General features: G+C 47.8%; 1 protein-coding gene across 1 annotated transcript; it reads right to left on the bottom strand.

The window, feature by feature from the left end:
- Window positions 1-1,997: 1,997 nt before the first annotated feature.
- TMEFF2 (transmembrane protein with EGF like and two follistatin like domains 2) lies at window positions 1,998-68,725 on the bottom strand. The gene is made up of 10 exons (XM_038749243.1): window positions 68,522-68,725; window positions 60,636-60,745; window positions 45,636-45,765; window positions 42,191-42,217; window positions 25,588-25,684; window positions 19,679-19,827; window positions 17,107-17,166; window positions 15,350-15,473; window positions 11,840-11,998; window positions 1,998-2,311 (listed from the first exon to the last, which is right to left on the bottom strand). The coding sequence occupies exons 1-10, from the start codon at window positions 68,703-68,705 to the stop codon at window positions 2,215-2,217; spliced, it is 1,137 nt and encodes a 378-aa protein (XP_038605171.1). The 5' UTR covers window positions 68,706-68,725; the 3' UTR covers window positions 1,998-2,214.
- Between the last annotated feature and the right edge of the window lie 75,454 nt (window positions 68,726-144,179).

A 144,179-nucleotide genomic window follows, 5' to 3' on the forward strand; every position in this document is an offset into this window, starting at 1 on the left:
CAACCTCTGACTCCGAAGCCCGGGCTCTTGCCACCAAGCCACGCTGCTTCTCTAATGATGAGAGAGAGGAGTCAAGGATGACACCAAGGTTAGGGGCTTGTGAGATGGGAAAGATGACGGTGCCGTCTATCATCATTATCATCATCAATCGTATTTATTGAGCGCTTACTATGTGCAGAGCACTGTACTAAGCGCTTGGGAAGTACAAATTGGCAACATATAGAGACAGTCCCTACCCAACGGTGGGCTCACAGTCTAAAAGTCTGTAGTGATGGGAAAGTCGGGGGGAGGACGGGGTTTGGGGGGGAAGAAAAGGAGTTCCGTTTGGGACATTTTCCCTTTGTGGTGACAGGAGGGCCTCCAAGTAGAGATGTCGGAAAGGCAGGAGGAGATGCGAGATGACTGCAGAGAGGGAGAGAGATCAGGGCTGGAGGTGGAGATTTGGGTGTCATCCTCATCGCTTAGTACAGTGCTCTGCACATAGTAAGCGCTCAACAAATACGATTGATGATGATGACGATCCTCATAGAGCTGGGAGTTGAAGCTATGGGAGTGAATGAGTTCTCCAAGGGAGTGAGCGGAGATGGAGGATAGAAGGGGACCCAGAAATGAAACCCTGAGGGACCCCCACAGTCAGGGGATGGGAGGGAGAGGAGGACCCCGCGAAGGAGACCGAGAAGGAGCGGCCAGAGGGATAAGAGGAGAACCAGAAGAGGACAGTGTCAGTGAAGCCAAGGCGGAGGAGGATTAGGATGGAGTACAGGCCGCCGGATTTGGCAAGAAGGACGTCGCTAGACTGTGAGCCCGCTGTTGGGTAAGGACCGTCTCTATATGTTGCCAACTTGTACTTCCCAAGCGCTTAGTGCAGCGCTCTTCCCAGACTGAGCCCCTTCCTTCCTCTCCCCCTCTCCATCCCCCCCATCTTACCTCATCATCATCATCATCATCAATCGTATTTATTGAGTGCTTACTGTGTGCAGAGCACGGTACTAAGTGCTTGGGAAGTGCAAGTTGGCAACATATAGAGACGGTCCCTACCCAATAGTGGGCTCACAGTCTAAAAGGGGGAGACGGAGAACAAAACCAAACGTACTAACAAAATGAAATAAATAGAATAGATATGTACAAGTAAAATAAGTAAATAAATAAATAGAGTAATAAATACGTACAAACATGTATGCATATATACAGGTGCTGTGGGGAAGGGAAGGAGGTAAGATGGGGGGGATTGAGAGGGGGACGAGGGGGAGAGGAAAAAGGGGGTGCAGTCTGGGAAGGCCTCCTGGAGAAGGTGGGCTCTCAGTAGGGCCTTGAAGGGAGGAAGAGAGTGAGCTTGGCGGATGCCCACAGCACCTGTATATATGTATATATGTCTGTACATATTACTCTATTTATTTATTTAGTTTACTTGTACATATCTATTCTATTTATTTTATTTTGTTAGTATGTTTGGTTTTGTTCTCTGTCTCCCCCTTTTAGACTGTGAGCCCACTGTTGGGTAGGGACTGTCTCTAGATGTTGCCAACTTGTACTTCCCAAGCACTTAGTTCAGTGCTCTGCACACATTAAGCGCTCAACAAATACGATTGATTGATTGCTTTGCACACCGTAAGTGCTCAATAAATACGATTGAATGAATGAATGAATGGTGACTTTTAGACTGTGAGCCCACTGTTGGGTAGGGACTGTCTCTATGTGTTGCCAATTTGTACTTCCCAAGCGCTTAGTACAGTGCTCTGCACATAGTAAGCGCTTAATAAATACGATTGATGATGATGATGATGGTGACCTCTGAGAGGGCGGTTTCTGTGGAGCGAAGGGGACGGAAGCCAGATCGGAGGCCGGGTCGGCTCAGCCCCACGACGCGGCCGTCCGATCCCGAGAACACAGCCGGCTAGGAGGTACGGCAGAGTTAAGAAGGCCGATGCTTTTTCTTTTTCGTCTCATCACTGAGTATTTATTATATATAACAAATACATGAAAAAGAAAAAACTATATTGTGTGATATAAATAGTTTATTTACATTACAGAAAAACATCAAGACAATGTATACTATCTCAAATATATCGATACATAATCCAATAGAGCTGTAGTACGGGTTTTCATTGGTGTCGATTACCACAAAAGCAAGGCAACATGTGTTGTTCACGTCTAAGTTCCGGCCCCGGTCCAGGACGGGGCAGCTTGGCCGAGGGAGAGAGAACCATGCACTTTTCAAATCAGTCTGGTCGACGCTCTGGTCGTGTTGTCTGACCCGTAGTGGCCCGTAGTCTGCTTCTGCCTGTGCATTCTGTTGCTCCGCGGACATTTCCTGAAATGGGGAGGGTCCGCAGGGTTCAGGGGGGACCGGGTTGAGGGGAGACACGCTGTACCGAACGCTTGAGGAAGGACGAAACTCCCGGCTTACTCCCTTTCTTCATCCCCTCTCCCAGCCCGCGGCACTCATGTCCATTATCCGTCATTTCTGTATTTCTACAAATGTCCGTCTAGACGGTCAGCTCGCTGTGGGCAGGGAATGCGTCTGTAAATTATTGTATCATCTGCCCCTCTAGACAGGCAGCTCGCTGTGGGCAGGGAATGCGTCTTTAAATTATTGTATCGTCTGCCCCTCTAGACAGCTCATTGTGGGCAGGGAATGTGTTTGTAAATTATTGTATCATCTGCCCCTCTAGACGGTCAGCTCGCTGTGGGCAGGGAATGTGTCTGTATATTATTGTATCGTCTGCCCCTCTAGACAGCTCACTGTGGGCAGGGAATGTGTTTGTAAATTATTGTATCGTCTGCCCCTCTAGATGGTCAGCTCGCTGTGGGCAGGGAATGTGTCTGTAAATTATTGTATCCTCTGTCCCTCTAGACAGCTCGTTATGGGCAGGGAATGTGTCTGTAAATTGTTGTATCATCTGCCCTTCTAGATGGTCAGCTCGCTGTGGGCAGGGAATGTGTCTGTAAATTATTGTATCGTCTGCCCCTCTAGACAGTCAGCTCATTGTGGGCAGGGAATGTGTCTGTATATTATTGTATTGTCTGCCTCTCTAGATGGTCAGCTCACTGTGGGCAGAGAATGTGTCTGTATATTATTGTATCATCTGCCCCTCTAGACCATCAGCTCGCTGTGGGCAGAGAATGTGTCTGTATATTACTGTATTGTCTGCCCCTCTAGACGGTCAGCTTGCTGTGGGCAGGGAATGTGTCTGTAAATTATTGTATCGTCTGCCCCTCTAGACAGTCAGCTCATTGTGGGCAGGGAATGTGTCTGTAAATTATTGTATCTTCTGCCCCTCTAGACAGCTCATTGTGGGCAGGGAATGTGTTTGTAAATTATTGTATCATCTGCCCCTCTAGACGGTCAGCTCGCTGTGGGCAGGGAATGTGTCTGTAAATTATTGTATCCTCTGTCCCTCTAGACAGCTCGTTATGGGCAGGGAATGTGTCTGTAAATTGTTGTATCATCTGCCCCTCTAGATGGTCAGCTCGCTGTGGGCAGGGAATGTGTCTGTAAATTATAGTATCGTCTGCCCCTCTAGACAGTCAGCTCACTGTGGGCAGGGAATGTGTCTGTATATTATTCTATTGTCTGCCCCTCTAGACGGTCAGCTCACTGTGGGCAGGGAATGTGTCTGTAAATTATTGTATCGTCTGCCCCTCTAGACGGTCAGCTCACTGTGGGCAGGGAATGTGTTTGTAAATTATTGTATCGTCTGCCTCTCTAGACGTTCAGCTCATTGTGGTCAGGGAATGTGTCTGTAAATTATTGTACCGTCTGCCCCTCTAGACGGTCAGCTTGCTGTGGGCAGGGAATGTGTCTGTATATTATTGTATCATCTGCCTCTCTAGATGGTCAGCTCGCTGTGGGCAGGGAATGTGTCTGTAAATTATTGTATCATCTGCCCCTCTAGACAGTCAGCTCGTTGTCGGCAGAGAATGTGTCTGTATATTACTGTATTGTCTGCCCCTCTAGACAGTCAGCTCGCTGTGGGCGGGGAATGTTTCTGTAAATTATTGTATCATCTGCCCCTCTAGACCATCAGCTCATTGTGGGCAGGGAATGTGTCTGTATATTATTGTATCGTCTGCCTCTCTAGACGTTCAGCTCATTGTGGTCAGGGAATGTGTCTGTAAATTATTGTATCGTCTGCCCCTCTAGACGGTCAGCTCGCTGTGGGCAGGGAATGTGTCTGTATATTATTGTATCATCTGCCTCTCTAGATGGTCAGCTCGCTGTGGGCAGGGAATGTGTCCTTAAATTATTGTATCGTCTGCCCCTCTAGACAGTCAGCTCGTTGTGGGCAGAGAATGTGTCTGTATATTACTGTATTGTCGGCCCCTCTAGACGGTCAGCTCTCTGTGGGCAGGGAATGTGTCTGTAAATTATTGTATCGTCTGCCCCTCTAGACCATCAGCTCATTGTGGGCAGGGAATGTGTCTGTATATTATTGTATCGTCTGCTCCTCTAGATGGTCAGCTCGCTGTGGGCAGGGAATGTGTCTGTAAATTATTGTATCGTCTGCCCCTCTAGACAGTCAGCTCGTTGGCGGAGAATGTGTCTGTATATTACTGTATAGTCTGCCCCTCTAGATGGTCAGCTCGCTGTGGGCAGGGAATGTGTCTGTAAATTATTGTATCATCTGCCCCTCTAGACCATCAGCTCATTGTGGGCAGGGAATGTGTCTGTATATTATTGTATTGTCTGCCTCTCTAGACATTCAGCTCATTGTGGTCAGGGAATGTGTCTGTAAATTATTGTATCGTCTGCCCCTCTAGACGGTCAGCTCGCTGTGGGCAGGGAATGTGTCTGTATATTATTGTATCATCTGCCTCTCTAGATGGTCAGCTCGCTGTGGGCAGGGAATGTGTCCTTAAATTATTGTATCGTCTGCCCCTCTAGACAGTCAGCTCGTTGTGGGCAGAGAATGTGTCTGTATATTACTGTACTGTCGGCCCCTCTAGACGGTCAGCTCTCTGTGGGCAGGGAATGTGTCTGTAAATTATTGTATCGTCTGCCCCTCTAGACCATCAGCTCATTGTGGGCAGGGAATGTGTCTGTATATTATTGTATTGTCTGCCTCTCTAGACGGTCAGCTTGCTGTGGGCAGGGAATGTGTCTGTATATTATTGTATCATCTACCTCTCTAGACGGTCAGCTCGCTGTGGGCAGGGAATGTGTCTGTAAATTATTGTATCTTCTGCCCCTCTAGACAGTCAGCTCGTTGTGGGCAGGGAATGTGTTTGTAAATTATTGTATCATCTGCCCCAGTAGATGGTCAGCTCGCTGTGGGCAGGGAATGTGTCTGTAAATTATTCTATCCTCTGACCCTATAGACGGTCAGCTCGCCGTGGGCAGAGAATGTGTCTGTAAATTATTGTATCTTCTGCCCCTCTAGACAGTCAGCTCGTTGTGGGCAGGGAATGTGTTTGTAAATTATTGTATCATCTGCCCCTCTAGATGGTCAGCTCGCTGTGGGCAGGGAATGTGTCTGTGAATTATTGTGCCCTCTGTCCCTATAGACGGTCAGCTCGCTGTGGGCAGGGAATGTGTCTGTAAATTATTGTATCGTCTGCCCCTCTAGACGGTCAGCTCGCTGTAGGCAGGGAATGTGTCTGTATATTATTGTATCGTCTGCCCCTCTAGACGGTCAGCTCGCTGTGGGCAGGGAATGTTTCTGTAAATTATTGTATCATCTGCCCCTCTAGACCATCAGCTCATTGTGGGCAGGGAATGTGTCTGTATATTATTGTATCATCTGCCCCTCTAGACCATCAGCTCATTGTGGGCAGGGAATGTGTCTGTATATTATTGTATCATCTGCCCCTCTAGACAGTCAGCTCGTTGTGGGCAGGGAATGTGTTTGTAAATTATTGTATCATCTGCCCCAGTAGATGGTCAGCTCGCTGTGGGCAGGGAATGTGTCTGTAAATTATTGTATCCTCTGCCCCTCTAGATGGTCAGCTCGCTGTGGGCAGGGAATGTGTCTGTAAATTATTGTATCTTCTGCCCCTCTAGACAGTCAGCTCGTTGTGGGCAGGGAATGTGTTTGTAAATTATTGTATCATCTGCCCCTCTAGATGGTCAGCTCGCTGTGGGCAGGGAATGTGTCTGTGAATTATTGTGCCCTCTGTCCCTATAGACGGTCAGCTCGCTGTGGGCAGGGAATGTGTCTGTAAATTATTGTATCGTCTGCCCCTCTAGACGGTCAGCTCGCTGTAGGCAGGGAATGTGTCTGTATATTATTGTATCGTCTGCCCCTCTAGGCCATCAGCTGTACACCGTGCTGCCTCCCTAGACTACAAACTCATCGTGGGCAGGGAGTGTGTCTATTCTAGTGTACTCTCCCAAGTGCTTAGAACAGTGATCTAATGATGATGATGATTGATTGATTAATCCCCATTTTACAGGAGGGAACTGAGGCACAGAGAAGTGAAGTGACTTGCCCGAAGTCACACAGCTGACAATTGGCAGAGCCGGGATTCGAACCCATGACCCCTGACTCCAAAGCCCGGGCTCTTTCCACGGAGCCATGCTGCCTCCTTGCTGACCTCCGGCCTCCTGTCTCTTCCCACTCTTCACTCTGCTGCCTGGATAATTTTTCCACAGAAACATTCAGGACACGTCATCCCGCTCCTCAGAAAACTCCAGTGGTGGCCCATCCGCCTTCGCGTCAAACAACAATTCCTCTATCAATCAATCAATCAATCAATCAATCGTATTTATTGAGCGCTTACTGTGTGCAGAGCACTGTACTAAGCGCCATTGTCTTTAAAACCGTCCATCCCCTGGCCCCCTCCGTCCTCACCTCACTGCTCTCTGATTACAACCCAGCCCGCACGCTTTAGTCATCAATCGTATTTATTGAGCGCTTACTGTGTGCACAGCACTGTACTAAGCGCTTGGGAAGTACAAATTGGCAACATATAGAGACAGTCCCTACCCAACAGCGGGCTCACAGTCTAAAATGTCAGCGTGGCTCGTTGGAAAGAGCCCGGGCTTTGGAGTCAGAGGTCATGGGTTCAAATCCTGGCTCCGCCAACTGTCAGCTGGGTGACTTTGGGCGAGTCACTTCACTTCTCTGGGCCTCAGTGACCTCATCTGTAAAATGGGGATTAAGACTGTGAGCCCCCAGTGGGACAACCTGATCACCTTGTCACCTCCCCAGCGCTTAGAACAGTGTTTGCACATCGTAAGCGCTTAATAAATACCATTATTATTATTATTATTATTAATGTCCTGCCTTTCATCCACCTCCTCCAACCTGCTCCCTGCCAGGCCCAAGAAAGGGCTTAGTACAGTGCTCTGCACACAGTAAGCGCTCAATAAATACGATTGAATGAATTAATGAAAGGGCGAGAAGAGACTGACAGCCCCCCCTCTCCCTGCCTCTGGCAGCCCATTCATTCATTTGTATTTATTGAGCAATTACTGTGGGCAGAGCATTAATAATAATAATAATAATAATAATGATGGCATTTATTAAGTGCTTACTATGTGCAAAGCACTGTTCTAAGTGCTGGGGAGGTTACAAGGAGATCAGGTTGTCCCATGGTGGGCTCAGAGTCTTAATCTTTTAGACTGTGAGCCCGCTGTTGGGTAGGGACTGTCTCTATATGTTGCCAACTTGTACTTCCCAAGCGCTTAGTCCAGTGCTCTGCACACAGTAAGCGCTCAATAAATACGATTGATTGATTAATCCCCATTTTACAGATGAGGGAACTGAGGCCCAGAGAAGTGAAGTGACTTCCCCAAGGTCACACAGCTGACAATTGGCGGAGCCGGGGTTTGAACCCATGACCTCTGACTCCAAAGCCTGGGCTCTTCTCCACTGAGCCACGCTGCTTCTCTGATAATTATAATAATAATAACACCATATTAATACATGGTATAATAATATACCATAATAATAATTATGGTATTTGCTAAGCGCTTACTATGTGCGAAGCACTGTTTTAAGCCCTGGGGTAGATACAAGTCAATCAAGTTGGACACAGTCCCTGTCCCACATGAGGCTCACCCTCTTAATGCCCATTTTACAGGTAAGGGAACTGAGGCCCAGAGAATAATAATAATGATAATAACAATAACAATAACAATAACAATAATAATAACAATAATAATAATAATATTTATCGAGCACTTACTATGTGCAAAGCACTGTTCTAAGTGCTGGGGGGATACAAGGTAATCAGGCTGTCCCACAGGGGGCTCACAGTCTTCATCCCCATTTTACAGATGAGGGAACTGAGGCCCAGAGAAGTGAAGTGACTTGCCCAAAGTCACACAGCTGACAACTGTTAGAGCCGGGATTTGAACCCATGACTTCTGACTCCAAAGCCCGGGCTCTTTCCACTGAGCCACGCCGCTTAGTGAAATGACTTGCCCAAGGTCACACAGCAGGCCGGTAGCAGAGCCGGGATTGATAATAATAATAATAATAATAATAATAATAATAATAATAATAATAATAATGATGATATTTGTGGTATTTCATCATCATCATCATCAATCGTATTTATTGAGCACTTACTATGTGCAGAGCACTGTACTAAGCACTTGGGAAGTACAAATTGGCAACATATAGAGACAGTCCCTACCCAACAGTGGGCTCACAGTCTAAAAAGCACTCATTATGTGCCCGGCACTGTACTAAGCTCTGGGGTGGATGATAATAAAAATAATAATAATAACTGTGGTATTTGTTAAGCACTTACTATGTGCCAGGCACTGTATTAAGCTCTGGGGTGGCTGATGATAATAATAATAACAAGTGTGGTATTTGTTAAGCACTTACTGTGTGCCAGGCGCTGTACTAAGCACTGGGGCTGGAAAATGGGAAATTGGGTTGGATACAGTCCCTGTCCCACATGGGGTTCCCAGTTTCAATCCCCATCTTCCAGATGAGGGAACCGAGGCCCAGAAACTGGAAGTGAGAAGCAGCGTGGCTCAGTAGGAAAGAGCCCGGGCTTTGGAGTCAGAGGTCATGGGTTCAAATCCCGGCTCCGCCGATTGTCAGCTGTGTGACTTTGGGCAAGTCACTTCACTTCTCTGGGCCTCAGTGACCTCATCTGGAATATGGGGATTGACTGTGAGCCCCACGGGGGACAACCTGATCACCTTGTAACCTCCCCCTGTGCTTAGAACAGTGCTTTGTACATAGGAAGCGCTTAATAAATGCCATCATTAAGTGATTTGCCCGAGGTCATACAGCAGACAAGCGGCGGAGCCGGGATTAGAACCCAGGTCCTTCCGACTGTCCGTGCGCCATGTGCTAGGCCTCGCCGCTACGGAGTACTGTACTAAGCACCCGGGAGAGCCCGATATAACCCCAGGTCCTTTGTGCATATTTATTACTCTATTTATTGATTTATTTTACTTGTACCTATCTATTCTATTTATTTTATTTTGTTAGTATGTTTGGTTTTGTTCTCTGTCTCCCCCTTCTAGACTGTGAGTCCACTGTTGGGTAGGGACTGTATATGTTGCTAGCTTGTACTTCCCAAGCGCTTAGTACAGTGCTCTGCACACAGTAAGCGCTCAATAAATGCGATTGATTGATTGATTGACTCTCCGTGAGCCACGCGCTAAGCCTCGCCGCTACAGAGCACTGTACTAAGCACCCGGGAGAGCCCGATATAACCCCAGGTCCTTCCGACTCTCCGCGCGCCACGCGCTAGGCCTCGCCGCTACAGAGCACTGTACTAAGCACCCGGGAGAGCCCGATATAACCCCAGGTCCTTTGTACATATTTATTACTCTATTTATTGATTTATTTTACTTGTACCTATCTATTCTATTTATTTTATTTTGTTAGTATGTTTGGTTTTGTTCTCTGTCTCCCCCTTCTAGACTGTGAGCCCACTGTTGGGTAGGGACTGTCTTTGTGTGTTGCCGACTTGGACTTCCCAAGCGCTTAGTACAGTGCTCTGCACACAGTAAGCGCTCAATAAATACGATTGATTGATTGATTGACTCTCCGTGAGCCACGCGCTAGGCCTCGCCGCTACAGAGCACTGTACTAAGCACCCGGGAGAGCCCGATATAACCCCAGGTCCTTCCGACTCTCCGCGCGCCACGCGCTAGGCCTCGCCGCTACAGAGCACTGTACTAAGCACCCGGGAGAGCCCGATATAACCCCAGGTCCTTTGTGCATATTTATTACTCTATTTATTGATTTATTTTACTTGTACCTATCTATTCTATTTATTTTATTTTGTTAGTATGTTTGGTTTTGTTCTCTGTCTCCCCCTTCTAGACTGTGAGTCCACTGTTGGGTAGGGACTGTATATGTTGCTAGCTTGTACTTCCCAAGCGCTTAGTACAGTGCTCTGCACACAGTAAGCGCTCAATAAATGCGATTGATTGATTGATTGACTCTCCGTGAGCCACGCGCTAAGCCTCGCCGCTACAGAGCACTGTACTAAGCACCCGGGAGAGCCCGATATAACCCCAGGTCCTTCCGACTCTCCGCGCGCCACGCGCTAGGCCTCGCCGCTACAGAGCACTGTACTAAGCACCCGGGAGAGCCCGATATAACCCCAGGTCCTTTGTACATATTTATTACTCTATTTATTGATTTATTTTACTTGTACCTATCTATTCTATTTATTTTATTTTGTTAGTATGTTTGGTTTTGTTCTCTGTCTCCCCCTTCTAGACTGTGAGTCCACTGTTGGGTAGGGACTGTCTTTGTGTGTTGCCGACTTGGACTTCCCAAGCGCTTAGTACAGTGCTCTGCACACAGTAAGCGCTCAATAAATGCGATTGATTGATTGATTGACTCTCCGTGAGCCACGCGCTAAGCCTCGCCGCTACAGAGCACTGTACTAAGCACCCGGGAGAGCCCGATATAACCCCAGGTCCTTCCGACTCTCCGTGCGCCACGCGCTAGGCCTCGCCGCTACAGAGCACTGTACTAAGCACCCGGGAGAGCCCGATATAACCCCAGGTCCTTTGTACATATTTATTACTCTATTTATTGATTTATTTTACTTGTACCTATCTATTCTATTTATTTTATTTTGTTAGTATGTTTGGTTTTGTTCTCTGTCTCCCCCTTCTAGACTGTGAGTCCACTGTTGGGTAGGGACTGTCTTTGTGTGTTGCCGACTTGGACTTCCCAAGCGCTTAGTACAGTGCTCTGCACACAGTAAGCGCTCAATAAATGCGATTGATTGATTGATTGACTCTCCATGCGCCATGTACTAGGCCTCGCCGCTACAGAGCACTGTACTAAGCACCCGGGAGAGCCCGATATAACCCCAGGTCCTTCCGACTGTCCGTGCGCCACGCGCTAGGCCTCGCCACTACAGAGCACTGTACTAAGCACCCGGGAGAGCCCAATACAACCCCAGGTCCTTTGTACATATTTATTACTCTATTTATTGATTTATTTTACTTGTACCCATCTATTCTATTTATTTCATTTTGTTAGTCTGTTTGGTTTTGTTGTCTGTCTCCCCCTTCTAGACTGTGAGCCTACTGTTGGGTAGGGACTGTCTCTATATGTTGCCAGCTTGTACTTCCCAAGCGCTTAGTACAGTGCTCTGCACACAGTAAGCGCTCAATAAATACGATTGATGGATTGATTGACTCTCCGTGCGCCACGCGCTAGGCCTCGCCGCTACAGAGCACTGTACTAAGCACCCGGGAGAGCCCGATATAACCCCAGGTCCTTCCGACTCTCCGTGCGCCACGCGCTAGGCCTCGCCGCTACAGAGCACTGTACTAAGCACCCGGGAGAGCCCGATATAGCGTAGTTGGTGGACCCGTTCCCTGCCCGCAGTGAGCTTTCGGGCTAGACGGGGAAGACGGACAATCGGGGGGGTGAATTAAAGGGGAGGACGCCCGGACCTGGTGATGCAGAGGACGACGACGCAGATGACGGCGATCTGGACGGTGCCGATGACGGCGGCGATCAGCACGTACTGGAAGCGGGCCGGGCCGGGCACCACGTAGAGGACGCTGTAATCCTTCTTCTCACAGTGTTGCCCCGTGTAGCCTGCGTTGCACCTGCAAAGGCAGCGGCCCGTCGCGGGATGGGGGGAGCGCCCCGGGGGGGGGCCCCGGGGACTTACCGCCGGGGCCGGGGAATCGAGGCCCGGGCAGTGGGAGTCCCGGACAGCTGTCTGGACGACCCAGGGAATCGCTACCCTGCCGTCGGCGCGAATCCTGGACGGCTATTTGGGTGACCCAGGGAGTCTATAATCATCATCATCATCATCATCAATCGTATTTATTGAGCGCTTACTGTGGGCAGAGCACTGGACTAAGCGCTTGGGAAGTCCAAGTTGGCAACATAGAGAGACAGTCCCTACCCAACAGTGGGCTCACAGTCTAATAATGATAGCATTTATTAAGCGCTCACTACGCTCAAAGCGCCGTTCTAAGCGCTGGGGAGGTTACGAGGTGATCAGGTGGTCCCACGGGGGGCTCCCAGTCTTCATCCCCATTTGACAGGTGAGGTAACTGAGGCACAGAGAAGTGAAGTGCACCCAGTTGGCATCCAGTACAGCACTTTGCTCCTAGGAGATGCTCAAGACATGATGTATTCATTCAATCGTATTTATTTATTTATCGTATTTATTCACAGTCTTTCAGACTGTGAGCCCACTGTTGGGTAGGGACTGTCTCTATATGTTGCCAGTTTGTACTTCCCAAGCGCTTAGTCCAGTGCTCTGCACCTAGTAAGCGCTCAATAAATACCATTGATGATGATGATGATGATTTATTGAGCGCTTACTGTTTGCAGAGCACTGGACTAAGCGCTTGGGAAGTCCAAGTCGGCAACAGATAGAGACAATCCCTACCCAACAATGGGCTCACAGTCTAGAACTGGGGGACGGGCAACAAAACAAAACAAGTAGACAGGCGTCAACTCCATCAAAATAGATTAATAGAATTATAGATGTATGTGTAATAATAATAATGATGATGATGATGGCATTTGTTAAGCACTTACTATGTGCAAAATACTGTTCCAGGTGCTGGAAGGATACAAGGTTGTCCCACTGGGGGCTCACAGCCTTAATCCCCATTTGACAGATGAGGTAATTGAGGCACAGAGAAGCGAAGTGACTTGCCCAAAGTCACACAGCTGACAATTGGCAGAGGTGGGATTTGAACCCACGACCTCTGACTCCAAAGGCCGGGCTATTTCCGCTGAGCCACGCTGCTTCTCTACCCCACTGCTGGATAATATCAGCCCTGCCTTGATGCCTCGGTGACTCAGGGAGTCCACCCTTGCTGGTCATTGTGACTCCTAACCAGGTATTCGGATGACCTAGGGAGTCTTCCCCACTCCCAAGCGCTCAGTCCAGTGCTCTGCACACAGTAAGCGCTCAATAAATACGACCGAATGAATGAATTTATCTATTTTGATGGTATTGACGCCTGTCTACTTGTTTTGTTTTGTCGTCTGCCTCCCCGCTTCTAGACTGTGAGCCCGTTGTTGGGTAGGGACTGTCTCTATCTGTTGCCAATTTGTACTTCCCAAGAGCTTAGTACAGTGCTTTGCACACAGTAAGCGCTCAATAAATACAACAATGAATTTGTGTATTTTGATGGTATTGACGCCTGCCTACTTGTTTTGTTTTGTCGTCTGTCTCCCCGCTTCTAGACTGTGAGCCCGTTGTTGGGTAGGGACTGTCTCTATCTGTTGCCAATTTGTACTTCCCAAGCGCTTAGTACAGTGCTTTGCACACAGTAAGCGCTCAATAAATACAACAATGAATTTGTGTATTTTGATGGTATTGACGCCTGCCTACTTGTTTTGTTTTGTCGTCTGTCTCCCCGCTTCTAGACTGTGAGCCCGCCATTGGGTAGGAACCGTCTCTATCTGTTGCCAATTTGTACTTCCCAAGCGCTTAGTCCAGTGCTTTGCACACAGTAAGCGCTCAATAAATACGACTGAATGAATTTGTGTATTTTGATGGTATTGACGCCTGCCTACTTGTTTTGTTTTGTCGTCTGTCTCCCCGCTTCTAGACTGTGAGCCCGTCGGTTGGTAGGGACCATCTCTATCCGTTGCCAATTTGTACTTCCCAAGCGCTTAGTACAGTGCTTTGCACACAGTAAGCGCTCAATAAATACGACTGAATGAATTTATCTATTTTGATGGTATTGACGCCTGCCTACTTGTTTTGTTTTGTTGTCTGTCTCCCTGCTTCTAGACTGTGAGCCCGTTGTTGGGTAGGGACCGTCTCTATCTGTTGCCAGTTTGTACTTCCCAAGCGCTTAGTCCAGTGCTCTGCACACAGTAAGTGCTCAATAAATACGATTGAATGAATGAATTTATCTATTTTGATGGTATTGACGCCCGTCTACTTGTTTTGTTTTGTCGTCTGCCTCCCCGCTTCTAGACTGTGAGCCCGTCGTTGGGTAGGGACCGTCTCTATCTGTTGCCAATTTGTACTTCCCAAGTGCTTAGTCCAGTGCTTTGTACACAGTAAGTGCTCAATAAACACGATTGAATGAATGAATTTATCTATTTTGATGGCATTGACGCCTGCCTACTTGTTTTGTTTTGTCGTCTGCCTCCCCGCTTCTAGACTGTGAGCCCGTCGTTGGGTAGGGACCGTCTCTGTCTGTTGCCAGTTTGTACTTCCCAAGCGCTTAGTCCAGTGCTCTGCACACAGTAAGTGCTCAATAAATATGATTGAATGAATGAATTTATCTATTTTGATGGCATTGACGCCTGCCTACTTGTTTTGTTTCGTCGTCTGCCTCCCCGCTTCTAGACTGTGAGCCCGTCGGTGGGTAGGGACCATCTCTATCTGTTGCCAATTTGTACTTCCCAAGCGCTTAGTCCAGTGCTCCGCACATAGTAAGCGCTCAATAAATACGATTGAATGACTGAATGACTGACTGAATGAATGAAGGAATCCTCACCTGGGTTTGACAGACCAGCTAGGCCCGGGCACCCCCTTGGGCACGGAGCTGGCGGGGGGTTCACCACTATCACCACCACCTGTCATCATCATCATCATCATCATCAATCGTATTTACTGAGCGCTTACTGTGTGCAGAGCACTGTACTAAGCGCTTGGGAAGTACAAGTTGGCAACAGAGAGAGACAGTCCCTACCCAACAGTGGGCTCACAGTCTAAAAGGGGGAGACAGAGAACAAAACCAAACATACTAACAAAATAAAATAAATAGAATAGATATATGTATTCTGTCGTCCTTCACCACGCAACCCTCCGGCCCCCGCCTCGCCCACGGCCCGGCCCAGTGCCCCCTCCCCCCCGCGCCCCACTGGGGGGTCCCCCCACCCCGGGGTGGAGCGCTTAGTACAGTGCTCTGCACACAGTAAGCGCTCAATAAATGCGATTGATGATTGATTGGAGGGGGAGAAGGGGGTACCTGCAGGAGGGCTCGGGGGTGTTGAGGGAGTGCTCGCAGGCCCCGTGCTTGCAGAAGGAGCTGAGGTGGTCCGGGCAGGGGGTGGCCGGCCCCCCGACGCTCTCTTCCAGCTTGTTGGCGTTCTCTGTGGGGGGACAGGACGGCTTTTAGACTGTAAGCCCACTGTTGGGTAGGTACTGTCTCTATATGTTGCCAATTTGTACTTCCCAAGCGCTTAGTACAGTGCTCTGCACACAGTAAGCGCTCAATAAATGCGATTGATGGATTTATGTTTGGTTTTGTTGTCTGTCTCCCCCTTCTAGACTGTGAGCCCACTGTTGGGTAGGGACCGCCTCTAGATGTTGCCCACTTGGACTTCCCAAGCGCTTAGCACAGTGCTCTGCACACAGTAAGCGCTCAATAAATCCGATTGATGACGGCCCACACTCGGGTGCCCGCTGGACTCTGCCGCCACGTCGCCCGCCGACCGTGAAATGGGATTTTTCTAGGTGCTCGACCCGCTAGGAGAGGCCCGGCCTAGTGGATTGAGCCCAGAGTGGAGTCTAGTGGATTCTGACCTTGAGAGTCAGAAGGTCATGTGCGGAAGGAGGCCGGCGATGCAAGAAATGCTTTAATCGAACAAGTAAAAATGCCCAGCGCTTAAAATGACGCAGAGTAGTCAGATAGATAGAAGTCCCTCCCTCCTCACATCCGCCAAGCTAGCTCTCTTCCTCCCTTCAAAGCCCTACTGAGAGCTCACCTCCTCCAGGAGGCCTTCCCACACTGAGTCCCCTCCTTCCTCTCCCCCTCCACCCCTTCTTCATCCCCCCGCCTTACCTCCTCCCCCCCAGCACCTGTATACTGTGAGCCCACTGTTGGGTAGGGACTGTCTCTATATGTTGCCAATTTGTACTTCCCAAGCACTTAGTACAGTGCTGTGCACATAGTAAGTGCTCAATAAATACGATTGATGATGATGATGATGATATAATAATAATAATGATAGCATTTATTAAGCGCTTCCTACATGCAAAGCACTGTTCTAAGCGCTGGGGGGGATACAAGGTGATCAGGTTGTCCCACTTGGGGCTTACAGTCTTAATCCCCATTTTACAGATGAGGGAACTGAGGCTCAGAGAAGTGAAGTGACTTGCCCAGGGTCACACAGCAGACATGTGGTGGAGGCGGGATACGAACCCATGACCTCTGACTCCAAAGCCCGGGCTCTTTCCACTGAGCCACGCTGCTTCTCTCTATATATGTTTGTATGTATTTATTACTGTATTTATTTTACTTGCACATATTTATTACTCTGTTTATTTATCTTACTTGTACATATCTATTCTATTTATTTTATTTTGTTAGTCTGTTTGGTTCTGTTCTCTGTCTCCCCCTTCTAGACTGTGAGCCCACTGTTGGGTAGGGACCGTCTCTAGATGTTGCCGACTTGGACTTCCCAAGCGCTTAGTCCAGTGCTCTGCACACAGTAAGCGCTCAATAAATACGATTGATGATGATGATGATGAATGAATGAATGAGCCGAGGCTCAGAGAAGCGAAGTGACTTGCCCAAAGTCACACAGCAGGCACGTGGTGGAGCTGGGATTCGAACCCATGACCTCTGACTCCAAAGCGCAGACTCCAAACCCGTGACCCTGGGCTCTAGCCACCAGGCCATGCTGCCCTCCATGCTTGGGCCGGCCGGGCGTCAGGACTCGGGGCCCGGTGTGGGGGCGAACCGGACCCCCGGGCCCCCGGACCCCCGGCCCGGGACGCTACCTGCGGAATCCGTCCTCGCGTAGTGACCGTCTTCAGATTTCGTCGTCGTGGTGGTGTTATCTGCGTCAAAGAGATAATAAAAAAGCCAATCAGGGGAGTCGCGCATGTTCCAACCGTGGAGAACCAACCCTTAGCCTAGAAGCTCCTAGAGGACAGAGATCATCAATCAATCAATCGTATTTATTGAGCGCTTACTGTGTGCAGAGCACTGGACTGAGCGCTTGGGAAGTCCAAGTTGGCAACATATGGAGACGGTCCCTACCCAACAGTGGGCTCACAGTCTAGAAGGGGGAGACAGAGAACAAAACAAAACATATTAACAAAATCAAATAAACAGAACAGATATGTACAAGTAAAATAAATGAAGAGAGTAATAAATCCGTACAAACATATATAGATCAATCAGTCGTATTTATTGAGCGCTTACTGTGTGCAGAGCACTGGACTGAGCGCTTGGGAAGTACAAGCTGGCAACATATAGAGTCGGTCCCTACCCAACAGTGGGCTCACAGTCTAGAAGGGGGAGACGGAGAACAAAACCAAACATATTAACAAAATAAAATAAACAGAACAGATATTTACAAGTAAAATAAATGAATAGAGTAATAAATCCATACAAACATATATAGATCAATCAATCGTATTTATTGAGCGCTTACTGTGTGCAGAGAACTGGACTGAGCGCTTGGGAAGTCCAAGTTGGCAACATATGGAGACGGTCCCTACCCAACAGTGGGCTCACAGTCTAGAAGGGGGAGACGGAGAACAAAACCAAACATATTAACAAAATAAAATAAACAGAACAGATATGTACAAGTAAAATAAATGGAGTAATAAATCCGTACAAACATATATAGATCAATCAATCGTATTTATTGAGCGCTTACTGTGTGCAGAGCACTGTACTGAGCACTTGGGAAGTACAAGCTGGCAACATATAGAGTCGGTCCTTACCCAACAGTGGGCTCACAGTCTAGAAGGGGGAGACGGAAAACAAAACCAAACATATTAACAAAATAAAATAAATAGAATAGGTATGCACAAGTAAAATAAATAAATAGAGTAATAAATCTGTACAAACATATATCCATATATACAGGTGCTGTGGGGAAGGGAAGGAGGTAAGGCGGGGGGGGTGGAGAGGGGAAGGAGGGGGAGAGGAAGGAGGGGGCTCAGCCTGGGAAGGCCTCCTGGAGGAGGTGAGCTCTCAGTAGGGCCTTGTCTAAGGCCCTACTTAGATCGTGTCTAATAAGCTTCTAGAGTCAATACCATACCTATGGTAGAGTCAACAATACCATCATTGTTATTATTAGTGGTTGTAGTCTCTGGGCCTCAGTTACCTCATCTGGAAAATGGGGATGAAGACTGTGAGCCCCACGTGGGACAACCTGATTGCCTTTTATCTTTGTATCCACCCCAGTGCTTAGAACAGTGCTTGGCACAGAGTAAGTGCTTAACAAATGCCATCATTATCATTATTATTATTATTCTCTGGGCCTCAGTGACCTCAGCTGTAAAATGGGGATGAAGACTGTGAGCCCCACGTGGGACAACCTGATGACCTTGTATCTACCCCAGTGCTTAGAACAGTGCTTGGCACATAGTAAGCGCTTAACAAATGTCATCATCATCATTATTATTCTCTGGGCCTCAGTGACCTCAGCTGTAAAATGGGGATGAAGACTGTGAGCCCCACGTGGGACAACCTGATGACCTTGTATCTACCCCAGTGCTTAGAACAGTGCTTGGCACATAGTAAGCGCTTAACAAATGCCATCATCATCATTATTATTCTCTGGGCCTCAGTGACCTCATCTGGAAAATGGGGATGAAGACTGTGAGCCCCACTTGGGACAACCTGATCACCTTGTATCTACCCCAGCGCTTAGAACAGTGCTTGGCACATAGTAAGCGCTTAACAAATGCCATCATTATTATTATCATTCTCTAGGCCTCAGTGACCTCATCTGGAAAATGGGGATGAAGACTGTGTGCCCCACGTGGGACAACCTGATGACCTTGTATCTACCCCAGTGCTTAGAACAGTGCTTGGCACATACTAAGCGCTTAACAAATGCCATCATTATTATTATTATTCTCTGGGCCTCAGTGACCTCATCTGGAAAATGGGAATGAAGACTGTGAGCCCCACTTGGGACAACCTGATCACCTTGTATCTACCCCAGTGCTTAGAACAGTGCTTGGCACATAGTAAGCGCTTAAAAATGCCATCATTATTATTATTACTCTCTGGGCCTCAGTGACCTCATTTGGAAAATGGGGATGAAGTCTGTGAGCCCCACGTGGGACAACCTGATTACCTTGTATCTACCCCAGCGCTTAGGACGTGCTCAGCACATAGTAAGTGCTTAACAAATACCATTATTTGTTATTTTTTGTTTGTTATACCTTTATTTGATATACCATTATACCTTTTAGACTGTGAGCCCACTGTTGGGTAGGGACTGTCTCTATATGTTACCAACTTGTAATTCCAGTGCTGTGCACACAGTAAGCGCTCAATAAATACGATTGATTGATTGATTATTATTATTATCATTATTATTATTACCTTGGCATCGCCCCAGGGACATGACTTCGATTTTTTCCTGCTTCTGACACGAGGCTTCTTTGATCTGACACGCGTTGTCGTACGATTTCCCGTCGGAAGCACAAAGGGGGTTGAAGTTGGTTTGGGAACAGTCGATGTTACACACACACCTACGGGGAGACACAAGAACGACACTTCACCGCGTCCCCTCCGGCCCTCTGGGAGTCCGTCGGTCCGGGGCATGTACTGAACGCCTGCTGGGTGCGGACCACTAGACTGAGCGCTTGGGAGAGGACAGGAGAGGGTAAATAGGCAGGATCCTTGCCTTCAAGGAGCTTCCAGTCTCGCTGGGCTTTGTAGTAAGAACAGTCCCTTAGAACAGTGCTTTGCACACAGTAAGTGCTTAATAAATAATAATAATAATAATGGCATTTATTAAGCGCTTACTATGTGCAGAGCACTGTTCTAAGCGCTGGGGAATTTACAAGGTGATCAGGTTGTCCCCTGCGGGGCTTACAGTGTTAATCCCCATTTTACAGATGAGGGAACTGAGGCCCAGAGAAGTTAAGTTCTCTGCACCCAGTAAGCGCTCAATAAATACGATTGAATGAATGAATGAAAATCAGGTTGTCCCACAGGGGGCTCACAGTTTTAATCCCCATTTTATAGACGAGGTAACTGAGGCCCAGAGAAGTGAAGTGACTGGCCCAAAGTCACACAGCTGACGAGTGGCGGAGCCGGGATTGGAACCCATGACCTCTGACTCCAAAGCCCAGGCTCTTTCCACTGAGCCATGCGAATAAAAGCCATTATTATTATTATTATTATTATATCGATGGGCATAAACTGAGCAGAAGCCCCAGTGGAGCTTTTGGGCACCAGTTCAGTGTGCTGCACTGTACTAAGCGCCTCTATTTGCTAACATGTCTGGGGTCCAGTGTGACCTTGTGGAAGGAGCACGGGAGTCGGAGTATTTTGTTTTGTTGTCGTCTGTCTTCCCCTTCTAGATCGTGAGCCTGTCGTTGGGTAGGGCCCGTCTCTGTTGCCGAATTAAACTTTCCAAGCGCTTAGTACAGTGCCCTGCACATGCTAAGCACTCGATAAAGACGATTGAATGATTGAATCATCATCATCAATCGTATTTATTGAGCGCTTACTGTGTGCAGAGCACTGTACTAAGCGCTTGGGAAGTACAAATTGGCAACATATAGAGACAGTCGCTACCCAACAGTGGGCTCACAGTCTAAAAGGGGGTTTCTTATCCTGCCTCTGCCACTTGTCTGCTGTGTGACCTTGGGCAAGTCACTTCACTTCCCTGGGCCTCAGTTCCCTCCTCCATAAAATGGGGATGAAGACCGTGAGCCCCTCGAGGGACAGGGACTGTGTCAAACCTGATCGTCTTGTATCTATCCCAGCGCTTAGTATTTTTCTTTTGATGGTATTTTGTAAGTGCTTACTCTGTGCTAGACACCGATCCAAGTGCTGGGGAAGTTACAGGCTAAAGTCCTACAGGGGCTCACGGTCTTAATCCCCATTTTACAGCTGAGGAAACTGAGGCCCAGAGAAGTGAAATGACTTGCCCAAGGTCGCATGGTAGACACACGGCAGAGGCGGGATTAGAACTCAGGTCTTTTTGAAAGGCCTGTGCTTTTTCTACGGGGCCGGGCTTCTTCTCCGGTGCCTGGAACGTGTTGGGTAGGGACTGTCTCTATGTGTTGCCAATTTGTACTTCCCAAGCGCTTAGTACAGTGCTCTGCACATAGTAAGCGCTCAATAAATACGATTGATGATGATGATGGAATGTAGTAAGTGCTTAAGAAATACCATTAAAGACGATAACAACAAAACTGTTTAGACCCTGCCGAGCATGCTAATAAGAGCGAAGGATGGGTGGGGGGGCGGTGGGAGAAGTGGGTTCTAGTCCTGGCTTTACCACCAGCCTGCTGTGTGACTGTGGATAAGTCACCTAACCTCTCTGGGCCTCAGTTTCCTCTTCTGTAAAATGGGGGTGAGATCCCTGCCCTCCTCCCTCTTAGACTGTGGTCATGGTTCAGAAGCAGCGTGGCTTAGTGGAAAGAGCCCGGGCTTTGGAGTCAGAGGTCATGGGTTCAAATCCCGGCTCCGCCAACTGTCAGCTGTGTGACTTTGGGCAAGTCACTTAACTTCTCTGGGCCTCAGTTACCTCATCTGTAAAATGGGGATGAAGACTGTGAGCCCCCTGTGGGACAACCTGATCACCTTGTAACTTCCCCAGCGCTTAGAACAGTGCTTTGCACATAGTAAGCGCTTAACAAATACCATCATCATCATCATCATCATCAACTGAGCTGGGAGGGTCCGGGCTGGCCCACCTGTAGCCGTCCTGAGGGTGGTGGAGTCCCCAAATCACCCGGGGGGCTTCCTGGCCTGTGAGCCAGCAGGTGCTTGGCTGGGTTTCGGGGCCAGTGTCAGAGGGGACAATTATCCAGAAGCCCGGGTATCAGGGAGAACAATTAATCAATCAATCAATCAATCTTGAGCGCTTACTGTGTGCAGAGCACTGTACTAGGCGCTTGGGAAGTACAAGTTGGCAACATATAGAGACGGTCCCTACCCAATAGCAGGCTCACAGTCTAGAAGGCGGAGACAGAGAACTAAACCAAACATACTAACAAAATAAAATAAATAGAATAGATAGGTACATGTGAAATAAATAAATAAATAAATAAATAAATAAATAAATAAATAAATAAATAAATAAACAATTAATTTCCCAGAAGCCCTGGGCTCAGGGAGGACAATTACCCAGAAGCCCAGGGCTCAGGGAGAAAAATTAATCAATCAATCAATCGTATTTATTGAGTGCTTACTGTGTGCCGAGCACTGTGCTGAGCGCTTGGGAAGTACAAGTTGGCAACATATAGAGATGGTCCCTACCCAATAGCAGGCTCACAGTCTAGAAGGGGGAGACCAAGAACTAAACCAAACATACTAACAAAATAAAATAAATAGACCAGATAGGTACAAGCAAAATAAATAAATAAATAAATAAATAAACAAATAAATAAATAAACAATTAATTTCCCAGAAGCTCAGGGCTCAGGGAGGACAATTACCTGGAAGCCCAGGGCTCAGGAAGGACAATTACCTGGAAGCCCAGAGCTCAGGGAGGACAATTCCTCGGAAGCCCAGGGCTCAGGGATGACAATTATTTGGATGCCCAGGGCCAGTGTCAGGGAGGACAATTATCCAATGCCCAGAGTCAGGGAGAACAATTATCCGATGCCCAGAATCAGGGAGGACAATTACCCAGAAACCCAGGGATCGGGAATGACAAGTATCCAGATGCCCCACGACAACTTCGGGGAGGACAAATACCCGGAAGCCCAAGGTCTGGGTGGTTAATTACCCAGAAGCTCAAGGTCCAGGCAGTCAATTACCTAGAAGCCCAAAGTCGGGGCGCCCGATAACCCAGAAATCCAGGGTTCGAGATGGTCGATTACCCGGAAATCCAGGGTTCGAGATGGTCAATTACCCAGAAGGCCAGGGGTCAGGGAGGGCAATTATCCAAATGTCGAGGGTTGTTGAGGACGATCATTTGGATGTCCAGGGCTAGCGTCGGGGAGGACCAGATTCTGTTAACTCCGGCTACTTTATCGTTTTCCAATTTTTCCAAAATGAATAGCTATAATGGCTTCGGCCCCTTCGGCTTCTAGCCCGTGCACTTTCCGTGGGAGTGTACCCATCTCTTCCTCCCGACAGACTTTCACCCCGTGCCTCAGGGCCTCAGTTCGCCCTAGTGCCCACCCCAAGGCCCAGGAGCGGATATTTGACCTCTCATTACGAGCGCTCAGCGTGGCAAGTCCTAACAATTTGGGGGAGGGAGGTGCTCATGATGAAATAAGAGACACTGACAAGGCCTCTGGCCGAGGTGAGGTGGAGGAGTTTTTTTCGATTTGGTTTCATTCTGCCCCACCACAATCCGTGCGGTTTCTTCTTGAGGTACCCACCCCTCTACCTTCAGCACGCCACCTTTGGAATTCCACACCTTCTAGCATCCTGACTTCTGGAATTCCACAATCTCCAGCCTCCCAACCTTGGGAGTCCCACTTCCTCCAGCATCCCAACCTCTGGAATTCCACACTCGGCGTCATCCCCATCTCTGGAATCCCACAATCTCCAGATCCCGATCTCTGTAATTCCACCCCTTCCAGCACCCCAAATTCCAGAATCCCACCTCCTCCAGTATCCCAACCTCCAGAACCCCACCTCCTCCAGCATCCCAAGCTTTGGAATTCCACCTCCTCCAGCATCCCAACCTCTGGAATCCCACACTCTCCAGCATCCCAATCTCTGTAATGCCACACCTTCCAGGGACCCAAATTCCAGAACCCCACTTCCTCCAGCATCCCGACCTCTGGAATCCCACAATCTCCAGCATCTCAACCTCCAGAAGCTAGAGGAGTAGAGCATGTATTACAATTCCAGCCCTACTCCCTGTTCATACCACCTGAAGTGGCCACCATCTTCCTTGCTCTCTTCCCTTCTAGTTACTCCCCACCTCTCTGACGCATTTATAATTTTCACTCCCCTTCTCCTCCGAGAAATGGGCTCTAATCACGTCGGCCAGATAACAACTTCGATTTGTCTAGATCCCCAGTCTGGAAGTTGGGGTTCCCCTGCCAGCTTGCTGTGTGACCTTGGACGAGTCACTTAACCTCTCCATACCTCCTTTTCCTTCTCTGCAAAAGGGGGACGATAAGACCTGCCTTTCCACCTTTAAGTCATTCATTCAGTCCGTATTGATTGAGCGCTTACTGTGTGCGAAGCGCTGTACTAAGTGCTTGGGAGAGGATGATAAAAAGATACGATTTATAAAGTACAATATAGCAATAAAGCATCCCGCCTCCCTCCCTGGGAGGGCCAAAATGAGGGAATTAATGGGAAAATGCTTTGGGAATAAAAGTCTACAGAAGAAGATGAACCATGGCACCATTAACTGACGATCAATCAATCAATTGTATTTATTGAGCGCTTACTGTGTGCAGAGCACTGTACTAAGCGCTCGGGAAGTACAAGTTGGCAACATATAGAGACAGTCCCTGCCCAACAGTGGGCTCACAGTCTAGAAGGCAATCATTGTTAGTTGTCAGCCTGTCGTATTTATTGAGCGCTTATGGTGTACAGAACACTGTACATAGCACTTGGGAGGGTATAATACAGCAGAGTTGGTAGACACAATTCCTGCCCACAAGGAGCTTCTTAAGTGTTTCTCATCAGAGATAATAATAATAATAATAATGGTATTTGTTGAGTCCTTACTATGTGCCAGACACTGTATTAAGCGCTGCAGTAGATACAAGCAAATCGGGTTGGACACAGGCCTTGTCCCATATGGGGCTCGCAGTCTCAATCCCCATTTTACAGACGAGGTCACTGAGGCCCAGAGAAATGAAATGACTTGCCTGAGGTCACGCAGCAGAGAAGTGGCGGAGCCGGGATTAGAACTCAGGTCCTTCTCATTCATGGAGAAGCAGCGTGGCTCAGTGGAAAGAGCCCGGGCTTTGGAGTCAGAGGTCATGGGTTCAAATCCCGGCGCCACCAATTGTCAGCTGGGTGACTTTGGGCAAGTCACCTAACTTCTCTGGGCCTCAGTTACCTCATCTGTAAAATGGGGATGAAGACTGTGAGCCCCCCGTGGGGCAACCTGATCTCTTTGTAACCTCCCCAGCGCTTAGAACAGTGCTTTGCACATAGTAAGCGCTTAATAAATGCCATCATTATTATTATTATTATTATTCCCAGGTCCGCGCTCTACCCACTGGGCCGTGCTGCTTCCCGGTGGGGAATGGAGTCGCCCAGCGACCTTACCGAATTGGAGAAGGGAAACTCCCAGCGACCTTTCCAACCGTCTTGGGAAAAGGGGAGCGTAGCCCACCAGGCCACCTTACCAGACGTCTTCCGCGTCCTCGTCACACTCGGCCCCGAACTGGCAAATGTCGCACGTGGACGTCTCCTTCTGACTGCTCTCTCCGGAGCCTTCGTTCACTGCGGGACACAAGCCGGAAAAACGCAGGGGTCAGCACATGGTGGGAACTTGTACTCCCCAAGCGCTTAGTACAGTGCTCTGCACACAGTAAGCGCTCAATAAATATTGAATGAATGAATGAACCGCACAATCCACCCACTGCAGGCACCTGTATATATGTATATATGTTTGTACATATTTTTTTACTCTATTTTATTTGTACATATCTAGTCTATTTTATTTTGTTAGTATGTTTGGTTTTGTTCTCTGTCTCCCCCTTTTAGACTGTGAGCCCACTGTTGGGTAGGGACTGTCTCTATATGTTGCCAATTTGTACTTCCCAAGCGCTTAGTACAGTGCTCTGCACATAGTAAGCGCTCAATAAATACGATTGATGATGATGATGATGCAGGCAGATTCCATGGACTGTGTCCTAGGGGAAGGACGTTAGCAGAATAGACATGGTCCCTGCTCTCACGGAGCGGACAGTCTACCGCGGCGCTTGGGAGAGCACAGTCATAATGATGATGGTGATGATGGTATTTATTAAGCGCTTACTGGGCAGCAAGCATTGTGCTAAATGCTGGGGGTGGGTACAAGCTGATCAGATTGGACACGGTCCCTGTCCCGCGTGGGGCTCACAGTCTTCATCCCCATTTTACAGATGAGGTCACTGAGGCCCACTGAAGAATAATGATGGTATTAAGCATTTACTATGTGCCAAGCACTGTTCTAATATTTATTCTATTTATTTTATTTTAATATGTTTTGTTTTGTTGTCCGTCTCCCCCTTCAAGACTGTGATCCCACTGTTGGGTAGGGACCGTCTCTATATGTTGCCAACTTGTACTTCCCAAGCGCTTAGTACAGTGCTCTGCACACAGTAAGCGCTCAATAAATACAATTGAATGAATGACTGAATGGGGTAGATACAAGGTAAGCAGTTTGTCCCACGTGGGGCTCACAGTCTTCATCCCCATTTTACAGATGAGGGAACTGAAGCCCAGAGAAGTGAAGTGGCTCGCCCAAGGTCACCCAGCACTTGGCTCAGTGGAAAGAGCCTGGGCTTTGGAATCAGAAGTCATGGGTTCAAATCCCAGCTCCGCCAGTTGTCAGCTGTGTGATTTTGGGCAAGTCACTTCGCTTCTCTGGGCCTCAGTTCCCTTATCTGTAAAATGGGGATTAAGACTGGGAGCCCCCTGTGGGACAACCTGATCACCTTGGAACCTCCCCAGTGCTTAGAACAGTGCTTTGCACATAATACACGCTTAATAAAAGCCATTATTATTCAATAAGGCTTTGAAGGTGGAAAGATTGATTGTCTGTCGGATAGGAAGAGGGAGAGCGTTCCAGGCCAGAGGCAGGATGTGGATGGGAGGTCAACAGCGGGAGAAGAAATCGAGGTATTTTTCCAAGCGCTTAGTGCAGTGCTCTGCACGTAGTAAGCTCTTGATAAATGCATTTGATTGATTGACCCAAGGCAACTGTGCAGAGGCCATCTATGGAGGGCGGCGTCTCCAGGGCACCAGTCAATCAATCAATCGTATTTATTGAGCGCTTACTGTGTGCAGAGCACTGTACTAAGCGCTTGGTAAGTACAAGTTGGCAACATATAGAGACGGTCCCTACCCAACAGTGGGCTCACAGTCTAAAAGATCACCCCCTGGCATCTCAGGCCCTTGCCCGGCCGCGACGCTGTCGCATAACCCGGGCGGCCCGAAAACCCGTCTCTCTAAGAGTGCCTTTCCCCCATTCCCCATTTATTTAAATGAAGAAGTCGCTCAATAAACTCGCTATTGCACGACTTATTAATTGAACCGTTATTATAATGCATCTTTAATTGGATTAGGTCTAATTACCCTTAAACGGCTCTTGGCGTCCTTAAAGGTCAACCGTAAGCCGCTTTTCATTTAAAGATTTAAGTGCGAGTTGAAGGCACGGAGGAAAGCGGGCGACGTCTTTGTCAAGTTAATTGCCAACCTTTCCTCTTCTGGGATTATTTCATTTCATCCTTCCTTCCTGTCGATCGGCTCACCGGTGAGGCTAGGCGGAAAACCCCCTGCCACCCGACAAGCGCACGGCAGAATCCGGAATGTCTGGGGCACGATTCACAAAGGGAACCGCCGTTAGTCACACTTAAGGGGAGGAAAGAAATAATAATAGTAATAATAATTGTGGTACTTATTAAGCACTTACTATGTGCCATTCGCATCTACCCCGGTGCTTAGAACAGTGCTTGGCGCCTAGTAAGTGCTTAACAAGTGGGTCTAGTTGATAGAGACCGGCCTGGGAATCAGAAGGACCTGGGTTCTAATCCCGCTCTGCCACTTGTCTGCTGTGTGACCGTCTGTCACTTCTCTGGGCCTCAGTTCCCTCCTCTGGAAAATGGGAATTCGGACTCTGAGCCCTTTGCGGGGCAGGGACCGTGTCCCACCTGATTATTTTGTATCTACCCCAGCACTTCACGCGGAGTAAGCGCTTAATAAATACCGCAATTATTAGTACTTCTATTACTACTGCTACTAATATTAGAAGCAGCCTGGGTCAGTGGAAAGAGCCCGGGCTTTGGAGTCAGAGGTCATGGGTTCAAATCCCAGCTCTGCCACTTAATATTATTATCATCAATTAATAATTAATAATAAATATCAATGGGTAACTAATAATTAATAATAACAAATATATTATTATTATTATTATCAATAATAATAATGATGGCATTTATTAAGCGCTTACTATATGCAAGGCACTGTTCTAAGCGCTGGGGCAGTTACAAGGTGATCAGGTTGTCCCACGTGGGGCTCACAGTCTTAAACCCCATTTCACAGATGAGGTCACCGAGGCCCAGAGAAGTGAAGTGACTTGCCCAAAGTCACACAGCTGACAAGTGGAAGAGCCGGGATTTGAACCGATGACCTCTGACTCCAAAGCCCGGGCTGAGCCACGCTGCTTCCACACACTTGTCAGCTGTGTGACCTTGGTCAAGTCGCTTCACTTCTCTGGGCCTCAGTGACCCCATCTGTAAAATGGGGATGAAGACTGTGAGGCCCCCGTGGGACAACCTGATCCCCTCGTAACCTCCCCAGCGCTTAGAACGGCGCTTTGCACATAGTAAGCGCTTAATAAATGCCACCATTATTACTTCGGGCAGGTCACTTCACTTCTCTGGACCTCAGTGACCTCATCTGTAAAATGGGGATGAAGACTGTGAGCACCCCGTGGGACAACCTGATCCCCTTGTAACCTCCCCAGCGCTTAGAACAGCGCTCTGCACATAGTAAGCGCTTAATAAATGCCACCATTATTATTATTATTATTACTACTACTGCCTCTATTTCTACTACTACTATTATTGTATTTATTTATTTATTTTACTTGTACATATCTATTCTATTTTATTTTGTTAGTATGTTTGGTTTTGTTCTCTGTCTCCCCCTTTTAGACTGTGAGCCCACTGTTGGGTAGGGACTGTCTCTATATGTTGCCAATTTGTACTTCCCAAGCGCTTAGTCCAGTGCTCTGCACATAGTAAGCGCTCAATAAATACGATTGATGATGATGATGATGATGCTGTTCTACTATTACTACTAATAATGATGGTATTTGTTAAACACTTATTATGTGCCAAGCCACCCCGAGGGGTGGCACCTGGAGAGTTTCCAGTCCTCCGCCAGTCTCGACTACGGGAAGGAGAGTGAAGCGGAGGCCTGTCCATTCCGTCCCGAGCTTGGCCGGTGGCCAGCGTGTGGTGGGCAACTGCTACAAGTCAAAACTCCCCTGTGAGCCCACTGTTGGGTAGGGACCGTCTCTAAATGTTGCCAACTTGTACTTCCCAAGCGCTTAGTACAGTGCTCCGCACACAGTAAGCGCTCACTAAATACGATTGAATGAATGAATGAATGTTTCAAGCCCCGGGGTGGATACAAGGTCATCATGTTGGACGCAGTCCCTTTCCCACATGGGGCTCACAGTCTTAATCCCCCTTTTGCAGATGAGGCAATCGAGGCCCAGAGAAGTGAAGTGACTATCAATCAATCAATCAATTGCATTTATTGAGCGCTTACTGTGTGCAGAGCACTGTACTAAGTGCTTGGGAAGTACAAGTTGGCAACATATAGAGACGGTCCCTACCCAACAGTGGGCTCACAGTCTAGAAGTCTAGCCTGAGGTTGCGCAGAAGACAAGAGAAGCAGCGTGGCTCAGTGGAAAGTGCTCGGGCTTTGGAGTCAGAGGTCATGGGTTCAAATCCTGGCTCCACCAATTGTCAGCTGGGTGACTTTGGGGAAGTCACTTCACTTCTCTGGGCCTCAGTGACCTCATCTGGAAAATGGGGATTAAGACTGTGAGCCCTGCCATGGGACAACCTGATCACCTTGTAACCTCCCTAGCGCTTAGTACAGTGCTTTGCACATAGTAAGCGCTTAATAAATGCCATAATAATAATAATAATAATAATAAGAGGCAGAGCCGGATTTAGAACCCACGTCCTCTACTACTACTCCCCTTCATCCTCCTCCTCCCCCTCCTCCCAGGCCTGTACTCTTTCCCACGAGGCCACACTGCTTCTTTAATTCAGTTTTGATCCCGTGAGCTCGTCTTCTCTGAGGCTTTCAGAGCCCAGATTTAACACAGAATGAAGTTTCACTTAAATGACAGCGGTTTAAGAGACAACAGTTCGAAGCCATCTTGATCGCTGAATGAGCGAGGGAATCAGAAGCAGATCTCAAATTCTCATTTAATCATTTGTCAAGTGCACACACCCCATGAAAGAAGAGAAGAGAAGCAGTGTGGCTTAGTGGCAAGAGCCCGGGCCGGAGAGTCAGGGGACGTGGGTTCTAATCCCTGCTCCGCCACTTAATAATAATAATAATAATAATAATAATAATAATGGTATTTGTTAAGCGCTTACTATGTGCCAAGCACTGTTCTAAGCTTAGTACAGTGCTCTGCACACAGTAAGTGCTCAATACATGCGATTGACTGATTGATTCCTGCACACAGTAAGCGCTCAATAAATATGATTGAATGAATGAATGATTTTCGCTTTAATTCTATTTGTTCTAACAACTTGACACCTGTCCACATTTTGTTTTGTTGTCTGTCTCCCCCTTCGAGACTATGAGCCCGTTGTTGGGTAGGGACTATCTCTATATGTTGCCAACTTGTACTTCCCAAGCACTTCGTACAGTGCTCTGCACACAGTAAGTGCTCAATAGATACGATTGATTGATTGATTGATTCCTGCACACAGTAAGCGCTCAATAAATACGATTGAATGAATGAATGAATTTAGCTTTAATTCTATTTGTTCTAACGACTTGACACCTGTCCACGTGTTTTGTTTTGTTGTCCGTCTCCCCCTTCGAGACCGTGAGCCCGCTGTTGGGTAGGGACCGTCTCTATACGTTGCCGACTTGTACTTCCCAAGCGCTTAGTACAGTGCTCTGCACACAGTAAGCGCTCAATAAATACGATTGAATGAATGAATGAAAATCAGGTTGTCCCACAGGGGGCTCACAGTTTTAATCCCCGTTTTATAGATGAGGTAACTGAGGCACAGAGAAGTGAAATGACTTGTCCAGAGTCACACAGCTGACTGATGGTGGAGCCGGGATTTGAACCCATGACCTCTGACTCCAAAGCCCGGGCTCTTTCCACTGAGCCATGCTGCTTCTTATTATTATTAACGGTCAGACTCTCAGCTCCGTGGCTGAGGCTTCTCCTCCGGTTTTTCCCGCCCAGGAAGAGGGGCAGAGAGACAGTCCCAGAGACCGGCTGGACTCTCCCCGGCCGAGGCGGGAGATGAGCCGAAGAGACCCAGCCCCTACATGTCGCTCGGTGACCTCACACTCGTGGCCCGCCCAAGTTGACGGTCAAAAACCGGGCGGCCCAAGCCAGTGAGAGCCCATCCAATGCCGTCCGAATATCCGAGCCGGACCACATGGATGCCGGACTCGACTCTCGGGAAGATGAAGACGGACACGGGACACCCAAGGAGACACCGCTTTTTCGCGTCAAGCCTGGAGGCAGCGGTAGGCCTGTGCTGCACACGGTAAGTGCTCAGGAAATACCATAATCATCATCATCAATCATATTTATTGAGCACTTACTGTGTGCAGAGCACTGGACTAAGCGCTTGGGAAGTCCAAGTTGGCAACATATAGAGACAGTCCCTACCCAACAGTGGGCTCACAGTCTAAAAGGGGATAATGATAGTAATAATGATGCTGGTATTTGTTAAGCGTTTACTATGTGCCAGGCGCTGTACTAAGTGCTGGGGTGGGTACATGTCTACGTGTTTTGCCACCTGTCTACATGTTTTATAATAATAATAATAATCCCAAGCGCTTAGTACACTGCTCTGCACACAGTAAGCGCTCAATAAATACGATTGATTGATTGATTGATGGCATTTATAAATCACTATGTGCAAAGCACTGTTCTAAGCGCCAAGGAGGTTACAAGGTGATCAGGTTGTCTCACCGGGGGCTCACGGTCTTCACCCCCATTTTATTCATTCATTCAATCGTATTTATTGAGCGCTTACTGTGTGCAGAGCACTGGACTAAGTGCTTGGGAAGTACAAGTTGGCAACATATAGAGATGGTACCTACCCAACAGTGTGCTCACAGTCTAGAAGGGGGAGACAGACAACAAAACAAAACGTATTCACAAAATAAAATAAATAGAATAAATATGTACAAATAAAATAAATAGAGTAATAAATCCGTACAAACATATATACATATATACAGGTGCTGTGGGGAGGGGAAGGAGGTAAGGCGGGGGGATGGGGAGGGGGTGGAGGGGGAGAGGAAGGAGGGGGCTGAGTGTGGGAGGGCCTCCTGGAGGAGGTGAGCTCTCAGTAGGGCTTTGAAGGGAGGAAGAGAGCTAGCTTGGCGGTTGTGCGGAGGGAGGGCATTCCAGGACAGGGGGAGGACGTGGGCCGGGGGTCGATGGTGGGACAGGCGAGAACGAGGCCTAACGGTGAGGAGATTAGCAGCAGAGGAGCAGAGGGTGCGGGCTGGGCTAGAGAAGGACAGAAGGGAGGTGACGTAGGAGGGGGTGAGGGGATGGACAGCCTTGAAGCCCAGGGTGAGGAGTTTTACAGATGAGGGAACTGAGGCACAGAGAAGTGAAGTGATTTGCCCAAAGTCACACAGCTGACAGTTGGCGGAGCCGGGATTTGAACCCATGACCTCTGACTCCAAAGCCCGGGCTCTTTCCACTGAGCCACGCTGCTTCTCAGATAATGACTCTGCCACCTGTCTACATGTTTTGTCACCTGTCTACAGGTTTTATTTTGTTGTCTGTCTCCCCCTTCTAGACTGTGAGCCTGTTGTTGGGTAGGGACCGTCTCTAGATGTTGCCGACTTCTACTTCTCAAGCGCTTAGTACAGTGCTCTGCACACAGTAAAGCGCTCAATAAATACGATTGAATGAATGAATACAAGCAAATCGGGTTGGACACAGTCCCTGTCCCACGTGGGGCTCACGGTCTCCAACCCCATTTGACACGTGAGGGAACCGAGGCCCAGAGAAGTCAAGCGACTAGCCCAAGGTCGCTCAGCAGACGTGACAGAGCTAGGATTAGAGCCCATGACCTTGTGACTCCCAAGCAACTTCTCTATCCACTAGGCCACACTGCGTCTCTGAATACTGCGTCGCTAAATACTACCAATCGATCAATCCAACGATTCAGGGCTGGACCACCCTCAAGTGACGGAGCCGGGATTAGAACCCAGGTCCTCTGATTTCCAGCCCCAGCTCCTCCCTCTAAAGGGCCAAGCTGCTTCCCCAGGTCTGAGATGTTGCAGATCTTTGGAAAAGAAGGCCAACGTCTTGAGGAAGGCTTCTTTCATTCATTCAGTTGTATTTATTGAACACAGAGGACTGTACTGAGCACTTGGGAGAGTCCAATATAACAGTAAACAGACACATTCCCTGCCCACAACAAGCTTACCGTCCAGAGCTGGGGAGAACAGACATTAATCAATCAATCAATCAATCAATCAATCGTATTTATTGAGCGCTTACTTTGTGCAGAGCACTGTACTAAGCGCTTGGGAAGTACAAATTGGCAACATATAGAGACAGTCCCTACCCAACAGTGGGCTCACAGTCTAAAAGGGATCTAAAAATTAACATTAAGAAATAAATGAGGGATGTGGACAGAAGCGGTGTGGGGCTCTTGGGGGGATGAAGAAAGGAAGTAAGTCAGGGTGACGCAGAAAGGAGTGGGAGAAGAGGAAAGGAGGGCGCAGTCAGGGAAGGCCTCTGGGAGGAGATGGGTCTTTAGTAAGGTTTTGAAGATAGGGAGAGTAATTATCTGGGGGATTTGAGGAGGGAGGGCATTCCGGGCCTTCCCAGACTGAGCCCCCTCCTTCCTCTCCCCCTCCTCCCCCTCTCCATCCCTCCCGCCTTACCTCCTTTCCTTCCCCACAGCACCTGTATATATGTATATATGTTTGTACGGATTTATTACTCTATTTATTTTACTTGTACATATTTATTCTACTTCTCTTATTTTGTTCTCTGTCTCCCCCTTCTAGACTGTGAGCCCACTGTTGGGTAGGGACCGTCTCTGTATGTTGCCAACTTGTACTTCCCAAGCGCTTAGTCCAGTGCTCTGCACACAGCAAGCGCTCAATAAATACGATTGAATGAATGAATGAATTCCGGGCCAGAGGCAGGTTGTGGGTGAGAGGTCGGTGGTGAGGCAGGAGAGATGGAAGCCCAGGGAGCCAGTTGGAAATTATTCATTCATTCGTATTTATTGAGCGCTTACTGTGTGCAGAGCACTGTACTAAGTGCTTGGGAAGTAATAATAATAATAATAATAATAATAATGGCATTTGTTAAGCGCTTACTATGTGCAAAGTACAAGTTGGTAACATTTAGAGAGGGTCCCTACCCAACAATGGGCTCACAGTCTAGAAGGGGGAGACAGACAACAAAACAAAACATGTGGACAGGTGTCAAGTCATCAGAATAAATAGAAGTAAAGCTAGATGCACATCATTAACAAAATAAATAGAATAGTAAATATGTACAAGTAAAATAAATAGAGTAATAAATCTGCACAAATATATACAAGTGCTGTGGGGAGGGGAAGGAAGTAGGGCAGGGGGGATGGGGAGGAGGAGAGGAAAAAGGGGGCTCAGTCTGGGAAGGCCTCCTGGAAGTAGGGTTTTGAAGGGAGGAAGAGAGTTAGCTTGGCTGATGTGTGGAGGGAGGGCATTCCGGACCAGGGGGAGGACGTGGGCCGGGGGTCGACAGTGGGACAGGCAAGAAAGAGGCACAGTGAGGAGGTTAGCAGCTCCTAATGTGTCTATCAGCTCTGTTTTGGTGTACTTTCCCAAGCAATTAGAGGAGTGGAGTGTTTGGGCTGGGTTGGAGTAGGAGAGCAGCGAGGAGAGGTAGGAGAGAGCGAGGGGATGGAGGCTTTAAAGCCAATGGTGAAGAGTTGCTCTTTGACGCAGAGGTGGACGGGCAACCCCTGGCGTTTCTTGAGGAGCGGGGAAACACGGCCTGAGCTTCTGGTCTTACAGTCCCCCTCGAGTCTGGAAGCTTGGTGTGGGCTGGGAAAGTGTCATTCTGTTTCACTGGAGCCAAATCTCCAGTGGCTACCAATCAACCTGCGCATCAGGCAGAAACTCCTCACCCTGGGCTTAAAGGCCGTCCATCCCCTCGCCCCCTCCTACCTCCCCTCCCTTCTGTCCTTCTCCAGCCCAGCCCGCACCCTCCGCTCCTCGGCCGCTTATCTCCTCACCATACCTCGTTCTCGCCTGTCCCGCCATCGACCCCCGGCCCACGTCATCCTCCGGGCCTGGAATGCCCCCAATCCCTCTGCCCATCCGCCAAGCTAGCTCTCTTCCTCCCTTCAAGGCCCAACTGAGAGCTCACCTCCTCCAGGAGGCCTTCCCAGACTGAGCCCCTTCCTTCCTCTCCCCCTCGTCCCCCTCTCCATCCCCCCCATCTCACCTCCTTCCCTTCCCCACAGCACCTGTATATATGTTTGTACATATTTATTACTCTATTTATTTATTTTATTTGTACATATCTATTCTATTTATTTTATTTTGTTAGTATGTTTGGTTTTGTTCTCTGTCTCCCCCTTTTAGACTGTGAGCCCACTGCTGGGTAGGGACTGTCTCTATATGTTACCAACCTGTACTTCCCAAGCGCTTAGTCCAGTGCTCTGCACACAGTAAGCGCTCAATAAATACGATTGATGATGATGATTCTGTTGTTCTGTTGTCCTTTCCCAGATGCTTAGTATAGTGCTCTGCACCCAGGAAGCGTTCAGTAAATATGATTGACTGACCTGCTGTCCAGGGGAGGTCCTCCGGGCCCGGCCGCCCACGCAGAGACCCCCCTGATGGCCCGGCGCTGGTGGGGGGCTGTGGGGACCCTGAGAAGCAGCGTGGCCTCGTGGAAAGAGCCCGGGACTGGGTGTCGGAGGAACTCAGTTCTCCTCCCGGCTCTGCCACTTCATTCATTCATTCAATCATATTTATTGAGCGCTCACTGTGTGCACAGCACTGTACTAAGCGCTTGGGAATTGCAAGTTGGCAACATATAGAGAGGGTCCCTACCCAACAGTGGGCTCATTGTCTGCTGTGTGACCATGGGCAAGTCACTTCATTTCTCTGGGCCTCAAAGCTTGGCAATCAATCAATCAATCAATCAATCAATCAATCAATCATATTTATTGAGCGCTTACTGTGTGCAGAGCACTGTGCTAAGCGCTTGGGAAGTACAAGTCGGCAACATATAGAGACAGTTCCTACCACATAGTAAGCGCTGAACAGGTACTTTTAACAAGTACTTAGCAAGAAGCTGAGCATGGGCTAGTGCTTAGAGCTCGTTGTGGGTTCTAATCCTGACTCTGTCACTTAATAATAATAATGATGGCATTCGTTAAGCGCTTATTATGTGCCAAGGTGATCAGGTTGTCCCATGTGGGGCTTACCGTCTTAATCCCCATTTTACAGAGGAGGTAACTGCGGCATAGAGAAGCTAAGTGACTTTTTTTTTTTGAAGGCATTTATTAAGCGCTTACTATGTGCAAAGCACTGTTCTAAGCGCTGGGGAGGTTACAAGGTAATCAGGTTGTCCCACGTGGGGCTCACAGTCTCCATCCCCATTTTACAGATGAGGGAACTGAGGCCCAGAGAAGTTAAGCGACTTGCCCAAAGTCACCCAGCTGACTAGTGGCAGAGCCGGGATTTGAACCCATGACCTCTGACCATGACCATGACCTCTGACTCCAAAGCCCGTGCTCTTTTCCATTGAGCCACGCTGCTTCCTTGACTTGCCCAAGGTCACACGTCTGACAATTGGTGGAGCCGGGATTTGAACCCATGGCCTCTGTCTCTCAAGCCCGGGCTCTTTCCACCGAGCCACGCTGCTTCTCCCGTCTGCTGTGTGACCTTGGGCGTGTCACTTGACTTCTCTGGGCCTCAGTTCCCCCATCTGTCCATGTGGAGCAGGGACCGTATCCAACCCGATTTGCTTGTATCCACCCCGGCGCTTAGTACAGCGCCTGGCACTTAGTAAGCGCTTAGCAGATCCCATTAAAAAAAGAAGTGTTATTAGTATGGCATTGCTGCTGTAGCCCTTCACCTTTAGTTTTTCAGAGAGGTCAGGCGGGGAACTTTATCCCAGGAAAGGCAGCCATGGGGATACTAATAATTATAATTGCGGTATTTGTTAAGCGCTTACTATGTGCCAAGCACTGTACTAAGCACTGAGGAGGTCACTGTTTGGGCAGATGCGGCCAAGGGCGTCTGCTGAGCCGCTGGTTGGCAGTTCTTTTATGTCTTTTCATTGGGGAATGATTCGCTGTTTTGACCTAATTACATTTTTTTTGCCTAGTCTGTGTCCCATTTTGCTGTGGAAATGCAGTAGAGAGTGAAAAAATTGGGTTCATTTTTACTCTCAATAAAAATCCAGTAATAGTTGTATTTGTTAAGCGCTTATTATGCTCCAGTACTGTACTGAGTGCTGGGGTAGAGGCAAGTCAGTCAGTCAGTCCTATTTATTGAGGGCTTATTGTGTGCAAAGCACTGTATTAAGCGCTTGGGGAGGACAATATAGCAATAAACAGACACATTCCCTGCCCATAACGAGCTTACAGCCTAGAGTCAATCAATCAATCAATCGTATTTATTGAGCGCTTACTGTGTGCAGAGCACTGTACTAAGCGCTTGGGAAGTACAAGTCGGCAACACATAGAGACAGTCCCTACCCAACAGCGGGCTCACAGTCTAGAAGGGGGAGACAGAGAACAAAATCAAACATACTAACAAAATAAAATAAATAGAATAGATATGTACAAATAAGATAAATAAATAGAGTAATAAATCTGTACAAACATATATACATATATACAGGTGCTGTGGGGAAGGGAAGGAGGTAAGATGGGGGGATGGAGAGGGGGACGAGGAGGAGAGGAAGGAAGGGGCTCAGTCTGGGAAGGCCTCCTGGAGGAGGTGAGCTCTCAGCAGGGCCTTGAAGGGAGGAGTCGCACTGTGTACAGTCAGAGCTTACAGGGTTGGAAGCTTCCAGGCTGATTACTCTATTTATTTTATTAGTGATGTGTATATATCTATAATTCTATTTATTTTGATGGTATTGACATCTGTCTACCTGTTTTGTTTTGCTGTCTGTCTCCCCCTTCTAGACTGTGAGCCCGTTGTTGGGTAGGGGCTGTCTCTGTTGCCGAATTGTACTTTCCAAGTGCTTAGTGCAGTGCTCTGCACACAGTAAGCGCTCAATAAATACGATTGAATGAATAAATGAGGCCTTCCCAGACTGAGCCCCTTCCATTCTCTCCCCCTCCTCCCCATCCCCCCTTACCTCCTTCCCCTCCCCACAGCACCTGTATATATGTATAGATGTTTGTACGTATTTATTACTCTATTTATTTATTTATTTTATTTGTACATATTTATTCTATTTATTTTATTTTGTTAATTTGTTTTGTTGTCTGTTTCCCTCTTCTAGACTGCGAGCCCACTGTTGGGTAGGGACCGTCTCTATATGTTGCCAACTTGTACTTCCCAAGCGCTTAGTCCAGTGCTCTGCACACAGTGAGCGCTCAATAAATACGATTGAATGAAAGAATAAATGAATGAATTGTCTGACAAGATGGTCAGACCAGACACAGTCCCTGTCTCTCACGGGGTTCTGAAGCTAAGAGGGAGGGAGAAAGGCATTGAACCCCCATTTTACAGATGAGGAAATGGAGGCCCAGAGCCGCAAAGTGACTTGCCTAAGGTCGCCCAGCAGTCCAGTGGCAGTGGTAGGATTTGAACCCAAGTTCTCTGCCCCTTCAGCAGGGCTCTTTGTGCTAGGCCCTTACTTTTGTGTAGAGCACTGTTCTAAGCACTAAGGGTAGATGCAAGTGATGAAAATAATAATAATTATAATAATGGTGGTATTTGTTAAGCACTTACTATGTGCAAAGCACTGTTCTAAGCACTGGGGGGATACTAGGTGATCAGGTTGTCCCACGTGGGGCTCACAGTCTTAATCCCCCTCTTACAGATGAGGGGAACTGAGGCACAGAGAAGTTAAGTGACTTGCCCAAAGTCACACAGCTGACAATTGGCGGAGCTGGGATTTGAACCCATGACCTCTGACTCGCAAGCCAGGGCTCTTTCCACTGAGCCACGCTGCTTCTCTAAGGAAAAGTTGTTCCCATTTAGGTGATAAGTCAAGCCCTGGCCTGGGAATCAGAAGGATCTGGGTTCTAATCGCTTAGTACAGTGCTCTGCACACAGTAAGCGCTCAATAAATATGATTGATTGATTGATTCTAATCCCGGCTCTGCCACTTAATAGTAATAATAATAATGACGGCATTTATTAAGCGCTTGCTCTGTGCAAAGCGCTGTTCTAAGCACTTGCCTGCTGGGTGATCTTGGGCAAGTTGTTTCACTTCTCCGGGCCTCAGTTCCCTCATCTGTAAAATGGGGATTAAGACTGTGAGTCCCACGGGGGACAGGGACGGTGTCCGACCCAATTTGCTTGTATCCCCTGCAATGCTTAGTACAGTGCCTGGCACAGGGTAAGCACTGAACATACACCAAAAAAAAAAATGGTAAGATTCGAACACAAGTCACACAGTAGAATGATCAACAGACACATTCCATGCCCGCAGTGAGCTGTTTTCTCTTAAGAGTATCCATCCTCTCTCCCAGAGCCTCACACGTATTTTTCTGAAAGTGTCGACAGGACCAAAAGCTGCACATTATCAAACAGCGCAGCAGTCCCTAAGGGAAACGTTTGCCTATCAATCTGGTGGGAAACTTATCTATTTATTCATCAATGTGTTCATTTATTTATTTATTTATTATTAATTATCATTAACAATATATATTACAAATTAATATATAATCACATATATAAAAATGTATAATATAATAACATATAATTCTAATATAATTAGTATATTATATTACATATAATTGATACACACAATATATCATGCATAATATAACATGTAATAGGCTAATCAGTATAATATAATTAGTATATTATATTATGTATAAATGATACACACAATATATTATGCATAACATAATATGTAATATGCTAATCCATATATTAATATAATTATATATTAGTGATATATTAATACATGATTGTTAATTATTTATTATTTATTTATGGAAAATTTATTCTATTTATTTTGTTTAGTTAATATGTTTTGTTTTGTTGTCTGTCTCCCCCTCCTAGACTGTGAGCCCGCTGTGGGGTAGGGACCGTCTCTATGTGTTGCCGCCTTGTGCTTCCCAAGCGCTTAGTCCAGTGCTCTGCACACAGTAAGCGCTCAATAAATACGATGGAATGAATGAATGAATGAAGTCCTCTGTGCTCTTTCCACTAGGCCACACTGCTCCTCCTTAGATTTTTTTTCCCAGCGCTTGGGGCAGGACTTAGTACCCGGCAAGGGCTCGATCTATCCTGTCTCTGACCTGGAACGCCCTCCCTCCTCAAATCTGACGGACGATGACTCTCCCCCTCCCCTTCAAAGCGCTTAGAACAGTGCTTTGCACATAGTAAGCGCTTAACAAGTGCCATTATTATTATTATTATTATTATTATTGAAGGCCCAGCTCCTCCAGGAGGCCTTCCTTGACTACGTCCCCATTTCCCCTTCTCCCCCTCCCTTCTGCATCACCCTGACTTGCTCCCTTTCTCCATCTTCGTGGCTCAGTGGAAAAAGCCCGGGCTTTGGAGTTAGAGGTCACAGGTTCAAATCCCGGCTCCGCCAATTGTCAGCTGTGTGACTTTGGGCGAGTCACTTCACTTCTCTGGGCCTCAGTTCCCTCATCTGTAAAATGGGGATTAAGACTGGGAGCCCCACGTGGGACAACCTGGTTTTCTTGTAGCCTCCCCAGCACTTAGAACTGTGCTTTGCACATAGTAAGCACTTAATAAATGCCATTATTATTATTATTATTATTATTATTATTACTATTATTATTATCTTCCCCTCCAAGCCCCCCCACCACTTATGTCCATACCCATAATTTATTGATTTCTATTAATGTCCGCCTCCCCCTTTAGACTGTAAACTCGCTGTGGGCAGGGAATATGTCCGATTATTATTATATTGTCCTCTCCCAAGTGCTTTGTCCAGTGACTGATTGACTGATGCCACTTCACTTTCCAATACCCACCCCTTTTGGTTCAAAAGTTGGCAGTGCGAGTTTATCAAATCGCTTTTTACGTGTGACCACCTTTCCATCGTTGTCTCACCCAAAGACCTCCTTGCTTTGCCAATCAATCAATCATCTTTATTGAGCGCTTACTGTGTGCAGAGCACTGTACTAAGTGCTTGGGAAGTCCAAGTTGGCAACATATAGAGACAGTCCCTACCCAACAGCGGGCTCACAGTCTGAAAGGGGGAGACAGAGAACAAAACCAAACATACTAACAAAATAAAATAAATAGAATAGATATGTACAAGTAAAATAAATAGAGTAATAAATCTGTACAAACATATATACATATATACAGGTGCTGTGGGGAAGGGAAGGAGGTAAGATGAGGGGGATGGAGAGGGGGACGAGGGGGAGAGGAAGGAAGGGGCTCAGTCTGGGAAGGCCTCCTGGAGGAGGTGAGTCCTAGTGCTTAGTACAGTGTCTGGCATATAGTAAGCGCTTAATGGATACCGTCATTATTATTCCCAGGCTTCCCGGAATTCTCTCCTCTAGCACCAGACATTTTTCCCTATGCGGCCCCGGATCTCAAACCCAAAATCTTCCAACAAGCAGCAGATGGAGACAGAGTTCCATCCATCTTTGGCTCGTGGAAAATTCAAAATCCTTCCAGAAAGAAAAGCCCTGTTTGTTTCCCAGCAGAGGACACAGCGTCGAGATACTCTATCTTCTCCCAAATGCAAAACACGAACCGTTCCAGAAATCCTAAAGGCAAACAGCCAGAGACGGGAGAAAAAGCCTCTTTCCCACAAACCTCCAGAGATTAAAAATACGACTACAAAAAAATTCCTACCTCCATCTCCAGAGCCTGATCCGGGATCTAAAAGAAAAAGGAAACGCGTATTTACTTTCGGCTGAAAAATGTGGAATCTTTAACTGGGGCGGGTCACCTTATTTAGTTATTTGAAATGTCCATCGGTAATCCTCTTCACTTGGTGTCCGTCGTGGGGAAATTAGAGAAGGGTAATCAGAGAATTGACATTTTTCACGGAGCACTGAACTCAATTTCACGTCTATGAAATGATCGACCGGAATATTTTATCTTCGGTTTACTGCATTCTCCACCCAACTTGGGGGATTTTCCAAGCACGTATTGGGGTGCTGGGACTGTACTAAGTGCTTGGGAGAGTTCATGCCAGACTTTAAGCTCGTTGTGGGCAGGGACCGTGTCCACCGACTGTTATATTGTCCTCTTCCAAATGCTTAGCACAGTGCTCTGCACATGGTAAGCGCTCAATAAATATCTTTGATTCAGTCAAGTAAAAGGATCAAGTAAATAATAATGATGGTATTTGTTAAACACTTACTATGTGCCAAGCACTGGGGTAGATACAAGGTAATCAGGTTGGACCCAGTCCCTGTCCCGAATGAGGCTCACACTCTTAATCCCCATTTTCCAGATGAGGGAACTGAGGCACAGAGCGGCGTCTTGCCCAAGGTCCCACAGCAGACAAGTGGCGGAGCCGGGATTAGAACCCACGACCTCTGACACCCCGCCTGTGCTCTTACCACTAATATTTATTGGAAATGTGTCTACCAACTGTTGTCTTAACACAGCGTTCTGCACACAGTAAGCACTCAATAAATATCATGATTTTTGGATTGAATGAAAAAGAAGAGATTGAGGTAACATGATTACGTTGGTGTTAGAGGAGCAGAGTGTGAGGGCTGGATTGGAGTAGAAGAAGAGTGATATTCCTGGAACGCAGGGATAGTGTTAGAACAGTTAGGACGCTGGGAATGGGGCAGTGGACTCCCTTGGAACATGGTTAGGATGCTGGGAATGGGGCAATGGAATCCTCTGGAAGAACAGTTAGTGAGTTAGTTGTACATATCTATTCTATTTATTTTATTTTGTTAGTATGTTTGGTTTTGTTCTCTGTCTCCCCCTTTAAGACTGTGAGCCCACTGTTGGATAGGGACTGTCTCTATATGTTGCCATTTTGTACTTCCCAAGCGCTTAGTACAGTGCTCTGCACATAGTAAGCGCTCAATAAATATGATTGATGATGATGATGATGATGATGGATTTTGAATTCCGTGGGATTCCGTTAGGTGCCGAGCACTGTACTAAGCGCTGGGGAAGATACAGGCTAATCAGGTTGGGGGAAGGTGTCTGACAGACAATTTACTCAACCCCCCACTTCCAAGCCTTATTGAAGGCACATCTCCAAGCCGCCTTCCCTAAGCCCTGCTTTCCTCTTCTCCCACTCCCCTCTGCCTCACCCTGACTTACTCCCTTCATTCATATATGTTCATATATATATATTCATATATATATATATATATATGTTGCCAGCTTGTACTTCCCAAGCGCTTAGTACAGTGCTCTGCACACAGTAAGTGCTCAATAAATATGATTGATTGATTGATTGATAGGGACTGGGGATGCGGGGATGGAACCCCCTGGAACAACAGTTAGGATGCTGGGAATGGAGGAATGGAGTCTCCTGACACAAAAGTTAGGATGCTGGGAATGGGGGCAGGAAGTCCCCTGGAGCTCAATAAATACGATTGATGATGATGATGATGTTGAGAAGGTGGGAATGGAACCCCCTGAAGTGACGGTTGGGAAAGGAAGAACGGAGTACCTTGGAAGGAAAATTAGGATGCCGGGAATGGAGGAAGGTGGAGTGGGGTGGTCCCCTGGAACAATAGTTTGGCTGCTGGGAAGGTCATGACTGTGGAGAGTGGGGAGGGTCAGTGGGGAGGGTCCGTGGGGAGCGGAAAGAACCCCAAGGACTCTCTGTCCAGCAGAGATGGGACCCCCCTTCTGCTGCCGCTGCTGTTTTTGTGAGCATGGCTGGCGTTTGACTGCATCGGTCTCATCAGCTCTTTCCTTGAGGGCCTGAAGACCTCAGGCCGCCTCTGCCCGTGCCCATGTCTGACCGTGCCCATGGGTTAATACCTTGCCCCGGCCTTGGCCCAAGTGTTAAGGAGCCCCGGGAATGGGCGAGAAATCATCCCTAGGCTCTCTTTCTCCCAGCCCTGCACTGCCTCGTTCCAGATCCAAAGAGAGGGGGTGGTTCTGGCCCATTAGCCAGGAGCCACGGTGCACACTAATCCATCCTTCCTTCCCCCTTCCCTTCCCTTCCCTTCCCTTCCCTTCCCTTCCCTTCCCTTCCCTTCCCTTCCCTTCCCTTTCCTCCCCTCCCCTCCCCCCCTCCCCTCCCCTCCTCCCCCCCCCCCCCCTCTCTCTTTCTTTCTTTCTCCCGGCTCTAACACTTGTCTGCTGTGTGACTCTGGGCAAGCAACTTTCACTTCTCTGGGCCTCAGTTTCCTCATCTGTAAAATGGGGATTAAGAATATGAGCCCCACGGGGGGCAACCTGTTTACCTTGTATCTACCCCAGGGCTTAGTACAGAGCTTGGCACATAGTAAGCGCATAACAAATACTGTAATTATTTCCTTCCTTCCTTCCTTCCTTCCTTCCTTCCTTCCTTCCTTCCTTCCTTCCATCCTCCCTCCCTCCCTCCCTCCCTCCCTTCTTTCCTTCCTTCCTTCCTTCCTTCCTTCCTTCCTTCCTTCCTTCCTTCCTTCCTTCCTTCCTTCCTTCCTTCCTTCCTTCCCTCCTTCCCTCCTTCCCTTCCCTCCTTCCCTTCCTTCCTCACTTCCTTCCTTTCTCCATTTGCAGAGCTCTGTACTGAGCACTTGGGAGAGCACAATAGAGCAGAAAACAGCCCCATTGCAATACGATTCCATCACCCCATCTCTAAAGTACCCAAGTAACCTTGAGTGAAGCGCTGCACCAGGCGAGGCCCGAAGGGCACCTTCCCCATCACCCCAGATAATAATAATAATAATAATAATGATAATAATGACGTTTATTAAGAGCTTACTATGTGCAAAGCACTGTTCTAAGCGCTGGGGAGGTTACAAGGTGATCAGGTTGTCCCACGGAGGGGGGGGGGGGGCTCACAATCTTAATCCCCATTTTACAGATGAGGTCACTGAGGCCCAGAGAAGTCAAGTGACTTGCCCAAAGTCACACAGCTGACAGTTGGCAGAGCTGGGATTCGAACCCATGAACTCTGACTCCAAAGCCCGGGCTCTTTCCACTGAGCCACGCTGCTTCCCCAGATCAGATCAGCCCGTCCTCCCTGGGAGCAGCCAGGCCGGGGCGTGGGAGGTCGGGATGGAGGGACGGCCGGACGAGGCCCAGCTGGACGTGGAGGGGACTGGGTTCTCGTGGGGTTCTTGGGGGGGCTTTGTGGGGGGGGGGGCATCTTCCCTCTTACCTGCAGCGCAGGAGCCGTCGGAGGCCACGAGGATCTCTGTCTGCTGCTTGCAGGCCGACTGTCTCAGGTAGCACTCGTTCTGGTAGGTGTCCCCGTTGGAGCCACACACGGGCACGTAGTCACTGGTGCACTGCGGGCACATACACACAGACACACACAAACACATGCACACACACACACACACACACACACACATACTTAACCGACGGACCCCCCCCCCAGCCCCCAGCGCTTCCCTCCTTCTCCTCACTGGGCCTCCTTCTCGCCCGTCCCGCCGTCGACCCCCAGCCCCCGTCCTCCCCCTGGCCCGGCATGCCCTCCCTAATACTAATACTAATGATGGCATTTATTAAGCGCTTACTATGGGCAAAGCCCTGTTCTAAGCGCTGGGGAGGTTACAAGGTGATCAGGTTGTCCCACGGGGGGCTCACAGTCTTCATCCCCATTTTACAGATGAGGGAACTGAGAGAAGTGAAGTGACTTGCCCAAAGTCACACAGCTGACAATTGGCGGAGCTGGGATTTGAACCCATGACCTCTGACTCCAAAGCCCATGCTCTTTCCAGTGAGCCACGCGGCTCCCTCCACACATCCGCCAAGCTAATTCTCTTCCTCTCTTACAAGCCCTACTGAGAGCTCACCTCCTCCAGGAGGCCTTCCCAGACTAAGCCCCCTTTTTCCTCTCCTCCCCTGTTTAGACGTTTGTACAGATTTATTGCTCTATTTTCCTTGTACATATTTACTATTCTATTTATTTTGTTAATGATGTGCATCTAGCTTTAATTCTATTTGTTCTGACGATTTTGACACCCGTCTACATGTTTTGTTTTGTTGTCTGTCTCCCCCTTCCAGACGGTGAGCCCTTTGTCGGGTAGGGACCGTCTCTATATGTTGCCGACTTGTAATAATAATGATGGCATTTATTAAGCACTTACTACGTGCAAAGCACTGTTATAATTACTGGGGAGGTTACAAGGCGATCAGGTTGTCCCACGGGGGGCTCACAGTCTTCATCCCCATTTTACAGATGAAGGAACTGAGGCCCAGAGAAGTGAAGTGACTTGCCCAAAGTCACACAGCTGACTATTGGCGGAGCTGGGATTTGAACCCATGATCTCTGACTCCCAAGCCCGGCCTCTTTCCACTGAGCCACGCTGCTTCTCTACTTCCCAAGCGCTTAGTACAGTGCTCTGCACACAGTAAGCGCTCAATAAATACGATTGAATGAATGAATGAGCTGGACCATAGGCCGTTGGTGGCATTTATTCAGCCCCTACTGTGGGCAGAACGCTGTGCTGGGCACCTACTGTGGGCAGAGCTCTGTGCTGGGCCCCTACTACTAATAATAATAGTTGTGGAATTTGTTAAGCGCTTACTGTGTGCCAAGCACTGTACTGAGCACTGGGGTGGATACCAGCTAATCGGGTTGGACGCAGCCCCCGACCCACGTGGGGCTCACAGTCTCGATCCCCATTTTCCAGATGAGGAAACTGAGAAGTGAAGTGACTCTCCCCAGGTCACACAGCAGACAAGTGGCAGAGCTGGGATTAGAACCCACGACCTTCTGACTCCCAGCCAATAGGTCATGCTGCTTCTCGTATATGCAAAGGACTGTACTGAGCACCTACTGTCTGCAGGGTACTGTACTGGACACTTAGCCAGAGTGTTTTATGCTGACCTCAGTCCTTGCACACGAATGTATGGCCAAATGTTCAGACCATTTCCGGCTCTGACTCCTCTTTGAGCAAGCAACGTGGCTCAGTGGAGAGAGTCCGGGCTTTGGAGTCAGAGGTCATGGGTTCAAATCCTGCTCCACCACGTGACTGCTGTGTGACCTTGGGCAAGTCACTTAACTTCTCTGAGCCTCAGTTACCTCATCTGTAAAATGGGGATTAAGACTGTGAGCCCTGCGTGGGACAATTTAATCACCTTGTATCCTCCCCAGCGCTTAGAACAGTGCTCTGCACATAGTAAGCGCTTAACAAATGCCATCATCATTATCTCCCCCTTCTAGACTGTGAGCCCACTGTTGGATAGGAACCGTCTCTATATGTTGCCAACTTGTACTTCCCAAGCGCTTAGTACAGTGCTCTGCACACAGTAAGCACTCAATAAATATGATTGATTGATTGATTGATTCTCTGGGCCTCAGTGACCTCAACTGTAAAATGGGGATGAAGACTGTGAGCCCCACGTGGGACAACCTGATTACTTTGTATCTATCCCAGGGCTTAGAACAGTAGTAAGCGCTTAACAAATACCATTATTAGAGAAGCAGCATAGAGTAGTGGAAAGAGCCCGGGCTTGGGAATCAGAAGACATGGGTTCTAATCCTGGCTCCGCCACATATCAGCTGTGTGACTTTGGGCAAGTCACTTCACTTCTCTGTGCCTCGGTTCCCTCATCCGGAAAATGGGGATTAAGTCTGTGAGCTCCACGTGGGGCAATCTGATTACTTTGTATCTATCCCAGCGCTTAGAACAGTGCTTGGCACATAATAAGCACTTAACAAATACCAAAATTATTATTCTTATTCTTATTATCTGTGCCTCAGTTCCCTCATCTGTAAAATGGGGATTTAGTCCGTGAGCCCTACGTGGGACTACCTGGTTACTTTGTATCTGTCCCAGCACTTAGAACAGTGCTTGATTTATCTTACTTGTACGTATCTATTATATTTATTTTATTTTGTTAGTATGTTTGGTTTTGTTCTCTGTCTCCCCCTTCTAGACTGTGAGCCTGCTGTTGGGTAGGGACTGTCTCTATGTGTTGCCGACTTGTACTTCCTAAGCGCTTAGTCCAGTGCTCTGCACACAGTAAGCGCTCAATAAATACAATTGATTGATTGATTGATTGATTGTAAGTGCTTAACAAATACCATTATTATTTAAATAATTTCTAAATCCCCCTCTCCTGAGAGCGTGGAAGCTCCTGGAGGGCAGAAATTGTGTCTACTCACTGTATTGTCCTCTCCCAAGTGGTCAGTACAGTGCTCAGTGCACTGTAGACCAGAAGCTCCTTAATAATAATAATAATAATGATAATAATAATGACATTTATTAAGCGGTTACTATGTGCAAAGCACTGTTCTAAGTGCTGGGGAGGTTACAAGGTGATCAGGTTGCCCCACAGCGGGCTCACAGTCTTCATCCCCATTTTACAGATGAGGGAACTGAGGCCCAGAGAAGTGAAGTGACTTGCCCAAAGTCACCCAGCTGACAATTGGCAGAGCTGGGATTTGAACCCATGACCTCTGACTCCAAAGCCCGGGCTCTTTCCACTGAGCCACACTGCTTCCTTAAGGGTGGGAATCTTGCCTACCCACTCTAATGTTCTCTCCCAAGCGCTCAGTACAGTGCGCTGTGTGCTGTAGCCCGGAAACTCATCGAGGGCGGGGAGCGTGTTGACAAACTCCATTATACTGGACTCTCCTAAGCACCTAGTGCAGCGCTCCGCACACAGTAAGCGCTTAGTACAGTGCTAAGCGCTTAGTACAGTGCTCTGCACACAGTAAGCGCTCAATAAATACGATTGATGATGAGTAAGCGCTTAATAAATACCATCGACTGCTGGCTTGATTGGTTGGTGAAAAATCAATATTGAAAGGCCTCCAGATTCCTGGGGAGGCCCAGAGAAGTAGCCCCCCCGTCAAAGGAATCAGTCAATCAGTCGTATTTGTTGAGCGCTTACTTTGTGCAGAGCAGTGGACTAAGCGTCTGCGAGAGGACAACGCAACAATAGAACAGACATATTCCTTTCCCCCCTTCTCCCCCTTCCAGACTGAAAACCCGTTGTTGGGTAGGGACCACCCCTATATGTTGCCGACTTGTACTTCCCAAGCGCTTAGTCCAGTGCTCTGCCCACAGTAAGCGCTCAATAAATATGAATGAATGGATGAGTTTACAAACCCACTCGAGCTGTTACTAAATATTCCATAGTATCCGTGTCCAAAAAGGATATTTTTTCCTCATTCAGTGTTCTGTAGCATCTCTGTCCAAAAAGGACCTATTTTCTCCCTCCTCCTCCTCATTTATGCATGTGTGCTCACACCCATGTACACACACAAACACGCACATGTACCTCCATTTTATAATGGGAACTAGATAACCTACAGGGGATAATCATTATTATTGTTATATTTATTTATTTATTTATTTTACTTGTACCTATCTATTCTATTTATTTTATTTTGTTAGTATGTTTGGTTTTGTTCTCTGTCTCCCCCTTTTAGACTGTGAGCCCACTGTTGGGCAGGGACTGTCTCTATATGTTGCCAATTTGTACTTCCCAAGCGCTTAGTACAGTGCTCTGCACATAGTAAGCGCTCAATAAATACGATTGATGATGATTTGTTAAGAGTTTGCTATGTGCCAAGCGCTGTACTAATAGAGATGATGGGATGACTAGAGAAGCAGCGTGGCTCGGTGGAAAGAGCTCGGGCTTGGGAGTCTGAGGTCATGGGTTCAAATCCCGGCTCTGCCGATTGTCAGCTGGGTGACCTTGGGCAAGTCACTTCACTTCTCTGGGCCTCAGTTCCCTCATCTGTAAAATGGGGATTAAGACTGTGAGCCCTGCGTGGGGCAATCTGATCACCATGCATCCTCCCCAGCGCTTAGAACAGTGCTTTGCGCATAGTAAGTGCTTAACAAATGCCATTATTATTATTATTATTATTAATAATCCCTGTCCCACCCGGGCTTCATTGTCTATGTATTTTTGGACTGTGAGCCCACTGTTGGGTAGGGACTGTCTCTATATGTTGCCAATTTGTACTTCCCAAGCGCTTAGTACAGTGCTCTGCACACAGGAAGCGCTCAATAAATACGATTGATGATGATGTAGGGGGGAGTGAGATTTAATCCCCATTTTCCAGATGAGGTGACTGAGGCACAGAGAAGTGAAGCGACTTGTCCAAGGTCACCCGGCAGACGAACGGCGGAGCCGGGATTAGAACCCAGACCCTGCAACCCCCAGGCCCCGGCTCTTTCTGCCTCGCCTCGCTACTTCCGAGCTATCCTGAGATATTGCTAATTTGAGGATTCCTAACAGTGACTTTACTTCCCGCACCTGGCCATGATGCCAGAGACGGGATTATTGCATGATTACAGAGCAGCGGCTATGCATCGTTCTTTAATTATAACAAATGCAATCATCAAGATGATTATTTACCAACCATCACCCCTGTTTAGAACTAAGTACATAATACACAAAAAAAACCCAACAAAAAAACAGCTTGTAATTCACTCAGATTGCAGTATTAAATTCTGGGCGTCGCTTGGGATGGGGAGAGTATCATCAATCGTATTTATTGAGTGCTTACTGTGTGCAGAGCACTGTACTAAGCGCTTAGAGTAATATGGGAGTAATATGGGAAGCAGCGTGGCTCAGTGGAAAGAGCCCGGGCTTTGGAGTCAGAGGTCATCGGTTCAAATCCCGGCTCCACCAATTGTCAGCTGGGTGGCTTTGGGCAAGTCGCTTCACTTCTGTGGGCCTTAGTTCCCTCATCTGTAAAATGGGGATTAAGACTGTGAGCCCCCCGTGGGACAACCTGATCACCTTGTATCTCCCCCAGTGCTTAGACTTTTAGACTGTGAGCCCGCAGTTGGGTAGGGACTGTCTCTATATGTTGCCAACTTGTACTTCCCAAGCGCTTAGTACAGTTCTCTGCACACAGTAAGCGCTCAATAAATACGATTGACTGATTGATTGATAGTAAGCGCTTAATAAATGCTATCATTATTATTATTATTATAAAACCCACCCTCTCTAGAGCCAAGATTTGGAAAATTTACATCCCCATGAATGACCGTGAAAATGGATGATGAAACCTACAGCTAGTCCAGTTTTATAGTCCAGTCTGAAGGCGGTCACTATTCAGGAGCCGGTATAGGAGAGATCACTGTTTGACACCGAGATAGACGATATTCTCTTTTGCGCAGAGTTTTCTTTTAATTTAATAATAATAATGATGATGGTCTTTGTTAAGCGCTTCCCCTATGTCAAGTACTGTTCTAAGCGCTGGATTAGACGCAAGATAATCATCATCATCATCAATCGTATTTATTGAGCGCTTACTATGTGCAGAGCACTGGACTAAGCGCTTGGGAAGTACAAATTGGCAACATGTAGAGACAGTCCCTATCCAACATTGGGCTCACAGTCTAAAAGGGGGAGACAGAGAACAAAACCAAACATACTAACAAAATAAAATAAATAGAATAGATATGTACAAGTAAAATAAATAAATAGAGTAATAAATATGTACAAACATATATACATATATATACAGGTGCTGTGGGGAAGGGAAGGAGGTAAGATGTGGGGATGGAAAGGGGGACGAGGGGGAGAGGAAGGAAGGGGCTCAGTCTGGGAAGGCCTCCTGGAGGAGGTGAGCTCTCAGTAGGGCCTTGAAAGGAGGAAGAAGGTAAGGAGGAAGGTAATCAGGTTGGACTCCCAGTCTTAATCCCCATTTTCCAGATGAGGTAACCGAGGCCCAGAGGAATGAAGTGACTTACCCAAGGTCACACAGCAGCAAGCGGCGAAGCCGGGATGAGAACAGAGGGCCTTCTGATTCCCAGGCCAGGGCTCCAGCCACTGCGCCAATATTTATCCCCTATCATGGACTCCTGACCATTAGATTGGAATCTCTTTGTGGGCAAGGAATATGTCTTATAAGCTCAGTGGAAAGAACCCGGGCTTGGGTTCTAATCCCGGCTCCGCCACATGTCTGCTGTGTGACTTTGGGCAAGTCACTTCACTTCTCTGGGCCTCAGTGACCTCATCTGTAAAATGGGGATGAAGACTGTGAGCCCCGTGTGGGACAATCTGATTACCTTGTATCTCCCCAGTGCTTAGAACAGCGCTTGGCACATAGTAAGCGCTTAACAAATGCCATTATTATTATTATTATTATAAAATAATAATGATAATAGTGTATTCTATAACTATACAATACAGTAATAATGTAATAATAATAACGATAACAAGAAAAGTGGCCCGGAGGCCCGGGGAAGTGAAGTGACTCACCCAAGGTCACAGAGCAGACAGGTGGCGGAGCCGGGATGAGAATTCTGGTTCTTCTGACTCCCAGGCCCACTGGGAAGGGTTGGCATTCCACCAAAAGTTTTCCTAACTGGGAAGGGCCCCTTTTGTCCTTTCCCAAACGCTCAGCACAGAGCCGGGCGCTCAAGTGCTGCCTTGATTGATGGAAGGATAGATCTCTTTCCCTACCTGTCATTTATTGATTTCTTTTCATGCCCGTCTCCCCCTCCAGACTGTAAACTCGTTTACATTTTCCACATTTATTGTACAGAAGCATGGCTTAGTGGAAAGAGGCCGGGGTTGGGAGTCAAAGGTCGTGGGTTCTAATCCTGGCTCCACCACATGTCAGCCGTGTGATTTTGGGCAAGTCGCTTCACTTCTCTGTGCCTCAGTTACCTGCGAAACGGGGAATGAAACTGTAAGCCCCATGTGGGACAACCTGAGGTCTGGGGGCCTGGGGGTCTGGGAATCTGGGGGCCTGAGGGCTTTGGGGTCTGGGGACCTGGGAGCCTGAGGGCCTGGGGATCTGGGGGCTTGAGGGCCTGGGGGTCTGGGAGCCTGAAGGCCTGGGGATCTGGGGGCTTGAGGGCCTGGGGGCCTGGGGACCTGGGGGCTTGGGGGCCCGGGGGGTCTGGGGACCTGGGGGCCTGGGGGGTCTGGGGACCTGGGGGCCTGGGGGTCTGGGAATCTGGGGGCCTGAGGACTTTGGGGTCTGGGGACCTGGGAGCCTGAGGGTCTGGAGGCCTGGAGGCCTGGGGGCCTGGGGGCCTGGGGGCTTGAGAGCCTGAGGGCCTTGGGGTCTGGGGGCCTGGGGTCTTGGGGCCTGAGGGTCTGGGCATCTGAGGGCCTGGGGGTCTGGGCATCTGGGGGCCTGAGGGCTTTGGGGTCTGGGGACCTGGGAGCCTGAGGGCCTGGGGACCTGGGGGCCTGGGGACTTGGGGGACTGGGGGCCTGAGGGCTTGAGGGTCTGAGGGCCTGAGGGTCTGGGGGCCTAAGGGTCTGAGGGCCTGAGGGTCTGGGGGCCTGGGGCCTGGCGTGGGGTAGGGATGGAAGAGCCCATCTGCTCCACAAGCAGGGACTTTGGCCCCAGCTGGGCTTGGCCGGGCTTCTGGCTTCTGTGTGGCTTCTGTCCCACACACTTCACTTCTGCCTCTGGGACATGGGCCTCGCCTCCCAGAAGCGTGCAGCTTCTGTCCCACATGCTTCACTTCTGCCTCTGGGACACGGGCCTCGCCTCGGCCTGGCCTCCGGGCTGACCTTGACTCAGGCTGAGCCGGGAAGAGGCCGGGGCTGGTGTTGGGCCGCTCAGAGGCTAGGGCTGGGCTGGGCAGAGGCCGGGGCTGGGGCCGAGCTCTGGGCATCAGAACTGGAGGGAGAAATTTGTTTATGCGGCATTTCAACCCACCTCAAATTCCAGTGTCATCCGACTGTGACAGAAAACAGCAATAATAATAATTGTGGTATTTGTTAAGTGCTTACTCTGTGCCAGACACTGTACTAAACGCTGGGGGGATGCAAGCAAATCATCGGATTAGACACAGTCCCTGTCCCACATGGGGCTCACAGTCTCAATCCCCATTTTGCCGATGAGGTAACTGAGGCCCAGAGAAGTAAAGTGACTCACCCAGGGTCACCCGGCAGACGTGGCAGAGCCGGAATTAGAACTCAGGTCCTTCCAACTCCCAGGCCTGGGCTCTAGCCATTATGCCCTGCTTCTTTGACCCCAATGACCACAGGGTTCCTCCAGACGCAGACAGATGAGACAGATCAGCATTTGACCTTCGAGACCTCTCTCGTGCCGTCACGATGCTGAGCGAAGGTCAGCCAATCCATCAGCTGCATTCAATGAGCACTTGCAGCGTGAAGAGCACTGTACTAAGCGCTTGGGAGAGGACAAGGCAGCTAAGGTTTGTTTGGAACTGCCCCAAAATCAGGTTGGTTGATGACAGTAGAAACAGTTGGTCAGATGATTCGTGAGCTCCAAATAGCCTGGAAGCTCCTTGTGGGCAGAGATCATGTCTACTAATTCATTCATTCAATCGGAATTTTCATTCATATTCATTCATTCAATTGTATTTATTGAGCGCTTACTGTGTGCAGAGCACTGTACTAAGCTCTTGGGAAGTACAAGTTGGCAACATATAGAGACGGTCCCTACCCAACAACAGGCTCACAGTCTAGAAGGGGGAGACAGACAACAAAACAAAACATATTAACAAAATTAAATAAATAGAATAAATATGTGCAAATAAAATAAATAAATATATAGAGTAATAAATATGTACAAACATATATACATATATACAGGTGCTGTGGGGAGGGGAAGGAGGTAAGACTGGGGGATGGGGAGGGGGGGAGGGGGAGAGGAAGGAGGAATATAGTGCTCTGTGTGCAGAGCACTATATTAAGTGCTTGGGAGAAGACCATACAACAATAAACCAACACCTTCCCTGTCCTCGAGGAGCTTACAATCTACTGTGCTCTCCAAAGAGCTCTGCACAACACTCTGCTCAAAATATAGACTGCAATCTCTCAGTACAGTGCACTACTTGTAGGGAATTATAAGCCCCTTGAGGGTAGGGATTATGCCTTCTGATTCCGTTGTCTTCTCCCAAGTGCTCAGTACAGCACTGTGGCTTAGTGGAAAGAGCCCGGGCTTGGGAGTCAGAGGTCACAGGTTCTAATCCTGGCTCCGCCACTTGTCAGCTGTGTGACTTTGGGCAAGTCACTTCACTTCTCTGTGCCTCAGTTACCTCATCTGTAAAATGGGGATGAAGACTGTGAGCCCCCCGTGGGCCAACCTGATTACCTGATTATCTGATTACCTGATTACCACATCTGTTAAAAGGGGATTAAGACTGTGAGCCCCCCCATGGGACAACCTGATCATCTTGCAACCTCCCCAACGTTTAGTACAGTGCTTTGCACATAGTAAGCGCTTAATAAATGCCATCATTATTATTATCAATCAGTGGTATTTATTGAGCACTTACTATGTGTGGAACACTGTACTAAGCGCTTGGGAGAGTCCGATATAACAGAATTAGCAGACATGTTCACTAGCCATTATGAACTTACAGTCTTGAGGACTGTAAAGTATCGCTACTCGTGTTATTATCACCATGACTTCATTCTTGGTCCCCTCTGTTCTCTATCTACACTCTCTCCCTTGGTGAACTCATTCGCTCCCAAGGCTTCAACATCATCTCTACGCTGATGACACCCAAATCTCCATCTCTGCCCCTGCTCTCTCCCCATCCCTTCAGGCTCGTGTCTCCTCCTGCCTTCAGACATCTCCATCTGGATGTCTGCCTGCCATCTAAAACTCAATATGTCCAAGACTGAGCTCCTTATCTTCCCTCCCAAGCCCTGCCCTCTCCATGACTTTCCCATCACTGTAGATGGCACTACCATCCTTCCTGTCTCACGAGCCCGCAACCTTGGTGTCATCCTCGACTCTGCTCCCTCATTCACCCCTCACATCCAATCCGTCACCAAAACCTGCCGGTCTCACCTCCACGACATTGCCAAGCTCCGCCCTTTCCTCTCCATCCAAACCACTACCTTGCTGGTTCAATCTCTCATCCCGTCCCGACTGGATTACTGCATCGGCCTCCTCTCTGATCTCCCATCCTCCTGTCTCTTCCCACTTCAGTTTATACTCCATGCTGCTTCCCGGATCATCTTTGTGCAGAAACGCTCTGGGCATGTTACTCCCCTCTTCAAAAATCTCCAGTGGCTGCCTGTCAACCGTACGCATCAGGCAAAAACTCCTCACTCTCGGCTTCAAGGCTGTCCATCCCCCCGCCCCCTCCTCCCTCATCTCCCTTCTGTCCTTCTCCGGCCCAGCCCGCACCCTCCGCTCCTCTGCCACTAATCTCCTCACCGTTAGGCCTCGTTCTCGCCCGTCCCGCCGTCGACCCCCGGCCCACGTCCTCCCCCTGGCCCTGAATGCTCCCAATCCCTCCACACATCCACCAAGCTCGCTCTCTTCCTCCCTTCAAAGCCCTACTGAGAGCTCGCCTCCTCCAAGAGGCCTTCCCACATTGAGCCCCCTTTTTCCTTTCCTCCTCTCCATCCCCCCGCCCTACCTCCTTCCCCTTCCCACAGCACTTGTATGTATGTTTGTACAGATTTATTACTCTGTTTATTTTACTTGTACATATTTACTATTCTATTTATTTTGTTAATAATGTGCATCTAGCTTTATTTTTATTTATTCTGATGACCTGACACCTGTCCACATGTTTTGTTTTGTTGTCTGTCTCCCCCTTCTAGACTGTGAGCCCGTCATTGGGTAGGGATCGTCTCTATATGTTGCCAACTTGTACTTCCCAAGCGCTTAGTACGGTGCTCTGCACACAGTAAGCGCTCAATAAATACGATTGAATGAATGAATGTATTTCGAGAAGCAGCGTGGCTCAGTGGAAAGAGCCCGGGTTTGGGAGTCAGATGGGTTCTAATCCTGGCTCCGCCGCTTGTCAGCTGTGTGACCTTGGGCAAGTCACTTCTCTTCTCTGAGCCTCAGTGACCTCATCTGTAAAATGGGGATTAAGACTGTGGGACAGCGTGATCACCTTGTCTCTCCCCAGCGCTTAGAACAGTGCTTGGCACATAGTAAGCACTTAACAAATGCCATTATTATTATTATTATTTAGGAGCCGCCTCAAATGGGGATTAAGACTGTGGGACAGCGTGATCACCTTGTCTCTCCCCAGCGCTTAGAACAGTGCTTGGCACATAGTAAGCACTTAACAAATGCCATTATTATTATTATTATTTAGGAGCCGCCTCAGCGGCCAGAGTTATCATATCCCACTGGAGCTCCGGCCTTCCTTCGGCTGTGTCGGCCCCTGGTCTCAGTGGGCTCTTGCCCAAGCTGTAGGTCTGTGCTTGACCAGAGAGGCATGTCGAGGAGTGCTGCACTCCACCGGCATGCTGAGTGACCCTGGGCAAGTTACTGAACCACTCTGGGCCTCAGGAAAACTAGGGATTCAATGTCTCTTCTCCCTGGTGAACCTCATGTGGGACAGGGACTGTATATGGCCCAATGACTAACATTAATAATAATAATAATAATAATGACATTTATTAAGTGCTTACTATGTGCAAAGCACTGTTCTAAGCACTTGGGGAGGTTACAAGGTGATCAGGTTGTCCCACGGGGGGCTCACAGTCTTCATCCCCATTTTACAGATGAGGTCACCGAGGCCCAGAGAATCAATCAATCAATCGTATTAATTGAGCGCTTACTGTGTGCAGAGCACTGTACTAAGCACTTAGCACTGAGAAGTGAAGTGACTTGCCCAAAGTCACACAGCTGACAATTGGCTAGACTGTGAGCCAACTGTTGGGTAGGGACCGTCTCTATATGTTGCCAACTTGTACTTCCCAAGCGCTTAGTACAGTGCTCTGCACACAGTAAGGGCTCAATAAATACGATTGAATGAATGAATGAATGAATTGGCAGAGCCGGGATTTGAACCCATCACCTCTGACTCCAAAGATCGTGCTCCTTCCAATGAGCCACGCTGCTTCTCATCATACTTAACCCAACATTTAGAATGAGCCTCGACACATAATAGGCTCTTTGCAAATACAGTAATAGTAATAATAATAATAGTAATAATAATGATTATAAGAATAATAAAATCCCCACTCTCCCTCCTTACACTATGAGCCCTAAGTGGGGCAGGGACAGTGCCTGGTCTGATTCTTCATTTATTTATTCCTTCAATCATATTTATTGAGCGCTTACTGTATGCAAAGCACTGTACTAAGTGCTTGGGAGAGGATGATATAATAATTAATGGCATTTATTAAGCGCTTACTATGTGCAAAGCACTGTTCTAAGCACTGGGGAGGTTACAAGGTGATCAGGTTGTCCCACAGGGAGCTCACAGTCTTCATCCCCATTTGACAGATGAGGTCACTGAGGCACAGAAAAGTTAAGTGACTTGCCCAAAGTGACACAGCTGACAGTTGGCGGAGCTGGGATTTGAACACATGACCTCGGACTCCAAAGCCCGGGCTCTTTCCACTGATCCACGCTGCTTCTCAATATAACGATATAACAGCAAACAGATACATTTCCTGCCCGCAACGAGCTTGCAGCCTAGAGGCGGATTAACTTGTGTCACTTCACTTCTCTGGGCCTCAATTACCTCATCTCTAAATTGGGGATCGAGACTGTGAGCCCCACGTGGGACAGGGATTGTGTCCATCCTGCTTTGCTTGTGTGCAACCCCAGCGCTTAGTACAGTACCTGCACATAGTAGGCGCTTAACAAATACCATTGGGTAGGGACCGTCTCTATATGTTGCCGACTTGTACTTCCCAAGTGCTTAGTACAGTGCTCTGCACACAGTAAGTGCTCAATAAATACAATTGAATGAATGAAGGAATTTATCCCAGTGTTTAGAACAGTGTCTGGCACATAGTAAACGCTTAACAAATACAACAATAACAATAAAATAGTGATATTATCCCCTCTCTTTCTTCCTCTTACCACAGTGAGTCTCCCAACCGCCCCTCAGCCCGAGGCTCTGATCATCCCATATTCACCGGGTACTCAGCACAGTGCTTATCTCAGAAAAACCTCTTAATAACTAGCAGAGTGCTACGATCAGACCTCAATGTGGTGAAAGCACCCCAGAATCCTGAAAGGGTTCCCCCATTCTGGATGGAAAGGAAGACCGAGAAAGGAAGAGGGGTCTCCACGATGCTCGCGGAGGCATCAAACAGAACACATGCTAGAGGGCACCCCCTCTCACGTGGTATTCCCCTTATAATAATAATAATAATAATGATGGCATTTATTAAGCGCTTACTATGTGCAAAGCATTGTTCTAAGCGCTGGGGAGGTTATAAGGTTATCAGGTTGTCCCACGTGGGGCTCACAGTCTTAATCCCCATTTTCCAGATGAGGCCCAGAGAAGTGAAGTGACTTGCCCGAAGTCACACAGCTGACAAGTGGCAGAGCTGGGATTCGAACCCATGACCTCTGACTCCAAAGCCCCTGCTCTTTCCAAACAATCAATCAATCAATTGTATTTATTTAGTGCTTACTGTGTGCAGAGCACTGGACTAAACGCTTGGGAAGTACAAGTTGGCAACATCTAGAGACAGTCCCTACCCAACAGCGGGCTCACAGTCTAAAAGGGGGAGACAGAGAACAAAACCGAACATACTAACAAAATAAAATAAATAGAATAGATATGTACAAGTAAAATAAATAAATAGAGTAATAAATATGTACAAACGTATATACATATATACAGGTGCTGTGGGGAAGGGAAGGAGGTAAGATGGGGGGATGGAGGGGGGGACGAGGGGGAGAGGAAGGAAGGGGCTCAGTGTGGGAAGGCCTCCTGGAGGAGGTGAGCTCTCAGTAGGGCCTTGAAGGGAGGAAGAGAGCTAGCTTGGCGGATGGGCAGAGGGATTGGGGGCGTTCCGGGCCCGGGGGATGACGTGGGCCGGGGGTCGATGGCGGGACAGGCGAGAACGAGGCCTAACGGTGAGGAGAACGGGGTGGGTGCTGCTTCTCTTATCTTCCCGGATGCCTGGGTATTATTTTTAAAACTGGTACTTGTTCCGTGCTTACTGTGCCGGGCACTGTACTAAACGCTGGGTTCAAATGAATCTAATGTAGGATGGCTCCTCCCCTGGAGCACTGTGGGTTGTGGGCATCTTCTTGGGGGCTGCCTTGAGTCTCCTTATTTGTTCAGAGCCAGGAGGCATCACCTTTGGAGACTAAGGTCACGCCTGGGCATGTGCCCACCCCTCTCCGAGGAAACTCGATCGACTTTCCGGCCGGCTGTTCCCCTGCTTTCAGTCACTCCCCCCCCCGACCCCTGACCCCCAGGTTTGGACGGGAGACCCCCCCGCCCCCCATTTCCCTCCCCCGGCGGAGCCGTCCGCCCGTCCGGAAAGGGGAGGATGGAAAGCTCAGGCCTCTGACCTTGAACTGGCAGACACAGGTGACGCTGTCTCCGATCCTGAGGCATTCCCCGTCGAATTTACAGGTGTTGGTGTCGCAGAGGAAGAGGTCGTTCTCTCTGTCATCGAAACCTCGGATTCAAAAAGAGAAATCCCCTCAACCTCGGGCAGGCTCCAGGACCACATCTCTGCCTTCCCCCACTCCGCCAAAAGGCCTCGATTCCAATGGGGGACAAACTGCCCCTTTTCTGCAGGCCCAGAAGGGCCCCGGCTCTTCAAAACCGCCGTTTTTTCTTAATTTTATGGCATTTCTTAAGCGCTTACTATGCGCCAGGCATTGTACTAAGCTCTAGGGTAGATACGAGTTAATCAGGTCCCTTCCCACATGGGGTTCACAGCCTTAATCCCCATTTTACAGATGGGGAAGCAGCGTGGCTCAGTGGAAAGAGCCCGGGCTTTGGAGTCAGAGTTCATGGGTTCGAATCCCGGCTCCGCCAGTTGTCAGCTGTGTGACTTTGGGCAAGTCACTTCACTTCTCTGGGCCTCAGTTACCTCAACTGTAAAATGGGGATTAAGATTGTAAACCCCCCGTGGGACAACCTGATCACCCTGTAACCTCCCCAGCACTTAGAACAGTGCTTTGCACATAGTAAGCGCTTAATAAATGCCATTATTATTATTATTATTATTATTATTATGAGGGAACTGAGGCCCAGAGATGTACAGTGCCTTGCCCAAGGTAGTAATAATAATAATTACTGTGGTATCCGTTAAGGGCTTATTGCGTGCCATGCATCGTACTAAACTCTGGGGTAGATACCAGTTAGGTTAGACCCAATCCCCGTCCCACATGGGGCTCACAGTCATACTCCCCATTTTACAGATGAGGTAACTGAGGCCAAGAGAAGTGAAGTGACTTGCCCAAGGTAATGATATCGACAATAATAATTGTGGTATTTCAGAAGCACTTACTGTGTACCAGGCACTGTCCAAGCTCTATGGTAGATAATGATAGTGACGGCATTTGTTAAGCGCTTACTATGTGCCAAGCACCGTTCTAAGCACTGGGGAGTTTACAAGGTGATCAGGTTGTCCCACGGGGGGCTCACAGTCTTAATCCCCATTTTACAGATGAGGGAACTGACGCCCAGAGAAGTGAAGTGACTTGCCCAAAATCACACAGCAGACAAGCGGCGGAGCCGGGATTAGAACCCATGACCTCTGACTCCTAAACCGGTACACTTTCCGCTAAGCCACACCGCTTCTCCAAGTTAACCAGGTTAAACACAGTCCCTGTCCCCCATAGCTCTCAGTCTTTAATCTCCACTATCCAGAGGAGAGGACTGAGGCCCAGAGAAGTGAAGTGACTCGCCCAAGGTCACACAGCAGACAAGTGGCGGAGCTGGGATTAGAACCCAGGTCCTTCTGACCCTCAGGCCTGGACTCTTTCCACTGAGCCATGCTGCTTCTCAACCGCTGACTACACCTTCTAGCCTGTGAGCCCACTGTTGGGTAGGGACCGTCTCTATATGTTGCCAACTTGGACTTCTCAAGCGCTCAGTACAGTGCTCTGCACACAGTAAGCATTCAATAAATACGCTTGAATGAATGAATCTGCTCCAGCCCCGGCTCCCAATCCATCAATCCATCGGTGGTGTTTATTGAGTGCGCTTACTGCGTGCAGAACACTGTCCAAAGCGCTTGGGAGAGAACGATGGAGTTGGTAGACACTCTGCCTGCCCACAACCCCATCTTACCTCCTTCCCTTCCCCACAGCACCTGCATATATGTACATATGTTTGTACATATTTATCACTCTATTTATTTATCTGACTTGTACATATCTATTCTATTTATTTTATTTTGTTAGTGTGTTTGGTTTCATTCTCTGTCTCCCCCTTCTAGACTGTGAGCCCACTGTTGGGTAGGGACCGTCTCTACGTGTTGCCGACTTGTACTTCCCAAGCGCTTAGTCCAGTGCTCTGCACACAGTAAGCGCTCAATAAATACAATTGATTGATTGAGAGGACAGTCTTCCTCCTTTCTCCCTCTCTCCGTTTGCATCTCTCCCTCTGGAGTCTCTCTCTGGAGTATTGTACCTTCCCAAGCGCTTAGTACAGCGCTCTGCGCACAGTAAACGTTCAATAGACGGGAGTGAATGAATGAAAGCCCGGGGGGAGTCCGTACCCCCCTCCGACCCCTCCCCACCCCGGGAGCCCAGCCTTGGTGTAACCTTCCCGGCGGATGACAAAGCAGAGCTGCGGCCAGCTCGTTATGGGCAGGCAACGTGTCTGCTAATTCTGCGGACTTGCGCTCTCCCAGACGCTTAGTACAGCGTTCTGCGTGTCGTATGCTCGCCATAAACACCATGGATTGATTGATTGAGACGGACAAAGGCCCGGTTGCCCTTCCGGAGCTGCGGCCTGCCTGATTCCAAGGGAGATGGTCCAGGGAACGGGGTGAGAGGCCTTCCCGCCAACCTCGCCCCCCAAGCCTCCACCGGCCTTGGAGCCTTCTCCGACCGGACTGAGCCCCTTCCTTCCTCTCCCCCTCATCCCCCTCTCCATCCCCCCCCATCTTACCTCCTTCCCTTCCCCACAGAACCTGTATATATGTATATATGTTTGTACATATTTATTACCCTATTTATTTATTTATTTATTTATTTATTTATTTTACCCGTACCTATCTATTCTATTTATTTTATTTTGTTAGTATGTTTGGTTTTGTTCTCTGCCTCCCCCTTTTAGACTGTGAGCCCACTGTTGGGTAGGGACTGTCTCTATATGTTGCCAATTTGTACTTCCCAAGCGCTTAGTCCAGTGCTCTGCACATAGTAAGCGCTCAATAAATACGATTGATGATGATGATGATGACCACCCCGACGTCCGCCGGGTGGTCTGCCCAGCCCCAACCCCGTGACCCCCGTCTCCCCTCCCCGTCCCCCAAGGAACCCGGGTCTCCTAGCCTGCCGGGCCCTCCTGCCTCGGTAGTGAGATATTACTCAAAACAGCTATATTCAGCTCCCGAGGCATTAAGATTTAATCCTATCGATTTGTACTTCGCTCCCTCTAGCCCTGAATATAACGTACCCAGCGGCGAACGTGCAGAAACATGGATTCTTTCCAGGATCATACGTGGTTGGGTGTGGGTGACGGTGTCTGTGTGTGTGTGTGTGCGTCTGAGAGCATATGCGTATGTACGTGTGAGAGTGTGTGTGTGTCTCAGAGGGCATCTGAATTCGAGAGAGAGTGTGTGTGTGTGGTGTGGAGTCGAGAGTGGATGTGTGAAAGTGCGGGTGTGTGTCTGCGAGTGGATGTGAGAAGGTCTATTTGAGAGCGTGTGCGTATGTGGCAGTGTGTGTGTCAGAGTGGAGGCGAGTAGCGTGTGTGTGAGTATGTATCGGAGAGTGTATGTGTATTTTAGTGTGTGTGTGTGTCTGAGAGCATATGTGTATGTACATATGACAGTGTGTCAGGGTGCATCTGAATTTGAGAGAGAATGTGTATGTGTGTGTGGAGTTGAGAGTGGATGTGCGAAAGTGCGGGTGTGTGTCTGCGAGTGGATGTGAGAAGGTCTATTTGAGAGCGTGTGCGTATGTGGCAGTGTGTGTGTCAGAGTGGAGGCGAGTAGCGTGTGTGTGAGTATGTATCGGAGAGTGTATGTGTATTTTAGTGTGTGTGTGTGTCTGAGAGCATATGTGTATGTACATATGACAGTGTGTCAGGGTGCATCTGAATTTGAGAGAGAATGTGTATGTGTGTGTGGAGTTGAGAGTGGATGTGCGAAAGTGCGGGTGTGTGTCTGCGAGTGGATGTGAGAAGGTCTACTTGAGAGCGTGTGCGTATGTGGCAGTGTGTGTGTCAGAGTGTATGTGAGTAGCGTGTGTGTGAGTATGTATCGGAGAGTGTATGTGTATTTCAGTGTGTGAGTCTGTGTGTGTCTGAGAGCCTATGCGTATGTACCTGTGACAGTGTGTGTGTGTCTCAGAGTGCATCTGAATTGGAGAGAGAGTGTGCGTGTGTAGTTGAGAGTGGATGCGTGATAGTGTGGGTGTGTGTCTGCGAGTGGACGTGAGAAGGTCTATTTGAGAGCGTGTGCTATGTGACAGTGTGTGTGTCAGAGTGTATGCGAGTAGCGTGTGTGTGAGTATGTATCTGAGAGCGTATGTGTATTTTAGCGTGTGAGTCTACGTGTGTGTGACGGAGAGCGTAGGTGTCTGTGGGAGTGATGGGTCTGAGTGCTTGTGAATGTATGCGTCCGGGAGTGTGTGCGTGTGTGTGTGTGTATGTGAGGGTGTTTGTGAACGTGTGAGAATGTGTGTGTATGTGAGTCAGCAAGGTAAGTTCATAGGGAGGCTGGCGAGCCGGCTTTTGTTGGCACCGAGGAGGGTCTTCCCTCGGCCCGAAGGTGACAGGACCCTGGTGGCGGTCAGTGGCCACAGGAGACCGGATCACTTGGGGGGCTGGGGTGTGTCGGCCTGCTCCATCAATCAATCATATTTATTGAGCGCTTACTGTGTGCAGAGCACTGTACTAAGCGCTTAATCTGTACTAAGTGCTCTATCTGGGTTTCGGGGGGTCTCCGAGCCTGCGGGAAAGTCTTCTGGCTGTGGGGAGGAGGTGGATGGACCGCCTCGCTGGCTGGACACCCAGGCCGGACCTTCTCGGGGTGCCATGTGTGGGGGGCTGGGGGAGGCCGGGGGTATGCCAGGAAGGCCGACCCGGGGAGTGTGATGCCCCCTTCCCCTTTTCCCCCTTTTCCCCTGGCTCCGCCCGGCTGCACAGTTGGCTGCTCTAAGAAGGCTAAGGGGGCTGGGGGTGGGGGCGAGGGCAGGTCGCAGCCACCAAGCCATCTTGAGCCCTCGTTCCTGGGAGAGCAAGGAAGAGGGGAAGGAGAAAGGGAGGGAAAGAAGGAGGCGGGCAGGGAGGAGGGAGACAGACAGAGAGGGAGGACTGGAGGCCCAAGAGATGGGAAGGGGGTGGGGTCCGGTGGGGAGAAACACTAGGGGCTTGGCTATGCCAGCGTCCTCTGCCCGGCTCCTAGCTTGTGGGCAAGGGCCAGGGGGAGATGGGGAGAAACTAAGATCTGGAGATAGGGAGAGGGCGTGGGGAGAGAGGAAGAGAGACTGGGAGATAGGGAGAGAGGGAGAGACAGAGAGACAGGAGGAGGGGCAGGGGGGTGAGAGGGAGATGGGGCCTGGAGGAGGGGGGAAAAGAGAGGAGGGGCACTCTCTCCCTCTCCCTTTCTGTCTCTCCCTCTCTGGGTCTCAGGGAGAGGGGGTGAGGGGAGAGAGACTGGGAGACTGAGAGATAAAGAGAAAAGGAGAGAGACAGAGAGACAGGAGGAGGTGAGGGGAGAGGGAGAGAGACTGAGAGGTAGGGAGAAGAGGGGAGATACAGAGACAGAGAGACAGGAGGAGGGTCAGGGGGTGAGAGGGATACAGGGGTGGGGGGACTCTCTCTCCCTCTCCCTTTCTGGGTCTCAGGGAGAGGGAGAGAGACTGAGAGATAAGGAGAAAAGGAGAGAGACAGAGAGACAGGAGGAGGTGAGGGGAGAGGGAGAGAGACTGAGAGACAGGAAAAAGAGGGGAGATACAGAGACAGCAAGAAAGGAGGAGGGTCAGGGGGATGAGAGGGAGACAAGGGCGGGGGGACTCTCTCGCCCGCTCCCTCTCCCTTTCTGTCTCTCCCTTTCTGGGTCTCAGGGAGCGGGGGTGAGGGGAGAGGGAGAGAGACTGAGAGATAAGGAGAAAAGGAGAGAGACAGAGAGACAGTAGAGGGAGAGGGACTGAGAGGTAGGGAGAAGAGGGGAGACAGAGAGACAGGGGGAGGTGAGGGGAGAGGGACAGAGACTGAGAGGTAGGGAGAAGAGGGGAGATACAGAGACAGAGAGACAGGAGGAGGGTCGGGGGGTGAGAGGGAGACGGGGTGGGGGGACTCTCTCGCCCTCTCCCTTTCTGTCTCTCCCTTTCTGGGTCTCAAGGAGAGGGGGTGAGGGGAGAGGGAGAGAGACTGAGAGATAAGGAGAAAAGGAGAGAGACAGAGAGACAGGAGCGGGAGAGAGACTGAGAGATAGGGAGAAGAGGGGAGACAGAGAGACAGGAGGAGGGTCAGGGGGTGAGAGGGAGGCAGGAGGAGGAGGGACTCTCCCTCTCCCTTTCTGTCTCTCCCTCTTTGCGTCTTCCTCTCCCTCTCTGTGTCTCCCTCTCCCTCCCTCCTTTCCCTGTCTGTCTCTCCCTCTCCCCCTCTGTCTCTCCCTCTCTGTGTCTCCCTCTCCCTCTCTCTCCGTGTCTCCTCTGTCTCTCCCTCTCTGTGTCTCCTTCTCTGTCTCTCCCTCTCCATCTCTCCCTCCCTCTGCGTGTGTGTCTCTCTGTGTCTCCTGTCTCGCCCTCTCTATGTCTCCCTGTCCGTCTCTCCCTCTCCGTGTCTCCCTCTCCGTCTCTGCCTGTGTCGATGTCTCTCTGGCGGTGGGCCTCGCTGTAAGGGCGGGTTTTCGGGTCTGGGCTTGGGGAGGCCCGTCGGGGCCGGGCCCACTGTTGGGTAGGGACCGTCTCTATGTGTTGCCAACTTGTACTTCCCAAGCGCTTAGTACAGCGCTCTGCACACAGTAAGCGCTCAACAAATACGATTGATTGATTGATTGATCAGTTTTCCTTCCGCCCCCCAGCTCCCCCCGGCCTCTTGGCTCCCCGAAGTTATTTAACTTTCCTCTGCAAGTTGCAACGGGTGGCTGGGGCCCGGTGCCCGCCCGGTGCCCGTCCGGTGCCCGCCCGGTTCGGGGGCAGCAAAGACCCCAGAGGGGAGGTCCGGACGACCCCGGCCCGATCCCCCCGACAGCTCGGCCAGGGCCGGCCCACAGGATCCCAAACCGGCCGGCAATCCGGCCGCCATCCACAGCCGGAGTGGGCGCTTACTGTGTGCACAGCACTGTGCTGAACGGACAGCAACCCGCCCCCGCCCCCCCCCCGCCACACACACACACACACACACACACACACACACACCACACTTCTCTCTCGTGTGGTGGGGATCCGGAGGTGGGATGGAGATAGGGCGGGATGGGGATGGAGATAGGATGGGATGGGAATGAGATGGGATGGGATGGAGGTCGGATGGAGAATGGGGATGGAGATGGGATGGGGATGAAGTGGCATGGGATGGAGGTAGGATGGAGAAGGGCGACGGGGACGGAGATGGGATGGGGATGAGGTGGGATGGGGAGGAGATGGGTTGGGATGGTGGTAGGATGGACAAAGGGGATGGGGAAGGAGATGGGGTGGGGTTGAAGTGGGGTGGGATGGAGGTAGGGCGGAGAAGGGGGATGGGGACGGAGATGGGGTGGGGATGAAGTGGGATGGGATGGAGGTAGGGTGGAGAAGGGGGATGGGGGAGGAGATGGGATGGGGAGGAGGTGGGATGGGATGGAGGTAGGGTGGACAATGGGATGGGGAAGGAGATGGGGTGGGGATGAAGTGGGATGGGGAAGAAGATGGGATGGAGGTAGGGTGGAGAAGGGGGAGGAGGACAGAGATGGGATGGGGATGAGGTGGAATGGGATGGAGGTAGGGTGGACAATGGGGATGGGGAAGAAGATAGGGTGGGGATGAAGTGGGATGGGGAAGAAGATGGGATGGGATGGTGATTAGGGTGGAGAAAGGGGATGGGGATGGAGTTGGGATGGGGATGAGGTGGGACGGGGGAGTAGATGGGATGGGATGGGATGGAGGTAGGATGGACAACGGGGATGGGGACGGAGATGGGATGCGGATGGAGATGGGATGGGATGAAGGCAGGCTGGAGAAGGGGGATGGGGACGGAGATGGGGTGGAGGCTGGAGGGCGGGGAGGGACTGGAGACGGTCCGAGGGCGGGGGTCCTGGGGGGGGGCGGGGAGGGAGGGGTCTTACCGGAGCAATTCCAGCCGGTGGGGGTCTGGCAGTCGCTGAGGGAGGCCGGGAAGGCCACCAGTCCCCCGGGGCGGGCGAGGAGGAGGACGAGGAGCAGGGCCAGCGGCGGCAGCAGGAGGGCCAGCCGGGGGCAACCCCGGCCCGGGCCCGCCGAGCCCCGCCGAGGGGGAGGCCCCAGCCCCATGGCCCGCCCGAGGGGCCGGGCCCGGCAGCCCCGGGAGGAGGGCGGGGAGGAGGAGGAGGAGGACAGGGAGGAGGACCGGGGGGACCGAGAGGAGGACCGGGAGGAGGACCGGGAGGAGGACCGGGAGGAGGAGCGGGAGGAGCGGGAGGAGCGGGAGGAGCGGGAGGAGCGGGAGGAGCGGGAGGCTGGCTGGCCCCAGGGGCTGGCGGGCGGGGGCGGGGGGGCGGTGCGGTGGGCGGGGGGCTGCCGGCTCACTGACCATCCCGGGAGCCCCGGAGCCGGAGCCGGACGGAGGGCGGCGAGCACCGCGACGACCAGGAGGAGGACGAGGACGATGGGGACCGGGAGACGGAGCGGGAGACGGAGACGGAGCGGGAGCGGGAGAGGGAGAGGGAGGGCCGCCTGGAGGAGGACGGGGAGGAGGAGGAGGAGGAGGCTTGCTGGCCGGCGCAGGCCGGGCGGGGCGGCCCTGGCATCCTCCCCGGCCGCGGGGGGCTCAGAGGGGGCGCGACGCCCCCCGGGGAGGCGGCGGCGGCGGCGGCGGCGGCGGCGGGGTCCGAGGCGGGGCCCGGGGGGCGCGGGCCGCCATGGGGGGGAGGGGGGGAGGGAGGGAGGGAGAGAGGGAGGGAGGACGGACGGAGGAGGAGGACGAGGAGGACGAGGAGGAGGAGGAGGACCAGGAGGAGAGGGGGTCAGCGCGCCCCTCGGCCCGGCGGCCGCCTCGCCCGCCCAGGAGCCCGCATCCGTCTGCCCGACGCGGCCCGGGGAAGGACCGGCCCGGGAGGGAGGGACGGACGGACGGAGGGATGGAGGGAGGGACGGAGGGAGGGATGGAGGGATGGAGGGGTGGGCGGGGGGGGAGGGGCCGGCCCTCGGCCCTCGGCCCGTCGGGGTCACGTGGCTGCCGGGGGGCCGGGGGCGGGGCGCCGACGGCCGCGCCCTCTGATTGGCCGAGCGGGATGCAGGAGGCCCCCGGAGGGCGGGGACCGGGGACCAGGGATGGGGAGGGAGGAGGACGGCGGGAGGAAGGAGAGGAGGACGACGACGAGGAGGAGGAGGAGGATGGTGGCGGGGGCCGGGGGGGGGCGGCCCCGGCCCCGGGGAGATGGCCCCGGAGGGAGGGGCGGGGTCCGCGGGATGCAGACGGGGAGCGGGGCCGGGCGTGTGTGTGTCTGTGTGTGTGTGTCTGTGTGTGTCTGCGTGTGAACGCAGGACCCCGGGTGAGGAAGGCAGCCCCCCCCCCACCGAGGGCGGGGGGGTCTGGGGGCCTGGAGGTCTGGGGGTCTGGGAGCCTAGGGGTCTGGGGGCCTGGGGGTCTGGGGGACTGGAGGTCTGGGGTCTCGAGGTCTGGAGGTCTGGGGTCTGCGGTCTGCAGGTCTGGAGGTCTGGGGGTCTGGAGGTCTGGGAGTGTGGGGGGTCTCAGGCCCGCCCGGGGTCCGCCAACTCCTTCAGGAGCCCGCAGCGCTGCGGCTGCTCCCGCGACCCCCGGAGGAGGGGACGGGGGACCCGCCCATCCGACACCTGCCCCCCACTCCTCCCCCTCCCTCTCACATCCCCCTCCCCTTTCCCCATCCCTCCTCCTCCTCCTCCCCATCTCCCCCCCCACCCCCACGTTATCCCAGGACTCGGAGGGGGAGACGGGGACGGGGAATTGAAGGGGGGATGAGGAGGAGGAGGAGGAGGAGGAGGAGGAGGAGGAGGAGGAGGAGACGGGGGAGAGGGGGGAGAGAAAGAGAGAGAGGGGGGGGGGAGAGAGATCGAGAGAGAAGGAGGAGACGGGGGAGAAATGGGGAGAGAAGGAGGAGATGGAGGGGAGACAAGAAGGAGGAGAATTAGGAGATTGGGAGAGAAGGAGAAAGAGGAGGAGGAGGAGGAGAGGGGAGATGGGGGAGAAAAGGAGGAGACGGAGGAGAGGAGAATTAAGAGATTGGGAGAAGAGAAGAAGGAGACGGAGGAGGAGGAGGAGGACAGGGGAGAGAAGGAGGAGATGGAGGAGAGAAGGGGAGATGGGGAGAGGAGAAGGAGGAGAAGAAGAAGAGGAGAGAAGGGGAGAAGGAGGAGATAAGGGGAGATGGGGGAGAAAAGGGGAGAAGGAGGAGAGAAGGGGAGAAGGAGGAGAGAAGGGGAGAAGGAGGAGATGGAGGAGAGAAGGAGGAGATGGAGGAGAGAAGGGGAGATGGAGGGGAGAAGGAGGAGATGGAGGAGAGAAGGGGAGAGGGGGGAGATGGGGGAGATGGAGGAGAGAAGGGGAGAGGGGGGAGATGGGGGAGGTGGAGGAGAGAAGGGGAGGTGGGGAGAGAAGGGGAGGTGGGGAGAGAAGGAGAGAAGGAAGAGATGGAGGAGATGGAGGAGCTGGAGAAGAGAAGGGCAGATGGGGAAGACGGGGGAGAGAAGGGGAGAAGGAAGAGATGGAGGAGACGGGGGAGAGAAGGGGAAAGGAAGAGAAGCAGGAGATGGAGGACAGAAGGAAGAGACCGAGGAGAGAAGGGGAGAAGGAAGAAATGGAGGAGCTGGAGGAGAGAAGGGGAGATGGGGGAGAGAAGAGGGGAAAGGGGGGATCTGGGGGGGGCTGGAGGAGAGAAGTGTGTGTGTGTGTGTGTGTGGGGGGGGGTGCTGCAGGTTCCAGCCCGCCCCGGTGCTGCGGAGCAGGGTCCGGGGACCCTCCGGCCTTTCCTCCCGCAGCCCCCCGCCCGACGGACCCGGGAGTCCCGGCCCCCCGCCCCGCCCCGCGCCCTGGGGGCTGGGCCCTGCCGTCACTGCCTTCTCCGGCTCTCTGGTCTCCCCCCGCCCCTCGCCCCGCAGTCCTCCCCCCACCCCCTCACTCACATGTCCACATTCACTAATTCACTCACTCATTCATTCAATCGCTTTACTGAGCGCTAACTGTGTGCAGAGCACTGCACTGAGAAGCAGCGTGGCTCAGTGGAAAGAGCCCGGGCTTGGGAGTCAGAGGGCGTGAGTTCTAATCCCGACTCCGCCGCTGCATTCATTCATTCAGTCGAATTGATTGAGCGCTTACTGTGTGCAGAGCACTGTACTAAGAGCTTGGGAAGTACAAGCTGGCAACATATAGAGACGGTCCCTACCCAACAACGGGCTCACACTTGTCATCTGGGTGACTTTGGGCCAGTCACTTCAGTTCTCTGGGCCTCAGTGACCTCAGTGTCACACGGCAGGTACATGGCAGAGCTGGGATTTGAACCCAGATTCCTAGACTCCCCGGTTTGGTCTCTTTCCACCAGTCTTTGCTGGAGGAGCAGGGTGACTTAGCAGCGTGGCTCAGTGGAAAGAGCCCGGGCTTGGGAGTCAGAGGTCATGGGTTCTAATCCCAGCTCCGCCACATGTCTGCAGTGTGACCTTGGGCAAGTCGCTTCACTTCTCTGAGCCTCAGTTCTCTCGTCTGTAAAATGGGGATGAAGACTGTGAGCCCCCCGTGGGACAACCTCATCACCTTGTATCTCCCCCAGCGTTTAGAACAGTGCGGCCCACTGTTGGGTAGGGACCGTCTCTACATGTTGCCAACTTGCACTTCCCAAGCGCTTAGTACAGTGCTCTGCACACGGTAAGTGCTCAATAAATATGATTGATTGATTGATTGATTGCTTCACACATAGTAACTCCTTCCTCTCCCCCTCCTCCCCCTCCCCATCCCCGCCGCCTTACCTCCTTCCCCTCCCCACAGCACCTGTATATATGTATATATGTTTGTACGTATTTATTACTCTATTTTATTTGGACATATTTATTCAATTTATTTTATTTTGTTAATATGTTTTGTTTTGTTGTCCGTCTCCCACTTCTAGACTGTAAGCCCACTGTTGGGTAGGGACCGTCTCTATATGTTGCCAACTTGTACTTCCCGAGTGCTTAGTACAGCGCTCTGCACACAGTAAGCGCTCAATAAATATGATTGAATGAATGAATGAATAGTAAGCACTTAACAAATACTATTATTATTATTATTATTATTATTATTATTATTATTATTTATTAAAGCCCAAGCCTGGGAGTCAGAAGGACCTGAGTTCTAATCCTAGCTCTGCCCCATGTCTTCTGTGTGACCTTGGACAATTTGCTTTACTTCTCTGGGCCTCAGTTCCCTCATCTGGAAAATGGGGATTAAGACTGTGAGCCCCATGGGGGACAGAGGCTATGTCCACCCCGATTATCTTGTCTCTACCGCACTGCGTAATACAGTACCGGGCACATAGTAAGTGCTTAATGAATACCACAATTTTAATTATTATTACTGCTTGCTGCCCTCTTATCAAAGCTGGAAGAGCCTGTGGGGTGAAACCTGGCTGTATGAGAGCCACAGCAGCTGCTCAGCTGCTTAGCGCTTAGTACAGTGCTCTGCACACAGTAAACGCTCAATAAATACGATTGGTTGATTGATTGCTGCCTCCTCCTCCTCCTCTCCTTCTTCCTCCTCCTCTTCATTCATTCAGTCGTATTTATTGAGCACTTAACTGTGTGCAGAGCACTGTACTAAGCGCTTGGGAGAGGACAATGCAACACTAAACAGACGCATTCCCTGCCCGCAGTGAGCTTGCAGTCTAGAAGCGGGGCGACAGACGTCAATACAAATAGATAAAATGACAGAAATAGATAATAATAATAATAATTTTGGTATTTGTTAAGCGCCAAGCACTTTCAGGTATTTTTTAACATTGCCAAGCACTGTTCTAAACACTGGTAGATACAAGGTAATCAGGCCGTCCCTGGTTGTCACAGTCTTCATCCCCGTTTTACAGATGAGGGAACCGAGGCACAGAGAATTGAAGTGACTTGCCCAAGGTGCTATATGCCATGTGCTATGTGCCAAGCACTGTTGTAAGCACTGGGGAGGATACAAGGTGATCAGGTTGTCTCGTGTGGGGCTCGCAATCTTAATCCCCATTTTACAATGTATAAGGGGAAGAGCAAAAGGAACAAGTCCAGGTGACACAGAAGGGGAATGGGAGACGAGGAATGGAGGGGGGCTTAGTCTGGGAAGGCTTCTTGGAAGACCTGGACTTTAAATAAGGATTTGAAGTGGGGGGAGAGTTATTGTCTGCGGGATTTGAGGAGGGAGGGCGGTGGGCCAGGGGTCGGTGGAGAGATAGATGAGATGGAGGCCCCGTGAGAGCATCATCATCATCAATCGTATTTATTGAGCGCTTACTATGTGCAGAGCACTGTACTAAGCACTTGGGAAGTACAAGTTGGCAACATATAGAGACAGTCCCTACCCAACAGTGGGCTCACAGTCTAAAAGGGGGAGACAGAGAACGAAACCAAACATACTAACAAAATGAAATAAATAGAATAGATATGTACAAATAAAATAAATAAATAAATAAATAAATAAATAGAGTAATAAATATGTACAAACATATATACATATATACAGGTGCTGTGGGGAAGGGAAGGAGGTAAGATGGGGGGATGGAGAGGGGGACGAGGGGGAGAGGAAGGAAGGGGCTCAGTCTGGGAAGGCCTCCTGGAGGAGGTGAGCTCTCAGCAGGGCCTTGAAGGGAGGAAGAGAGCTAGCTTGGAGGATGGGCAGAGGGACTGGGGGCATTCCAAGCCCGGGAGAGCGGCGTGGCTCAGTGTCTCAGTATTACTCCCTCACAGAGATCTCCGCTCTCTGGACCCCACCCATCTTTCGGAGCGCCTCACACCCCACCTCGCCGCCCTCTCCTCTCTACCCAGTCTTGATGATCAGATTACTGCTCTCAACTCTACCCTTTCTACTCAGCTAGACTCACTCGCTCCCCTTTCCCTTCGCCGCTCTCGCACCACTAACCCACAGCCCTGGATCACTGCCACCGTCCGCCTCCTTCGCTCTTATGCTCGAGCTGCTGAACGCTGCTGGCGAAAGTCTAAACACCATGCCAACCTCGTTCACTTCAAGTTTATCCTTTCCTGCCTTAACTCAGCCCTCTCTTCTGCCAGACAAAACTATTTCTCCTCCCTTATTGACACCCATGCCCATCACCCCCGCCAGCTCTTCCGTACATTCAACTCCCTTCTCAGGCCCCCGGTTCCTCCCCCTCCTCCTTCCCTCACCCCCAACGATCTGGCCTCCTACTTCATTAACAAAATTCAATCCATCAGGTCCGACCTCCCCAAAGTCTCTTCCCCCCTTTCTCCAACCCCCCGGCTCTCAACACTCTCTGCTACTCTCCCATCCTTCCCAGCGGTATCCTCAGAGGAACTCTCCTCCCTCCTCTCAAGTGCTACTCCGGCCACCTGTGCTTCTGACCCCATTCCCTCTCATCTTATGAAATCTCTCGCTCCATCCCTTCTCCCCTCCTTAACTTCCATCTTCAACCGCTCACTCTCCACTGGTTCCTTCCCCTCTGCCTTCAAACATGCCCACGTCTCTCCCATCCTAAAAAAACCCTCTCTTGACCCCACCTCACCTTCTAGTTATCGTCCCATATCCCTCCTACCATTCCTTTCCAAACTCCTTGAACGAGTTGTCTACACGCGCTGCCTAGAATTCCTCAACAACAACTCTCTCCTCGACCCCCTCCAGTCTGGCTTCCGTCCCCTTCATTCCACGGAAACTGCCCTCTCAAAGGTCACCAATGACCTCCTGCTTGCCAAATCCAACGGCTCATACTCTGTCCTAATCCTCCTCGACCTCTCAGCTGCCTTCGACACTGTGGCCCACCCCCTTCTCCTCAACACGCTATCTGACCTTGGCTTCACAGACTCCGTCCTCTCCTGGTTCTCCTCTTATCTCTCCGGTCGTTCTTTCTCAGTCTCTTTTGCAGGCTCCTCCTCCCCCTCCCATCCTCTCACTGTGGGGGTTCCCCAAGGTTCAGTGCTTGGTCCCCTTCTGTTCTCAATCTACACTCACTCCCTTGGTGACCTCATTCGCTCCCACGGCTTCAACTATCATCTCTCCGCTGATGACCCCCAGATCTCCATCTCTGCCCCTGCTCTCTCCCCCTCCCTCCAGGCTCGCATCTCCTCCTGCCTTCAGGACATCTCCATCTGGATGTCCGCCCGCCACCTAAAGCTCAACATGTCGAAGACTGAGCTCCTTGTCTTCCCTCCCAAACCTTGTCCTCTCCCTGACTTTCCCATCTCTGTTGACGGCACTACCACCCTTCCCGTCTCCCAAGCCCGCAACCTTGGTGTCATCCTCGACTCCGCTCTCTCATTCACCCCTCACATCCAAGCCGTCACCAAAACCTGCCGGTCTCAGCTCCGCAACATTGCCAAGATCCGCCCTTTCCTCTCCATCCAAACCGCTCCCCTGCTCATTCAAGCTCTCATCCTATCCCGTCTGGACTACTGCACCAGCCTTCTCTCTGATCTCCCATCCTCGTGTCTCTCTCCACTTCAATCCATACTTCATGCTGCTGCCCGGATTATCTTTGTCCAGAAATGCTCTGGACATATTACTCCCCTCCTCAAAAACCTCCAATGGCTACCGATCAATCTGCGCATCAAGCAGAAACTCCTCACCCTGGGCTTCAAGGCTCTCCATCACCTCGCCCCCCTCCTACCTCCCCTCCCTTCTCTCCTTCTACTGCCCAGCCCGCACCCTCCGCTCCTCCACCACTAATCTCCTCACTGTACCTCGCTCTCGCCTGTCCCGCCATCGACCCCCGGCCCATGTCATCCTCCGGGCCTGGAATGCCCCCAATCCCTCTGCCCATCCGCCAAGCTAGCTCTCTTCCTCCCTTCAAGGCCCTGCTGAGAGCTCACCTCCTCCAGGAGGCCTTCCCAGACTGAGCCCCATCTTTCCTCTCCCCCTCGTCCCCCTCTCCATCCCCCCGTCTTACCTCCTTCCCTTCCCCACAGCACCTGTATATATGTATATATGGTTGTACATATTTATTACTCTATTTATTTATTTATTTATTTATTTATTTTACTTGTACATTTCTATCCTACTTATTTTATTTTGTTGGTATGTTTGGTTCTGTTCTCTGTCTCACCCTTTTAGACTGTGAGCCCACTGTTGGGTAGGGACTGTCTCTATGTGATCACAATTTGTACTTCCCAAGCGCTTAGTACAGTGCTCTGCACATAGTAAGCGCTCAATAAATACGATTGATTGATTGATTGATTGATTGAAAGAGCTCGGGCTTTGGAGTCAGAGGTCATGGGTTCGAATCCCGGCTCCGCCACATGTCCGCTGTGTGACCTTGGGCAAAGTCACTTCACTTCTCTGAGCCTCAGTTACCTCATCTGTAAAATGGGGATGAAGGCTGTGAGCCCCACGTTGGACAACCTGATCACTTTGTATCCCCCCCAGCGCTTAGAACAGTGCTTTGCACATAGGAAGCGCTTAACAAATGCCAACATTATTATTAGGGGAGCAAAGTGGGTGGGCTGGGTTGGAGAAGGAGAGAAGCGAGGGGAGGTGAGTGGCGGGGGAGGTCAAGGTGGTGGGTGGATGGCTTTAAAGCCAACGGTGAGGAGTTTTTGCTTCGTGCAGAGGTGGATGGGCAACCACTGGAGTTTTTTTGAGGATCAGGGTGACAAGTCCTAAACGTTTTTATGGAAAACTGATCTGGGCAGCAGAGTGAAATATGGACTGGATTGGGGAGAGACAGGCTGTGTCTTCCTTCTCCTCTTCCTCCCCCTCCTCTCCCTCCTCCTCCACCTCTTCTTCATCAGTCAAATTTATTGAAGATTTGCCGTGTGCAGAGCGCCATACTAAATGCTTGGGAAAGGACAATTCCCTGCCCACAAGGAGCTTCTGGTGTCGAGTTCTGGCCCTGCTCCCTCGTCTGAAGGATGAAGCGGTCTGGCCGGGGGCTTTAATCAATCAATCAATCAATCAATCGTATTTATTGAGCGCTTACTGTGTGCAGAGCACTGGACTAAATGCTTGGGAAGTACAAGTTGGCAACATATAGAGACGGTCCCTACCCAACTGTTGGCTCGCAGTCTAGAAGGGGGAGACAAAGAACAAAACCAAACATATTAACAAAATAAAATAAATAGAATAGATAGGTACAGTGCCTGGCACATAGAAAGGCTTAACAAATACCATCATCATCATCATTATTATTACTATTATTATCCCTCCAACACCTCACATTCATTCATTCAATCGTATTTATTGAGCGCTTGCTGTGTGCAGAGCACTGTACTAAGCGCTTGGGAAGGACAAGTCGGAAACCTATAGAGACGGTCCCTATCCAACAACGGGCTCACAATCTAGAAGGGGGAGACGGACAACAAAACAAAACATGTGGACAGGTGTCAAGTCGTCAGAACAAATAGAATTAAAGCTAAATGACATCCCCTCACACCCTTCACCTCCGCCAATCCTCCTCCAGTTTCCCACTTCCCTGCCATGTCTCACCTCCATCTTGGGCCCCCCCTTCTCACTTGCCTTCACCCTCACCCATATTTCTCTCACCCTCCCGCCCCCCAATTAATTAATTAATTCATTCATTCATTCAATTGTATTTATTGAGTGCTTACTGTGTGCAGAACACTGTACTAAGCACTTGGAAAGTGCAGTACAACAATAAAGAGACTATGCCTGCCCACAACACGCTCATGGTCCAGAAGGGTGAGGCAGACATCATTACAAGTAAACAGGCATCAATATAAATAAATAGAATTATATATGTAATAATAACCATAATTATGGTATTTGTTAAGCACTTACTCTGTGGCAAGCACTGTTCTAAGCACTGGGGTAGATACAAGGTAATCAGGTTGTCCCACGTGGGGCTCACAGTCTTCATCCCCATTTTACAGATGAGGTCACTGAGGCCTAGAGAAGTTAATAGGCTGGCCCGAGGTCACACAGCAGACAAGTGGAGGAGCCGGGATTAGAACTCATGTCCTCTGACTCCCAAGCCAGGGCTCTTTCCCCTGAGCCATGCTGCTTCTGTATCTATATATCTATATTTATCCCAGAAGCAGCGTGGCTCAGTGGAAAGAGCCCAGGCTTTGGAGTCAAAGGTTATGGGTTCGAATCCCGGCTCCACCACATGTCTGCTGTGTGACCTTGGGCAAGTCACGTAACTTCTCTGGGTCTCAGTGACCTCATCTGTAAAGTGGGGATTACGACTGTGAGCCCCAAGTGGGGCAACCTGATCACCTTGTATCTACCCCAGTGCTTAGAACAGTGCTTGCCACAAAGTAAGTGCTTAACAAATACCATAATTATGGTTATTATTACATATATATAATTCTATTTATTTATACTGATGCCTGTTTACTTGTATTGATGTCTGCCTCACCCTTCTGGACCGTGAGCACTTTGAACAGTGCTTTGTACGTAGTAAGCGCTTAACAAACGCCATTATTATTATTATTATTAATTATTATCCCCTCTTTCCATGTAGAAGTGAAACTCCTCATGCATCAACAGCCATGGTGACAGTGCTTCCAGTTAGATGTTGGGTAGGGACTGTCTCTATATGTTGCCAATTTGTACTTCCCAAGTGCTTAGTACGGTGCTCTGCACATAATAAGCGCTCAATAAATACGATTGATGATGATGATATTGCTCTCAACTTTAGAGGCTCCAAGAGACTCCATTCATTCATTCATTCATTCAATCATATTTATTAAGCACTTACTGTGTGCAGAGCAATGTACTGAGCTCTCTCAGTCCCGGTTTCTTCCAGTTATCACCCCATCTCCCCCCTCCATTCTTCTCCATACTCCCTAAACCCCCCACCTCCACTTCCTCCCCTCCATTTCTCTCCTGGACCCCCGCCCATCTGGCTTCCGCCCCCTTCGCTCTCTGGAAGCAAAGATCAAAGGTCTCCGATGATCAAAGGTCACCTCGAAGGTCACCGATGGCCTCCTTCGTGCCAAATCCAGCGGCCCCTACCCCATCCTAATCCTCCTCGACCTCTCGGCCACCTTCGACACTGTGGACCAGTGGACTTAAGCACTTAGTACAGTGCTCTGCACACAGTAAGCGCTCAATAAATACGATTGATGATGACGGACCATTCCCTGATCCTGGAAGCGTTATCCAACCTCGGCTTCACTGACACTCCTCCTATCTCCCTATCTCTTGTCTCCCCCTTTTAGACTGTGAGCCCACTGTTGGGTAGGGACTGTCTCTATGTGTTGCCAATTTGTACTTCCCAAGTGCTTCGTACAGTGCTCTGCACATAGTAAGCGCTCAATAAATACGATTGATTGATTGATTGATTGATTGATCTCCCTGGCTACTCCTTCTCAGTCTTTTTGGGGGGGCTCCTCCTCTGCCTCCCCCCCCCCTAAATGAGGGAGCCCCTCAAGGCCCAGTTCTGTGTCCCCTTCTATTCTCCTTCTACACCCCCGTCCCTTCCACGTCTTCGACTCTTCTTTGAACGGCACGTCAACGGAAATTCAGAGAACGTGGATTTTCCAATTCCGTCTTCTGATGGCGGGGAACTCGAGAGATGACGTTTTAATGGCCCTGGTCCCACAGCCCGGAGACCCGGCTGTGACTCTTGTTTTCCGATTAACAGTTCTGTCTCTATTTATGCTCTCTCCTTGTGGCTTTTTCAGGCTCGCTCATTGTGGGAGTTCTGGAGGGTTGCTGACTAAATAATTAGCCAAGGGAACTCTTTCTCTAGACGACTCTATACTCATTAAGCTAGTGAGAAAATGTAACTGTTACTTTCATAGTCTGTCCCTATAGGCAGCTGACGCTTTCCGGGAGAAACGGTTCAACTTATCCAGACTCCACAATGAGTTAATCACACGGTTTTCCCCCTCCCATCTTCGGTGGTGGAAATGATGGTAGAGTAACACAATTTCCGCTTCTCCCAGCCAGAAGAATTAGTGGCCATGAAATCATTAGCTCTCGAGGGTAATTTTTGAAATACATCTGATTTTGTTTTCTCTCTGCTTATCACATCGAACGCAACATCTGACTCCCATGGGGATCAATCGATGACATTTATTTATTCATTCAATCGTATTTATTGAGCGCTTACTGTGTGTAGAACACACTGCTAAGCCCTTGGGGTAGTAATAATAATGATAATAATTGTGGTATTTGTTAAGCGCTTCCTATGTGCCAGGCATTGTACTAAGCACTGGGGTGAATATAATGGCATTTATAATGGAATTTATTAAGCACTTACTATGTGCAGAACACTGTTCTAAGCGCTGGGGAATTTACAAGGCGATCAGGTGGTCCCTCGCAGGGCTCACAGTCTTCATCCCCATTTTACAGATGAGGGAACTGAGGCCCAGAGAAGTTAAGTGACTTGCCCAAAGTCACACAGCTGACGAGTGGTGGAGCCGGGATTTGAACCCATGACCTCTGACTCCAAAGCCCGGGCTTTTTCCACTGAGCCACGCTGTTTCTCTTCTGAATACAAGCATATCAGGTAAGAACCAGTCCCTGTTCCCCGTGGGGCTCTCAGTCTCAATCCCCATTTTACAGGGGAGAGAACTGAGGCCCAGAGAAGTGAAATGACTTGGCCAGGGTCACACAGCGGATAGGTGGCAGAGCCGGGATTAGAATCCGTGACCTTTTGATTCCCGGTCCAGGCTGTATCCACTACGCCATGCTGCTTCCTAATTTTTATGGTATTAAGCCCTTACTATGTGCTTGGATTCAAGCAATTTGGGTTAGGCACACTTCCTGTCCCATGTGGGGCTCACAGTCTCAATCGTAATAATAATGATAATGGAATTTGTTAAGTGCTTACTACATGCTAAACACTGTTCTAAGCGGTGGGGCAGTTACAAGGTAATCAGTTTGTCCCATTTGGGGCTCAAAGTCTTAATTTGTGTTTCACAAATGAGGTAAGAGAGGCACAGAGAAGTTAAATGACTCGCCCAGAGTCACACGTCTGATAAGTGGCGGTGCCGGGATTAGAACCCACGTTCTGTGACTCCCAAGGCCATGCTCTTTCCACTAAGCCACACTGCCTCAGTACAAGTGAGCTGGTAGACTCTAGACTGTACACTTGTTGAGGGCAGGGAATGTGGCTGTTTATTGTTGCATTGTACTCTCTCGAGCGCTTAGTACAGTGCTCCTCACACAGTAAGCACTCAATAAATACGACTGACTGAATGAATGAATAGTAATAATAATGACATTTGTTAAGTGCTTACTATGTGCAAAGCACTGTACTAATAATAAGGATGGCATTTATTAAGTGCTTACTGTATGCAAAGCACTGTTCTAAGCACTGGGGAGGTTACAAGGAGATCAGGTTGTCCCACAGGGGGCTCACAGTCTTAATCCCCATTTTACAGATGAGGGAACTGAGGCCCAGAGAAGTGAAGTGACTTGCCCAAAGTCACACAGCTGACAATTGGCAGAGCTGGGATTCGAACCCATGACCCCTGACTCCAAAGCCCAGGCTCTTTCCACTGAGCCACGCTGCTTCTCTGATATAAGGTGATATAAGGATATAAATTGATCAGGTTGTCCCACGTGGGGCTCACAATCTTAATCCCCATTTTCCAGATGAGGTAACTGAGGCTCAGAGAAGTTAAGTGACTTGCCCAAGGTTACACAGCAGACGTGGTGGAGCCGGGATTTGAACCCATGACCTCTGACTCCAAAGCCCGGGCTCTTTCCACTGAGCCACGCTGCTTGTCTAATAGTAGACATGATTCCCACCCTCGAGGAACTGATAGCATCATGACAGGTTTTCCAACCTGGAAAATGAACGGCTCCTTAGGCTCTTATCATCCTCATCAATTGCATTTACTGAGTGCTGTGTGCAGAGCACTGTACTAAGCGCTTACTTGTACTTCCCAGGTGCTTCGTACAGTGCTCTGCACACTGTAAGTGCTCAATAAATATGATTGATTGATTAATTGGCAAGCGTCCGGACCGGACCAAAGGCCTCCAGCGGGATGGTGGGGTCGTCCGGCCTCCTCTACATGGTGTGAGCCGCGGAGCCCACCGGGACACCTCGTCCGGCCTCTCCGACGGGATGGACTGAGCGTCCCCTACTCTGAGGGCCAGAGAAGTGAAGTGACTTGCCCATGGTCACACAGCAGACACGTGGCGGAGCCAGGATGAGAACCCAGGTCCTCCTGACCCCCCTGCCCCTGCTCTATCCACTAAGCCACGTTGCATCTCCTGCTGCGAATAATAATAATAATAATGATGGCATTTATTAAGCACTTATTATGTGCAGAGCACAAGCGCCGGGGAGGTTACAAGGTGATCAGGTTGTCCCGTGGGGGGCTCACAGTCTTAATCCCCAATTTACAGATGAGGGAACTGAGGCCCAGAGAAGTGAAGTGACTTGCCCAAAGTCACACAGCTGACAGTTGGCGGAGCTGGGATTTGAACCCATGACCTCTGACTCAATCAATCATCAATCAATCAATCAATCGTATTTGTTGAGCGCTTACTGTGTGCAGAGCACTGTACTAAGCGCTTGGGACTCCAAAGCCCATGGTCTTTCCACTGAGCCACGCGGCTTCTGTGAAGAGATTTATCCATCAATCAATCAATTACATTTATTGAGTGCTTTCTATTTGCAGAGCACTGTACTAGGGAGTGTACAAGCTAGCAGAATTGGTAGATTCCCTGTTCATGGTGAGCTTACGGTCTATGCGGGGAGACAGACATTAATATAAATAAATAAATTATGAATAAATGCGTGAGTGCTGTAGGGCTGACGGGGGGGCGGGTGTGAATGAAGGGTGTAAATCCAAGTAAAAGGACTTATCCAAGGTCACACAGCACATGCAAACTGAAGCCTGGATTAGAACCTAGGTCCTATGAATCCCAGGTCCTCTCCCCACCACTCTTTCCTCCTCCTCCTCCTCCTTAGCCACGCTAAGAAGCAGCATGGCTCAGTGGAAAGAGCCCGGGTTTTGGAGTCAGAAGTCACGGGTTCAAATCCCGGCTGTGCCGTCAGCTGTGTGACTTTGGGCAAGTCACTTCACTTCTCTGTGCCTCAGTTACCTCATCTGTAAAATGGGGATGAAGACTGTGAGCACTCCGTGGGACAACCTGATCACCTTGTAACCTCCCCAGCGCTTCTAGACTGTGAGCCCACTGTTGGGTACGGACCGTCTCTATATGTTGCCAACTTGTACTTCCCAAGCACTTAGTACAGTGCTCTGCACACAGTAAGCACTCAATAAATACAATTGATTGATTGATTGATTAACAAATATTATTATTATTATTATTATTCTCCTACTCCTCCTCTTCCTCTCTTCCCCCATCCCCCTCTCGCCCTCCCTCCTCCCCTCCTATTGTGTTTTCCCATCTCTCTCCCATGTCACCTCTGTAGGTAGAGTGCAAATCCTCCCAAAAGATGACCTGTTTTTCAGGATCCGGGAATGCGGGAGATGTAGTTCTCGGGCCTGCACGCCGAATTCAGGTCAAATCATTAACCCTGCTTTATTTCAAGTTGCCACTTTGACACATTTGGGCAATTTAGAAGTGAAGAAATGATTAATGGATTTCTGGAGTAGTGCTAGGTCCGTTAGCCAGACTTCTAAAGAAATCGAGTACGGAATGTCAGCGCCTTTTTATTGTTCATTAGAGAACATTAGCAGCTGAGCATCGATTGTATTAAGAAGATTCATGATATTTATTGAGCACCCCCTGGATGCGGTGCTCTGTACTGAATCATCATCATCAATCGTATTTATTGAGCGCTTACAGTGTGGGGGTCCCTCAGGGTTCAGTTCTGGGTCCCCTTCTATTCTCCTTCTACACCCCCTCCCTTGGAGAGCTCATTCGTTCCCATGGCTCTCACTGCCACCTCTATGCGGGTGACACCCAAATCTCCACCTCCAGCCCTGATCTCTCTTCCTCTCTGCAGTCTCGCATCTCCTCCTGCCTTCAAGACATCTCGACTTGGATGTCCTCCCATCACCTCAAGCTTAACATGTCCAAAACAGAACTCCTTACCTTCCCACCCAAACCCCGCCCTCCCCGTGACTTTCCCGTCACTGTAGACGGCACCGCCATCCTTCCCTTCTCACAAGCCCCTAACCTTGGTGTCATCCTTGACTCCGCTCTGACATTCAACCCACATATTTGATCCATCACTAAATCCTGTCAGTTCCACCTTCACAACATTGCTAAAGTCCATCCTTCCCTCTCCATCCAAACCACTACCATGTTAATACAATCACTAATGATGATGATGGTATTTGTTAAATGTTTACAATGTGCCGGGCCTCCCCATCCCACCCGCCCTAATTCTTTCCCCTCCCCGCAGCACCTGTATATCTGTTTGTACAGATTTATTACTCTATTTATTTTCCTTGTACATATTTACTATTCTGTTAATTTTGTTAATGATGTGCATTTAGCTTTAATTCTATTTGTTCTGACGACTTGACACCTGTCCACATGTTTTGTTTTGTTGTCTGTCTCCCCCTTCTAGACTGTGAGCCCGTTGTTGGGGAGGGACCGTCTCTATATGTTGCCAACTTGTACTTCCCAAGTGCTTAGTACAGTGCTCTGCACATGGTAAGCGCTCAATAAATATGATTGAATGAATGAATGAATTAGCTTGTTTCTACCCAAGTGCTTAGCGCATTCATTCATTCAATCGTATTTAGGGAGTGCTTATTGTGTGCTGGGATGCCTGGCACATAGTAAGTGCTTATCAAATACCACGACAAAAGTTGGAAGTGTGTGTGTGTGTGTGTGTGTGTGTATGTAAGAGAGAGAGAGAGAGAGAGAGAGAGAGAGAGAGAGAGACAGAGAGAGAGAGAGAGAATGAGGCTCCCAATGTGGGTAGGAGGATGGGGCTGGGCTGTTAAGGACAGGAACACACAACAGCGAGAAAAAACACAAAAGGCAGGATAAAGAGACCGGGCAAATTCCAGTAGCAGCTCACTAGTAAACAAAGCACAAAAGATGATGGGATCAGGACAGGTACCAGGAGCAGAGCACCAGTAAACAAAGCACAAAGGATGACGGAATCAGGACAGGCACCAGGAGTGACCCACCAGTAAACAAAGTGCCAAGGATGATGGGATCAGGAGCAACGCACCAGTAAACAAAGCACAAAGGATGACGGGATCAGGACAGGTACCAGGAGCGGAGCACCAGTAAACAAAGTGCCAAGGATGATGGGATCAGGAAAGGCCCACCAGTAAACAAAGCATAAAGGATGACGGGATCAGGACAGGTACCAGGAGTGGCCCACTAGTAAACAAAGCAGAAAGGATGACGGGATCAGGAGCAGCGCACCAGTAAACAAAGCACAAAGGATGATGGGATCAGGACAGGCACCAGGAGTGGCCTACCAGTAAACAAAGTGCAAAGAACAATGGGATCAGGAGCAGTGCACCAGTAAACAAAGCACAGAGGATGACGGGATCAGGACAGGTACCAGGAGCAGAGCACCAGTAAACAAAGTGCAAAGGATGACAGGATCAGGACGGGTATCAGAAGTGGTGCACCAGTAAACAAAGTGCAAAGAATGGTGGGATCAGGATGGGGATCAGGAGCGGAGCACCAGTAAAGAAAGTGCAAAGGATGATGGCATCAGGAGCGGCCCACCAGTAAACAAAGCACAAAGGATGATGGGATTGGGATGGGCACCAGGAGCGGAGCATCAGTAAACAAAGTGCAAAGGATGACGGGATCAGGACGGGTATCAGGAATGGTGCACCAGTAAACAAAGTGCAAAGGTTGATGGGGTCAGGATGGGTAACAGGAGCAGCGCACCTGTAAGGAAAGTGCAAAGGATGATAGGATTAGGAGAGGCCCACCAGTAAACAAAGCACAAAGGATGACGGGATCAGGACAGGTACCAGGAGTGGCCCACCAGTAAACAAAGCAGAAAGGATGACAGGATCAGGAGCAGCGCACCAGTAAACGAAGCACAAAGGATGATGGGATCAGGACGGGCACCGGGAGTGGCCTACCAGTAAACAAAGTGCAAAAGATGATGGGATCAGGAGCAGCGCACCAGTAAACAAAGCACAGAGGATGACGGGATCAGGACAGGTACCAGGAGCAGAGCACCAGTAAACAAAGTGCAAAGGATGACGGGATCAGGACGGGTATCAGGAGTGGTGCACCAGTAAACAAAGTGCAAAGGATGATGGGATCAGGATGGGTATCAGGAGCGGCACACCAGTAAACAAAGTGCAAAGGATGAAGGGCTCAGGAGAGGCCCACCTGCAAACAAAGCACAAAGGATGACGGGATCAGGACAGGTACAAGGAGCAGAGCACCAGTAAACATAGCGCAAAAGATGATGGGATCAGGACAGATACCCAGGACCGGCGTGCCAGTAACCAAAGCCCAAAGGATGATAATAATAGTAGTGATGGCATTTATTAAGCACTTACTAAGTGCAAAGCACTGTTCTAAGCGCTGGGGAGGTTATAAGGTGATCAGGTTGTCCCATGGGGGGCCCACAGTCTTCATCCCTATTTTAGAGATGAGGGAACTGAAGCCCAGAGAAGTGAAGTGACTTGCCCAGAGTCACACAGCTGACAATTGGCAGAGCCGGGATTTGAACCTATGACTTCTGACTCCAAAGCCCGAGCTCTTTCCACCGAGCCACGCTGCTACTCTGTTGGGATTGAGATTCTCTGATGGATGATCAGACTGTGAGCCTTCTAGACTGTGAGCCCACTGTTGGGTAGGGACCGTCTCTATATGTTGCCATCTTGTACTTCCCAAGCGCTTAGTACAGTGCTCTGCACACAGTAAGCGCTCAATAAATACAATTTATTGATTGATTGATTGATTGATGATGGGATTAAAACTGTGAGCCCCATGTGGGACACGGACTGTGTCCAGCCCGATTAGCTTGTATCTACCCCGGTGCTCACTACAGTGCCTGGCACATGGAAAGTGCTTAAAAAATGCCATAAAAATAGTATAATGTAATTTATTCATTTATTTATATTAATGTCTGCCTCCTCCTCCAGACTATTAGCTTGTGGTGGGGCAGAGGACCTGTCTACCTACTCTAAGATAGCCTCCCAAGTGTTTAATACGGTGCTCTACACAAATAAAGAGCTCAATAAATGCCATTGAATGATTGACTGATTGATTATCCCACGGTGATGGGTGGTTTCTTTCTCATTTTGGGGGTCCTCTTACAGGAGCCCCGGGATGATGTTGACCTAAGGACCTAAGGTTGACCTAAATGCAGGTTGTCTGCATTTAGATGGAACTGTCTTGCTCTACTATGACTATGTTCATCCACGTTCAATTATTCATTTTTTGGCTGTAAGGCAATCGGATATGTAATAGAAGTATGCAGTAAAACAGTTTTTCATCCTCCTGCGAATGCATTGTAAACTTGAAACTAGAACCTGGATTTGTTTATAAGAGGAAAAAGGATCAATAATTGAGGAAGCCGGCTGAGGAGGAGAAAGAGTCGGCCCTTGGGGTTCCAGCTTTTGTCCCGGGGGCGGCGGATACTTTCCATTCATTCATTCATTCAGTCATATTTATTGAGTGCTTACTGTGTGCAGAGCACTGTACTAAGCGCTTGGGAAGTACATGTCGGCAACATACAGAGTTGGTCCCTACCCAACAACGGGCTCACAGTCTAGAAGGGGGAGACGGACAACAAAACCAAACATGTGGACAGGTGTCAAGTTGTCAGAACAAATAAAATTAAAGCTAGATGCACATCATTAACAAAATAAATAGAATAGTAAATTTGTACAAGTAAAATAGAGTAATAAATCTGTACAAATATATTTACAGGTGTTGTGGGGAGGGGAAGGAGGTAGGGCGGGGGGGATGGGGAGGAGGAGAGGAAAAAGGGGGCTTAGTGTGGGAAGGCCTCTTGGAGGATGTGAGCTCTCAGCAGGGCTTTGAAGGGAGGAAGAAAGCGAGCTTCATGGATGTGTGGAGGGAGGGCATTCCAGGCCAGGAGGAGGACGTGGGCCGGGGGTCCATGGCGGGACAGGCGAGAATGAGGTACAATGAGGAGGTTAGCGGCAGAGGAGTGGAGGGTGCCGGCTGGGCTGTAGAAGGAGAGAAAGGAGGTGAGGTAGGAGGAGGCGAGGTGATGGACAGCCTTGAAGCCAAGAGTGAGGAGTTTTTGCTTGATGCGTAGGTTGACAGGCAGCCACTGGAGATTTTTGAGGAGGGGAGTGACATGCCCAGAGCGTTTCTGCACAAAGATGATCCAGGCAGCAGCGTGAAGTATAGACTGAAGTGGGGAGAGACAGGAGGATGGGAGATCAGAGAGGAGGCCGATGCAGTAATCCAGTCGGGATAAGATGAGAGCTTGAACCAGCAAGGTAGCAGTTTGGATGGAGAGGAAAGGGCGGATCTCGGCGATGTTGCGGAGGTGAGACCGGCAGGTTTTGGTGACGGATTGGATGTGAGGGGTGAACGAGAGAGCGGAGTCGAGGATGACGCCAAGGTTGCGGGCTTGTGAGACGGGAAGGATGGTAGTGCCGTCAACAGAGATGGGAAAGTCAGGGAGAGGACAAGGTTTGGGAGGGAAGACAAGGAGCTCAGTCTTCGACATGTTGAGCTTTAGGTGGCGGGCGGACATCCAGATGGAGGTGTCCTGAAGGCAGGAGGAGACACGAGCCTGAAGGGAGGGAGAGAGAGCTGGGGAGGAGGTGTAGATTTGGGTGTCATCAGCGTAGAGATGATAGTTGAAGCCGTGGGAGTGAATGAGATCACCAAGGGAGTGAGTGTAGATAGAGAACAGAAGGGGATCAAGAACGGACCCTTGAGGAACCCCTACAGTAAATGGGAGGAGGAGGAGGAGCCCACAAAGGAGACTGAGAATGAAAGGAGACTGTCCAGAAAGCAAAGACTTTGAGAAGCAATGTGGCTTCGTGGAAAGAGCCCGGGCTTGGGACTCAGAGGTGTTGGGTTCTAATCCCGTCTCCGCCACTTGTCAGCTGTGTGGCTTTGAGCAAGTCATTTAACTTCTCTGTGCTTCAGTTCCCTCATCTAATAATGATGGCATTTGTTAATCACTTACTATGTGCAGAGCACTGTTCTAAGTGCTGGGGGGGGGATACAAGGTGATCAAGTTGTCCCACGTGGGGCTCACAGTCTTAAACCCCATTTTACAGATGAGGTAACTGAGGCTCAGAGAAGTTAAGTGACTCAGTGGAAAGAGCCCGGGCTTGGGAGTCAGCGGTCATGGGTTTGAATCCCGGCTCTGCCACATGTCTGCTGTGTCAACTTTGGCAAGTCACTTAACTTCTCTGAGCCTCAGTTACCTCATCTGTAAAATGGGGATTAAGACTGTGAGCCCCACGAGGGATGGCCTGATAAATCTGTATCTACTCCAGCACTTGGAGCAGTGCTTGGCACATGGTAAGCGCTTAACAAATACCATCATTATTATTATTCTCTTCGCAGCTTGGCCCAGTGGCTAGAGCCCAGGCCTGGGAATCAGAAGGACCTGAGTTCTCATACCAGCTCCACCACCTGTCTGCTATGTGACCTTGGGCAAGTCACTTCCCTTCTCTAGGCCTCAGTTCCCTCATGTGGAAAATGGGGATTAAGACTGTGAACCCCACATGGGACCCCGGCCCCACAACACTTATGTCCATATCTGTCATTTATTTATTTCTACTAATGTCTGTCTCCCTCTGTGATTTGTAAACTCATTGTGGGCATGGAATGGGTCTGTTATACTGCTGTTTTGTACTTTTCCAAGTGCTTAGTACAGTGCCCTCCACACAGTAAGTGCTCAATAAATATGACTGACTGACGGGACTGTGTGACCCAATTATTTTGTATCTACCCCAGTGCTTAGTACAGTGTCTGGCATATGTTAAGCACTGAACAAAAGCCACAATTATTATTATTATTATTTCACCCCCCCGATCAGCTGTTCGCGGATACACACTGAGTGAGGGAGGTCACAGCACTTCCTATGGCCCATTCAATCAGTCGAGCAATTGATGAGATTTATTGAGTGCTTACTGTCTGCAGAACACTGTGCACTCTGCTAAGTATTTGGGGAATCCAATATAACAGAGTTGGTAAACATGTTTTCTGTCCACAGCGAGAAGCAGCATGGTCTAGTGGAAAGAGTCCTGGCCTGGGAATCAGGAAGAATTGGGTTCTAATCCCTGATCAGCAAATCCACCCTGTCCGCTCCATTCAAACCGCAACCCTGTTAATCCAAGCTTTTATGCTATCAATCAATCAATCAGTCAATCAATCGTATTTGTTGAGCGCTTACTGTGTGCAGAGCACTGTACTAAGCACTTGGGAAGTACAAGCTGGCAACATATAGAGACAGCCCCTACCCAATAGTGGGCTCACAGTCTAGAAGGGGGAGACAGAGAACAAAACCAAACATACTAACAAAATAAAATAAATAGAATAGATAGGTACAAGTAAAATAAATAAATAGAGTAATAAATATGTACAAACATATATACATATATACAGGTGCTGTGGGGAAGGGAAGGAGGTAAGATGAGGGGATGGAGAGGGGGACAAGGGGGAGAGGAAGGAAGGGGCTTAGTCTGGGAAGGCCTCCTGGAGGAGATGAGCTCTCAGTAGGGTCTAATCAGGCAGTAGTAATCCTGCCTGGATGACTGAATCAACCTCCTTGCTGACCTCCCAGCCTCCTGTATCTCCCCACTCCGGTCCATACTTCACTCTGTTGCCCGGATTATTTTCCTACAATAAAGTTTAGACCATGTTTCCCCCACTCCTCAAGACCCTCCAGTGGTTGCCCATCCACCTCCGCATCAAAAAAAAAAGCTCCTCACCATTGGCTTTAAAGCCGTCCATCCCCAGGCCCCCTCGTATTTCACCTCACTTCTCTCCTACTCTCACCCAGCCCGCGTACTCCGCTCCTCTGGTGTTGCTAACCTTCTCCCTGGGCCTCCATCTCGCCTGTCTCACCGCCGACCCCCGGCCCAAGTCCTGCCTCTGGCCTGGAATGCCCTCCCTCCTCAAATCCCACAGACAATAACTCTTCCCCCTTCAAAGCCTCCTTAAAGGCCCATCTCCTCCAAGAGGCCTTCTCTGACTAAGCCCCACTTTTCCTCATCTCCCCCTCCCTTCTGCGTCACCTTGAGCGCAAGGTGAGCTCAAGGCCCTACTGAGAGCTCACCTCCTCCAGGAGGCCTTCCCAGACTGAGCCCCTTCCTTCCTCTCCCCCTCGTCCCCCTCTCCATCCCCCCCTCATCTTACCTCCTTCCCTTCCCCACAGCACCTGCATATATGTATATATGTCTGTACATATTTGTTACTCTATTTATTTATTTATTTATTTATTTATTTTACTTGTACATATCTTTTCTATTTATTTTATTTTGTTAGTATGTTTGGTTTTGTTCTCTGTCTCCCCCTTTTAGACTGTGAGCCCACTGTTGGGTAGGGACTGTCTCTACATATTGCCAACTTGTACTTCCCAAGCGCTTAGTACAGTGCTCTGCACACAGTAAGCACTCAATAAATACAATTGATGATGATGATGATGACCTTGATTCACTCCCTTTCTCCATCCCCCCTCCCAACCCCACATCTTTTATAGCCATATCTATAATTTTACTTATTTTTATTAACGTCTGTCTTCCCCTTTAGATTGTATGCTCATTGTGGTCAGGAAATGTGTCTGTTTCTTGTTCTATTGTCCCCTCCCAAGCACTTTGTACGTGCTCAGTACACAGTAAGCGATCAATAACTATGGTTGAATGAATGAATACTACGTGCAGAATGTTATACTGGCTGCCTATTGTGTGTAGAGTGTCCTACTGAGGAGGTACTGGGGGAAATACAGTTTTCTGGTTGCCTATCATCATCAATCGTATTTATTGAGCGCTTACTATGTGCAGAGCACTGTACTAAGCACTTGGGAAGTAGAAATTGGCAACATATAGAGACAGTCCCTACCCAACAGTGGGCTCACAGTCTAAAAGAAAGGCCGAGCACTGTACTGGGCATCTACTTCATACAGAGAGGTGTACTGGGTACCTACTTCCTGCAGAGGACTTTACCGGACAATGTTTTCCACAACCGGCACTAAATCGTCTCAAATCGGCAAAGCCGCATATGTGGTCTTCCCCAAACTTTAACAAACCTCGTGGATGTGGAGAATTAGACTGTGAGCCCACCGTTGGGTAGGGACTGTCTCTATATGTTGCCAACTTGTACTTCCCAAGCGCTTAGTACAGTGCTCTGCACACAGTAAGCGCTCAATCAATGTGATTGATTGATTGATTGAGAATTCCCTGGCCAACACACACACGCGGCGCCAACGTCTCTGGCTTTGTACCAATTCCAGGGCCGGGGTCAGCCTGGGCCCACTCCATCATTTTTCTCCTTGTCCACCCCTCTCGGCCGTACTGACAACCGAGAGCGGGTGACCCGAGGAATTACTAATTGCTCGATTGATGACCGCGGCCTAATTATCTTCCAATTTAGCCTACGAAATCAGGCCAACCCAGAGTGTGATTAAAAATCTCTAGCACCAGGTGCCCAGGGAAACGTACGAGAAGTCACAGCCTTCCGTGGGAAGCAGTGTGGCCTGGTGGAAAGAGCATGGGCCCGGGAAGTAGAGGTCCTGAGTTCTGATCCCCGCTCTGCCGCTTCTTTGCCGTGTGACCCTGGGTGAGTCACTTCACTTCTCTGGGCCTCAGTTAGTTCATCTGTAAAATGGGGATGGAGGCCGTGAGCCCCACCTGGGACGGGGACTGTGTCCGACCCGATTTGCTTGTATCCACCCCAGTGCTTAGTATTGTGCCTGGCACAGAATAAGCGCTTAGCTAATACCACTATTATTATTATTACCTTTGGCGAGTCACATCATGGGCCTCGGTTACCTCATTTGTAAAATTGGCATTCAATACCTGCTCTCCCCTCTCTTTATGTTGCCAATTTGTACTTCCCAAGCGCTTAGTACAGTGCTCTGCACATAGTAAGTGCTCAATAAATATGATTGATTGATTGATTGATTTAGACTGTGAGCCCCGTGTGGGACATGAATGATCTTGTATTCATTCATTCATTCATTCAATCGTATTTATTGAGCGCTTACTGTGAGCAGAGCACTGCACTAGCCCCTCGTCCCCCTCTCCATCCCCCCATCTTACCTCCTTCCCTTCCCCACAGCACCTGTATATGTGTATATATGTTTGTACATATTTATTACTCTATTATTTATTTATTTTACTTGTACCTATCTATTCTATTTATTTTATTTTGTTAGTATGTTTGGTTTTGTTCTCTGTCTCCCCCTTCTAGACTGTGAGCCCACTGTTGAGTAGGGACTGTCTGTATATGTTGCCAGCTTGCACTTCCCAAGTGCTTAGTACAGTGCTCTGCACACAGTAAGCGCTCAATAAATACGATTGATTGATTGATTGACAATAGAACAATAAACAGACACATTCCCTGTCCACAACGAGCTGACAGTCTAGAGGGGGAGGCAGACATTGGTAGAAAGAAAGAAATGAGGGATGTGGCCATAAGTGGTGTGGGAATAGGATGGGGGATGAAGAAAGGAAGTGACTCAGGGTGACACAGAAAGGAGTGGGAATGTATCTATCCTTCTCTTCTTCCCTTCTTATAATAATGATGGCATTTATTAAGCTCTTACTATGTGCAAAGCACTGTTCTAAGTGCTGGGAAGGTTACAGAGTGATCAGGTTGTCCCACAGGGGGCTCACAGTCTTAATCCCCATTTTATAGGTGAGGTAACTGAGGCCCAGAGAAGTTGTGACTTCTAGACTGTGAGCCCACTGTTGGGTAGGGACTGTCTCTATATATTGCCAACTTGTACTTCCCAAGTGCTTTGTACAGTGCTCTGCACACAGTAAGTGCTCAATAAATACGATTGATTGATTGATTGATTGATTGTGACTTGCCCAAAGTCACACAGCTGACAATTGGTGGAGCCAATTCCCTCCTTCCCTTCCCTGCAGCACCTGTATATATGTATATATGTTTGTACGTTTTTATTACTCTATTTATTTATTTTACTTGTACGTATCTATTCTATTTATATCTATTAATATCTATTTATTCCTGTATATATGTATATCCTGTATATATGTATATCCTGTATATATGTATATATGTTTGTACATATTTGTTACTCTATTTATTTATTTTACTTGTACATAGCTATTCTATTTATTTTAGTTTGTTAGTATGTTTGGTTTTGTTCTCTGTCTCCCCCTTTTAGACTGTGAGCCCACTGTTGGGTAGGGACTGTCTCTAGATGTTGCCAACTTGGACTTCCCAAGCGCTTAGTACAGTGCTCTGCACACAGTAAGCGCTCAATAAGTACGATTGACGATGATGATGATTTATTTTATTCTGTTAATATGTTTTGTTTTGTTCTCTGTCTCCCCCTTCTAGACTGTGAGCCCACTGTTGGGTAGGGACCGTCTCTATATGTTGCCAACTTGTACTTCCCAAGCACTTAGTACAGTGCTCTGCACACAGTAAGCGCTCAATAAATACAGTTGATTGATTGATTGATTGATTGATCTATCCCTGTGTTTACCAGTTGCCCATCCATGGCGTAGCCATGTGGCATAGTGGATAGAGCATGGGGTGAGCCCCATGCAGGACAGGGACATTGTCCAACCCAATTTGCTTGTATCCACCCCAGCACTTAGTACAGTGCATTTCATATAGTAAGCACTTAACAAATACCATCACTATTATTACTACTATTATTATCCACAGGCCCATCGAACTCCTTACTCCTAATTTTAAGATATGACCCCTAATAGATTAAGACTGTGAGCCCCATGTGGGACAACCTGATTACCTTGTATCTCCCCCAGGGTTTAGAACAGTGAGAAGCAGCAGGGCTCAGTGGAAGTGCTTAACAACTATAATAATGATAATAATAATAACGATGATAATAACAATGTCCTGTTCATTCATTCAATAGTATTTATTTAGGGCTTACTATGTGCAGTACACTGTTCTAAGCACTCGAGAGAGGACAATAAAACAATAAACAGGCACATTCCCTGCCCATAATGAGCTCACATTCTAGAGTCCTACTAAAACCCAGTCTACACGATTGATTCTATAATTCTATTTATTCGGATGGTCTTGACACCTGTCTACATGTTTCGTTTTGTTGTCTGTCTTCCCCTTCTAGACTGTGAGCCCCTTGTTGGGTAGGGACCGTCTCTATATGTTGCCGACTTGTACTTTCCAAGCGCTTAATACAGTGGTCTGCACACAGTAAGCGCTCAATAAATACGTTTGAATGAATGAATGATTGACTTATCGATTGACTGGTGAGGTCGCTACTCACAATTGCCAGTGGAGACCTTTAATAGTCCAGAGGGGACCAGCAAATAGCCCCCTCCAGAAACACACAAATGGCTCATGGGCTTCAGGGATCTTTATCAGTGGCTCTTTGCACGCCGAGAAATGGGAAAAAAAATGACTTCCCCATAAGAGGCCACTTCATTTTTATTTTATGGCATTTGTTAAGCAATTCACTGTGTGCCAGGCACTGTACTAAGCCCTGTGGTCTCTATAAGGGAGTCAGGTTGAACACATTCCCACGCCCACATAGGGCTCACAACCTCAATCCCCATTTTACAGATGTGGTAACTGAGGCACAGAGAAGTGAAGTCTTCTGCCTCGCTGCTTCTCTTCCCGCCGTCCTGGTTTCTGATTCCCTTCCCTCCACTCCCATGAAGGAACCAGGTTTTGGGTGGTTCGAAGTCTGCCCACCCGAAATATACGTGTTTCTTCATCAGATTCTCCACATTCTACCTTTTTTTAAATCAAATCCAAATAATCACAATAATAATAGTAATAATGATGGTATTTTTTAAGCGCTGTACTAAGTGCTGGGATAGATGTACTAAGTACTAGATGTACTAAGCGCTGTACTAAGTGCTGGCTAATAAGGTTGGACTCAGTGCCTGTTCCACATGGGGCTCACAGTCTTCATCCCCATTTTCATATGAGGTCACCGGAGCACAGAGTAGTGAAGTGTCTTGCCCAAGGTCACACAGCAGACAAGTGGCAGAGCGGAATTAGAACCCAGATCCTTTTGACTTTAAGGCCCGGGCTCCGTCCATTAGGCCCATGCTGCTTCCTTGCCTCTGAAGATCAATAAAGCACTTTGGTGCCAAAATAGAATTTGATCTTTTTTCTCGGTCTGATTCTCCCTTCATAAAAAGGAAAAAACAAATCAATTCGGGAGGTTTGGTCCGTGTGAAAAGTCTGTCTCCCTGGCATGGCGTCTTCTGGCCCTTTTAACCCAAGAACAACAAAAATGCCTTTCTTTGCTAGAAAAGTAGAACTAATGCTGGAGAAATCATTTCTTGCTGTGGTTGAGATTGACTTATTAAGGCTGGAAACGCATATTGGTGGAAGGCATGGATCATGCATTATCATCCTTCAGATTATTTATTTATTTTACTTGTACATGTCTATTCTATTTATTTTATTTTGTGAATATGTTTGGTTTTGTTCTCTGTCTCCCCCTTCTAGACTGTGAGCCCACTGTTGGGTAGGGACTGTCTCTATATGTTGCCAACTTGTACTTCCCAAGCGCTTAGTACAGTGCTCTGCACACAGCAAGCGCTCAATAAATACGATTGATTGATTGACTGATTCCAGGGGGAGGAGAGGCCAAGGCAGAGGGGATTGAGAGGCAGTGTGGCCTAGTGGCAAGTGCCTGTGAGCCCGCTGTTGGATAGGGACCGTCTCTAAATGTTGCAAACTTGTACTTCCCAAGCGTTTAGTACAGTGCTCTGCACAGAATAAACGCTCAATAAATACGATTGAATGAATGAATGAATGAATGAAGTGCCCAGAGCTGGGAGTCAGAGGACCTGGGTTCTAATCCTGGCTCTGCTGCTTACCTGTTGTGTGAACGTGGGCCAGTCACTACACTTCTCTGAGCCTCAGTTCTCTCATCTGCAAAATGGGGATTCAGTCCCTGTTCTCCCTCCTCCTTAGACTGTGAGCCCCATGTGAGACCTCATTATCTTGTATTTACCCCAGCGCTTAGTACAGCGCTTGGCACACAATAAGTGCTTAAATACCACAATCATCATCAGTCGTATTTATGGAGTGCTTACTGTGTGCAGAGCACTGTACTAAGCGCTTAAGAGAATATTAATAAGAGAATAATAAGAGAATAAGTGAATAATAACTATTCACAATAAGAGAAGCAGTGTGACTAAGAGAAACTGAGAGAAACTAAGAGAAACTGCGTGGCTTGGTGGAAAGAGCCCGGGCTTGGGAGTCAGAGGTCGTGGGTTCTAATCCCGGCTCCACCACTTTTCTGCTCTGTGACCTTGGGCGAGTCAATTAATTTCTCTGTGCCTCAGTTACCTCATCTTTAAAATGGGGATTAAGAATGTGAGCCCCACGTGGGACAACCTGATTATCTTGTATCTACTCCAGTGCTTAGAACAGTGCTTGGCAAATAATAAGCGTTTCACAAATACCATTATGATCACAATTCCTCTTTTTTTTCCTCTTCTCTTTCTCCTCCTCCTCCTCCTGCTCCTCCTCCTCCTCTTTCTTCTTGGACTAAACTTTGGGAGAGGACAGTACAACAGAGTTGGTAGACAAAGTCCCTACCCACCAGGAGCTTACAATCTACAGGGGAAGACGGTCATTAATGGAAATCCATACATTCTGGATACGGACATGATTATGGATATTTTCCAAGTACTGTAGAGTGTCATCTGTCCCTGATCTGGCTCACAAGTTGGAGTGGAACAAGGAATCCCGGAACACCACCCATTCTGACCCTGACAGGGAAATTCTAGGCGGAAAAATGACTGGAAAGTGGCATAAGCCAGGGAAATGACACTCCAGTGAATACAAAACCAAATAAACGAGAAGCAGCGTGGCCTAGCGGAAAGAGCCCTGGGCTGGGAGTCAGAGGTCCTGGGTTCTAATCCTGGTTCCTGCACTTGTCTGCTGTGGGATCTGGTGAGTCACTTGCCATCTCTGCGTCTGCATTTCCATTATATTTTCCTCTCCCAAATGCTTAGTCCAGTGCTCTGCACACAGTAAGTGCTTAATAAGCAGTGTGGCTCAGTGGAAAGAGCATGGGTTTTGGAGTCAGAGGTCATGGGTTCAAACCCCAGATCTGTCCATTGTCAGCTGTGTGACTTTGGGCAAGTCACTTAACTTCTCTGTGCCTCAGTTACCTCATCTGCAAAATGGGGATTAAGACTGTGAGCCCCCTCTGGGACATCCTGATCACCTTGTAACCTCCCCAGTGCTTAGAACAGTGCTTTGCACATAGTAAGCGCTTAATAAATGCCATTATTATTATTATTATTAATAATAATAAATATGACTGAATGAACAAATGAATAAAATAGGGATTCAATATCTGTTCTCCTTCCTCCTTAGACAGTGAGCCCCACATGGGATTAATTGCATCTACCCCAACACTTGGAACAGTGCTATACCATTAAAATAAATGCCCCCCACCAAACAGCTCTGTTTTGATCTGGAATTTGTTTCTGATCCACCTATGTGACCATCTTGATTTTCCCAAGGCCGGGGGAGGAGGGAAGCTGTCCTTTCCTGCATCTGGTACTTTGCTGATGTCCCGTCTACTCTGCTTCCCCGGTGGAAAGATCGATTCCCTCGGGTCTGGAGATTGTATACCCGATGTTCCGGCATAAAAAAAAAAAAGCACTCAATTAAACCAGGTTTGCCTCCGGATTTACTGGTAGCATAAACCGTATTGATCATCTCGTATGAACTCATAAATCAGACCCTTCTCAAGCCGCACAAATGAGAAAATGCCGTATGCAAATCTGCACACAATGAATGATTCGTTTGGGTCGCGTGTTTTTTTTTTATGGGCACTTACTATGTGCCTGGGCACTGGGGTAGATACAAGAAAATCAGATTGTCCCACCTGGGGCTCACAGTCTTAATCCCCATTTTACAGACAAGGTAACTGAGGCACGGAGAACTGAAGCAGCGTGGCTCAGTGGAAAGAGCCCGGGCTTTGGAGTCAGAGGTCATGGGTTCAAATCCCGGCTCCACCACTTATCAGCTGTGTGACTTTGGGCAAGTCACTTCACTTCTCTGTGCCTCAGTTACCTCATCTGTAAAATGGGGATTAAGACTGTGAGCCCGCCGTGGGACAACCTGATCACCTTGTAACCTCCCCAGCGCTTAGAACAGTGATTTGCACATAGTAAGCACTTAATAAATGCCATCATTATTCTTAGTATACAAGATAATTGGGCTGGACGTGGTCTCATGAAATTCTCAGTCTAAGAGAGAAGGAGAATGGGATTTGAATCGCCATTTTAAATACCGGAAACCTATGGCACAGTTGCTACAGAATTAGCCTCTTCGCTGACCTCCCCGCCTCCTGTCTCTCCCCACTCTGGTCCATTCTTTACTCGGCTTCCCGGGTCATTTTTCTACAGACACGTTCAGTCCAGGTTTCCCCCCTCCTCAAGACCCTCCGGTGGTTGCCCATCTCCCTCCGCATCGAACAGAAACTCATCACCTTCGGCTTTAAGGCCCTCAGCCTCCTCGCCCCGTCTTACCTCATCTCGCTGCTCTCCTACTCATCACCAATCCTATTTAGTGAACGCTTACTGTGTGCAGAGCACTGTACTAAGCGCTTGGGAAGTACAAGTTGGCAACATATAGAGACGGTCCCTACCCAACAGTGGGCTCATCCAGCCCCCATTTCGCTCCTCTAATGCCAACCTTGGAGCTCATCTACCTGATTAGCTCTTATCTATCCCAACACTTAGTACAGCGCTTTACAAATACCATCATTATTACTGTTATTATTGTGATTATTTGGATTTGACAAAAAAGGTAGAATGCAGAGCATCTGATGAAGGAACACGGTTATTTCGGGTGGGCAGGTTTCGAACCACCCAAAACCTGGTTCCTTCATGGGAGCGGAGGGAAGGGAATCAGAAACCAAAATGGCCCTACCTCCTTCCCCTCCCCACAGCACCTGTATATACATCTACATATATATATACATATACATATATATATATGTATATGTATATGTATATATGTAGATTATATAAGTATGTACATATGTATATGTATATGTACATATGTATATGTGTATATATATATATGTTTGTACAGATTTATTACTCTATTTTACTTGTACATATTTACTATTCTATTTATTTTATTTTGTTAATACGTTCTGTTTTGTTGTCTGTCTCCCCCTTCTAGACTGTGAGCCCACTGTTGGGTAGGGACCGTCTCTATATGTTGCCAACTTGTACTTCCCAAGCGCTTAGTCCAGTGCTCTGCACACAGTAAGCGCTCAATAAATACGATTGAATGAATGAATGAATCTACCTTGTGGCCACCTTCTTGCCCACATCCTGCCTCTTTCCTGGAACTTCCTCCCGCTCCATATCTGCAAGGCAACCACGCTCCCCACCTTCGAAATGTTACAAGGTCACATCTCTTTCCCGATTAAACCCTTTTTCCCTCAGCTCCCTCTCTTTCCCGCGTCATCTGTGCGCTTGGATCTGTGACCCCTGGGCGTTTGTTATTCACCACACCCTCCACCCCACAGCTGTCAAGGCCTAGTGGATAGAGCACGGGACTGGGCGTCAGAAGGCCATGGATTCTCATCCCGGCTCTGCCACTTGTCTGCTCTGTGACCTTGGGTAAGTCACTGTCAGCTGTGTGACTCTGGGCAAGTCACTTCACTTCTCTAGGCCTCAGTGACCTCATCTGTAAATTGGGGATGAAGACTGTGAGCCCCACGTGGGACAGAGACTGCGTCCAGCCTGATTACAGCGCTTAGAACAGTGCTTGACATAGAGTAAATGCTTAACAAATACCATTATTATAATTATAATTATTAATAAGCCCCTTCTAGACTGTGAGCCCACTGTTGGGTAGGGACTGTCTCTATATGTTGCCAACTTGTACTTCCCAAGCGCTTAGTACAGTGCTCTGCACACAGTAAGCCCTCAATAAATACGATTGATTGATTGATTGATTGATTGATAAGCACTTACTCTGTGCCAAGCACTGTACTATCCTCCACCTGTCTGCTGTGGGACCTTGGGCAAGTCACTTAACTTCTCTATTCCTCTGTTACCTCATCTGTAAAATGGAGATTAAGACTGTGAGCCCCACGTGGGACAACCTGATCACCTTGCATCCCCCCCCAGAGCTTAGAACAGTGCTTCACACATAATAAGCGCCTAACAAATGCCATTATTATTATTATTATTACTAAGAGCTGAGGTAGATACAGGATAATCAGATTAGGCCCAGCCTCTGTCATACCCGGGTTGATGCTTCCTCATCCAGTCACTACTGGACTCCCCCCTCCAGATCTGCCACCCCTAGCTATGATGCCCAAATGCCCTAAGAACAGAGGGGTTTTCATGCTCTAAGAGGGAGAAGAGAATGGGAATCTCCTTCCCATTTTACAGATGAGGAAGCAGAAGCCCAGAGAGGTCAAGTGACTTACCCGAGGTCACCGTACTAGCTGGTGGTGGAGGTTGGACTCGAACTCGAATCTCCTGCCGGCCAACACTTGGCTTTTCCCCGCAGGCCCCGCCGCCTCTAATTCGATTTCATTTTCCGACGTCCTTATTGGATTTGACGGCTGCTCTCGGGGCTGAGGTCCGGGAGGGGCTCAGAGACACCGTCCACGACCACTGGCTTCTGCTCATTCATTCGTTCAATAATATTTATTGAGCACTTTCTGTTCACAGAGCACTGTACTAAGCGCTTGGGAACGTACAATAGAGCAATAAAGAGAGACAATCCCTGCCCACAAGGGGCTTACAGTCTAGATGGTCTAGAATCCACTAACTAACCAGATCCCTCACGCCCAGATCTTGCCCATGAGATCTCTTCGGACAGAAAGCCCCAACATAGGCTCTTCACTCAGCCCCTATTTACCTTCTTACTGCTCCCTGCTCATTCATTCATTCATTCATTCAATCGTATTTATTGAGTGCTTACTGTGTGCAGATCACTGTAAAAGTAATAATGATAATAACAATGGCATTTATTAAGCGCTTACTATGTGCAAAGCACTGTTCTGAAGCCCTGGGGAGGTTAAAAGGTGATCAGGTTGTCCCTCAGGGAGGCTCACAGTCTTAATCCCCATTTTCCAGATGAGGTAACCGAGGCACAGAGAAGTGACTTGCCCAAAGTCACACAGCTGACAATTGGTGGGGTCAGGATTTGAACCGGTGACCTCTGACTCCAAAGCCCGGGCTCTTTCCACTGAGCCACGCCGTACTTCCTAAGTGCTTGGAAAGTACAATACAGCAACAAGAGAGACAATCCCTGCCCACAACAGGCTTATGGTCTAGAGGGATTGACTCCTTGTGCGACTTTCTTCACCTTCGGCTTAAAGGCGCTCAATGCGCTTAGTACAGTGCTCGGCACATAGTAAGTGCTCAATAATCCTCTCTTCAAGGCCCTCCTGAGAGCTCACCTCCTCCAGAAGGCCTTTCCAGACTGAGCCCCCTCCTTCCTTTCCCCTTCCTCCCCCTCCCCATCCCCTCCACCTTACCTCCTTCCCCTCCCCACACCACCTGTATATATGTGTATATATTTGTACGCATTTATTACTCTATTTTATTTGTACATATTTATTCTATTTATTCAATTTTGTAAATATGTTTTGTCTTGTTGCCTGTCTCCCCCTTCTAGACTGTGAGCCCACTGTTGGGTAAGGACCATCTCTATATGTTGCCAACTTGTACTTCCCAAGCGTTTAGTCCAGTGCTCTGCACACAGTAAGCGCTCAATAAATACGATTAAATGAATGAATGAATGAATAATCCGATTGAATGAAGGAGTGAATGAATGAATGCATACCTCACCTCGCTGCTCTCCTACTCCAATCCAGCCCTCACACTTTGCTCCTCTTCTCCCTGTATCTCAGTCTCATCTCTCTCACCACCGAGATCACATCCCGCCTCTGGCTCGGAACGCCCTCCCTCCTCATATCCGCCAGACTGTCACTCTCCCCACCTTCGAAACTCTCCATCTTCTCCAAGAAGCCTTCCCTGATTACTTCACATTACTCAACTTGTATTAAAACCACAGTTCTCCCGAATTCCCCTGCATTTTACTTCTATCCTATCAACATGTCTGCGTATGTGTGCATTTATTTATTTATTCAGTTATTTCTTTATTAATTCAGCTGTTGTATATGACTACCGCTCTGTACCACTACCTTGTCTTTATTCTATTCTTCCTCTTGCTTCCAGTTTTTGTAAATTCTTTATCTCCCTGTCTCCCCTACTAGACTCTTCACTCAGGCTCTTCAGTCAGCCCCTATTCACCTTCTTACTGCTCCCCCCTCATTCATTTATTCAATCGTGTTTATTGAGTGCTTACCGTGTGCAGAGCACTGTAATAATAATAATAATAATAATAATGATAATAATGGCATTTATTAAGCGCTTATTATGTGCAAATCAATCAATCATATTTATTGAGCGCTTACTGTGTGCAAAGCACTGTTTTAAGCACTGGGGAGGATACAAGGTGATCAGGTTGTCCCTCGGGAGGCTCACAGTCTTAATCCCCATTTTACATGCTTAATTTTTTTTTTACTGGTACTAATAATAATAATTTTGGTATTTGTTAAGTGCTTACTATGTGCCAAGCACTGTTCTAAGCACTGGGGAGGATACAAGGTGATCAGGTTGTCCCATGTGGGGCTCACAATCAATCCCTATTTTACAGATGAGGTACCTGAGGCACAGAGAAGTGAAGTGACTTGCTCAAAGTCACACAGCTGACAAGCGGCGGAGCGGAATTTGAACCCATGACCTCTGACTCCAAAGCCCGGGCTCTTTCCACTGAGCCACAGTGCTGACTCGTATTTGTTAAGCACTGTTCTAAGCACTGGGGTAGACAAAAAGTTGGACGCAGTCCATGTCTCACTTGGGTCTCACAGTTTTAATCCCCATTTTGTCAATGAGGGAACTGAGGCGCAATCAATCAATCATATTTATTGAGCGCTTACTGTGTGCAGAGCACTGTATTAAGCGCTTGGGAACAACAAGTTGGCAACATATAGAGACGGTCCCTACCCAACAGTGGGCTCACAGTTTAGAAGGGGGAGACAGAGAACAAAACCAAACATGTTAACAAAATGAAGTAAATGGAATAGATATGTACAAACGTGTACATATATACAGGATTTATATAAATCGTATTTATTGAGCGCTTACTATGTGCCAATTAACAGCACTTGGGAAGTCCAAGTTGGCAACATCTAGAGATGTTCCCTACCCAACAGCGGGCTTATTAGCAATAATAATAATAATTTTTCCTTCATTCAATCGTATTTATTGAGCGCTTACTGTGTGCCAATAAATAGTGCTTGGGAAGTCCAAGTCGGCAACATCTAGAGATGGTCCCTACCCGACAGCGGGCTGATTAACAATAATAATAATAAGGATTCATTCATTCAATCGTATTTATTGAGTGCTTACTATGTGCCAATAAATAGTGCTTGGGAAGTCCAAGTCGGCAACATCTAGAGATGGTCTACCTGACAGCGGGCTGATTAACAATAATAATAATAAGGATTCATTCATTCAATTGTATTTATTGAGCGCTTACTATGTGCCAATAAATAGAGCTTGGGAAGTCCAAGTCGGCAACATCTAGAGACGGTCCCTACCCTACAGCGGGCTGATTAACAATAATAATAATAAGGATTCATTCATTCAATCGTATTTATTGAGCGCTTACTGTGTGCCAATAAATAGCGCTTGGGAAGTCCAAGTCGGCAACATCTAGAGACGGTCCCTACCCGACAGCATGCTGATTAACAATAATAATAATAAGGATTCATTCATTCAATCGTATTTATTGAGCGCTTACTATGTGCCAATAAATAGAGCTTGGGAAGTCCAAGTCGGCAACATCTAGAGACGGTCCCTACCCTACAGCGGGCTTATTAGCAATAATAATAATAATGATTCATTCATTCGATTGTATTTATTGAGCGCTTACTGTGTGCCAATAAATAGCGCTTGGGAAGTCCAAGTCGGCAACATCTAGAGACGGTCCCTACCCGACAGCGGGCTGATTAACAATAATAATAATAAGGATTCATTCATTCAATCGTATTTCTTGAGCGCTTACTACGTGCCAATAAATAGCGCTTGGGAAGTCCAAGTCGGCAACATCTAGAGACGGTCCCTACCCTACAGCGGGCTTATTAGCAATAATAATAATAATGATTCATTCATTCGATTGTATTTATTGAGCGCTTACTGTGTGCCAATAAATAGCGCTTGGGAAGTCCAAGTCGGCAACATCTAGAGACGGTCCCTACCCGACAGCGGGCTGATTAACAATAATAATAATAAGGATTCATTCATTCAATCGTATTTATTGAGCGCTTACTGTGTGCCAATAAATAGCACTTGGGAAGTCCAAGTCGGCAACATCTAGAGACGGTCAGCTCCAAGCACTGTGAGCATTAGAGAAGCAGCATGGCCCAGTGGCTAGAGCACCAGCTTGGGAATCAGAAGGTAGTGGGTTCTAATCCCGGCTCCGCCACTTGTCTGCTATGTGACCTTGGGCAAGTCACTTCACTTCTCTGGGCCTCAGTTCCCTCAACCGTCAAATGGGGATTAAGACTTTGATCCCCATGTGGGACAACCCGATTACCTTGTATCTATCCCAATGCTTAGTTCAGTGTCTGGTCCATAGTAAGCGCTTAACAAATATCCTAAAAAACCAAAAAACAGTACCACAATTATCATTACCATCTTCATTTATTTCTCTATTTGCATTAATGTCTTTCTCCTCATCTAGACCATCTGCTCATTGTGGGCAGGGAACGTGTCTACCGACTCCGTTGTATCGTGCTCTCCCAAGCAGCGAGGCTCAGTGGAAAGAGCCCGGGCTTTGAAGTCAGAGGTCATGGGTTCTAATCCCGGCTCCGCCACTTGTCAACTGTGTGACTTTGGGCAAGTCACTTTGGCTCAGTGGAAAGAGCCCGGGCTTTGAAGTCAGAGGTCATGGGTTCTAATCCTGGCTCCGCCACCTGTCAGCTGTGTGACTTTGGGCAAGTCACTTTGGCTCAGTGGAAAGAGCCCGGGCTTTGAAGTCAGAGGTCATGGGTTCTAATCCCGGCTCCGCCACCTGTCAGCTGTGTGACTTTGGGCAAGTCACTTTGGCTCAGTGGAAAGAGCTCGGGCTTTGAAGTCAGAGGTCATGGGTTCTAATCCCGGCTCCGCCACTTGTCAGCTGCGTGACTTTGGGCAAGTCACTTTGGATCAGTGGAAAGAGCCTGGGCTTTGAAGTCAGAGGTCATGGGTTCTAATCCCGGCTCCACCACTTGTCAGCTGTGTGACTTTGGGCAAGTCACTTTGGCTTAGTGGAAAGAGCCCGGGTTTTGAAGTCAGAGGTCATGGGTTCTAATCCCGACTCCACCACTTGTCAGCTGTGTGACTTTGGGCAAGTCACTTTGGCTCAGTGGAAAGAGCCCCGGCTTTGAAGTCAGAAGTCATGGGTTCTAATCCCGACTCCACCACTTGTCAGCTGTGTGACTTCGGGCAAGTCACTGTGGCTCAGTGGAAGGAGCCCCGGCTTTGAAGTCAGGAGTCGTAGGTTCTAATCCCGGCTCCGCCACTTGTCAGCTGTGTGACTTTGGGCAAGTCACTTCACTTCTCTGCGCCTCAGTTACCTCATCTGTAAAATGGGGATGAAGACCGTGAACCCCCCCCCGTGGGACAACCTGATCACCTTGTAACCTCCCCAGCGCTTAGAACAGCGCTTTGCACATAGTAAGCACTTCATAAATGCTATCATTATTATTATTATTACAGTGCTCTGCACACGGTAAGTTCTCAGTAAGTGCTTTTAGACTGTGAGCCCACTGTTGGGTAGGGACTGTCTCTATCTGTTGCCAATTTGCACTTCCCAAGCGGTTAGTACAGTGCTCTGCACATAGTAAGAGCTCAATAAATACGACTGACGATGATGATGCTGTGGACTGATTGACTGAGTATCGTTAAATACCGCTGATCGACTGAGATTTGTTTATGGGATAAATTCACTGCCCGGTAGCGAACTGTGTAGCAGTGGCTGGCCAGTCCATTCTACTTAGACAGTTCGAAGGGCTAGGAGTTAATTTATCAATATAAGCTCTGCATCATTAAATATTCCTAATGTATCTGTCTGGGAGCTCAGTCTTAATGACACCTCTCCAGAGCATTTCATTTTGCTTTCAGAGCGAAAGGCGAGAGGAAGTTGATGTGAGACTTTGCCTCACCATGACTTCATGGTTCCACCGTTCGGCTGCCTCCTGGGCACGCGTTTCCAGCCTTCCATAAGATTAATTTTTGATGCCACTGAAGCAAATTTGTTTTGTAATTAAATCTAGTTTTGCTGTTAATGCCCTCCTTCAAGTGCCTGTTGGAGATTTGCGTTTTCAGGCAGGAGCACAAAGGAAGATATCGTAGTTAAGATCCAAGATGCAGTGCTGTTTTTCGTCATAATAATAATAACGATAATAATAATGATGGTATTTCGTAACAACAAGCGGCATGGCTCAGTGGAAAGAGCCCGGGCTTTGGAGTCAGAGGTCATGGGTTCGAATCCCGGCTCCGCCACATGTCTGCTGTGTGACCTTGGGCAAGTCACTTAACTTCTCTGAGCCTCAGTTACCTCATCTGTAAAATGAGGATTAAGACTGTGAGCCCTATGTGGGACAACCTGATCACCTTGTATTCCCCCAGCGCTTAGAACAGTGTTTTGCACATAGTAAGCGCTTAACAAATGCCATTATTATTATTATTATTATTATCATTATTATTATTAAGCGCTTACTACATGCCAGGCACTGCACTAAGTGCTGGGGTGGATACAAGTAAATTGAATTGGAAACAGTCTTTGTTCCATGGGGGGCTCACGGTCTCAATCAATCAATCAATCAATCAATCAATCGTATTTATTGAGCACTTACAGTGTGCAGAGCACTATACTAAGCGCTTGGGAAGTACAAGTTGGCAACATATAGAGACAGTCCCTACCCAAAAGTGGGCTCACAGTCTAAAAGGGGGAGACAGAGAACAAAACCAAACATACTAACAAAATAAAAGAAATAGAATAGATACGTACAAGTAAAATAAATAAATAAATGAATAGAGTAATAAACATATACAAACATATATACATATATACAGGTGCTGTGGTCTCAATCCCCATTTTACAGATGAGGGAACTGAGGCCCATCACCTGCTGGGAACCAAGTGCCATTCTGGGCGCCTGCTTTATGCAGAGCATTGTGAGGAGCACTTACTGGATGCAGAGCACTGGAGTGGGAGCTTACTGGGTTCAGAGCACTGTATTGGATGCAGAGCTTTGGAGTCAGAGGTCATGGGTTCAAATCCCTCCTCCGCCAATTGTCAGCTGTGTGACTTTGGGCAAGTTACTTCACTTCTCTGGCTCTCAGTGACCTCATCTGTAAAATGGGGATTAAGACTGATGAGCCTCCCGTGGGACAATCTGATCACCTTGTAAGCTCCCCAGCGATTAGAACAGTGCTTTCACATAGTAAGCGCTTAATAAATACCATCATTATTATTATTATTAAGTCACTTAACTTCTCTGGCCCTCAGTGACCTCATCTGTAAAATGGGTATTAAGATTATGAGCCCTCCGTGGGACAATCTGATCACCTTGTAAGCTCCCCAGCGCTTAGAACAGTGCTTTGCACATAGTAAGCGCTTAATAAATGCCATCATTATTATTATTATTAAGTCACTTAACTTCTCTGGCCCTCAGTGACCTCATCTGTAAAATGGGGATTAAGACTGTGAGCCCCCCGTGGGACAATCTGATCACCTTGTAAGCTTCCCAGCACTTAGAACAGTGCTTTGCACATAGTAAGTGCTTAATAAATGCCATCATTATTATTATTATTGTCACAACTTCTCTGGCCCTCAGTGACCTCAACTGTAAAATGGGGATTAAGACTGTGAGCCCCCCGTGGGACAATCTGATCACCTTGTAAGCTCCCCAGAGCTTAGAACAGTGCTTTGCACATAGTAAGTACTTCATAAATGCCATTATTATTATTATTATTATCTGGGTGCATGGGGCTATAATGGGCGTCTATTAGGTGCAGAGCAATATACCAGCAATATATATCCCACTGAAGCAGCGTGGCTCAGTGGAAAGAGCCCGGGCTTTGGAGTCAGAGGTCGTGGGTTCGAATCCCGGCTCTGCCACCTGTCTGCTCTGTGACCTTGGGCAAGTCACTTCACTTCTCTGCGCCTCAGTTCCCTCATCTGTAAAATGGGAATTAAGACTGTGAGCCCCACATGGGACAACTTGATCAGCTTGTATCCCCCACCCAGCACTTAGAACAGTGCTCTGCACATAGTAAGCGCTTAACAAATGCCAACATTATTATTATTATTATTATTATTATTATTATTATACCAGGCCTCGACTGTACACATGGCACTGTACTGAGGGCCTCGTTCATGCACGGTACTCTGCGGAGCATTTAGCTCTTGACTGAGCGTCTAATGCATCCAGGGTACATGAGTCTTGGAGTCAGAAGCCCCTGAGTCCTCATCCTGGCTCCGCCACTTGTCTGCTGTGTGACCTTGGGCAAGTCTCTTCACTTCTCGGTGCCTCAGTTCCCCCATGTGACAATGGGGGATTAAGCCTGTGAGCCCCAATGTGAAGCAGTGTAACCCAGTGGCCAGAGCCCTGGCTTGGGAGTCAGAAGGTCATGGGTTCTAATCCTGGCTCTGCCACTTGTCTGCTGGGCGGCCCTGAGCCAGTCACTTCATTTCCCTGGGCCTCAGTTACCTCATCTGGAAAATGGGGATTGAGCCTGTGAGCCTCACATGGGACAGGGGCCGTGTCCAACTTGAGTTGCTTGTAACCACCCCAGCGCTTAATACAGAGCCTGGAACATAATAATAATGATGGTGTTTATTAAGCGCTTACTATGTGCAAAGAAGCACTGTTGTCCCACGGGGGGCTCACAGTCTTCATCCCCATTTGACAGATGAGAGAACTGAGGCACAGAGAAGTGAAGTGACTTGCCCAAAGTCACACAGCTGACAGTTGGCGGAGCCGGGATTTGAACCCATGACCTCTGACTCCAAAATCTGGGCTCTTTCCACTGAGCCACACTCACCCAACACCATCATTATCATTATATCTGTATATACTAATTATACCTTATTATTATACCCGTATATAATAATTATACCTTATTATTATACCTGTATATAATAATTATACCTGATTATTATACCTGTATATATGTATATATGTTTGTACATATTTATTATGCTATTTATTTATTTATTTTATTTGTACATATTTATTCTATTTATTTTATTTTGTTAATATGTTTGGTTTTGTTCTCCGTCTCCCTCTTCTAGACCGTGAGCCCACTGCTGGGTAGGGACCCTCTCTAGATGTTGCCACCTTGTACTTCCCAAGCGCTTAGTACAGTGCTCTGCACACAGTAAGCGCTCAATAAATACAATTGAATTGAATGAATTATTATTGTTATCATTATTAATAAGGACCTGGGTTCTAATCCCAGCGCCGCTACTTGTCTGCTGTGTGACCTTGGGCAAGTCTCTTCACTTTTTCGTGCCTCAGTTCTTTCATGTATCAAATGGGGATCAAGACTGTGAGCCTTCTGTGGGACAGGGACTCTATTCATTCATTCATTCATTCATTCATTCATTCAATCGTATTTATTGAGCACTTACTGTGTGCAGAGCACTATACTAAGCGCTTGGGAAGTACAAGTTGGCAGCATAGAGAGATGGTCCTTACCCAACAGTGGGCTCACAGTCTAGAAGGAGGAGACAGAGAACAAAACATATTAACAAAATAAAATAAATAGAATAAATATGTACAAATAAAATAGAGTAATATTTGAAGACCGTGAAGACTATCTGAATAATATTTGTAATATTATTATTAATATTATTTCAATATCATTATTGTAATATTGAGTAATATTTGAAGACTACTTGAAGAGGAGGCCTTCCCAGACTAAGCCCCTTCCTTCCTCTCCCCCTCATCCCCCTCTCCATCCCCCCATCTTACCTCCTTCCCTTCCCCACAGCACCTGTATATATGTATATATGGTTGTACATATTTATTACTCTATTTATTTATTTATTTATTTTACTTGTACATATCTATCCTATTTATTTTATTTTGTTTGTATGTTTGGTTTTGTTCTCTGTCTCCCCCTTTTAGACTGTGAGCCCACTGTTGGGTAGGGACTGTCTCTATGTGTTGCTAATTTGTACTTCCCAAGCGCTTAGTACAGTGCTCTGCACATAGTAAGTGCTCAATAAATACGATTGATGATGATGATGATGATGATGAAGACCTAACTAAAACACACAGAGGTCTTTGATAGGAATCAATCAATCAATCAATCAATCATATTTATTGAGCACTTACTGTGTGCAGAGCACTGTACTAAGTGCTTGGGAAGTGCAAGTCGGCAACACATAGAGACAGTCCCTACCCAACAGTGGGCTCACAGTCTAGAAGGGGGAGACAGAGAACAAAACCACACATATTAACAAAATAAAATAAATAGAATAGATATGTACAAGTGAAATAAATAAATAATAAATAAGTAAATAGGAATGAAAAGGAAAACTACTGATCAAAAGAATAAGACAACCACACACTGGAAAAAGAGGGGGGAGCTGGCAGTTGAGCATGAGACTCTTCATCATCATCATCAATCGTATTTATTGAGCGCTTACTATGTGCAGAGCACTGTACTAAGCGCTTGGGAAGTACAAATTGGCAACATATAGAGGCAGTCCCTACCCAACAGTGGGCTCACAGTCTAAAAGGGGGAGACAGAGAACAAAACCAAACATACTAACAAAATAAAATAAATAAAATAGATATGTACAAATAAAATAAATAAATAAATAAATAGAGTAATAAATATGTACAAACATATATACATATATATATATATATATATGTGTGACTCGAGCATTGCTCTGTCCCCTAAACACTCAGATAACATACTCCCTATATATTAAGCCAAAGTCACCACTGTCCCCACCAGTAGTGCCCCCCGATCACCCCGACCCTTGAAGAACAGTTAGGGATTTATATTTACAGTTGGACGATAATCCACAGAGTTACCCGATCAGCCGGTACAAATCAATAAATTAGACACACTCTAGAAGGCTGACTTCCAGTATCGCTGGAAGCTAGGAGAGAAAAGAATTAATGATTTAATATGCATTTTGAGTTCCTCCAGCCAAAATATTGCGAAAAGACAGAAGTTGGCAGTGAGTACGCCCCGGTTATGAATAGGAGCGTGAAATATCACTCTTGCTAAAATAAGGTTTAAATAGAGAACGGGTGGCGTGAAGTCTAGACCTCCTGGCTAATTTGTTTCCGCCCAGTGGAAAACCCGGAATCCCAATCAACATTCAAAATGGCACTCGCTGTCCCTTCCTAATCGGAGTGATCCGGATCAGAATTCCGCCTTCACAGGTGTGCTCCGAGCTCGTTGTGGGCAGGGAATGTCACTGTTTATTGTTGGATTGAACTTTCCCAAGTGCTTAGTACAGGGCTCTGCACGCAGGAAGCGCTCAATAAATATCAATCAATCAATCAATCGTATTTATTGAGCGCTTACTATGTGCAGAGCACTGTACTAAGCGCTTAGCACTGTACTATGATTGAAGAAGGGCAAAGGTCAGAGGAACCTTACGTGTCCAGCCCTTTTCCGATAAACCCCCCTTTTCTCCGCTCAGTTTCCTTTCCGTGTCCTCTATGCGCCTGGATCTGTGACCTTTGGACATTTGATAATCGCCCCCCAACCCCACAGCACTTACGTCCGCATCTTTAAATTGTATATTATCAATTATTTATTCCTATTAATGTCTGTCTCCATGTCTAGGCCTGCAAGCTCCAAATGGTCAGGGAGCATGCCAGCTAATTCTGTTGCGTGGTTTGCCACTCGTCAGCTGTGTGGCTTTGGGAAAGTCACTTAATAATAATAATAATAATAATAATAATAATGATGACATTTATTAAGCGCTTACTATGTGCAAAGCACTGTTCTAAGCGCTGGGAGGATACAAGGTGATGAGGTTGTCCCACATAGGGCTCACAGTCTTAATCCTCATTTTACAGATGAGGTAACTGAGGCTCAGAGAAGTTAAGTGACTTGCCCAAGTGACTTGCCCAAGGTTAAGCATTTGGGAGAGTAATAATAACGATAATGATGCTATTTGTTGAGCATTTACCCTGTTCTAAGCGCTGGGGTAGATATAAGGTAAGCAGGTTGTCCCACGTGGGGCTCATAGTCTTCATCCCCATTTTACAGATGAGGGAACTGAGGCCCAGAGAAGCGAAGTGACTTGCCCAAATTCACACAGCTGACAAGTGGCGGAGCCGGGATTTGAACCCATGACCTCTGACTCCATAAGCCCAGGCTCTTTCCCACTGAGCCACGCTGCTTACTTCTCTGTGCCTCAGTGACCTCATCTGTAAAATGGGGATGAAGACCATGAGCCCCACGTGGGACAACCTGCTTACCGTGTATCTACCCCCAGCGCTTAGAACAGGGTAAGTGCTCAACAAATACCATCATCATCATCATCAATCGTATTTATTGAGCGCTTACTATGTGCAGAGCACTGTACTAAGCGCTTGGGAAGTACAAATTGGCAACACATAGAGACAGTCCCTACCCAACAGTGGGCTCACAGTCTAAAAGGATTAGACTTAATCCTTAATCCATCATTATCATTATTATTACTCTCCCAAATGCTTAATACAGTGCTCTGCCCACTGTTGCACTGCACTCTCCCCAGAGCTTAGTGTGGTGCTCTGCACCCTCTAAGCGCTCAATAAATGTGATTGCTGACTGGCCGATTAAGCGCTCAATAAGTACCACAGCTTGATTTCGGGCACAACGCGACCTCAAGTTTCTGGGGTCCAGTGGCCGGGAGATGGAGGGGGCTCAGGGGCTCAGGAAGCCAGTGCTCTTCTGCAACTATGCCTGGGACGCCCATGAGTTGGACTACGGATGTGGTGTCTCCTATGTGTCATCGCGTGATATCGTATGATGTTGCATGTGGCTGCGTGGTCGGCAGAGGCGGGACCACAGGGTGGTGAGGGGGTGATAGCTGTGGGGTCACCTGTTAGGTCCCCGGCTAGGGGTTCGAGAACAGACCCGGGGAAGCAGCGTGGCTCAGTGGAAAGAGCCCGGGCTTTGGAGTCAGAGGTCATGGGTTCAAATCCCGGCTTCGCCAATTGTCAGCTGTGTGACTTTGGGCGAGTCATTTAACTTCTCTGTGCCTCAGTTACCTCATCTGTAAAATGGGGATGAAGACTGCGAGCCCCCCGTGGGACAACCTGATCACCTTGTAACTTCCCCAGCACTTAGAACAGTGCTTTGCACATAGAAAGAGCTTAATTAAGAGTTTCATCACACTGGAAACTCTTTGAGGGCAGGGATTGTGTCTACTATCGAAGGCCCATCTCTTCCAGGAAGGCTTCCCTGACTGAGCCCTCCTTTCCTCTCCTCTTCTCCCACTCCTTTCTGCGCCACTCTGATATGCTTTTAGACTGTGAGCCCACTGTTGGGTAGGGACTGTCTCTATATGTTGCCGATTTGTACTTCCCAAGCGCTTAGTACAGTACTCTGCACATAGTAAGTGCTCAATAAATACGATTGATTGATTGACTGATTGATTGATTTTTCATTCATCCTCCCTCTTTTCCTCACAGCACATAGGCATATATATCTGTATATGCCTGTGGTTGGGTAGAGACCGTCTCTATACGTTGCCGATTTGTACTTCCCGAGCGCTTAGTACAGTGCTCCGCACACAGTGAGTGCTCAATAAATATGATTAAATGAATTAATATCTTTATTTATGTTTTCATCTGTGTATTTATTTATTCCTATTCATATCTGTCTCCCCTTCTAGACCGTGAACTCGTTGTGGGCAGGGAATGTGTCTGATGCTATATTTTACTCTCCCCAGCACTTAGCACAGTGCTTCGCACCCAGTAAGCACTCAATAAATACATTTGAATGAATGGATTGAATGAATACTAACTCTATTGGGCTCTTCCAAGGGCGGGGATGGCGTCTACTAAATTCTATCGTCCTCCCCCAATTGCTCAGTACAGTGCTTGGCACGCTGATGCTCAAACAACATTATTGATCGACTGTTAGCGATCTGAAGCTTAAAATGACACACTGGCCCAGCTATAGAGCTCCTACATTTTAGTTTCTAAAATGTATAGCCGAAGGGTACTTGGCCACCTGGAGAAAAAATATTTGTGTCACCAAAGTGTTGAAGATTTTAGCTGATCAGGTTGGAAAAAATGAAGAGCAGCATGGGAGTCAGAAGGTCATGGGTTCATTCATTTCTTCTTTCAATCGTATTTATTGAGTGCTTACTGTGTGCGGAGCATTGTACTAAATGCTTGGAATATACAATTTGGCAACAGATAGAGACAATCCCTTCCCAACAATGGGCTCACAGTTTAGAAGTGGGGAGACCAAAAATGAAACAAAACAAGTAGACAAGCATCAATAGCAGCAGTATAATAGAATTATAGATGTATACACATCATTAATAAAATAATAAATATGTACATATGTACACAAGAGCTGTGGGGCGGGGTTCTAATCCCAGCTCTGCCACTTGTCTGCTGAGTGACCTAGGGCAAGTCACTTCCCTTCTCTGTGCCTCAGTTACCTTATTATGGTTGTACATATTTATTACTCTATTTATTTATTTATTTATTTATTTTACTTGTACATTTCTATCCTACTTATTTTATTTTGTTGGTATGTTTGGTTCTGTTCTCTGTCTCCCCCTTTTAGACTGTGAGCCCACTGTTGGGTAGAGACTGTCTCTATGTGATGCCAATTTGTACTTCCCAAGCGCTTAATACAGCGCTCTGCACATAGTAAGCGCTCAATAAATACGATTGATTGATTGATTGATTGATTATTTGTAAAATGGGGATTAAGACTGTGAGCCCCAAGTGGGACAGGGACTGTGTCCAACCTGATTAGCTCGTATCCACCCCAATGCTCAGTACAGTGTCTGGTACATAATAAGTGATTAACAAATACTATAATCATCATTATTATTATTAATAAGAGTGAAAGAATGTAATAAAGTAGGAACAAACATCTGTCTTCAAACTTCAAAGGTTTAGCTAACAACATCTCCTGAATTTCCCGGGATTACTTATGCCAAAACCTTGATGAGATTTAGTCTGCCAATCCCGTACACTCCGCCCAAGGGGAAATGATACCATCAATCTTTAATCACCTTTTTTGTGCATTTTTTTAATCCAATGTTGCCGAAGTTCTGTTTATGAAGGCATTCTCTCTAGTCATCCTTAATCTTTGTGTCTTCGGAGGGAAAAAAAAAAGGAGTTTTAGAATGGGAAGATTGGGTATAAAGGTGCTCAACCCGGTCGAGATTTAATTTCGAGACTTCAGAATCATAATAGTTCACCGGAGAGGGATTTTTGGTTAATTAAACTTTTTATTGAATAGTTAATTAAAATAGTTCCAATGTAATATTAAATTGTTGGAACAGCTTCTGAGTAGGGTGAAGGCATCGATTGATGGTAGTTTCTTGAAGTCAGAGAAGCAGTGTGGCTCAGTGGAAAGAGCACGGGCTTTGGAGTCAGAGGTCAGGGGTTCGAATCCCGGCTCCGCCACTTATCAGCTGTGTGACCTTGGGCAAGTCACTTCACTTCTCTGGGCCTCAGTTACTCCATCTGTAAAATGGAGATTAAGACTGTGAGCCCCATGTGGGACAACTTGATCACCTTGTATCCCCCCCAGTGCTTAGAACAGTGCTTTGCACATAGTAAGCGCTTAACAAATGTCGTTAAAAAAAAATGGGTATTAAGACTGTGAGCCCCATGTGGGACAAGCTGATTACCTTGTATCTCCCCCAGTGCCTAGAACAGTGCTTGGCACATAGTAAGCGCTAAACAAATGTCAAAATTAATTAATTAATTAAGTCAGAGAGGCGATGGGAGGCATGTTACAATGAAACCTTAAACCTCTATTTGTCTGAAGGAAGGATGGGTTGCATATCCGTTGTCTGGTGAATAATAATAATTGTGGTGTTTTTTAAGCACTTACCATGCATCAAGCACTGTTCTAAGCTCTGGGATAGATACAAACTAATCGTGTTGGACACAGTCCCTGTCCCACATGGGGCTCACAGTCTTAATTCCCATTTTCCAGATGAGGTAACTGAGGCCCAGAGAGGTGAAGAGACTCATCCAAGGTCACACAGCAGGGAAGTGGCAGAACCGGGATTAGAACCCAGGTCCTTCTGACGCCCAGGCCCGGGCTCTACCCACTAGGCCATGCTGCTTCACAGGGAAACAAATGGCTGCACTGATTGATAGGCCGGGATAAATCAATCAATTATATTTATTGGGCACTTACTCTTTGCACAGCACTGTACTAAGCGCTGGGGAGAGTACAATTATAACAGAGATGGCAAACACGTTCCCTGCCCAGAAAGAGCTTATAGTCTAGAGCGGGAGACAGACATTAATAATAATAATAGTAATAATGGCATTTATTAAGCACTTACTATGTGCAAAGCACTGTTCTAAGCGCTGGGGAGGTTACAAGGTGATCAGGTTGTCCCACAGGGGGCTCACAGTCTTAATCCCCATTTTACAGAGGAGGTAACTGAGGCCCAGAGAAGTTAAGTGACTTGCCCAAAGTCACACAGCTGACGGTTGGCAGAGCCAGGATTCGAACCCATGACCTCTGACTCCAAAGGCCGTGCTCTTTTCACGCTGTTTCTCTGCGAATTACGGATATGGACATTAAGTGCTGTGGGGCTAAGTGGGTGTGTGTGTGAAAAAAGGGAGCAAATCAGGACGACGCAGAAATCAATCATTGATTCAGTCATATTTATTGAGCGCTTACTGTGTGCAGAGCACTGGACTAAGCACTTGGAAAGTACAATTTAGCAACAGAGACAATACCTGCCCACAACGGGCTCACAATCTAGGAGGGGGTTCACAGTCTAGAAGGGCAGAAGGCAGTCAGTCAGTCAACTGTATTTATTGAGCGCTTACTGTGTGCAGAGCACTGTACTAAGCACTAGGGACTGTCTCTATATGTTACCAACTTGTACTTCCCAAGCGCTTAGTACAGTGCTCTGCACACAGTAAGCGCTCAATAAATACGATTGATTGATTGACAGTAAGGTTAGTAGAAAAGATCCCTGCCTTCAGTTCATTCAGTCGCATTTATTGAGCACTTACTGTGTGCAGAGCACTGTACTAAGCGCTTGGGAAGTACAAGTCAGCGATATACAGAGATAAAGATAAATGCTACCCAACAACGGGCTCACAGTCTAGAAGGGGAAGACAGACAACAAAACAAAAAGGAGCTTACAGTCTATTGTGTTTAGGGGTAGATAAAAGCTAGTCATTTCATTGTATTTATTGAGTTCTTACTGTGTGCAGAGCACTGTACTAAGCACTTGGGAGAGTACAATATAACAATTAACCGACACATTCCCTACCTACAAGGAGCTTACAATCTAGAGGAGCCGAGTCCCACATGTGGCTCACAGTCGAAGTAGGAGGGAGCATGGGGATTGATATTTTGGGTTTTTGCTTCATCATCATCATCATCATCATCATCAATCGTATTTATTGAGCGCTTACTATGTGCAGAGCACTGTACTAAGCGCTTTGGAAGTACAAATTGGCAACATAACAAATTGGCAACATAACAAATTGGCAACATAATGCTTCATGTCAGATCCAGAATGTTTCCATCGGGGAACATGGTGGAAGAATGCAACATTTCTCTGGATTTTCTGTGTTGCAAAATTACAATTTCGGGGATCGTAAAATTAGCCTGGATCCATAAATCAACCTACCCAGGAGCACATTTTTCTAATCCGTTTGCCAATACGCCTGCTAATTAATTGTAATGCATTACAGGACAGAATTAAACATGTAGAAATCGATCGAACATTTTGGTGGTATAAATAGAATTTGTAAAATATGGAGGTGAACTCAATAAGATATTTCCCCTGCAGTGGAATGGAGTGTGATTCTTGGGATCTAGAGATGACAACAACCATAAAAATAAGTAGAATTATACTACTATTATAACAACAATGAAATTATGTTATTTGATAAGTGCTTACCATGTGGCAAGCGCCATACCCGGCGCTTAGAACAGTGCTTGGCACATAGTAAGCGCTTAACAAATGCCATCATTATTATTATTACTAAATACTGGGATCCAAGATAATCAGTTTGGACACAGTCCCTGTCCCATGTGGGGATCACAGTCTAAGCAGGAGGGAGAACAGATATTGAATTCCCATTTTCCAGATGAGGAAATGGAGGCCCAGAGAAGTGACATGTCCAAGGTCACGCAGCGAACAAGCAGCAGAGCTGAGATTAGAACCCAGATCTTCTGGCTCTCAGGCCCGGGCTCTTTCCTAGAAAGGCATTTTTTGGTCCTTCTAATACGAGGAGAGCAAATCTAGAGAACTGATAGACACGGGGGAGACACAAACATCCTTTATCACAAGGAGCCTGTACTAAGTGCTGTTGCTTTGAAAGACAGTGATGTAATATAGTCATAATAATAATGATAAAGATAATAATTGTGGTGTTTATAAGCACTTCAATCAATCAATCAATCGTATTTATTGAGCGCTTACTGTGTGCAGAGCACTGTACTAAGCGCTTGGGAAGTCCAAGTTGGCAACATATAGAGACAGTCCCTACCCAACAGTGGGCTCACAGTCTAGAAGGGGGAGACAGAGAACAAAACCAAACGTACTAACAGAATAAAATAAATAAAATAGATATGTACAAGCACTTAATATGTGGCAGGCACTGTTCTAAGCATTGTACTTCCCAAGCGCTTAGTACAGTGCTCTGCACACAGTAAGTGCTCAATAAATACGATTGATCAATCAATCAATCGTATTTATTGAGCGCTTACTATGTGCAGAGCACTGTACTAAGCGCTTGGGAAGTACAAATTGGCAACATAAAGAAACAGTCCCTACCCAACAGTGGGCTCACAGTCTAAAAGGGGGAGACAGAGAACAAAACCAAACATACTAACAAAATAAAATAAATAGGATAGATATGCACAAGTAAAATAAATAAATAAATAAATAAATAAATAAATAGAGTAATAAATATGTACAAACATATATACATATATACAGGTGCTGTGGGGAAGGGAAGGAGGTAAGATGGGGGGGATTGATGATGATGATGATGATGATGGGGTAGATACAAACTAATTGGGTAGGACACAATCCCTGTCCCACGTGGGGCTCACAGTCTTTATCCCCATTTTACAGATGAGGAAACTGAGGCCCAAAGAAGTGAAGTGACTTGCCCAAGGTCACACAGCGGACAAGTGGCAGATCCAGGATAAGAACCCAGGTCCTTCCCAGGCCCCAGGCTCTAGCCACTTGGCCACATTGCTTCTGGTTCTCAGTCATTCTTACCCAGAGATGTTCTTGAGGGAAAGAAGATGAATTCAACATGCATTCAAAGAGAAGCAGCGTGGCTCAGTGGAAAGAGCCGGGCTTGGGAGTCAGAGGTCATGGGTTCAAATCCCGGCTCCGCCACTTGTCAGCTGTGTGACTTGGGGCAAGTCACTTCACTTTTCTGGGCCTCAGTTCCCTCATCTGTAAAATGGGGATGAAGACTGTGAGCCCCCCGTGGGACAACTTAATCCCCTTGTATCCTCCTCAGCGCTTAGAACAGTGCTTTGCACATAGTAAGCGCTTAACAAATGCCATCATTATTATTACCATTATTTAAAGATCTGCAAATCTGAGTCTGTTTCAAAGCCCCAAACTACAGCCAACAGACATCTGCTCAACCCATTGTTTGATTTTTTTTTTTTTGGAATTCTACACCAAAAATGCGCTTTTGGCTCCAGTCCGCTGATCCCTCGGTCAACTTCCCGAAAGACGAGAAACTCCCCATTCCTCCCCCGGGAACCAAAGTGTTCTGTTGGAGAAGTCCAGTCCAGGAATGCAGAATGAGGGTTGGAAGCTACTTGATGGATGGATTTCGAGAGTGAGAGAGGATGAGGTGAGGCCACGCGGCAGTACGAGCCAAGGGAAAGTGATTCGTTCTGGGAGTTGTCGGGAGAGGGAAGTATCAGGACGTCCGATCCCTCTCGATTCCTGCGGAAAAAGCCAATTTGATTCCTCTTCTCCTGCTTCAAAACCTCACTGCGGGCCCATCTTCTCCCAGAAGCCTTCCCTGACTAAGCCCTCCTTTCCTCTTCTCCCTCTCCCTCCCGCCTCTCCCTGACTCATTCATTTATTCATCATCAATCGTATTTATTGATTGATGGTTTATTCATTCATCCATTCGATCGTATTTGTTGAGCGCTTACTGTGTGCAGAGCACTGTGCTAAGTGCTTGGAAAGTGCAACTCGGCAACAGATAGAGACAATCCCTACCCAACAAAGGGCTCACAGTCTAGAAGCAGGAAGATAACAAAAGTATTTGTTATGCATTTACTATGTGCCAAGCACTGCTCTAAATGCTGGGGTAGATACAAGGTAATCACATTGTCCCATGTGGGGCTCATAGTCTTAATCCCCATTTTACAGCTGAGATCCCTGAGGCACAGAGAATAATAATAATAATAACATTTATTAAGTGCTTACTATGTGCAAAGCACTGCTCTAAGTACTGGGGAGGTTACAAGGTGATCAGGTTGTCCCACGTGTGGCTCACAGTCTTAATCCCCATTTTACAGATGAGATCCCTGAGGCACAGAGAATAATAATAATAATAATGGCATTTATTAAGTGCTTACTATGTGCAAAGCACTGCTCTAAGCGCTGGGGAGGTTACAAGGTGATCAGGTTGTCCCATGTGGGGCTCACAGTCTTAATCCCCATTTTGCAGATGAGATCCCTGAGGCACAGAGAATAATAATAATAATAATGGCATTTATTAAGTGCTTACTATGTGCAAAGCACTTCTCAAAGCGCTGGGGAGGTTACAAGGTGATCAGGTTGTCCCACGTAGGGCTCACAGTCTTAATCCCCATTTTACAGATGAGATCACTGAGGCACAGAGAATAATAATAATAATAGTAATGGCATTTATGAAGTGCTTACTATGTGTAAAGCACTATTCTAAGTGCTGGGGAGGTTACAAGGTGATCAGGTTGTCCCATGGGGGGCTCACAGTCTTAATCCCCATTTTACAGATGAGGTAACTGAGGCCCAGAGAAGTGAAGTGACTTGCCCAAAGTCACACAGCTGACAAGTGGCAGAGCTGGGATTAGAACCCATGACCTTTGACTCTCAAACCCGGCCTCTTTTCCCTAAGCCACGCTGCTTCTCTATAATTATGATATTTGTTAAGCATTTAACTTTGTACTAAGCGCTGGGGTGGATACAAACAGATCGGGTTGGACACAGTCCACCTGTCTCACGTGGGGCTCACTGTCTCAACCCCCATTTTACAGATGAGGGAACTGAGGCCCAGAGAAGTGAAGTGACTTGCCCAAGGTCACACAGCAGACAAGCGGCGGAGCCGGGATTAGAACCCATGACCTTCTTACTCCCAGGCCCGGGCTCTAGCCATTATGTGATGCTGCTTTTCTTGACTCCCTTTATTCATCCCCATTCCCAGCCCCACATAGCTTGTGTACAGATCTGTCATTTTATTCATTTATAGAATAATAATAATAATGATGGCATTTGTTAAGCGCTCACTATGTGCAAAGCACTGTTCTAAGCACTGGTGGGGGGATACAAGGTGATCAGGTTGTCCCACGTGGGGCTCACAGTCTTCATCCCCATTTTACAGATGAGGTAACTGAGGCTCAGAGAAGTTAAGTGACTTGCCCAAGGTCACACAGCAGACATATGGCGGAGCTGGGGTTAGAACCCATGACCTCTGGCTCCCAAGCCCGGGCTCTTTCCACCGAGCCATGCTGCTTTTCTGAATATGAATGTTCGTTTCCCCCTCTAAACTGTAAACTGTAAAAAAGCAGCGTGGCTCAGTGGAAAGAGCACAGGCTTTGGAGTCAGAGGTCATGGGTTCAAATCCCGGCTCCACCAGTTGTCAGCTGTGTGACTTTTGGCAGGTCACTTAATCAATCAATCAATCAATCGTATTTATTGAGCGCTTACTGTGTGCAGTAATATATATGTATGTATATATGTTTGTACATATTTATTACTCTATTTATTTATTTTACTTGTACATATCTATTCTATTCATTTTATTTTGTTAGTATGTTTGGTTTTGTTCTCTGTCTCCCCTTTTAGACTGTGAGCCCACTGTTGGGTAGGGACTGTCTCTATATGTTGCCGACTTGGACTTCCCAAACGCTTAGTACAGTCCTCTGCACACAGTAAGCGCTCAATAAATACGATTGATGATGATGATGATGATGATGCAGAGCACTGTACTAAGCTCTTGGGAAGTACAAGTTGGCAACATATAGAGACGGTCCCTACCCAACAGTGGGCTCACTTAACTTCTCTGTGACTCAGTTGCCTTATCTGGAAAATGGGGATTAAGACTGTGAGCCCCCCCCCGTGGGACAACCTGATCACCTTGTAACCACCCCAGCGCTTAGAACAGTGCTTGGCACATAGTAAGCACTTAATAAATGCCATCATTATTATTATTATAAACTCTTTGGAAGCAGGGAATGTATCTGCTTATTGTTGTAGTATACTCTCCCAAGCACTTAACACAGTGCTCTGCACACAGTAAGTGCTTAATAAATACAATTGAATGAATGACTGAATTGAATGAAGCAGCACGGCCTAGAGGAAAGAACCCAGGCCTGGGATTCATTCATTCATTCAATCGTATTTATTGAGCGCTTACTGTGTGCAGAGCATTGTACTAAGCACTTGGGAAGTACAAGTTGGCAACATATAGAGACGTTCCCTACCCAACAGCGGGCTCACAGTCTAGTCACAGTCAGATGTCATGGGTTCTAATCCCGGCTCTGTCACTTGTCTGCTGTGAAACCTTGGATAAGTCACTTCACTTCTTTGTGCCTCAGTCACCTCATCTGTAAAATGGGGATTGAGGCTGTGAGCCTTTTGAGGGACAGGTCCTGGGCCCAACTTGATTATCGTGTATCTACCCCCGCGCTTAGTACAGTGCCTGGCACACAGTAAGCTTCTAATAATCATCATTAAAAATATAAAATCCAGTTGTCTGGGAGCTAGCAGGACACTTCTTTCCTCCCATCTTTCAAGTCTTGGGACAAAAAAAAAATTCATTTCTAAAAATCATGGACCTGAAAATTTGACAGCAGGTTCAATTATTCCCGGAGAGATCTTGTCATTTAACTACTCATTATTTTCAGATTCCTGGTGTCACAATAATGCAGATTTTATTTAATTGGGACTCGACTATTCATTTCACCCGACTTGCGAATTATGCAAGGGAAAGAAAGAGAGAGACAGGAAGAGGCCAAAAGGCTGAGATTATAGCACACACGTGCACAGACAGGAGTATTTTACTTTCTGGTAGATTTTCTGCTGTATTTAAGTAGTTTCATGCCAATTATTTTAAATGGTACTTGTTAAGCACTTACTATGTGCCAGGCACTGTGTTAAGCCCTGGAGTAGGTTTACATTAATCATTCAATCATCATCATCAATCGTATTTATTGAGCGCTTACTATGTGCAGAGCACTGTACTAAGCGCTTGGGAAGTACAAATTGGCAACATTTAGAGACAGTCATCATCATCATCATCAATCGTATTTATTGAGCGCTTACTATGTGCAGAGCACTGTACTAAGCGCTTGGGAAGTACAAATTGGCAACATATAGAGACAGTCCCTACCCAACAGTGGGCTCACAGTCTAAAATCAATCAATCAATCAATCAATCGTATTTATTGAGCGCTTACTATGTGCAGAGCACTGTACTAAGCGCTTGGGAAGTACAAATTGGCATCACATAGAGACAGTCCCTGCCCAACAGTGGGCTCACAGTCTAAAAGGGGGAGACAGAGAACAGAACCAAACATACCAACAAAATAAATACCAACAAATACCAACAAAATAAAAGGTGGGCTCACGGTCTAAAATCATATTTGTTGAGCGCTTACTGTGTGCAGAGCACTGAACTAAGTGCTTGGGAGAGTACAATATAACGGTATTACATTTCCTGCCCACAGTGAGCTTACAGTCCGGGGGGGGGCAGACATTAATAGAAATAAATTAATTATGAATATGTACATAAGGGGTGTGGGGCTGGGAAAGGGGATTCGTTCATTCAATCGTATTTATTGAGCACTTACTGTATGCAGAGCACTGTACTAAACGCTTGGGAAGTACCAGGCGAGTAGGATGATGCAGAAGTGAGTGGGAGAAGAGGAAAGGAGGGCTTAGTCTGGGAAGGCCTTCAATAAAGCCCTGAAGAGGAGGAGAGGAACAGTCTGTTGGTTACGAGAAGCAGAGAAGCAGCGTGGCTTAGGGGAAACAGCACGGGCTTCGGAGTCAGAAGCCGTGGGTTCTAATCCCGACTGTACCGCTTATCAGCTGTGTGACTTTGGACAAGTCACTTAACTTCTCTCAGGTTCCTCAGTGACCTCATCTGTAAAATGGGGATTAAGACTGTGAGCCCCATGGGGGCCAACTTGATTACCTTGTATCTACCCTGGGCTTAGAATAGTGCTTAGCACATAGTAGAAGCAGCGTGGCTTAGTGGAAAGAGCATTGGTTTGGGAGTCAGAGGTCATGGGTTCTAATCTTCTAGACTGTGAGCCCACTGTTGGGTAGGGACTGTCTCTATGAGTTGCCAACTTGTACTACCCAAGCGCTTAGTACAGTGCTCTCCACACAGTAAGCTCTCAATAAATACAATTGAATGAATGAATGAATGAATCCCGACTCCACCACTTATCAGCTATGTGACTGGGCAAGTCACTTAACTTCTCTGTGCCTCAGTTACCTCATCTGTACAATAGGGATCAAAAATGGCATTTATTAAGTACTTACTATATGCAAAGCACTGTTGTAAGTGCTGGGGAGGTTACAAGGTGATCAGGTTGTCCCACGGGGGGTGGGGGGGCACTCACAGTATTCATCCCCATTTTACAGATGAGGTAACTGAGGCACAGAGAAGTTAAGTGACTTGCCCAAAGCGCAGTATGGACTGGAGTGGAGAGAGACGGGAGGCCGGGAGGTCAGCAGGGAGGAGGCTGATGCTGTAATCAGAGAAGCAGTGTGGCTCAGTGGAAAGAGCCCGGGCTTTGGAGTCAGAGGCCATGGGTTCAAATCCCGGCTCTGCCAATTGTCAGCTGTGTGACTTTGGGCAAGTCACTTAGCTCCTCTGGGCTTCAGTTACCTCATCTGGAAAATGGGGATTAAGTGAGCCCCCCGTGGAACAACCTGATCACCTTGTAACCTCCCCAGCTCTTAGAAAAGTGCTTGGCACATAGTAAGCGCTTAATAAATGCCATGATTATTATTATTATTATTATTAATCAAGGCACGATAGGATACTTGTACTTCCCAAGCGCTTAACTTAGAAAAGTGCTTGGCACATAATAAGCGCTTAATAAATGCCATTATTATTATTATTATTAATCAAGGCAAGATAGGATACTTGTACTTACCAAGCTCTTAGTACAGTGCTCTGCACACAGTAAGCGCTCAATAAAAATGATTGAATGAATGAATGAATAACTGCTCGGATTAACATGGTAGCAGGTTGGACACAGTCTGTGACCCACATGGGGCTCACAGTCTTAATATCCGCTTTACAGGTGAGGGAACTAAGGCCCAGGGAAGTGAAGTGACTTGCCCAAGGTCACCCAGCAGACAAGAGGCGGAGCTGGAATGAGAACCTAAGTCCTTCTGACTCCTAGGGCTGGACTCAATCCTCTAGATAGCATGATTTCTCTTTCTCTTTGTTTGATTCCTCTCCCGCGGGCACAGACGATCCCATCCCCAGAATTGGGGTCCGCCCGTATTTCCTGCCATGTTGTAGTTGGCAAGTGGCGTGGACTGGTGGAAGGAGCTGGGTTCTAATCCTAGCTCTGCCACTTGTCCTGCTGGGTGACCTTGGCCAAGTAACTTCGTTTCTCTGGGCCTCAGTTCCCTCCTCTGTAAAACGGGGCTTCAATACCTGTTCTCCCTCCCCTGTAGACCGTGAACCCCTTGTGGGACAGGAAATGTGTCTTATTGTGGGCAGGGAATGTGTCCGTTTATTGTCCATTCTTTTGTCTCCCAAGCATTTAGTAGTAATAGTAATGATCAATCAATCAATCAATCATATTTATTGAGTGCTTACTGTGTGCAGAACACTGTACTAAGCGCTTGGTATTTGTTAAGGGCTTACTCATCACCATCATCATCAATCGTATTTATTGAGCGCTTACTATGTGCAGAGCACTGTACTAAGCGCTTGGGAAGTACAAATTGGCTACATATAGAGACAGTCCCTACCCAACAGTGGGCTCACAGTCTAAAAGGGGAGACAGAGAACAAAACCAAACATACTAACAAAATAAAATAAATAGAATAGATATGTACAAGTAAAATAAATAAATAAATAAATAAATAGAGTAATAAACATGTACAAACATATATACATATATACAGGTGTTGTGGGGAAGGGAAGGAGGTAAGACGGGGGGATGGAGAGGGGGACGAGGGGGAGAGGAAGGAAGGGGCTCAGTCTGGGAAGGCCTCCTGGAGGAGGTGAGCTCCAATCAATCAATCAATCATATTTATTGAGCGCTTACTGTGTGCAGAACACTGTACTAAGCGCTTGGTATTTGTTAAGGGCTTACTATGTGCCAAACACTGTTCTAAGCACCGAGTGATCTACACACGGAAGCGCTCAATAAATATGATTAATTGATTGCATAATAATAATAATAATGATAACATTTATTAAGCGCTATGTGCAAAGCACTGTTCTAAGCGCTAGGGAGATTGCAAGGTGATCAGGTTGTCCCACGGCGGGCTCACAGTCTTCATCCCCATTTTACAGATGAGGTCACTGAGGCCCATAGAAGTGAAGTGAATTGCCCAAAGTCACCCAGGTGACAAGTGGTGGAGCTGGGATTTGAACCCATGACCTCTGACTCCAAAGCCCGGGCTCTTTCCACTGATTCACACTGCTTCTCCATCTGACCTGATTATCTTAGTCTTTACCCCAGCGCTTAGTACAGTGCCACGCACATGGTAAGCGGTTCACAAATAGCATTATTATTATGACTGTCCGCTGCTACTGTCAGAGGAATGACACCTCTTTTACTCTCCCCCTTTTAGACTGCAAGCCCACTGTTGGGTAGGGACTGTCTCTATATGTTGTCATCTTGTACTTCCCAAGCGCTTAGTACAGTGCTCTGCACACAGTAAGCGCTCAATAAATACGATTGATTATTGATTGATTGCTGGAATTTGAGATGAACGAAGCAGGTTCTCATTGGACCGCATCCTGCGGGATTAAAAGAAATCAGATGAGAGCGTCATAGTGTAGCAGATAGATAGAGCCCGAGCCTGTGAGTCATAAGGTCACGGGTTCTAATCCCGGCTTCTCCACTCGTCTGCTGTATGACCTTGGGCAAGTCACTTCACTTCTCTGTGCCTCAGTTACCTCATCTTTACAATGGGGATTGAGACCGTGAGCTCCCACGTGGAACAGGGACCGTGCCCAACCTGATTTGATCATAACCACCCCAGTGCTTTGTACAGGGCCTGGTACTCACAGTAAGCACTTAATAAATACCAAAATTGTTATAATTATTATTATAAAATCAACCACCAAATTAATTGGGCCACAGACACTCCCTGACCACAGTGCTCACTCCTGACGTCTATCAATAAATGATTTTCCCGTTTTACCTCATTATTAGCATCCTTTTGGACAGGAAAGCAGAAAGCCTCCTGTTCTATGATTTTCCATTTTCAGTTTCCCGCTGCCGCTTGACGGATCGCTGAGTATGGCTTGACTAAAGTGACATTAAACAGATCCTTCCGTTCCCTTCATTTCCCTTTTCCCAGACTCGGGCCCCCTCTAGTCATTTCAAAGCAGAGGGAGAAAAATGCTTTCCCTTTTTCATTTATCCAGCGACGCTGATTGGGTCTATTTAACCTTTGAACGCGCTCATTTATAATCACACCGAAGGCGTCGGGATGGTCCGTCTGAAATATTGGTTTTCCAGTCCATTTGCGCGTGGATTGGTGCGAGGAGCTGGAGAATTTCAGTCAGTCAGTCAGTCAGTCAGTCATATTTATTGAGTGCTTACTGTGTGCACACCACTGTATTAAGCGTTTGGAAGAGTCCACTATATCAATAAACAGTCAACAAGCTTATGGTCTAGAGGGGGAGATGGATATTAATAGAAATAAATTAAAATACAGATATAAATAAATTTCAGGCCGGGAGAGGGTGTGATTTAGAGAACTGTTTTGTGGCCTAAATTGTCCACCAAACTGCATTATAGTGGGGTCACCCAAGTGCTTAGTACAGTGCTCTGCGTATGGAAGGCGTTCAATAAATATCATTGATTGATTATAAGCTTGTTATGGGCAGGGAATGTATCTGCTAATATTTGTTGTATTGTGCTCTCCCAAGTGCTTAGTCAAGAAGCAGTGTGGCCTAGCAGCAAGAGCACGGGCTTGGGTGTCAGAGTACTTGGGTTGGAATCCTGGTTCTGCCACACGCTGCTGTGTGACCTTGGGCAAGTTATTTCCCTTCTCTGGTCCTCAATTCCCTCATCTGTAAAATGGGGATTAATAATAATAATAATAATAATAATGATGGCATTTATTAAGCACTTACTATGTGCAAAGCACTGTTCTAAGCGCCGGAGAGGTTACAAAATGATAAGGTGGTCCCACGGGGGGGTTCACAATCTTAATCTCCATTTTACAGCTGAGGCCCAGAGAAGTGAAGTGACTTGCCCAAAGTCACACAGCTGACAATTGCCAGAGCGTGGATTTGAACCCATGACCTCTAAGTCCAAAGCCCGTGCTCTTTCCACTGAGCCACGTTGCTTCTCTAAGACTGTGAGCCCCACAGGAACTGTGTCCAGTCTGATGACCTATTATCTACACCAGAGCTTAGAATAGTGCTTGGCCCATAGTAAGTGCTTAACAAATACCATCATAATCATTATTATTATTAATTATTATTAGTCTAGTGCTCTGCTCATGGTAAGCGCTCAGTAAATGCATTTGATTGCTGGCTTGATTGATTGATATATCTGCAGTAGCCCTGGGAGCTAGAGGGAAGGGTGGTTCTTTGGGCGGGGAGTTCAAGGGCTGGTCGGGGAAGACCCATTGTTAGGTGGTCTGAAAGGGCTCTCGTGTCCCAGTTTTGTGCTGAATTTCTCCTGGCACCCTCTGCTTCTCTTCCCCAAAGTTCAGAGGACCTGGGTTCTAATTCTGGCTCTGCCCAGTTCATTCATTCATTCATTCATTCGTACTTATTGAGCGCTTACTGTGTGCAGAGCACTGTACTAAGCACTTGGGAAGTACAAGTTGGCAACATATAGAGACAGTCCCTACCCAACAGTGGGCTCACAGTCTAGAAGTTGCCTGCTGAGCGACCTCGGACAAGTCATTTCATTTCTCTGGGCCTCAGTTTCCTCATCTGTAATTTCTCCCAGCATCCCCTGTTTCTCTTCCTCCAAATTCTGAAGACCCGGATTCTAATTCCGGCTCTGCCCACTTGCCTGCTGGGTGAAGTCCGGCAAGTCATTTCACTTCTCTGGGCCTCAGTTTCCTCATCTGGAAAATGGGAATTCCCTACCTGTTCTTCCTTCTACTTGGATGGTGAACCCCATGTGGGGCAGGGACCGTGTCTGACCTGATGATCTTGAGTCTACCCCAGTGCTTAGCACAGTGCTTTGCTACAGAATTAGCGCTGGAAGACGATCACAATTAATAAGCAGCGTGGCTCGGTGGAAAGAGCCCGGGCTTTGGAATCAGAGTTCATGGGTTCAAATCCTGGCTCCACCAATTGTCAGCTGTGTGACTTTGGGCAAGTCACTTCACTTCTCCGGGCCTCAGTTACCTCATCTGTAAAATGGGGATTAAGACTGTGAGCCCCCTGTGGGACAACCTGATTCATTCATTCAATCGTATTTATTGAGCACTTACTGTGTGCAGAGCACTGTACTAAGTACTTGGGAAGTCCAAGTTGGCAACATATAGAGACGGTCCCTACCCAACAGTGGGCTCACAGTCTAGAAGCTGGAGACAGAGAACAAAACAAAACATATTAACAAAATAAAATAAAACCTGATCACTTTGTAACCTCCCCAGCACTTAGAACAGTGCTTTGCACATAGTAAGCGCTTAATAAATGCCATTATTATTATTATTGTTATAAGCACACGTTGCTCACCACTGTCCTCTCCCTCACTCCAATTTCCCTTCTTGGAGGACTCCCCTCCTCCTCTGAATCCGTCAGGCCCCAGTCCTGAAAGTCTGCCTCCTTCACCAAGCCTTCCCTGATTCATTCCCGGCATTCCAAGTCATGAAAACCCATCAGCCAGCCCCATCTAACACTCCGTACGTCATCCCGGGCCCACAACCCCATCATGCTTTTTGCACCATCATGACGGAAGACAGAAGCATCTGTTGCCGGATTGTATTTCCCAAGCCCTTAGTACAGCGCTCTGCACTCAGTAAGCGCTCAATAAATACGATTGAATGAATGAATGAATGACTGAATGAAAGCAGCAGCAGCCTGAGGCCTTTGAGGAGCTTAGAGAGTTGGGTCTTGGTGGTTGCTTTGAGTTTTTTGGGTTTTTTTTTTTTTTATCCTGTTTGCTTTTATTTGCATTTGCCCTTCCCTTAGGTTGTTTTAATGAGTTAACTGTTTCTTCTCTCCTTGTTCATCTGTGGCCTGTCCTCTCTTCCCTCTTTATTCTTCCATTGTAAGTCTCCTGAGGGATCCGGCCTGTGTTCAATTCTCCCCTTACTCCCCTTTATTTCCCTCTGAAACCATTGAAAACACACTGAGGTTTCTGTAGATCGAGGGAAATAGCTACCGCTCGCGAGGCGAAGCTAGAGGAGTGAAGCATACCTAGTCATCATCTTGGAAAAGGAAGAGTCCTTGCAAACATGGAAGCTTAAATCCTCCTTTTCCTGGTGGATTTCTTCAGGAATTCCGTGTTTGACACCTTGAACTGGGCTAGTGACTCGAAAATTGGGTAGAGGAGTCATTCTGTTTTCGTTCTTGCCGTCTTAATGGACTCGTGTTAACTGCTCAGAGTCAAGGCTAGTGTAGGGGTGAATGAAGTGAATTAGTTCAGCGCTGTATTCATAGTAAGTGGTCAATAAATGCTATCATCATCATCAATCGTATTTATTGAGCGCTTACTGTGTGCAGAGCACTGTACTAAGTGCTTGGGAAGTACAAGTTGGCAACATATAGAGACAGTCCCTACCCAACAGTGGGCTCACAGTCTAAAAGGGGGAGACAGAGAACAAAACCAAACATACTAACAAAATAAAATAAATAGAATAGATATTTACAAGTAAAATAAATAAATAAATAAATAAGTAGAGTAACAAATATGTACAAACATATATACATATATACAGGTGCTGTGGGGAAGGGAAGGAGGTAAGATGGGGGGGTGGAGAGGGGGACGAGGGGGAGATTGATTGATCTCTGATATCAACTGATCAACTGATTGATATCAACTGATATCAACTGATATCAATATCGACTGATTGATTGATATTTCCCTTCAGCCTCCTCATCTCAACAGGCCCCAAAGCAAACTGACGTACAACTTCTAAAGACAGAACAAATAATAGAACCAGCCAATCGATGGCATTTATTGAGCACTCACTGTGTGCTGGGCACTGTACTGAGCTCTGGGGAGAGTTCAAAAATTACGGAAGAGTAACAGATATTATTCCAGAAGACTATTTTATTTAAAATAATGACAATTATGATGGCCTTTACATTACTAAGCACTAGGGTAGGAGCCAGATTTTCAGAGCAAAGTGTTTTTCCCACACAGGGCTCAGAATCCAAGAGAGAGAGAGAGAACGAGAGACAGGTAGAGACACACATACAGAGAAAGAAAGATAGAGAGAGAGTAAATGATAAGCTTTTCCCCACCTCCTGAAGCAGCTAACTGAAGCAGCTAATGGGATAATTTAACACCGATGCGTCTGTTTGTCTTTCCGATAGGCTTTGGGCAAGCAGAGGTATGCTTTCCTTCTCAACAACAACAACCAAGATTCAAGCTACTGACACAAATGTTTCAAAATGACCCATCTTATCTGACTCGGGCAAAATTGCCCATAATTCCCTTTCCCTTGAACAAATAATTGTTTATCGATCCGGAATGAGAACAAAATCACAGATAGCAGAATAGGGCGAGATCGGCTTGGCTTTAATTCATTTTATTTTACCTGTTTATTGAGACTCCAGTCCAAGGAGCTGGGCAGGTTATATGGACGTGCTTGGGGCAGAGAGAGAGGAGAGGATTAGGATACCGTCTCCGGATTTTCCATAAACTCCTTGTGTACAGGAATCCTGTCTCGTCTTCTGCTGGATTTCCCCAAGCGTTCAGTTCAGTGTGCCACTCCATTTGGGAGCTCAGTATATAGCTGACTGCTAAAGAATTACCCACTTTATAACGTATGTCCGAATCTAATCTATTTATTTATTGTAATACCTGTTCATTCATTCATTCATTCAATAGTATTTATTGAGTGCTTACTGTGTGCAGAGCACTGTACTAAGCGCTTGGGAAGTACACCCCTCTAGACTGCAAGCTCATTGTGGGCAGGGAACGTGTCTGTTATATTGTTGGGTTGTCTTCTCCCAAGCGCTTAGTCCAGTGCTCTGCACATGGTAAACGCTCAATAATAATAATAATGATGACGGCATTTGTTAAGTGCTTACTATGTGCAAAGAACTGTTCTAAGTTCTGGGGAGGTTACAAGGTGATCAGGTTGTCCCTCGGGGGGCTCCCCATTTTACAGATGAGGTCACTGAGGCACAGAGAAGTTAAGTGACTTGCCCAAGGTCACACAGCTGACAACTGGCGGAGCCGGGATTTGAACCCATGACCTCTGACTCCAAAGCCCGGGCTCTTTCCATTGAGCCATGCTGCTTCCCAATAAATACGATGGACTGACTGACTGATCAATCGGTGGTAATCTGACGGATCAATTGCTGGCAAAGAGGGAATGAAGAGTCAATTCCGGCTTCACCTGCCCCTTCTCTGGGGAGGCGGGGAAGGGGCACAATCAATCAATCAATCATATTTATTGAGCGCTTACTGTGTGCAGAGCACCGTACTAAGCGCTTAAGATGGTGAGCCCCCCCAAATCCTAAATGAAGACCTCCCACCATCTCTCCCTTTCTCCTCCCTCCCCCACCAGTCTCTCCCTCCCCTTTCTAGGAATAATAATGATGGTATTTCTGAGGCGCTTACAATGTGCCAGGCACTGTACTAAGCGCTGGGGTGGACACAAACCATGATGATGATAAGCCATGATGATGGCTTAACAAATGCCATCATCATCACAAACAAATCGGGTTGGACACAGCCCCTCTCCCCCATAGGGCTGACAGTCTCCATTACAGATGAGGTCACTGAGGCACAAAGAAGTGAAGTGACTTGCCCAAATCAATCAATCAATCAATCGCATTTATTGAGCGCTTACTGTGTGCAGAGCACTGTACTAAGCGCTTGGGAAGTACAAGCTGGCAACATATAGAGACAGTCCCTACCCAACAGTGGGCTCACAGTCTAGAAGCGGGAGACAGAGAACAAAACCAAACACACTAACGAAATAAAATAAATAGAATAGATATGTACAAGTAAAATAAATAAATAAATAAATAGAGTAATAAATATGTAGACAAGTGGTGGAGCCGGGATTAGAACTCAGGTCCTTCTGAGCACTTTCTGTTGCCAGGACACTGTTCTAAGCACTCGGGAGAGTCCAGTAGAGCAATATAACAGACACAATCCCCACTCACAACAAGCTTACAGTCATGAGTTATATTAAAGACATTAATATGGAAGTTCCCTGAGGCCAGAAATCATAATAATAACAATGATGGTATTTGTTAAGCGCTTACTACGTGCAAAGCACTGTTCGAAGCACTGGGATTGATGCAAGGTAATCAGATCGTCCCATGTAGGGCTCGCAGTCTTAATCCCCAGTTTCCAGATGAGGTAACTGAGGCACAGAGAAGTTAAGTGACTTGCCCAAAGTCACACAGCTGATAGGTGATAGAGCCAGGATGAAGCAGCGTGGCTGAGTGGAAAGAGCCTGGGCTTTGGAGTCAGAGGTCATGGGTTCAAATCCCGGCTCCGCCAACTGTCAGCTGTGTGACTTTGGGCAAGTCATTTCACTTCTCTGGGCCTCATCTGTAAAATGGGAATTAAAACTGTGAGCCCCACGTGGGACAACCTGATCACCTTGTAACCTCCCCAGTGCTTAGAGCGGTGCTTTGCACATAGTAAGCACTTAACAAATACCATTATTATTATTTATTATTATTAGAACCCACGTCCTCTGACTCCCAAGCCTAGGCTCTTTCCATCATCACCATCATCAGTCATATTTATTGAGCGCTTACTGTGTGCAGAGCACTATACTAAGCGCTTGGGAAGTACAAGGAGAAGCAGCGTGGCTCAGTGGAAAGAGCACGGGATTTGGAGTCAGAGGTCATGGGTTCGAATTCCAGCTCCACCACTTGTCAGCTGTGGGGCCTTGGGCAAGCCACTTAACTTCTCTGTGCCTCAGTTACCTCATCTGTAAAATGGGATTAAGACTGTGAGCCCCACGTGGGACAACCTGATCACCTTGTATCCCCCAACGCTTAGAACAGTGCTTTGCACATAGTAAGCGCTTAATAAATGCCATTATTATTATTATTATTATTATTATTACAAGTTGGCAACATATAGAGACAGTCCCTACCCAACAGTGGGCTCACAGTCCACTAAGCCACGCTGCTTCAGAGACGGGGTCTAATAACTCTTTTGTCCCAAGTGCTCAGCACAGTGCTCTGCACATAACAGCTGTTCGGTGAATATCATTGATTAATTGATTCTGCCCTCCCCCTTCCTTCTCCTTCCCTCCTCATTCCCTCCATCTTATATCTCTCTATATAAGATATATATAATATATATTATATATGTATTATATATATTTATATAAGATATATATAAGATATATATCTCTCTATATAAGATGTATATCTTATATATATTTATATAAGATATATAAGATATATATAAGATATATATCTCTCTATATAAGATATATATATAAGATATAGAGAGATATACCTCATATCTCTCTAGCACGCGACGTGTACGTTTTGCTCCTCAACACCTCTTGATTTTCACACAATATCCATTTAATATGCACACGCCACATCTGAACAACCTGCCAAGGTGAAGCCCAACTCAAATGGCTCAAAAATACTCCCCACAAGCTGTCATCAAGCTGTCATATCTGTATATATGTATATGTGTTTGTACATATTTATTACTCTATTTACTTATTTATTTACTTGAACATATCTATTCTATTTATTTTATTCTGTTAGTATGTTTGGTTTTGTTCTCTGTCTCCCCCTTTTAGACTGTGAGCCCCCTGTTGGGTAGGGACTGTCTCTATATGTTGCCAACTTGTACTTCCCAAGCGCTTAGTACAGTGCTCTGCACACAGTAAGCGCTCAATAAATACGATTGATTGATTGATTGATCTTTTCGCTTCCTCTTCGAGATGGATGCCAGCGTGGTTGGAGATGTTGTTTCACAGGTAGCTGGTTATTTTCTTTCAAATTTGATGGAGTTTCTCCCTCTGCAGTTTCATTTGAGTCGGAAGAGTGCTTTGATTTTCCCAAAGCCCCTTCACATCAGTGATCTCGCTTTATTCTCCCGATCCCAGCGATGTCCAGAATTTTGGCCCTTATGGTAATTATGGTAAGTGTGGTATTAGTTAAACGCCTAAAGTGTGCCGGGCACTGTACTAAGCATTGGGGCAGATACAAGCAAGGCGGGTTGGACATGGTCCCTCTCCCGCGTGGGGTTCACAGTCTCAACCCCCATTTTACAGATGAGGGAACTGAGGTCCAGAGAAGTGAAGTGACTTGCCCAAGGTCACCTAGCAGACGAGTGGCAGAACAGGGATTAGAACCCAAGACCTTCTGACTCCCGAGCCCGGGCCCTGTCCTTACGTAGACCTGTCCTGAGGACTTTGGGAAGCAGCATGGCTCAGTGGAAAGAGCCCGGGCTTTGGAGTCAGAGGTCATGGGTTCAAATCCCGGCTCTACCAATTGTCAGCTGTGTGACTTTGGGCAAGTCACTACACTTCTCTGGGTCTCAGTTACCTCATCTGGAAAATGGGGATTAAAACTGTGAGCCCACTCTGGGACATCCTGATCACCTTGTAACCTCCCCAGTGCTTAGAACAGTGCTTTGCACATAGTAAGCACTTAATAAATGCCATTAGAGAAGCAGCATGGCTCAGTGGAAAGAGCATGGGCTTTGGAGTCAGAGGTCATGGGTTCAAATGCCGGCTCTGCTAATTGTCAGCTGTGTGACTTTGGGCAAGTCACTTCACTTCTCTGTGCCTCAGTGACCTCATCTGTAAAATGGGGATGAAGACTGTGAGCCCCTTGTGGGACAACCTGATCGCCTTGTAACTTCTCCAGCACTTAGAACAGTGCTTTGCACATAGTAAGCATTTAATAAATGCCATTATCATTATTATTATTATTCTATTACATGGCACATTCAATGACTTCTTTCGATGACTATTTGTAAATTCTTTGATGCCTGCTTCCCCCAGTAGACTGGACGTTCCTTGAGGACAGGGATAATGTCTGCTAACTCCACTGTCCTCTCCCCAGCGCTCAGTCCAGTGCTCTGCACACAGTGGACTGTCAGCTCCTTGAGGGCAGGGATCATGTTTATCATCTGTCAGCTAGCCAGCCAGTCAGTCAATCGTATTTATTGAGCTCTTACTGTGTGCAGAATACTGTACTAGACCATAAACTCCTCCTCTAGACTAGAAGCAGCACAGCTTAATGGAAGGAGCCCGGGCTTGGGAGTCAGAGGTCATGGGTTCTAATCCTGGCTCCTCCTCTTGTCAGCTGTGTGATTTTAGGCAAATCACTTCACTTCTCTGGGCCTCAGTTACCTTATCTGGAAAATGCAGATTAAGACTGTGAGCCCCAAGTGGGACAGTCTGTTTGCCTTGTATCTCCCCCTGCGCTTAGAGCAGTGCTTGGCACATAGTAAGCGCTTAACAAATGCCAACATTATTAGGCGACCGTCTCTATATTGTGCTGATTTGTACTTCCCAAGTGCTTAGTACAGTGCTCTGCACACAGTAAGTGCTCAATAAATACGATTGAATGAATGAATGAATGATTATTATTATTAGACTGTAAGCTCATTGTGGGCAGGGATTGTGTCTGTTTATTATTGTAGTGTACTCTCCCAAGCGCTTAGTACAGTGCTCTGTGCACAGTAAGGGCTCAATAAATATGACTGAATGAATGAATACAAAACGCTTGGAAGATTACAGTCCTTCTAGACTGTGAGCCCACTGTTGGGTAGGGACCGTCTCTATACGTTGCCAACTTGTCCTTCCCAAGCGCTTAGTACAGTGCTCTGCACACAGTAAGCGCTCAATAAATACGATTGATGATGATGATAGCATTTATTGACCACTTACTAAGAATACAGCGCTGAACTAATTCACTTCATTCACCCCTACACTAGCCTTGACTCTGAGCAGTTAACACGAGTCCATTAAGATGGCAAGAACGAAAACAGCATGACTCCTCTACCCAATTTTCGAGTCACTAGCCCAGTTCAAGGTGTCAAACATGAAATTCCTGAAGAAATCCACCAGGAAAAGGAGGATTTAAGCTTCCATGTTTCAATAAATACGATTGATTGATTGATTCCAATATTACACTATAACAGATGTAGTCCCTGCCCTCAATGAGCTTACAGTCTAGAGTTAGCAGTACGTGTTTGACAGAGAACATTATGTCTAGCCCTCTTCTGCACAAGCGATCCTGAATTTTAGTGCTCGGATTCCTTTCATCTCTTTATGACTCTCCAACTTCGATTTGGTTTTGCAACCCAACTAGCCCGGCTCAAAACCGCCCCACTTCTCCTCTCCGTCTCCCTTGACTTTTGAAGTACTGGTTCGGCTTGAACAGCTCATTTCAAAGCCTGTTTGATCTCCGCTGAGCACAGGGTGTCTTTGTGCTGAGGAGGATGGGAAAGGATGGAAAAGAAAACACTTTCAAAGCGTTTTGAAATTAAAATCCTTCCATTCAAGGATTGCCATGTGTACGCTTACAGCTGCTTCCGGATCTTTGGCCGCTTGTTCGCGTTGCAATTTGATCATTTGCTTAAAAGTATGGCATCTGTTATCAGCGTTGAAAACCTGGATTGCTATTACTTTTGTCCTCTGTTTGGGCCACGAAAATAGTTGAATGGCTTCTTCCCTACTGCTTTCAAACAGTTCCCCATGTCTCATGTCCCCCCTGTCATCATCATCAATCAATCGTATTTATTGAGCGCTTACTGTGCGCAGAGCACTGTACTAAGCGCTTGGGAAGTACAAGTTGGCAACATATAGAGACAATCCCCACCCAACAGTGGGCTCACAGTCTAAAAGGGGGAGACAGAGAACAAAACCAAACATACTAACAAAATAAAATAAATAGAATAGATATGTACAAGTAAAATAAATAAATAAATAGAGTAATAAATATGTACAAACATATATACAGGTGCTGTGGGGAAGGGAAGGAGGTAAGATGGGGGGATGGAGAGGGGGGCGAGGGGGAGAGGAAGGAAGGGGCTCAGTCTGGGAAGGCCTCCTGGAGTAGGTGAGCTCTCAGTAGGGCCTTGAAGGGAGGAAGAGAGCTAGCTTGGTGGATGGGCAGAGGGATTGGGGGCATTCCAGGCCCGGGGGAGGACGTGGGCCGGGGGTCGATGGCGGGACAGGCGAGAGCGAGGTACGGTGAGGAGATTAGCAGCAGAGGAGTGGAGGGTGCGGGGTGGGCTGTAGAAGGAGAGAAGGGAGGGGAGGTAGGAGGGGGCTAGGGGATGGATGGACAGCCTGGAAGCCCAGGGTGAGGAGTTTCTGCCTGATGCGCAGATTGATTGGTAGCCACTGGAGATTTTTGAGGAGGGGAATAACATGTCCAGAGCATTTCTGGACAAAGACAATCCGGGCAGCAGCATGAAGTATGGATTGAAGTGGGGAGAGACACGAGGATGGGAGATCAGAGAGGAGGCTGATGCAGTAGTCCAGACGGGATAGGATGAGAGCTTGAACGAGCAGGGTAGCGGTTGGGATGGAGAGGAAAGGGCGGAGCTTGGCAATGTTGCGGAGCTGAGACCGGCAGGTTTTGGTGACGGCTTAGATGTGAGGGGTGAACAAGAGAGCGGAGTCGAGGATGACACCAAGGTTGCGGGCTTGTGAGACGGGAAGGATGGTAGTGCCGTCAACAGAGATGGGAAAGTCAGGGAGAGGGCAGGGTTTGGGAGGGAAGACTCCCAGAGGAGTTCAGTCTTGGACATGTTGAGCTTTAGGTGGCGGGCAGACATCCAGATGGAGATGTCCTGAAGGCAGGAGGAGATGCGAGCCTGGAGGGAGGGGGAGAGAGCAGGGGCAGAGATGGAGATCTGGGTGTCATCAGCGTAGAGATGATAGTTGAAGCCGTTGGAGTGAATGAGGTCACCAAGGGAGTGCGTGTCCTGACAAAACCCTCCCTTGACCCCCGTGGCTCCCTCCAGCTAACACCCCATCTCTCTCCTACCATTCCTCTCCTGACTCCCTAGTCGTCTACACTGCTGTCTCAAGTTCCTCTCCTCCAATTCTTTCCTTGACCCCCTCCAATCTGGCTTCCATCCCCTCTGCTCCACAGAAACCACCTTCTCAAAGGTCACTGATGACCTCCTTGGTGCCAAATCCAACAGCCTCTACTCCATCCTAATCCTCATCCACCTCTCGGCTGCCTTCGACGCTGTCGACCACCTGTCAACATCTCTGAGGAGCAGGGAAAGGAAAATAATTGTGGTGTCTGTTAAGCTCTTACTGTGCACCAGGCACTGTACTAAGCGCTGGGGTGGATACCAGCAAATCGTATTGGGTACAGTCCCTGTCTCGCGTGGGGCTCACCGTCTTCATCCCCATTTTCCAGATGAGGGAACTGAAGCCCAGAGAAGTGAAGTGACTTGCCTAAGATCACACAGCAGACAAGGAGAGAAGCAGCGGAACGAGCCTGGGCTTGGGAGTCAGAGGTCATGTGTTCAAATCCCGGCTCCGCCAACTGTCAGCTGTGTGACTTTGGGCGAGTCACTTCACTTCTCTGTGCCTCAGTTCCCTCATCTGTAAAATGGGGATGAAGACTGTGAGCCCCAAGTGGGACAACCTGATTATCTTGTGTCCTCCCCAGCACTCAGAACAGTGTTTTGCACATAGTAAGTGCTTAACAAATGCCATCATTATTATAATTATTGTGGCAGAGCCGAAATTAGAACCCATGACCTTCTGACTCTCAGGCCCGGGCTGTAGCCACCACGATACGCTGCTTCTCTAACTACTCCCCTTCTACAGATGAAGAAATTGAGACCTAGAGAGGTTAAAAGACTTGCCTGAGGTCATTCAGAGAAGCAGCATGGCTCAGCGGAACGAGCCCGGGCTTGGGAGTCAGAGGTCATGGGTTCAAATTCTGGCTCTGCCAATTGTTAGCTGCGTGACTTTGGGCAAGTCACTTCACTTCTCTGGGCCTCAGTGACCTCATCTGTAAAATGGGGATTAAGACTGTGAGCCCCCCGTGGGACAACCTGATCACCTTGTAACCTCCCCAGCACTTAGAACAGTGCTTTGCACATAGTAAGCGCTTAATAAATGCCATTATAAAATTCAGCAGGCCAGGGCATAGCTGGGATTAATACAGTGCCAAGCGCTTAGTACAGTGCTCTGCACACGGTAAGTGTTCAATAAGTACGGTCGAATGAATGAACTCACATTCTCCAACCGCCCAATCCGTTCCCCACCTCCCCATCCGACCTTCTGCCTTTCACGCTAATCCCTGAGAGGAGAAATTGGCCTTGTCAACAGATCGCCTTTGAACCATCCCCGTTTTCTCTTACGATTCAGTGGTTTCAGACGGCGAGCAGGGTCGAAACCCTGGAAAATTGGACTTCGAATTCCTCAGCGTGAAAAACCACCCTGCCCGAGCCGCATTCCATTCAGATGGACCGCTCGCTTCATCTTCTCTCTGGAGAAAGTGCTCCAACGGATGCATCGGGGAATGAAGGGCCTTCAGACACCGGGAAGAATCAAAGAAAAATGACTCAGCACTAGGGTAGACACAATCAATCAATCAATCGTATTTATTGAGCGCTTACTGTGTGCAGAGTACTGTACTAAACGCTTGGGAAGTACATGTTGGAAGTACAAGTCCAATAATCAGGTTGGACACAGTCCCTGTCCCACATGGGGATGACAATCTGGGTAATAATAATTATAATTATGGTATTTATTAAGCGCTTACTATGTGCCAAGCACTGTTCTAAGCGCTGGGGAGGATACGAGAAGATCAGGTTGTCCCACGTGGGGCTCACAGCCTTAATCCTCATTTTCCAGATGAGGTCACTGAGGCAAAGAGAAGCTAAGTGACTTGCCCAAGGTCACACAGATGACAAGTGGCTGGAGTCGGAATTAGAACCCATGACCTCTGACTCCCAAGCCCGGGTTCTTTGGTTCTGAATCCCCATTTTACAGATGAGGAACATAGTCATTCAAAATTAGGATTCGGACACTAATCACGTGGCCGACTATGACCTCCAGAGCCTCTGGTCACTTTCCCAGAACCAGTCATCAACTATTTGACAATAAATTTTCCTTCACAGGAATCTTTGGGGCAAGCGGGCCGTTTGATTCGATCCAAATCATTTTTCACATTCATTCCAAGATCAGATGGCCCTGATATTAATATCTGCTTTGTCCTTCCTGGGCAAAGAGCGACACGACGTTTTTCGTACCCGGCTAGGCGATGTTTCAAATCGGCATTTCCATCTCGCGTGCAATCACTAAGACGCCCTCCCCCTTCTGCCTTCAGGAATGGGGGTTTTAAATTTGAAAATTGCAGCTTACACTTTATGTTCTAAATCAAATGCTCGCTCACCATAAGGTATTTATTTTGTGTTGCTCAGTAGGGGTTAGTTGTTAATTGAGAGCAGGATGAAGAGAAAGTAATCACCAACTGCTAATTAAGTCTTCTATTATCATTAAGAGGAGCAATACCCTCCTATCAGTTGGGAAGGGAGAGGGCCAAAACTCCTTCTTTTAACCTCTGCTGGTTGACGGAGAAATGAAATTTGCCATAAAATTAGGAGGGATGGTTGAATAATAATAATAATAATAATAATAATAATAATAATGGCATTTATTAAGTGCTTACTATGTGCAAAGCACTGTTCTAAGCGCTGGGGAGGTTACAAGATGATCAGGTTGTCCCAAGGGGGGCTCACAGTCTTCATCCCCATTTTCCAGATGAGGTAACTGAGGCCCGGAGAAGTGAAGTGACTTGCCCAAAGTC

This window comes from Tachyglossus aculeatus, chromosome 7 (assembly GCF_015852505.1).
Source record: "Tachyglossus aculeatus isolate mTacAcu1 chromosome 7, mTacAcu1.pri, whole genome shotgun sequence".
NCBI classification, from domain to species: domain Eukaryota; kingdom Metazoa; phylum Chordata; class Mammalia; order Monotremata; family Tachyglossidae; genus Tachyglossus; species Tachyglossus aculeatus.

Excerpts from the sequence above, each read along its gene's own strand:
- TMEFF2 (XM_038749243.1), bottom strand. The coding sequence starts at position 68,705 with ATGGGGCTGGGGCCTCCCCCTCGGCGGGGCTCGGCGGGCCCGGGCCGG. Across the intron at positions 60,746-68,521 it reads CACCGGCTGGAATTGCTCCG|GTTTCGATGACAGAGAGAAC; the intron begins GTAAGACCCCTC and ends TTTGAATCCGAG. Across the intron at positions 45,766-60,635 it reads CCTGTGTCTGCCAGTTCAAG|TGCACCAGTGACTACGTGCC; the intron begins GTCAGAGGCCTG and ends ATGTGCCCGCAG.